The 144,179-nt window shown below is 36.5% G+C and overlaps 1 pseudogene; it reads left to right on the top strand.

The window, feature by feature from the left end:
• Positions 1 to 34,651: 34,651 nt before the first annotated feature.
• On the top strand, positions 34,652 to 94,693 carry LOC142848969 (prefoldin subunit 5 pseudogene; annotated as a pseudogene).
• Positions 94,694 to 144,179: the final 49,486 nt, after the last annotated feature.

Here is a 144,179-nt window from a genome sequence, read left to right as displayed (position 1 = left end):
TTATGGCTAGAAACCAAATATGAGTGAGTACATCCCATGTTCCTCTTTTTGGGTCTGGCTTACCTCTTGGGAATATACCCAAGAGATGCCCTATCATACAACAAAAGTATATGCTCAACTATGTTCATAGCAGCATTGTTTGCAATAGCCAGAATTTGGAAATAACCTAGATGCCATTCAATGGAAGAATGGACAAAAAAAAGTATGGAATATATACATATTAGAGTACTACTCAGCAGTAAAAAACAATGACTTCTTGAATTTTGCATACAAATGGATGAAAATAGAAAACACTATCCTGAGTGAGGTAAGCCAGGCCCAACCTTATTCCTTTATGCTGCTCCCAAGGAGCCTTTTGAGAAGGGTAGTGTCTTTGAGGAGAAGGAGAAATTCCCACAAAACTTGAATAAAATAAGGTTCCCTGAGTCCCACCTTGATTGTTGACAAGATAAAAACCAACTCATGAAAAACAGACCTAGAGAAATTTAATTCTTGGATATGACATCCCTGTGTCTCATGTCTCCAGAAAATGCCAGGTCTTGAGATCACAACAAGCAGAAGAGCTCTCTCCCAGACCCAAGTAGGCACTGCAGGTGTTAACTACTGGAAGGCCAGCTCTTGAGTGTCTTCTCAGAGATAATATCTCTCTTTCCTCACCGATGACACTTGAGTTAGAGTGCATGTATCTCTTTAAAGGATATTATTATTTGTTCAAGGTAAATGGCTCAGCAGTTAAGATCACTGCCTGTTCTTCAAAAAGTTCTGAGTTCGGTTTCCAGCAACCACATGGTGACTCACAACCATCTGTAATGAGATCTGGCACACTCTTGAGGAAGAGACCTATTCAGTCGATCTCATCAACTTAAACCATGAAACCCAGTATGGACAAGTTCAACATAACCACTATATGCAGGCTGCACATGCCTGCTTCAGCATTATCAAGGCATAAGCAAGAAGAAAGAAAAAAATTCTAAATATCTGCAAACACACATTTTAAAGAATGCAATCCAGCTCTGTGCAAATTTGGTAGCATATTTGTGATTTTTCTACCCTTTATTATTGCCAAGTAATAAGTCCTAAATATATTCCAGTATAATAGAAATCTTCCCTGATATTAGATCAAGAAGGTTCCCTCCAGGTACCAACTAGCATACTTAATCTGAACTTCATGTACTTTTCTTCTCAATGCAACAGAGAGAGTTTATTTCTGAAGTTTAACTGTGAATTAAAGTATCTGGTTTGATTTTACAGAATGCCTGAATTTTTATAAAATATTATCAGTCAAAATATATAATTATGATAAATTTTGGTTCTGAGTCAGTGAAACTTATCCATTGACAACATTCTGATGCCCCATCACTTCTCTCTTTATGACCTAATGTTTCTGGTTTCTACTGATCCTCGTACAAAACCTACTGCAACTGTTTCTGAAATTGCACTTGGTGAGATAGAAAGGGTTTGGGTAGAGTAGAATGTTTGACTGACACAGGTGTAAACCTCTACTTCTGATTTCTAAATGTTAAAACAGCTGTTTTGACTCTCCAGGATTAGGTTTTCTACCTACAAGTAAAATAGTGTGATTCTGTTTTAAACTTTATTAAAACTAGACATATATGCTGCCTAGTAAAATTCCCAGTAACGGTAATGGATTACATCTGTTTGAGTTGTTGGCAAAAGGCTTCAAATAGATCACCACACCGAACATTACAGGCTATTTGTAAGGCTATTGGTTACCTTCCACATTTTGACAATCAGATCCTGTTGCTGGAAATACATATTTATGTCACAGAATATGAAATCTAACTGGTAGTAGGCTGGATGCTTCATCCCTATTGGCTAAAGCAGTCACAGTGCTGGAAGGTCCTATATATACTACCTCATTACTGGAGGAGAAAAGTAATTATAATTTTCATCCAGCTATAAGCATTATGAGCGAAAATAAAACCAAGATGCTTACATGTTGTACCCATTGGTAGAATAGCAAATTGAATGCTATTGGAATAACTACCCACTTATTATTAGGTTTAAGGCCTGCTTTATGAGATGGAGCCAATACCTAACACTGCTAATAAGGCCAAGAACCTAAGACTATATAAGTTACAAAACCTAGGGTGAAACATACTATTTTTTCTATCAAATGAATATAGTAAAAATACACCAATATCGTAAAACAAAATCAGAATACAACTATAGAAAATGTCTCCTAATGGCATATTTTTATACCAACAGATCAGTATATCACTCAACACTCATCAGACAAGCTTCTTCTCACAGTAGACATTAATTAACACAGAAGCCTTGTTGTGAAATATTAGTTTAATGATGCAAAGACATGTTGCATTCTTTTATCTTGCATTTGTTTAACTCTGTAAAGCTGTGTTACTTTACTTGTATAAAACACCCAACTGGTCTAACAAAGAGCTGAATGGCCAATAGCTAGACAAAAGAGAGTGATAGGTGGGGCTACCAAGCAGAAAGAATCAATAGGAGCAGAAATCTGGCTCAGAAGAAAAGCTAAGAGTGAGAAAAGGAGGAGAGGGGGATGCCAGGGTCTCGACACTCAGCCACACAATCATTCATGGAGTAAGAAAAGAAAAAAAAAGAGAGAGAATAAAGAAAGTTAAAAGGCCCAGAGACAAAAAGTAGAAAAAAAAAGGGCAGGGGTAACTTAAGTTAACAAAAGCTAGGTAGAAACAAGCCAAGCTAAGGATGGACATTCATAAATAAGAATAAATCTCTATGTATTTATTTTGGAGCTGGTGGTGGTCCCCCAAAGAATAAAAAAAAAATACAACTACAAAACTATAGCTGGTTAATGTCTAGAGAAGAAAAGATTTTGGAATCTTCAGTCCTAATTTAGATGCCTATGTTACTCCTTTCCCATCAAGGATTAGGAAGATGGGGGAAGTTCTGGGAGAAGTTAGAAAATGGAATATGATCAAAATATGCTATATGAAGTTCTTAAATAATCAATAAAAACACTATTAAGTATTTTAGAAAAGTTAAATGAATAAATACTTAATTCACTTCTATGTCTAGCACTGGTAGATGTTTAATCAGATTTAGTGTATTTTTTCTCCTACATCATTAAGCATGTATATTTCAAATAATAAAACTGCATTTATGTCAAAGTACTAACAATGAGTTAATTGAGAGTTCAATTTCTTCATATTCCCTTAAGAAACATGAGAATAACACACCATAAAACTAAAATATCAACATTTTCTACACTTTAAGAACAGTTGAGTCATAGTTTTCATTTTCTATATAACATTTGTATATTTTTATATACTTGGGACATAGTCTTCCATGATCATTTTCAAATTTTGAAGTTGTTACTTTCAATATTTTCCATAATTGCAGAACTGTTTCTTTTGTGGTGTTCAATCCCTCATTTACTACTATTGAAAACATAGCACTTTCTAAAATATATAATAATAAATAATGATGCTATGAAACATTTGGTTTATTAAATCATATCGAACAACTCTAAGAAGTGAAATGACTGATTCAGCCAGAGTAATCACTATATAAAAATGGCTCTTAGTATCAGTGGGTGAAATTGCAGTGGGTTTTAGAGACAAGACCTCTGCTTTTATTCATAGGAATGATGATAAAAGTGTGTTGCAAAGGGCTGAGAGATGATTCAGTGGTTAAAAGCACTTGCTGGCCTTGCAGACAACCTTGGTTTGAGCTTCCAGAACTGACATGGCAGCTCACAATCGTCTGTAACTCCATTTCCTAATGGCTTGATGCCTTCCTAAGATCCCTGCAGGCAATGGGCGCATGTATGATGTCGCTATATACATAGAGGCAGGACATTCATTCACATTAAAATACAATATTCTCTTAGTGTGAAAGTCCATTATTGTGAAAATAAATATTTAAAATGTGAACACAGGAGGGTTGCTATCTCTGAAGTAGAAGAAGACTAGTGGAAGAATGGAGAAGAAGAAAGGAAAAATTAGGGGTGGATATGCTCACAGTATATTACACTCATGTGGGAAAATGCCAGGATGAAACCCATCACTTTAATCTATCAATACATGTGCCAGCAATTCTTTTAAAAGTATCATTCAAAGAAATACCTTAGTTGATCTGATGGTCATATTTTCAGCCAAAACTACATATAGGGAACATACAGTACCAAAACAAAGTAGCTGCACAGTAAAAATGTTTTCTTTTGGCAGGCCTTCTCAGATTGTTTTAGAAAAGTCAAAGTCTTCCACTTCTTGACTTATTACCCTATAAATTAGGTTGAGCGTTTTACTCTGAACTTTTAAATAAACTGTAGAACAAACATGGGATTGTTCTACAAGCTGTGCACCTTTATACATAGTGAGAGATATCTGCAAAATCTATGTCTCTAGGCAAGAATAGCAGTGCCAAGGGAGAGTAACAATGGGCAGAGGTTTGGAATTGAAGAAAGTACATGTCAGACATTTATGAAAACTTTGAAATGAAAGCCATGATTTTGCATAGCGAGTATATACAAGTTAAACATAAATACATTTTTCATCTAGTGTAAATAACAGTGTTTAGAAATATGACCAAGAATACACACCTAGGAACATAAATTCTGAAGAGATTTCTAAACAGCTGCCTTCCCAGTGTAGAAAGAATGCCTTCATCTGCAAATTACTCGTGGGTCCTGATTTGGTTACCCTTAATCCCTACACTTTTATTTAAAAGGTTTGGCATCTTCCTAATGACAGGTTTTTATGCAGAGTTTCAACTCATACCAAACAGAGCATTTTCCCCTAAAAAGATGAATTACCCACTTAGTGCGCTCATTTCATTTCTTTGCTCTGGAGTGGCTGTGCTCACCCCTGTTAGGATGGGTTTGACTTCTCGCTGGTGATTTATGTCACATTCTTTTCTCCCCTCTGCAAAGACCTCTCGCCTTCCATCCTTTCCAATTCATTTGAAACTATGAAGGTCTGATGCCGGTGAATCGGCTCCCTGAAGACAAGGGGTTTGACATAGATTTGAGAAACTTGGCTATAAAGGTGATATCAGAAGAGGAGTTGTTAAAAGAAAGGGGTGCCTAGAGCATCTCATTTCACGTTACCCGGAGAAGGAGGATTTGTCAGAAGCCATCACACTGCTAGGTGAAAATACACTGCCTAGCACATTCACCAGCGATGCATTATAGATGCCACTTCCATGAATAATTTAGGTCATATCCCACAGAGTTCATATTATTAGTATTCAATTGAGCAACTTGATAATAAATTCAGAAATATTCACTCTGAATATTTAAAAACAAGAATTTTATGGCATGTATTTTCGCAGCGAGATGCTGTGTTTTAGTGAATTACGGAGCCACACAAGGTATGGAGAGCGGTCAAGCTCACTGTGCCCACTTTAAAATTTAAGAATCAGGAAATCTGGGAACCTGAGGTGTTATTAACAGAGCTCTATGAGTGTGTTAAGAGAAAGCCATAGCATGGTAGACTCTTCTTGGTTTCTGCAACAGGAAGATACTGACCCAGTCTGTTGGAAAAGGAGAAACTATAAAGTTTGCTTAAAGATTCTTACAAAGGCTCAAATATCCAAGTATTACATTCATGATTTCTTATTTAAGATAGAAAATGACACTAGCTCCTCAATTCCCCAAAAGTCTTTAAAAATAAGATTGACTAGAAGTTGACAATGGAAGAATAATTGAGAAGGGTTGGATTCTGGAGAATTATCCTTGAGATTCAGGCCATGAGGAGTCTATAAACTCCTGTGGACTTGCTGCAGTACATATTATTAAATATCTTGTCATTGCTTATTTTGTCTTCAGCATACTTTTAAAGCATGTTGTAACTTGCTATGACATATTCAAAGGTGAAAAATTCAAAGAAGGCCAGGCATTCAAGGCAATTAAAACCAACTCCTAATATCAAAAACTAAGTGAGAAACTAAGTTTATTATTATATATTTCTATTTTAGTACTATCAACAAGCAGATAATATCTGATGTCCATTAGTGTGAAAATAAATATTTAAAATGTGAACACAGGAGGGTTGCTATCTCTGAAGTAGAAGAAGACTAGTGGAAGAATGGAGAAGAAGAAAGGAAAAATTAGGGGTGGATATGCTCACAGTATATTACACTCATGTGGGAAAATGCCAGGATGAAGCCCATCACTTTAATCTATCAATACATGTGCCAACAATTCTTTTAAAAATATCATTCAAAGAAATACCTTAGTTGATCTGAGGGTCATATTTTCAGCCAAAACTACATATAGGGAACATACAGTACCAAAACAAAGTAGCTGCACAGTAAAAACTAGATAATAGATGGTTAATTTCTGTGTGTATTATGCATAGCATGCATTTTTATTTTTTTAAAAATTATCTGTCCATATATATATATTCAATTATTAGCCTAGTGGTTACTTATTCTGATAGCTTCCACCATTGCAGACTGTATCCGACTGATTGATATGTGTATCTTCAGTACCCACAGTATATTTGGGGTTTCTTTATTCATTCATTTAATATCCACTCAGCTATTCAACTATGAGTGGCTTGGTATCTTCTATGTGTTAGGCTCTGTTCTACTAGTAAGTAGATATTTAGTAGCTGTTTTTTCAATGAATGAGATTGGCTAAAAATAATTATTATGAAAGGACTTAGAGGGCAAAATTGTTATGACTTAAAAAAACATACAATCACTTTCTTTTTTAGAGTTCAGTGTTGTTTAGTAATTATTTTGGGTGAATAACTTATAAGGTTTTATTGTAACAAAGTCCAGCCTATGAGACAACTATTGTCAGGAAGAAAATGAATCGGTGACTGGTAAGTAGTTAGGTAGACAGACAGAAAGACAGACAGACAGACAGGCAGGCAGGCAGACACATATAAATAGATAATAGTGTTTATGGGTTAGATTTTTTTCCATCTTCATACAGCATCAAACACAAAACTAACTTTTGTGGCTGATAATTAGTTTTGAAAGTTAACATTTATGTGAGCACCATTGATCTATGTTCTACTTTCCTTTATGTAATCACTTTGATGAATGCAAAGCAACTTCCTTTGAACCTAATAAGAATTCACATGCAGCCAAGATAAAAATATTAACGAGTTTTTTAACATTCTAATAAAATACATGTAAGAATTCCTCAAGAAACACTTAACTATATCATCTTGCCTGCCTAAAACAAAGAAAACAGCTTCAAAAAATATACGTAGGAATCACAAAAGATTTGTAAGGAAAAATTTAATACTTGTCATTATATTTCTGTATTTATTTAAAGTACAACTAGCTTCAGGTATCGTTAAAGATAAATGACATACATTTGTAAGATAACTCTCTATATCATATTCACTTACATTTAAACATTTTAAAAATATTTTAATAAAGATTTGTTGAAACTTTTCAATACATACCATTTGTATTTTTGTTTTCTTTTAAAAGATGCGAATATAGAATGCAGTATCTTTGAAAAGCCTTCTTAAATGTGATTAAAGCAGAAGTTGTTCAAATACAGAGACCCACAGGCAAATATTACTTAGAGAGTGAGAGGCCTTGGAAAACTCAGTCCAAAATGATGTCTCCACCAAATCCCTCCCCTCATAACTTTGAAAACCCTGAAGAAGAGGAGAGAGAAGGAATGGAAGACAGCGTGAATAGAAGTCCCTCTAAACTGACAAGACTGATGGAGATACGAAATCACGATGACTAAGGTAGCTTGCACAAGGCCTGCACAGGTCTACACCAGATGGGGTCCTAGAGCCGAATGGTGAGGTGTACACATGCCTCCCAACACAGACACAATCTCTAATTGATAACCACTTGAAAATGAAAATTTAGCTCCCTCCAAATGAATCTCACAAGGAAATAGGTTGGCTTAAGAATAGGCTTTACACAATGGAATAATATACAGCAGAAAAAAATAACGACATCTTGAATTTTGCAGGAAAAGTGATGAAGCTAGAAAACATCATTTTGAGTGAGGTAACCCAGTCCCAGAAAGACAATTATCTCATGTACTCACTCATAAGTGGTTTTTAAACATAAAGCACAGAAAACCAGCCCACAAATCACAATTCCAGAGAACTTAGACAAAAATGAGGACCCTAAGAGAGACTTACATAATCAAATCTACATGGGAAGTAGAAAAAGACAAGATCTCCTGAGTAAACTGAGAGCAAGGGGACCTTGGGGGAGGGTTGGAGGGGAGAGAGGAGAGGCAGGGTGGGAAGCAGAGAAAATGTAGAGCTCAATAAAAATCAATTTAAAAACAAGAGTAGGCTTTATGTACAGCAGTAGATAGCCAACAGAAAATGAACTGAGATATCTTGGAGGTTCCTTCTATCATAACGTCAATCCAGGGCTCTTCTTTTGAAAAAATTATCAATTTTGTATTTTTATTTCATTTCGTTAATATTTTTCAGCTTCGTTTTTATATTACAGGTCCTTTGTATTTGTATTATAGCTTCCAGTTACAGATTTAACTGTCATTTAGAATAATGACAAGTGTGGAGACAAACTGAGAAGCTCTAAGTTGAGAGTATAAGTAGTCAGACAGGAAATATTGTAATAGATTTCTACTGGAAGGTAAATAAAACTCTTCTTTAAAATTAAATAAATTAAAACCTCATAGTAGTTTAAAAGAATAAAAAGATAAAATTACTAAAAAATTACAAAGATAAAATTACTAAACAATTAGTATTTTAGTAAGTAATATGTCTGAAGTCCATAATCTATCAGTGTTTGTACCACTAAATATTCATAAAGATAATAAACCATCACCCATGGATAAAGTAGAAAGTGATTCTTCAGGAACTTCCTCTGTGTCCTCACCATCCTCCTTCTATTAAATGACATTTGATTTGGCAATTTTGAATTTCTATAGTTTTTTTAATATCTAGTATGTATTTGTGATCCATTCATGCTGTTGCCTATAAAATCATTCATCCATTGTTGTTGCTACAGTTTCTTGGTATGTAAGTATATCAAAATATATACATTCTATTTCAGTTAAACATTTTGTCATTTTTAGATTTTGAGAATTGTGTTTTTCTTTTTCTTTCTTTCTTTTGAATATATAAACATGTATGTCTTTTGATTAAGTGTGTGTATTTCTATTTAATGTAAATGTCTGTATAAATACATGCACAAAAATAAGACTGGGAATGCTGATTCATTTTATAAACTGTATCACACTTTTGTTTTGAATTGAAAGCATGATTACATTCCTTTTTCATTTTTCTTGACACTCTTACTAAAAAAAATACAGTATTTTCTTTGCCTAGATAATAGACAACTGTCATCCTTTTTTCATTTCTCCCTCCTTCTGTCCTCCAATCTTTATCCTATCTATCTATCTATCTATCTATCTATCTATCTATCTATCTATCTATCTATCCATCCATCCATATATCTAGCTATCTATCATTTATCTATGTATCTTGCCTAACATATTGATCAATCTACCTCTATAAAAAATCTGTTAATATAATCATCCAATAATGTTATCTGTCTAACAAACATGATAATTCTGAGCTTTGCTTGGTTATTTATTTTAGAATTAGCCTTACAACCTGTAAGGGAGAAAAGATTGGCTATTTTCTAATGGGTCCCAACTTTTAAAATGTAATTTTCCTAATTTGAACTCATGAAGCTCACTTATGAGAAACCTCTGACTTCCAACTTTCTCAAGTTACACAGATGTGTAAGCAAAAGTTTCTTAGTTTTTCACCCTGTCTTCTGAAACAGATTGCTCCTATAGATCTGCTAAACTTCAGAGAGCAGCAGGGAATGCTTCGTCTTTTTCCTCTGTTGTTTCTCAGAATCTCTTCAGGCAGTTCTCAATGGATACCAAGTACCTATGTTCCTACATGCCCAATGAAATGGCTTGGTTAATATAAAAATGGCATTTATTTATTCATTCATTCATTCATTCATTCATTCATTCATTCATCTGAGATAGTGTCCTTATATGCTTATTGATGTTTTCAGGTTGCAGTCTATCCTCTTAGAAACATCCAGAAAGTTCAGAAAAAAGAATTTAACATAGAATTAATGTCATGTTAGTAGTTGACTCCGAATGGAATTTTCTATGAAAATATCATATTAATACAAATCAATCAATTGGCTATTAAATTTCAAATCATACACTAAAGAGTATCCCTGATACAATCTTTACCACATGTGAATCTGTGTGTACATGTCAAATGCAGACATTGAAACCTGGTGTGGTTCCCTAGTTCCTTTGAAGATTACTTGGTATCCTCTTCTTATAGGTAATGTGCATACTAATTTAATACACAGTGTATTTCAGGCACAATTATACTTTATGCCAATTATTGAAACATAATTGGCATAAAGAATGTGCATAATTATTGCACAGCTTGCTCAAAAGGAGTACATCACTTAAAACAATGGGAATCATTACAAATTCCACTAGGGAATTTTAAATGATATATTTTGCTGCATGAAGGTGTAAACAATGATATGAATATCACAGAGAAGATGAAATCATTTTTAGGTATTAAATGATCATTGAATATATTCAGTGTTTTCACATAGAAGATTTTAATGTATATTCTATTCCTCATAATTTTTTAAAGTACCATTACGATGCATAGATGATGTTTAATGTTTAATTCTTACAAAATCAAAATGGAGTATGCTCAGGTATTAATAACTAAATTTAATTATTTTCTGTCTCCTTTATATAATATTGTTACCAATTGAGACTTAATGAGGTGATGAAATGATAACTGTGATGAAATTTTTGAACATATACTCCTCTCAGAAATATCTGAATAGGTTTTTAACTACACAGAAATTATATGTATATTGGAATCTAATATTATTTCCTGGCCCAGTAATTTTTAAGCAGATATGAATTAAAATTCTGGAAAAAAAGTCTTCAAATTATAAAACCTTTTAAATTCATTTTTATTAACCTCTACATTTTTCTCTGCTCCTCTCCTTGCTTCCCCCTCTGCCTTCTAACCTCCCCCAAGGTCCCCATGCTCCCAATTTACTCAGGAGTTCTTGTCTTTTTCTACTTTCCATATAGATTAGATCTATGTAAGTCTCTCTTAGTGTCCTCATTGTTGTCTAAGTTCTTTGGGATTGTGATTTGTAGGCTGGTTTTCTTTGCTTTATGTTTAAAAACCACTTATGAGTGACTTCATGTGATAATTGTCTTTTTGTGTCTGAGTTACCTCACTGAAAATGATGTTTTTTAGCTCTATCCTTTTTCCTGCAAAATTGAAGATGTCACTATTTTTTTCTGCTGTGTAGTATTCCATTGTGTAAATTTACCACATATTCCTTATCCATTTTTCAGTTGAGGGGCATTTAAGTTGTTTCTAGGTTCTGGCTATGACAAACAATATTGCTATGTACATAGTTGAACACATGCCCTTGTGGCACAGTTGAGTATCCTTTGGATATATACCCAAAAGTGGTGTTACTGGGTCTTGAGGAGGGTTAATTCCTAATTTTCTGAGAAATCACCACAATGGCACCCAAAGGGGCTGTACCAGCTTGCATTCCCACCAGCAATGCAGAAGTGCTCCCTTTACCCCACAACCTCCCTAGCATAAGTTGTCATCAGTGTTTTTGATCTTAGCCATTCTTACAGGTATAAGATGGAATTTCAGAGATTTGCATTTCTCTGATGACTAAGGATGTTGAACACTTCTTTAAGTGTCTTTCAGCCATTTTAGATTTTTCTGTTGAGAGTTCTCTGTTTAGGGCTGTACTCCATTTTTTAACTGGATTATTTATTCTGTTGATGACCAATTTTTGAGTTCTTTGTATATTTTGTAGATCAGACCTCTGTCTGAAGTGGGGTTAGTGAAGATCTTTTCCCATTCTGCAGGCTGTTGTTTTGTATTGTTGACTGTGCCCTTTTCTTTACAAAAGCTTTTCAGTTTCAGGAGGTCCCATTTATTAATTGTTTCTCTCAGAGTCTGTGCTGCTGGGGTTCTATTTAGGAAGTGGTCTCCTGTGGCAATTCATTCAAGTGTACTTTCCACTTTCTATTCTCTAAGGTTCAGTGTGGCTGGCTTTATGTTAAGGTCTTTGATCCATTTGGACTTGAGTTTTGTGCATGGTGATAGATAAGGGTCTATTGTCATTCTTCTCCATGTTGATATCCAGTTATGCAAGCACCATTCATTAAATATGCTTTTTTCCATTTGATATATTTTACTTTGTAATATCTGGGTCTTCGATTTGGTTCCATTGGTGCTCCTGTCTTTTCTAATGCCAATATCAGGCTGTTTTCAGTACTGTAGCTCTGTAGTAGAGTTTGAAGTCAGGGATCATGATGCTTCCAGAAGTTCTTTTATTATATAGGATTGCTTGGGCTAACCTAGGTTTTTTTTTTTCTTTTCCACATGCATTTGAGTACCGTTCTTTTGAGGTCTGTGAAGAATTTTGCAGGGATTTTTATGGGCATGGCATTGAGTCTGTAGATTGCTTTTGATATCGATATCGATATTGATGATTTGCAAAAGGACTGAAAATAAGTAATAACAGAGTGAGAAAGCCTTAAATCATCATCTGAATTAGCACATCATGACTTTGGAAAACATCACAGAAGAGAGTAAAAGAGATTTTAAGAGTTAGCAGATGGGGAGATGTGCAGCAAAAGACATCAACCACACATGAGATAGCTGTTGTAGACATGAGCTCACAGCAGCTGTGGGTATCTGCACAAGACTGTGTCTGTCAGCTTTGTATCGTGAACTGAGGAGGGATACATGTGACCTCACCTCTTCCTAAGGGAATATTGTCAGTGATCAGTTCCTAGGAGAAGAGATGTCATTTTCGTCAAGGCTGCAGCAACCGATAAACTGCCAGTGTTCCAGTAAATAACTTCACAGCCCTACATCTGCAAACAACTATAATTAAACTCAGTGGGTCAGATAGAAAAAGAAGACATGAAAGTGGAGAGAGATTTTGTTAGGAAGAAGTGGTTCAACAGGAGGGAGAGTAGATGAGAAAGGAAAAGGAAGTTGAAAATGACTCAAATTCATTATACGTATGTATGGAACTGCCATAATATTTTAAAAGGGAGAAACAAATAAAAATGATGTTTGATGTAAGCTAGAAGGGTATTTTTCACATAGAATTTTGTTTATTTGTCTTTTATAGAACAAAATATTCTTTCCAGTTTCTGTTTTTAAAGGATTCAAAGTCAGTGTACCTTAACATTTTTCAGAACACTTACACAAAGAAAAGCAAAAGAACAACTCCTCATAATAACCATTACAAAGCACAAAAACTATGGTTCTTGAAATATAGCCTTTATACAGAAAGTCTTCTTACATGGTAAGATTTATTACTATCAGTCAGGAACTTGTGAAAAGAAATCTATCTGCATTTCATCTAAAGTATCAATTAAGTCATATCAAGTGGAAAGAGAATTTCCCTGCTAAAATACTCTCCTGTCTTGTGAAGGAAAAATCTAATGCTCACCAATTAAAAAATATATTCATACAAGATGAATATTAGACATTTCCAAGTACAATGGCAGAGAAGAGGTCTTAGGTGAGACCTTGGAGGAAGTGCAACAAAAACAGAAAGCATGGACTGGATTCCAATTAAAAACAGGAATAGCCTCTTGTGTTTTTGGTTGTGAATGGCTGAACCTCTCTCCAGCCAGGAAGACCCTCTGAAATCTACAGAGAAAGTGAAAGGATCAGAAGGAAACATGAGAAATGCAGAGGAGGAAGACAAACATAGCTTTCTGAAGGAAAGGAGAAGATAATGCTGCTTCCGTGGGTAAGCCAGGTGAGACATGGGTAGTCCTACCACAGGACAAGGCAAGCAGTGTCCAAAAGTCTCAAGTCCAATTGTTTGTGGTGATGAGAAACTGATTTCTTCTGGGACAACAGTTGGAGAAATATCATTCTGTCACATTATATAACTCAGAGGCAGCCATTTGGTGTAACTGGAGGTTTCTCTCCCGCCTCCCAGTTCCCAAATAACCACTCTGAGGCTTAATATTATTTACAAACTGGCCTATTAGCTCAGGCTTATTATTAACTAGCTCTCACACCTTAAATGAACCAATTTCTATTATTCTAAATTTTACCACAAGGCTCATGGCTTGTTACCTCACATTTTGCTTCTCTGGAGGCTGCTGGCATCTCTCAGACTTTGCTTTTTTTCTCCCTGTATCTCTGCTTGATTTCCTGCCTGGCTCTGCTCTGCCTGGCTATTGGTCAAATCTGCTCCTTTATTAGCCAGTGGTAATAAAACATAAACACAACATATAAAAGACATCCCACATAGTTTCCCTTTTTCTGTTTAATCAAAAGGAAGTTTTTAACTGTAACAAGTAAAATTACATATAACGAAATCATTATCAAGCAAGATTTACAATGACAATATTTATGCTATTTGTATTTGACAAAATTAAAGAATATAACATATATTCGATCTTTCTGAGTCTAAATTTTCATATCTAATTTGTCATTTATCGTAACTAAAGAAAACTATAACTATCTAGTCTTGAACTCCATCAAAGACCCCAGAAATATATAATATTATTTAAATAAACAGGAAGTGAATTGTAAGCAGTTTCCAAAATTCTAAAAATGACAGAGATATACGGTTGCCTGGACAGTCACTTAAAGTTTTTCTGTAACTTTGGGGTATTCATCTTCAGCCCATAGGCCTAGAATAGCTGGCAGAATTCTCAGTGAAGCAGGAAATTTGAGACTGCCCACCATTTTGGTAAAGTTGGTCAGTTGTTTTCTTCTATGTCCTGTAGAATGTCTAGCAGACTCTTTCATGAAGCAAGAATCCTAAAGGACTGTCCCACCTTGTTTCGGAAAATTCAAATTTTTCTTGTGGGTCCTGCATTTCCAGTTTATATAGCATATTATCAAACAGTCTAGGCAAGAGAAATTCCTTGTTCAAATGGCTAGCCTTGACACTGTGAAAGCAAACTCCATATGGAGTTTCTCCCATGTCCATCATCCTCTTTAAGTTACTGATGCTGTCTGGAGCAGAGACTTCTCACTATGGAAAAAAGTCTAAGTTATTAAAACATTTAAATGGCATATTCTGTAGGTTTTTGAAATGTTTGACGATTACTTATCCATCTGAAATGTATCTCTGCATATCTTGAAAACCTAACTAATATACCTATAAGTATGACTATTATAGATGACTATTAATTTATATTTCTTAACTAAACATTATATTTTAAGTGATTTGCATAAACATTATACCGTAAACAAGAGTAGAAATATACATAGAGTATAACAAAATTGACCTTAAATTCGTACCAATAAAATAAAATCCATACCAATATAAAGTATTTTGAGATTAATAATAGTTATCTCTACTGTTAAAGTAGAATTAATAATCTATCATTTTATCATTTCTATATCATATCCTCCTTTTTTCTTTAGAAAAAAATGACTATGACCACTAACCATTTATAACAAACCTCCTTTAAATGAAAATAAACATTTATAAACAATATTTTGGGACCTTGCAAAAAGTTTTTTATACTACTTCCTGCTAATTAGGGGCACTGGTAATCTTATTAGGATCCTGAGAATATTTAGAATTATGATTACATATTTGTTTTAGAAGTCTGTGAGGGTGCATCCTCTCAGCCAGCTGCCTTGAGGTTGTTCTGATAGTTGGATCATATGGATCATCACTCCCATGGAGACCTCTCAGAGGGTCTTACTTGATCAAACCATATTAGCCTGGAAGGAATCCACAGCTTCTCATCTTCTATTGAAAAAATTAGAACCTCTTTTCCAAAACAACCTAACTTTAGACCCAAATATTGAAGTCATGATACATTTATGCTAATTTAGCCTAGCAACCCCCATAATCAAATGATCAGCAGTTAGTTCATTAACAGCCCAAAAAAAGAAAGGAAAAACAGTAGTAATATAATCCAGATGTGTTGCGTCTTTCCATCTTTACATAGTTATTATAATTTTTATTACTCTATTTTCTTTTTTAGAACCTCAGTTTATTATCTTTAAATAATTCCTTTAATCTATGACTCTCTATCCTTTGTCCGCTCTCTCCCAAGCCTATGCGTATTTATCAAACACATTGTGACCCATTTAGAGGCCTAATTGTATGAATCTGTCTTTATTGTATATTTGTAATCATTTCCTGACAAGGAGAGTCTTTAAAATTCTAAGCAAGCATGGCTATGACCAAAGCTAAGGCTTTGGCTGTTTATTTTGCCCGTTTGACTTTCCAACATGGCAGAGGTACATTCACAGCCAGCTCTGGAAGCCATGCTCACCTCCCCTCCCTGCCCCAACTTTAGGGACAAAGCCATAGCTGACCTGTGCCATTATCTAGTTTTTTTTTTAAAAAAAACCACTGCCCCCAAACACCATTCAACTGCAACTGCTCTGTAGCAGGACCTTTCAAAAGAGCCCTCGAGGCTGCCATTACAAACCAGGAAACTATCTCTTAAAGGAGCTGCACATCTGGTTGCAGCCAGCAAACAGAACCTATCTGAAAATAATCCACTTTATAGAGCTGATAAGAAGTTAGAAATTAGAAGCTGATGTGAGGACCAACTATTTAAGGATGCTCTTTCTTCACAATTAATTCTCTCTACTCTTTTCTCAGTAATAAAACTTGACATTTAATTTAATAAAGTGCAAAAAATGCAGCTACTAAGAAGCTGCACTTGACTCTCATTTTTGTAGGTCTAGAAGCCCTCTTTTTCTTTTTAAGTTTCTTTTTAGATCTTACAGGGATCCATGCCAGACACTGTGTACCATTTGTAACTGGAGGATTCTCTTCTGTCCCCCAGTTCACAAATAACCACTCTGAGGCTTAATATTAATTACAGACTGTTTGGCTTATTAGCTCAGGCTAATTACTAATTAGCACTTACAAGTTAAATTAACCCATTTTTAGTATTCTATATTTTACCACAATGCTTATAGCTTGTTGCATCTCATCTTGTTTCTCTGGTGGCTGCTGGCATCTCTCAGACTCTGCCATCTCTCTCCTTGTATTGTTGCTTGGATTTCCTTCCTGGTTCTAATCTGCCTGTTATTGGCCAAATAAGTTTCTTTATTAACTAGTGGTAATAAAACATATTCACAGAATATAGGGAGAATCCCACATCATTTGGTGGCATCTTGAGAAAGAATATCCCTGTTAAAAACTAAGCTAGACTGGATGTCTGAGATCAGGAACTAGGTTGGGAGTTGAATTTTGCCTGCCATAGGCCCTGGGTAAGATAAAATACAGTGTAGAAATTATGAAAGTCACAAAGAGGGATGCATGGATTTCCCTAGGAAGGAAAGTAGAAAATCTCCTGGGTAAATGTGGGCCGAAGATGAGAAGATGGAGGGATGGGAGCTAGAGGAATCAGGTTGGGCAGGCTGAGTGTAGGAGTTGGTTTGGAGGTGAGTTGGAGGGAAAAAGTAATAAAAGAGATGACTTGGTGGGGAGGCCATTTCAAGGTTAAGGAAAAACCTTATGCCAGGAAAACCCCCAAGATACAACAAAGATGATCCCAACTAAGAATACTAGCCATAGTGGAGAGGATGCCTTAACTGGCTATCTACTGTAAGCAGTTTGGTGACTTCCCTAATTGCCATCAGAGATACTCTGTCTGGTAACTGATGGAATCAGAAGCAGAGATCCACAGCCAAGCACTACTTTATTGAGCTCTGAGTGTCTTGTCTTGTAGAAGCAAAGGAGAAAGAATTGTACCAACCATGGGGCGTCATGATAGGGAAACCAACAGCAACAGCTGGGCAGAGATACTGGGAACTCAGGGACATTGGACCAAAGTCAAGGAGCCTGAATGAGATTGATCTAGGCTTTCTGCACGTGTGCAACAAATGTGTGACTTGCTATCTTAGTAAGGCTTCTAACAGCGATAGCAGAACTTCTCACTGGTGCTTAGCTGGCTTTTTGTTAACCTGTTCCATATGCTGGTTACCTGGCCCTACCTCGATGTAAGGGGATGAGTTGCATCCTTACACTTGAAAAGCCATGCTTTGTGCATGCCCATGGGGAGCCTGTTCCTTTCTGAATGGAAATGGAAGAGTCATGAATGAGAGAGGATATATGGGAAAGAAGGGAGGATAGGAGAAAGGGAGGACGGGAAAATGGTTGGTATGTAAAATAAATGAAAAAATGTTATTTAAATAGATATTTTTTTAAAAAAAGAAATGAGGAGGACCAAACACTGACAACCTCAATGAATGTTGGGGAGAAAGGCTTGTTGCAGGGAAATGCATAGAGAAAGGCAAAGCTGTTCTTAGTAATCAGGAGTAGATTTATCATTCCTTCCAAGCCTCAAGAAATATCCCCAAAAAGGAGGTGTAAAGAATGTAGGCAACTGGGAAGTTGTGGAGTATTGTAAAATACTTTATTCTTGCATGGCATAGTAACTGTTAAACTCTTAGAAGCTGCAGTTGCATGTACAATCTCAGGCATGTGAAGACACTATGGGTGGGGAAAGAGTAGCGTGAAGCACTGCTGCTCCTTGAGGATCTACATGGAAAAACAGTATATTTGTTTATAAAATTCAAACAGCTCAATTTGATAGAATGCCTCTAATTTCTCTAACTTAAAAATACTTATAATGCACTATTGCTTACTTTGTATAAGTCAAACTTGAAAAGTACTTATAATCATTTCAAATGACAATGAGACTTTTTAGATGCTGAAACCTCTGTACTAGTTTAGTTTCTTAATATGTTAATATATTATAATATGAAAAGTCTTTGATCATTCCAGGAAAAGTAACCAGAAATTTGGAGACTCAAAAAACAAATAGGATCTCCTAAAAAGATTGTATAGATTTAAATATGAAAAATCATTTTCTGTCTTCAAGTATTGAACACACAATGGGGTGTTGTATGTTTGTAATTTCAGCACTTAGAATGCTTCAAAAGGAAATTATGAATTGAAGGCTTCAGTGGGCTACACAGTGAGACTGTGTCTCAGAAAGCAAAAAAAAAGAGAGGGGAAGACATGGAGGATGGGGAGATAACGGAGGAAAGAGAAAAGAGGATGGGGAGAAATGGGGAGCATTAAGAGAGTTAGAAAGGGAGGAACAGAAGGAACAGACAGACCAAGAACAGAATACACATATCCCAGCAACACAAGGCAAATAGGATCATATCAAGGAAGTAACCCTTCTTCTGTACATTAAAATGAGGTTCCTACAACTGTTGCCTTTCAATACTGAACTGGGCTTCCTCTGAAACCCAGCACCCTTTAATAAAAGGTGAATCGCTCCAGTTAAAAACATAAAGAAGAGTTTCTATTAATAAAAAGATAGGTTGAAAAGATTTTTATTTCAAAGTAAATTTTTGCTTCTCCTTGACTCTACTGACTCTGCTGTCTCTTTTGAGTTCATTTCAAATATCTAAATTTAGATAGTTAGGCCCCTAAGAAAGCCATGAAAAGTCTTTGGTTTAAGACAGATGACCAAAGAATGATAGCAAGTATTTTTAGCACCTTGTGTAGGTAATTTAAACTTTCTGGAGATTAGAGGCTTGGGCACTTCTTTTTCCCAGAGCACAGCAGAACAAAAGGTACTCCCCCCAATAGTCATAAATTTTTTAATGTCCAGATTCCAGTACCAAATCGCTCAATTCAAAGCACACAGATTTTATTGAATCCAATTGTCCTATAATATTCATAAGAAACTCTTGAATGAATAACCACAATAGCATTTACACCTCCTATTGCCTAAGCACTTAAATAATAAGAGTGTATAAAATTTGTTATTGTTGTGTTCAGTGGTTATCTACGCCTCCTCTACTTTTAATTTCTGTTGAAGAGTTTCAAAAATATAAATAGAAAAATCACAGAGCAGAATGAGGAAACAGATGGTTCCTCTGATGACAAAATCCATTTGATCCATTTGACTGTTACCACACTGGGATATAGAGAACTTGGTTAATAGTTGGTCAGCCAATAAAACAATATGAAAAAAAATGATTTGCTAAAACTTATCTTACCTAGATATAAATATCTCATAATTACTTGCTTTAAATATTTCTTGGGGAATCAAGTTTTCAATATGCATTCTTCATCATGTTCAAACAAGCATAAAACCATCACTAGCATTAAATAAAGAACATGAGCCAATGTGTGCCAATTTTTAACTTCATATACCAATCAGGTTTTAAAAAGGTTCAATTAAAACTTTCTTTGTCATTCTTCAAATGCCATTGTCACTTATTGCTGTTACCAAAGACACAGAGAATCAGAAAAATGTACTTATGCAAAGTGTTCTGAGAATAATAGAACTTCAGAGTTGGCGTCACCAATAATCAATTATTTCACTAGGACAATGAACCAAGTCCAGCAGAAGCAAAAGATTTTGCTGAGACCCACAGCATCCCGTTAGACCCCATTCTAGAGCCTAAGATTTGGGTATCCCCATCATCCTTGTGTATATTATTCAGTGTCTGTTATCGTATGTGGAGTCACCATCGCTCACATTCTTCGGGTATTTTTTTTTCTTTGATTTTTAAAGCCTTGAGTGAGAACTACATACTATCTACTTTTCTCCATTCTGTGAGATAGTGGTACTTGATAAAGCCGCTAATAAGTAAATGGGAGGTAGTGCTGAAACATGGTGACTTATGCCTGTTCTGCTAGTTGTTTGGTGGCCAAGACAGGAGTTTCACTGTATGTTCAAGAAGAGCTTGGGCTATGCAGTGAGTTCAAGGACTGTCTGAAATAAACTTATACAATCTACAGAGAAAGATTCTATCTAATGAAGAAGTGGGGAAAAGAGGGAAAAAAAGTTTTTGATTGTTACTTTGTTTTGATTTTGGCTTACAGTTTAAAAATAAGATACCATTGATCATGACAGGTGACATGTGACAGCAGAGGTGTAAGGTGACTGGCTGGTCACAGTGTATTTATAGACAGACAGGAGCTAGGACCATACTCTAAAACCTTAAGACCCACCTGCATGATTCACTTCCAACAAGGATCTGCCTCTTAAAGATTCCAAAACTTCCCAAAGGTGTGTTAACAGATGGGGACCAGGTGTTAAAACACAACATATTTCATAATCAACCCGTGACACTACATGTTAATCTACTGTCTATGGTATTGCCTTATAGCAAATTAGACAGATTACCTTAGCACCACACTAAAGTTGTCTCTTATGGCTTGTGTTGAAATTTGGAAAACTGGATAATCCAAATAAGTGTTGTCCTCATTGTTTACATTACACAAAATTTCTATATTTGGTAGTATTTTATATGAGACAAACTATTATTTATTTGTTTATTCACTAAACATTTTTAAGCTATGTCAGTTTCTCTATATGTAAAATTACCTCCGTAAAACTATTTATATAATGCCAAAGAACTCTAGTTGACCATCAGTATCCTGAGAGCACCTTGAAAATCAATTTATTCTGAAACAAGTTAAGAAAGAAAACAGGTGCTTACACACTACATATGATTTAGCCTGTGATTAAGGGAAATGTAGCTTAATATTGATGTAGAATCAATGAGGTCTGAATGTGGAAGGTCATTATGACTTTGACTTGGATTTTGGACATTTGAAATTTTCATTAAAAGTACTAGAAAAACTTAGATATGTGAAAATTCTGTTCCCTGACTTTAGATATTTGGGTCAGTCATCTGTAGCCTCAGAGAGACTCTTAAGTTTACAGTTATAAATATCCATTCAAATTTTATAGACACAAAAGATGGTGCATATAATTTGAAAATTAAAGAATTATGGCCCTAGATCTGAAGGACAAAGCTAATTTAGAAGAGGTATATTCAATATTCACCTGCTGTTCAATGTAATTTAAAAGTTCAAATTTTTGATGGTAAAATCTTTGGTTGCATGTCAGCTTTTTTCATTGGCTGAAGATATTTATTCATCTCTTCCTAAGAGCATTCCAGAAAGCCAGAGCAACCGTCAACAATCTTGAACATTATGTCTGCTAGCACATAGGATACGGTCTTCTCAACTGTGCACTCATCGGTCATATTCCTACACAGATCTTATGTTACTTTCTGGCAATTCTTTGGTATACATTTAAGGGCAATGTGCTGGTCACAACTTTAGCGCAAACACTTGTCTGACCCTGGAACTTTCATCCTGGATTATAAACCCAACTATCAGTATAGTGTAAGAGCTTCCCCATAGCACCAACAAAACACCATTAAACTTATGACTATTTAATAAATAATTTCTGTGTCAAGTTTCCTGCAAAGCCCAGAACACAAAGACTACTCATACACAATTTTTACCAAAGACTTAACAGCTGATTTAGCTCAAATCTGAATGAATAAATAAGTAACTAACTAAATCAATAAATAAATAAACAAACCAACATTGAATAAAAGACAGTGAGTTGGTGGAATTTTAACTTGTAATTCAAAGGTCCAAGTTAAGTCACCAGTTAAAAATGTACTTATTTATTAAACTTTTTTCTAGAGTGTTATTCATGTTTAATCAATGAGAATAACACTTCTTCCTTACCAATAAAGCTGACTTACTGAACATGCTTTTCACATGCACAAACACATACACAAGCACTATAGATATATATGTGTGTATATGATTAACATCTTAATTATAAGACAAGAAAAGATTGACATTACCAAAAGTTGTAATGTAACCTATCTTGACATAAACATCCAAGAATAGTCAATGAAATTATATGTTTAATAATTTAACAATTTCACCTTTTAATTTCTATTTTAACTATTATAAAATATGAGGTCTTTATAATATGAAATCAGTTTTAGGAAGAGAAACATAAAAATACCTAAAATATTAGTCATTTACATTGAATGCATATGTTCTGCCAACTATATGTTAAAGATTGAGACCAACTACTTATGTTGTAATTTAATATACAGCCTTAAGAGAATGTACCTTACACTATCTGCCTAGAGAGCACTTTCTCATTATTTAAGAGCCTGGCAAGATATACATTGAAAATCTATTAAAAATAAACCATTGAGATCACTTTAAATGTCCATAAATCTCATCTATGTCAGCATTCTAAAGACAAAAGAGGGTCAACTTGTGGGTACCAGTTACTGATGAGATAATTTTCACGGCATGTTTAAGAACACTGAATATTAGCTGTACTGTTTTTCATAACAGGCCAAGGACATAAGATTTGAGAAAAATTGGTAGTCTGTATATATATATATATATATATATATATATATATATATATATATGTGTGTGTGTGTGTGTGTGTGTGTATGTGTGTGTGTGTGTGTGAGAGAGAGAGACAGAGACAGAGAGACAGAGAGAGAGACAGAGAGAGAGAGAGACAGAGACAGAGAGAGACAGAGAGAGACAGAGAGAGAATCACAAAGCCTCCTGTTTCATTGTAGTAGTTTTCTTGATACCCATCCATAGGTTGCTGTGGTTTCTAATGAGCCAGAACATGGAGGCCAAGAGTGAGGGCCAAGAGGAGAAACAGACAGAAAGAAAGGGGAAGAGAAAAAAAGAGAAGGAAGCAGAGGAAAGAAATTATGAAAGAGAGGTCAAGGAGAAAAAGAAGAAAGGGATATCAGGGAAGGGGAGGCAAACTCCAGAGATACTTTAAAATATAAATTGAAAATATTTCCACAATTTTCATTGAGATTTTCATCCAGCTACTATTCCAAAAGATTACTATTGAACTATGTAAAGTGCAGCAATCTGAGCAGCTCAGACAATGCTGCTGCTCTGTTGTGGAGATATAAATGCACTGACCTTTGCCAGACACTGTGATTTCCTTAATCCAAAAACAAATCAAAACAACAATCCAGTTCACTAATTTGGAGGGCAAGTAGGAAACACTTCCTTGCAGTATAGACATAATCCTTGTTTTCCTGGGGTAGCTGTTGTGTAGATATTTTATTACTAAGGCAACCCTGGAAAATCGCCTATCTCAGAGCTGCAACGACTGCTCAGTTGTTAAAGTCAATTGTTGCTCTTGCAGAGGACCCTGGTTCGCCTCTAAGTACCCACAACCTTGTACAACTCCAGCTTCAAAGATTCCTATGCCCTCTTCTGGGCTCCAAGGCCAAGGGACAAACATGGTGTGCATACTTACAAGCAGGCAAATCACCCATGCACATAAAATAAGAATGAACAATTTGTTAAAAATTTATCCTATCTTAGGGAGGACAAGACAATAGAATACTCCTTGAGTTATATAGGAAAAAAAATAGACAAGGCTGGGGTTTTTTGTTTGTTTGTTTGTTTGTTTTTTTGGTTTCTTCAAATTATCCTCTCTTAGGGAGTACAAGCCAATAGAACACTGTAATACCCCATGAGCCGTATATGTGAGAAACAGCCATGCTGTCTCTCATTTGCAAAGGACTCAACTAAAACTACGTTTATTACTCTGGAAAATGAAGAACAGAAATTGCTTGTTGAATTGAGCATTTAATCCACTTGAGAAATTATTTTACTTGTGACAACTGGCTCTGTGTTCATAAGAAATAGATTATTTGCTTCAAGAAAATATTAACATATAAATGTTGATTAATATAATAGTAGATTTATACTTATTCTCATCCCAAACTTCTCAGCATTCTTGTCCATTTATTTTATCCATTTTTTCCTTTAATGCAAGATTTCCAATATTTAAAGATTTGACCTTTAAAATAATTCTTTTTGGTATGTGTACCAAGTATAATATTAAGTGAGAATTATTCCAAGTATTGCTCTCTAATTTTCAGATTATTTAATGACTGTCTGGGTAGAGTGTGGTCACTCATTCACATAAAAATGATTGGATGAAGAGTAACAAAATAAGTTGGGCAAAGATACATGCTATATAAAGCTTACAGAGTATGCTTACTGGAAGTTGGTGTTTCAAAAATTTGCTATTTAATTCTCATGTGTAAGGTACAAACCAACAAGAAGCTAAAGTACTGCATGTTAGTCATGAATACTAAATGTATTAACTACATCAACTCAATTTATCCTCACAACATTCTCCATTTTACAGAGTAGGACAGATGGACAATGTTATCATGTAACTTATTTATTTCATGATTTATAACTGAAAAACTAGGATTAGAACTTAGTTTCTTACTACATTAAAAACAACTTCTTACTGTCTTAACATCGATGCCTATAAAAATATTAGACATCAGCTAGAAGAAGAAGAACTTCCTTAATAACAGTGGAAGATTATGAACACAGTATCACTCACAGATCTGTCTTATGCTGAGTTTAAGATGCTTACCAGTTTAAAATCAGAATAGAAATAGAATTTGCTGTTTAGAATATATTTGAATATTTAATTCTTCTCATTATAGCTCATCTCATTCATTCATCTCAGTGACTAAACATTTTATGCAGTGTTTTCCTAGCTTTCTCTGTTCTTCCTTAAATAAACTTGTTGTGCAGTCTTTTACAGTGGACAAAGATATTTGAGGAAGTTGATGTTAAAATGGATTCAATTAATTAAAATTTTGCTATAAATAAAAATTATATGTTAGTGCATTAAGAGCAGAGGAGAAAGATATGAGAATGAAAACTTTGAGGAAGTGAATATAGGTTGTACAGTCAACTCACAAAGGTAACTTCTACCAATAACGAGTGCAAATTAGCAGATAAGTAGAGAAATAATGAAATTGATAAAGGATAAATTTTCACTGAAGAAAGGAAGCTTGTTACAGAAGCTTCACAGCATGGGTTCTAATGACACAGAGACTAGTGTTCTTAATACAAATTAGGAGGAAGCCAAAGACAGGAGCAGGGCAGCACCTCTTGGGAACACAGCTTTCAGGATAGTATTTGCACAAAGTTCCATCTGAGGCTGCCTACAGACTTTTCTTTATTTTGGGTGAAGCTAGGCATTTGGGTCAGGGCAAACATCTCTTCCTATCATGTCTGACCTTATTGCTAGAGTCCTAGGGTTGTAAAGTGTAGATCATGACTTCAGCCAGAGTTGCGGAAAGCATTTGGCAAGCTCCCCCTCTTTTATTGTCAGACTTCAGAAACGCCCTTGTTTGTATGATGACGAATCAGTATCAGTAGGCAGGACACAGTGAGACAGTCGCTAGAGTACAATAGGATTTTTGTCCACTATAAAGAGACGAAGAGGCAGGTGGCAACTGTGTCAAAGACAGCCCACCCTAACAAAAGGTGAAATGGAAATAAGCGAGGAAAAGAAATCTTTTTTTCTGCATATCATTCCTGTTTAATTAATTAGATTCTATACAATGTCTTAATAAGAACATAAATTAAACTGGTCAATAAATTTAAAGTGAGATAGTGAAACAACAGATTAGTACAATAAGAAAACAAAATCTCAAATTGTTTTTATTATAAGATCAGGAGAAATAATACAGAATAATAAAATTATTAAAAATTAAATTACATATGAATCAAAGGCCTTGAGTTCATAATTTTAGAAGCAGAAAAAAAGTTTTTAGTAACAAGGGAAAGATGATAGATATGGAAATCGTCGAGATGATCCTGCATAAGGATAACTAGTGACCTTCTGAGGAACAAAGAGAAATTTGCGTATAATGAAGGAGCATATTAGTTCCTTGGGATGAAGCAAGGACTCAATATGCAATTCAAAGGAGGGATCTCAATTATAGGGGGAATGGTTTGGACACTGAAACACAATCTAACTTCCTGACTTAAAAAAAGAAATCTCTTTAAAAATCCTTTAGATATACTGGCAAAGAAACAAGTCATTACCTTGCGTGAAAAATGCAGCCTGTCTTCTCCAATGAGATTCAGTTAACATAAAAGCTTAGAGCAAGAAGGACAGAGGGCGGGGGAGAGGATAAGACTAGTCAGGTCAGCAGCACAGATGTTGGTCATACACATCTAAACAGCAGGCATCCTCATCACACACGAAGATTCATTTGGTCGGTTTTCTCTTTTTACATATTCTGCTAGTGGGCACCAAAGTGACCAACATGTTTGTGTGTGAAGATGCTATGGATATTCCCAAATACAAGGGTGCAGAACTCCTAAAACTAGAAATTTAAACTGTTAAGGAAGTTGGGGGTACAAAGGTACAGAGCTCTTAAAACTGGAAATTTAATACTGTTGAGGAAGTTGTATCACAATGGCTTCTAAAGTATGACCACCTAACCAGAAGGGTCATTGTCACTTGAAAAGCCATTACAAAAGCACAATTTTGAACATAATAGAAGACCCACTGATCCATTCTCTTGGCAACTCTAGGAACAGGACCCAGAAACCTTAACCCATCTTTCAAGTAATTCTCAAATACAGGACATTTTCAAACCACAGTGTTGGTGTGTACTCTTTGCAAGCAAAGATGCTAATACATTGGGTAGGGCTAAAGATGGGTATGCAAGCTTCAGTACTAGCCATGGGCATGCAACACCAGATATCACAGGCATGACCTCTGTGGCCAGGACCATGAGCTGAGCTGTGTCCTTAGGCCTACCTTTGAATTTTGGCTGAGTTTTCAGGCCTGCCTGTGATTGATTAAATGAATGAAATGCAACTGGCCATCTTTAAAACAGCTTGCCATGGCCAATTAAATCCAATGGCTTTGTGGAAGCCAACAGAGGAAACAGATGGCGTATGAATTTAGGACTAGGTAACATGAGGGTGTACAAAGAATAACAAAAAAGACCAAATGAGCAAAGAGCCACCCAGGGATTTTTATGGCTGCTGGGGAGACAGAAACCAGCCTTGAAATGCACCAACATGGTGAAAGAAATCCTTGTTCCAGGCGTGATGTGTGCCATTGGCTTCCAGTCGGGGTGCTTTCACTGAGACAACCACAAAAGACAAATGCTGTGTGTATAAGAAGAAAATGTTATGTCTTTTATTTCTATTTTACTTTGTCCATTTAAAATGTATTATTCGAGTGCATGATTTATAAACTGCAAAATAACGCACAATACAATATATAAAAAATACATATTTGAAAAAAGCCTCAGGGACTATAAATGTAAGAATTGAAGAGGTTTCTCCATGATGAAATCTACTTGGCAATGAAATGAATAAAACATAAGATTACAGAAACCTTTTAAATGAAGAGCCGAGACCAAGTAACTGGGAGAATTATGGCTGCAAAACAGAACTGTTATTTACCCAGAGAAAGAAAATATTTACCATACCACCACCATAGTGAGATTGTGGGAAAGGGGAAGAATCATGGTCATCATAGAACATAACTCCAGCGGGGCCCTTCTTGCGAAATCAAACATGCTCAGTACTCCCTGGAGCTATAAAGGGAAAGAAAGCTAGGATGAAGGGCTGCAGATGGGACCGTGGGAAGAGAAAGTCTCTTGTTGAGTTTCATATCAGGTAGTCAAGTAATATTGCTTTAACCAAAGAAAAAAATTGCAAGTACATAACTCCACAAGCACTGATTTTTGTATTTTTTCTTTCACAGACTTCATTTTATGTTCTGTCTCTTGTAGCAAACTGATGGAAAATCATTTAAACACCTTTGGTTTTCATTCAGCTTTCTTACTTCCAGTAAGTTAAGCTCATAGACATTAATATTTACTTAATGATGGAATGGATTTTATCCTTCTACATTTCATTATTTACCAGTCTGTGGGTATGGCATTTATTTCTTCTTATGTTGTTGGAGCTGTTAATAATAAGTACCCACCAAATAGTAATTCTTTAAAAATATTTTTGCAAACACAACATGCAAGAAATTTTCTTTTGTTAAAATGTCACTGCTCTAGCTTAGGGCCTCAAGTTCTCACTTTTACAATAAAGACAACCGAGTTCTACATTGTCACTCAATGAGCACTTTGGTTTAAAGCCATTAACTTAATCCCACAGTGAGTCATAAACACTGTCTTGTTTTCATCATTTTCTATCTTAAGTTTACATGAACTTAATGTAATAAAAACAAAATGATCAGTGAAAACAACGATTGTCTTCATCTTCTAAAATATACTTTGTTGAGAAAGGCTGCTTATAAGTTTCATGGGATGCCCAGACTCCCAAAATAATCACACAGAAATCTATATTAATTGCAATACTGTTTGGCTTATGGCTTAAGCATATCTCTGGATAACTCTTATATCCTAAACTAACCCATCTCCATTAACCTATATGTTGCCACGTGACTGTGGCTTACTGGGTAAAGTTCCATCCAGCATCTGTCTCTGAAGGGGCTACATGGCTTCTCCCTGATTGCACCTTCTTTCTCCCAGAATTCAGTTTAGTTTTTCCACCTAGCCCTATTCTCCTAGGCCACTGGCCAAAACAGATTTATTCATTAACCAATAAAAGCAACACATAGATAGAAGGACTTCTCACACCAATACCTTACTGGAGATATTGATTTTCCATTATTGTCTCAATATTATAAGCTTTTCTGCCAGGAAGGCTGGGGAAGGAATGCACACATATCCACAAACATACTTGTTTTGTAAAACCATTTTGAAAAACTATTTACAATGTAGCTACATGAGTAAATGGAGTTTTAGGTAGACAGGTGTTATATGACAGGCTTCCCAGGAGAGACGCAGCACATATATACATGCCTGCTCCCTTCAGAAAGGGAACCCAGGACAGACCAAAGAGACGATGGTACCAGTGTTCAACTTGATGAAGTAATTGGTTTGTACTGGGTTACTGACAGGAGTGTTGTGACTTTTTACTCACACAGAGCATATGACTTAAAAGGAGCTGCACCATGGAATAGCCCAAGTCAACATGGGTGATGATTGACAAATCACCAACCATGGAGCCCTCTCCACAGCTTTCTGGCAGCCTAAAGTGCCAGCAATAGCATCCTTGTAGTTCAGCTGCTCTGAGGATCCCTCTCTGACAGGCATTTGCTTCTTTGGTAAACTTGGGGAGTGGTCTTCAAGAAACTTCCAAATATCCACTTTTTCAAGTATGACGTTTCTTGCTCTGCCTTCTCCTCCTTCACCTCCTTTCTCCTCCTCCTGCATCTTCCTTTCTCCTCCTCCTCCTTCTTTCTTCTTTTTTCTTCTTGTCCTTCCTCCTCCTCTTTTCTCTTCCTTCCTCCTCCTCTTTCCTCTTCCTCCGTTTTACACCTTCCTCCTCCTAATTCTTGTTTCTCCTCCTCATTCTTCTTCCACCCCTCCTTCCAGGTATCATGAGCTTGTCCTCCCTCCTTCAAGGTTTCAGTTCTAAAGAAACTGCTATACAGCAGCTGACTGGCAAGTAAGGCCCAGGCATCTGTTTCTGTCTCCCCACTTCTGGGATTACAAGCATACATCACCACACCTGGCCCTTCTACATAGGTTCTGAGAATCAAGCACTGTGCCAACTTAACTATTTCTTCTAGCTCCAGACACTTGATTTTTTTTATTTTTGATTCTTCACATCAAATACATCAATTATTCTGACAAATGTTGGGAGAAAACACATTAGCACAAATCTGTTAAATTCTACTAATATAAACCTTGAAATGCATGCTTTAAAGCTACATCCAGCATCTGAATAAACCATTTGTTCTTGTCATATGGTAGGTATTTTAAGGGTAGATAGGAAGTCAATACAGTTGTCAGCTTTCATACTAGTGGGGTGCTTGTACATTGATTTACATCAACAAAGACTGCAGTCGTTGAGTCGGGAACAAACAAGAATCAGAGAAATAAAATAAGGAGAAAATTATTTCTTGATGCCTGGAACAGCTTGTAGGTGTTTTTGCTGATGTAATTCTTATCTGCAGCTTCCCCAACAGGTGTCTTCTATAGTGAGAAGGACCTGGTGAGGTCCCTGGCTGCTGAGGCAGAATCAGAGCAAGATGCTTAGATATAACTAAAAATCACAAATACGTTTTTTCTTTCTTCCTTTGTTATGTCTCTGTCTCTCTCTTTTTCTCTCTCACATACACACACATACACACACACACACATAATGTTTACCTGATTGCACCAATATTAATAAAAACTCAGGAGTCAGAAACTGAGATAAAATCCTGATAAATCCAAGGATCAGCAGAAGGTCGATCAGCTGGCCCTTCTCTCCACGTTTTCCCAATCCAAAAGCCCAGGAAGTCCCCGTCAGCCCTTCCTTCTGTCTTCCTGTCCTTTTCTATTTCACTTCCTCAGTCCTCTGACATCTCTACATCTAATCCTGGTTAGCCAATTGCTGACTCTGTCCTTGATTCAGGGTGGCTTTATTGGCGCTGCGGAGTGGCAGTGAGAGCAATTCTTCCTACACCCACACCCGACATGTTCGCAAATGTATGTATGTGTAAACACATTTCACCCAATTTTACATTATAGCCTGATCTGGCCCTTTTGCCCATCTGATGATGTTAGAGGTTCTTCTGTTCATGTGTTGCTTTCATTGGTTAATGAACAAAGAAACTACTTTGGGCCTGATAGGGCAGAACTTGGGTAGGCAGAGAAAACAGAACTGAATGCTGGGATGAAGGGCAGAGTCAGAGAAGCCATGGATCCTCTGCCTGAGATGGAAGCTGCTTAGAATCTCTGGTAAGCCACTGCCACGTGGCGATACACAGATTAATAAGCTAGCTGGGTGACTGGGACAAACAAGTGTCCCTCTCATTTGCAACACCCATCCCCTATTCCTTCTTTTACCGAAGAGTATCTCTTTAATATGGAAGAATGACTGTGTGTACAGTGTGGTGAGTGCTAATTATGTTGCTATCCCAGTCTTCGAACTTGTAGTTTCAGTGTTAATCTCTGTTGTTAATAGCAACAGATCTGAAGATAAGTAAACCTACTCCTCAAAACTACCAGCCTTATAATACGGCACATGATAATTTTGTATACATTTTATCTTGGCATCACATAATTAGAAAAACCATATTGTTTGCTATTATTTTGAACATATAATAGATAGGGTGATCAGATGCTTGCAACATTTTCTTAATACTGTCCCATCAAATGCTGTCCTAACATGATGTTTAGAACATGGCCCTCGACCTATTATAGAAAAGAATTGACTTTGAGGAAATAAATTTGGCTTCACCCTTCTTTCAGTTTTCTATAGTTCCTCTTGAGGGTTTTTTTTTTTTTTGCACTATTTTGGATCTCAGTCTAGTCTAGTCTTTCACTTCAGTCAGAAAAAAAAACAATTAAAATAGAAAAAAACAGATACATGTACCCATCACAAAAATGTTAACCCTTTGTATGGGGGTCATTCTGTTAGTTTTTGTGTTCGATTTCTCCAGAGAGCAATCAAAACAACAAGAAATACCATCTGGGTGGTGTTGAAACTGGATTTCCACTACCTGTGCGGATGGTATACATGATTCCGGAACACTTAGAATACTTTACATACAACGAATGTTCAATTTTTTTTTTAGAGAAAATGTGTTCCTAAAGTTGGAAGCCACATTTTAGAATCCCTGAAAAGTCAAATCCCAGAGTGCCAGATTTGGAGAAAGTACAGAGACAAAGCAAGAGTCAGAAATACCAGTTTGACCAGAATATTGATCACAAAAGGGTATCGTCTAGGAGCAGGCCTGACAGCAGTTAGATTTCATTACTAATTCAGAAGCAGAAAAACAGAAGCACACACACACACACACACAAGAGTAGAAGAAAGAATAAGCTAAAAAAAAAAAAGAAAGAAAGAAAGCCTGATTTTCTACTGTCTGAGCCAGTTGGTGCCTGGCAACCATGAAGAAACAGGAAAGATCCCTGGGCTGAGTGGAAGCTGGAGAAGCTGCTACAGGGAGAGGCGCAGAAGCTCCCAGAAATGTAAGCCTAAAGCACAGGCCACCCTCCTGCTTCCTGCCAGCATGTGAAAACAAATCCCATAAGGGAAAGGTCTGAGTCTGAGAAAACCACAAAGGTTTGTGGACATGAATCACATCCAAAATGCTGGTTATTTTTTTCATGGCTCAGGATGTGAACTAATTGCTTGTGAGAAGATAACTTTTTTGGAATTTGAACTCTTTGACTTTATAACTGAAATACAATAATTAGATGGGCCGATCTAAGCCTCCAGGTCTCCGTGAAACCGCAGTGTAAAGAAACATGTATCCGGGCTTTACTCCTCTGAGAGGCTACATATTTACTTATTTTTTTTTAAACAAAGCAAAATAAACTATCTTCGTTTTCTTTTTTTAATTCCAACACTACTTAATAGAAACACTCCTACATCAGAAAAACAACCACTTTCAACCCCTGCCAAGAATGAGAAGAACATCCACTGACATTCATTCCTCAGTAAGCACAAGGAAGAGGTGTTTTGTATCCCAATGTTTATGGGATGAAAAGCACAAACAGTGTCATTGGTATTGCATATGACACTGAATTTGGAGATATTTTACTATCTCAATAGAGGTATTCAAATTTCAATATCAAGAATTTTTCTAATGCATCAAATAATGGTCATTTGTCTCTGACAGTGACTTGGACAGAAAGAATGCAGGCGATTCTGAGAGAAATGCTATTCTGAATATTGCTAGCAGTCAATATCATTAAGAAACATTACGAGGCTAATTCAATCTCCAATTGTAAATTTTATTAAATGAAAATACCTCATCACAGAATTGTAAAGCCAGTCATTTTAGTACACACCCTTGGGGCATTGGGGCTTAGTGATAATTTTCTTAACAAACAAGCATTTGCAGTTCCAACAGAACAGCCTCTTAGAATCATGAATGTCTACGTGTGTAAACACACACACGCGCGCACAATGACAGACAGACAAACACCCACAAAGACAGGCACAGAGACAGACCCCCATGCACATACGTATTGATTGACAATACATATTGATTGACAGACAAACACACATACACACACAAAGACAGACAGACCGACACACATAGAGACATACGCACAAACGTACACACAAAGGCATAATTATGTACAATAATAACCCTAAACTATCAGATGGGCATTAGATCATTCATCATTGTAATTCAACGTTGTAAATTATCTCAACTTTCAAGAAGGAGAGCAATAGGAACTTTGTACGGAATTACTGTTGGGTAGCAAGATGGAGTTTTAAATCCTCAGACTTAGAGAACGTGAATAAAGATAATAAAATCTGTCATAGAATTCAAATGCACTGTACGGCTTCAGGAAGAAAACATCACCTTTCACAGTACGGCTTAACAGACTGCCGAGCTGTACACACCACCATGGTTTATTTCTATTGCAGCAAACTCAGTGTATAAGGGAAGAGACAAACTTGTGAAAGAAAGTGACTGACGAATGAGCTGCCACAGCTATGCAGTGAGCTAACTCTGCCACAGGGCAACCATATATGTTAGGAAAGACTCCTAGTGAATCCCATCCCTTGATTCTTTCCCTTTCTTTTCTGACACTATGGGTAAGTCTAAATGATAATTAGCTTTCGGGTTTTAAGGAGCGACCTACAAGCAACATACATAAGAAAATCGGGAGAGAAAAGCTCACAAACACTTTACAGAAACAGCATAGTGGTCATTTCTAGGCCTGGGCGCGAGTCCTGCTTCAGTCCTTCCTAGCAGCAGTGCATGGAAGTCTAAATAGGTCATTTAATAAGTAAAATTACACAAATAATAACACAAAACACAAACTGTAAACACAACTATGCATATGTGTGTATGCATGTGCATTTGCAATAAAAATTCTGCAAAATTTGCATAATATTGATGAGTAATGAAAAACGTACTTCATGTGCTTTTCAGGTGCTTTATTTGGCAGCCAATGCAACATGGATTAAGGCTTTAGCTTGGTTTGGCTCTTGGCTTGCAGACTTCTTGCGATGAGTGAGGTCAGTGGCTGGTTGTGAATGATAGATGGGTGCAGTGGAAGGGAACACTGGCTGTGGATCTAGCCTTTCTGCTCTCAACGCTGTTCCATGCTTCCGGAAACTTCAAGACTGGGCATATGCTCCTCACCTCCTGAAGTTTGAACTGCTAAATCTGCAAAACAGAGTTGATAGCTCCAAGGTCCTTGTGACGGGTGAACGGGTGAAGTGTGCTTGACCTGTGCCTCATATGTTAGAGTTAGCACTTCATAGTGGTAACTCAGAGTGATTGGCTTATGACTACAAAAGCCATGGTCAAGTGAGGTATAGGAGGTTCAAGTAAAACTGAATTTTCCAAGCCACAGTGAATGACTGAGAAAATTTCCCTAACTTCCATCTCAGCATACTATAAGTTACTTACACTATATGAAAGAATCGCAACAGCAACCTATGTCCCAGAAATCTTTAGGGGCACAGCATTTGGTTTAATACTTATCTATATGTGTATATATACATATATATGTGTATATATAATTTATATATCTTCATTGTATTTGAAAATCCTACACATGGATATATATTACATGGGATAATTATGTACCTGAGAATGTGTTGATTATAGTAGATGACAAAAGATAAGATTTTGATCAAAATTCAGTTCATTTCCTCAATGACCTTGTGTACAAAGGGGGAAATTAACAAACCTGACAGTGATGTTAATATTTCTAAAAGCTATTAATTAATATTTTTACCTCAATATGAATTCTTTTTGGAATATTGGTAGAGAAAATATACGTAACATAAATTTTGAATTTAAAATAGGACAAAACAATTTTTGAAGAAGATTGTGGATGATACAGGATATTTTAAATGATGTCCTTTGGATTCAGAGAGCTGCTGATCCAATGAAAAATAGCAAGTAATCAGGGTTCTAGAAAGAAATGTGTTTGTGCTTGCATTAATAGAGGAGGGCATTTGGTGGATGAAAAAATAAAAAGGAAAGGACTTGACTGCTCCTAGGTATGGTGTAGGAGAAAGCTTATTGCAGACATGTGGGAGAGCAGAGTCAGAGGCAGGGACATCTGGGAGAGTCCAGAGTGAACATGACCAGGCTGAGCTGGGCCATGTGGGGAAAGGGGAAGGGAAGAGAGAAGGGAGAGAGGTGCAGCAGCCAAGAGGTCAAAGGTACAAGAGGCATGAGAGTAACCAAAATGTCTGGATTGTATAGGAAAGAGGTTCTGGGTGAAGGGCAGTCCAGTCCCTGAGTTGGAGAGTTCGGGGGTAGACAGTGGAGTATGTTAGCCATACCCTATAGCAGGTAGGGACTGCAGGACACTGGCAGAACTTGGTGGCCAGGTTTAGATAAGTTAAATAGGCGCCTCACCTAGGCACAGGAGTTTGAAACTGAACATCCTAGAAGCTGTTACAGTGGCTTGTGAAAGATCGAATTAAGCACTACCCTAAGATGGCAGCATAGGGAATGATTAGCACAGAACAGATTTAAGGAATATTAAACACAGGCAATGGCATGACCTGATGTAATGTGAGCATGATACTAAAGTGGGAGAAGGTAATTCTCTTAAAGGAGAAGACAAACGATGTGCTGTGGACATCAATACAGGAGACACAGCAATCTCAGACATAACAAGTTTAGATATGTGACTTCCATCAAGCATGTTTCTCAGTTTTCTCCAGTTAGTTACAAAGTAATAGGACAGAGAGTCAGAGACAATTTGTATATAAAGACTCATGTAGACCAGCATCACATGGGACACTGATAATGTCTGATTTTAGCAACAGGAAAGAGTTTTTCAATAAAACAATATAAGAGGCCAAGTATTATAATAACATCATTTAATCCCTACACAACTCTAGTCATGAATAACCAGGATAACAGCTTTTGAAGGCATCATCCAACTGAAGACAGGAAATTTAATTAAAATAGTTTTACTTATTCAATGCTGAAAATTTAAACATATATGTTACAATGATAAATTAATCTATGTTGTTTATAATCTTGCAGTACTTATTCAGTAAAACAAATCCAACCAAAACAAACAAAAACAAAACACCCTGCTATTCAAGCTCAAACATTATCTTATTTATATTTGCATGCTTGAAATCCTTTTTTTCCCCTTGGAAGACCAGGGCACAATATAAACAAACAGGAAAAGCAAAGTCCTTTTTTTTAAATAAAGGTAAGAGTTGATTCATCAGGAAGGAGTGGAAATGGAGTCCTTAAAGGCAGTTAAATCCTAAGGATGCTTCCATCTTAAATGGAAAGTCTGCCTGGGACCGAGGTCTCCTGACTCATGGTTACTTCAAGAAACTTCCTCTTGACTGAAAACACCAAATTTTTACTTTCTACTTTAAGTACAACGACACTGGAAGTACTTGACGGTTTTAATTTTAAACAATGAGCGTCTTTACAGGTGATAATAAAAAGTGTAAATGAGGGATTTAAATAGAACTTTAAGTAAAGTGGTAGTTCCTGATGATACAAGAATGCATTGCAAGAAACTCATTCAACACAAGGAAGGGAAGAGGGGATCTGAAGATGTCAACAGTGGGTGGAAAGCGCTTACAGAAGCTAGCTGCCTTCTCTACATGAAGCAGGGTTCAACAAAAAAAGTTGTTTTTCTGATGCATGAATAGGAGGTGCTGTTAACCAAATTAGAAACGCAGTTATAATATTCTGAATGTTTTGCTACCTGTTGCAAGGCTTCCCTGTTCATCTCTGTTTCTGTTGGTATGAGTTATCTCTTTTTTCTTTTGATTAACTGTACCAAGGATCTGATGATCTTGCTTATTTTCTAAAAAAAAAAAAAAAACGTATCTTAAATTTATTGATTCCTTCTTGCAGTGTTTTATTTGTTTCTGTTTCGTTGTACAGCAATTGTTATCATTTCTTCCCATCCACTAGATTTGGGTGTAGTTTGTTGTTTAATTGGATTCTTTAGGAGCATCATTAAGTCATTTATTTGCATTCTTTTTTTTTTTTAAAGTAAGTGCTTAGAGTTATAAATCTCCCTACTGGGACTGCTTTTAATGTTTCCCAGAGATTTCAATGTGTCACATTTTCACTATATTTAAGTAAAGGAAGGTTTTATATGTCTTATAATCTCCATGAATTTGTGCAATTACTAGAGACTCATTTATTGCTGATTTTAAGTTCTATTTCACTGTGGTCCTATAGGATATATGTTAATTCAATTTTCTGAATTTTCAAACTACTAGTTAGACATTATTTTTTAAATACTTCTCCATTTTCTAGATATTCTAAGCCTCAGCTAGACGGCCCTCTGAAGGGTCATTTTATTTATTATTAAAATGATGACATATTCTAAAGACTCCTCAGATGGTTAAAAATTATATCCCATTCTGACTTAGGCTAACATCTCATAGAAATTTTAAACTGGGAAGCAATGAACTTAAGAAGATACATGTAATTTAAAGCGAGTAAATTCCATAAAGAAATGGTGCCCCAATATGCTGCATCCCACTGTCATATTGGTAGAGGTAAGCTGTTGAGTTAACTTTGCAATGCGTGGAGGCCTCCAGTGAAGATCTCTAGGACTTAGAGTGTAGAGACAGGAGGTTAGGCTGACAAAAGTGTCTGTGTCACTTTGTAGGGTTTCAGCCTTCCAGATGACTGCTATCAAAGTCTAAAGGTCTCTAAGATGGAAAACAAAAATACCACAAAAATATGTGGGAAAACAAAAATTGTTACTGAAGGAGGGAAGAATCTGGGAATAATAATAATAATAATAATAATAATAATAATAATAATTTCTCCCTAGGGGAGAATGAACTTAATTAAACCTCTCAATTTTCATTGTATATGTCTGTAGTTACACATTGGCATCAACTGATGCTGTAGGATAAATTGACAATCACACTATTAGTCATTTAGAGATAACTAGCCAAAGAGGAGAAACATAAATCTGGAGTTCTAAGTTCCAGTTGACTTGTTCCCTTTTTATTCTACAAAATCCTTTAAAAATAGTTTACAATAAACTTTTATATAGTCTCTTCCAAAGTTTTTGGTTGTAATTGGTTGAACATTAGCAACTGTAGCAGAACCGAAAATCATGGAGCCTGCATGGGACCAACAAAGGCCCTCTACATGTATGTGACAGCTGTGTAGCTTGTTCTACCTGTGGAACTCCTAAGAGTGAGAGCAGCACCTGTCCCTAAGGTTTTGGCTGGGTTTTGGAATTCTATTTTTAATTACTGGTTACCTTGCTAAACCTTAATACAAGGGGAAAAGCTTAGTCCTTCCTCAACTTGATATGCCACTTCTGAACAGAAATGGAGGAGGAGTGAAAGGGGGTGGCAGAGGGGAGGAAAGGAGAGAGGGAAAAGTATGGTTGGGATGTAAAATAACAATATAAATAAATAAAATTGATTAATAAAAAGTTTTAAGAAGCAATCACTATTCCATAAAACAGAAAAATAGCTAAAGTATCATGCATAATGAGAATTATCATTTAAGAGATCCTGTTAATAGTAGTGAAAACTATAGACTTTACTGCTGTGATTTAAAAGAATTAATAACAGCCCTGACAGATACTATGGGCATTTTCTTATGCCTCACTTAAGGAGCACAAGCAAGAAGCAAAAATTTCACCCACTGCATATACTGACATAGTTCTCTTTGGTAAAATAACTAAGCTGGGAAGTGGTGGTGCACGCCTTTAATCCCAGCACTCCGGAAGCAGAGACAGGCAGATCTCTGTGAGTTCGAGGCCGGGTTTGTCTACAAAGTGAGGGTCCAAAGCTATAAACAAACCTTGTCTAGAAAAACCAATAAATAAGTAAATACAAATTAAATGTTTCTTAAAGGATAGCCATTTCTATGTTAATTTTAAAGCTTAAGGCATTTCAAAGAAAAAATCCCAATAATATTTGAAAATTGTTATTATAAAAGTTCAAGCTCTACCTTTGTAAAGAGGTTCCAAGTTGTTTGAGCATTACATATCAATTATAAGTTTTAAGATTCACGATGATGCTAGTTACTATTATTACTTAATGTCACAATGGAAGACTTCACAACACGGCATGCAGGAAAAAAATCAACAAATTAAGCATAAATATATACATGCACACATTTTTAGTTAGGGGACAATTAACAAGGCACTTTATGACAAAAATTAACAATTCTCTCAAAGAAGCACACCTTGCTTTGTTGTAACATATGTCTGACACACCAGGGTTCCCTATCAGAGTACCCAGATTGCACTCTGAATTTAATGCACTGAGCCATCGGCTTTTTTCACGAAATGAAAAAATTCCTAAGAATAAGTGTAACATGGGCAACTAAGAAAGGGAAAGCAGAAACAATCATTGTCATGGTAACTTGTATTCTTTGGCTGCCCATCACTGTGTGAGAGAACAATGAACACGGTCAATTAGGAGAAAGGATTTTTACCACGTTTATGAATTAAGTCTTTCTCATGTTTTCTCCTTTAAACTACTTATTTCATTTATCCATAGATGGGTCCTGTTTCCTCACTTTCAATTAAATAATTTAGAATTAGCTACCTTTCCAAGATAAATTAGTGTTATCATATCTTTTGTGTGTTTAATAAAGATTAATGGGTGGCATTTGAGAAACAGAAATGTTGAGAGAATAGAAAGAGTGAGGGGATGGGTCATCTAAATATCAAATTTTACACACACACACACACAATCACTGAAGCATTACATGGCAAAGCATAAGTATACACAATTATGTGTTAATTAAAAAGAAAGAAAATGATGGGTTGATAACATGGTTGAGTTGTGCAAGCCTGACAACCTGAGTTTTATCCTCCAAACCCTTTGTGGAATGAGAGAACCAACTCTTGCACACTGTTCTCAAATCTCCACACTTATATTCTGGCATGAACACACCAACATGCACACATGTACAAACACACACGCACACACACACACTCACAGACATACACACCTACATGTAAAAATAGTATATAAAAATAAATCAATACAGAAGAGATGATTAAGAGAGAAAACAGGGAAATGTGTTTCTTATGTTTATGTTTATAAGCAAATTATATTAATATTTAGCAACAGAACCCGTGAGTCCTGTTGATATTTCTGTCTTTTCTTATGCTGTAGGACACTGGTCATATGACAGAAGCACACTGCTATGGGTAAATCGAGGTATTTAGAATAAGGGGAAATGAAAGTATGTGGCTTTCTTAATGGAAGAACTACCTAAGTTTGTGAAAGGCAAGTGTGCAGCCAGTACTGACATATAAACTTATAGTTGACTCCACAGTGTGGGGGCTGCTATAAGCTACTGAATCAACAACCAGGCTTAATACTTCAAATTAACGGAAGCATATGGGTGAGGCTCTACCGCCCTTACAGAGATGTCAGCACAGCAGTTCCCTATCAACTCTCTGTTACTAGGTTCCTGCAGCTTGTCCATATTAGCCAACATGAGAGTTCCATTTGGAAACAGCTGATAGACAAGACCAGGGATTTTTAAATATCATAAGATATGAAACTGGCCACTCTGCCCTGTCATGATAATGATATTGTAGAAAAATAATCCAATAAGAAACAACTGTGCATTGTTATTCTTTTTTCCCTTAAAAGAAATAATGATACATAGGTCTATATATTTATAATACATAATTTATTACATAATAAATGATTGATTTTGATATGTTTGTTAATTTTTTTAAATCTTCCTTGATTGTATGTATGAGTCTATTTTTAAAAAGTTATTCTATGAAATTAAGCTAGTGGTTTAATGTATTTTTGAATAACATGCTTTCTTCCAAATGAAGTATTCTTTCAGAGATAATAAATAATACTCTCATAGTAGATATGAAATATTTAAAAATAAATCTGTTCCAAGGAAGGGTGTCAGGAAAGCTGTATTATGTCTTAAATATATTTACCATAATTTAAAAATATTGTTTGGCTCTTATAAGTATTTAAACAACTCTTCAGAGTACTGGGAAAAATCAATATCCATTATAAACATGATTTACTATAATCATAATTCATCAGCAGCTGCTGTTTCCCACCAAATATTTAATTATGAACAAGGGCATATGAAATAATCCTAATGATTGGATAGAAATTGCTCTTTAGGATTTCTGAATAAGGAAGAACTAAATATTAAATCTAAGAACAGGAAATGGTAGAAATGTAAAAATGTGTTCTTCGTAATTTTATTGTGATGTGGGTCAAGAGAGCCACTTAGCTGTGTGTTTTTTTATAACTGGTATCAAACCTCAGAGTACATATTTTCTCTTTTAAATTTATTTCTTTTTTGAGACTGTAATTTAAGAATGCCATTTTACCCATCCCTTCTTACCACCAAACTCTCCCTTATACCTGTACTTGTTCCTTTCAAATACTTGGCCTCTTTTTTCATTGTTGCTTCGTGTGTGTGTGCGTGTAAATGCATGTATTCTTAAATACATAAATACAACCTGCTCAGTCTGTATAATGTTATTTGTATATATGTTTTCAGGGCTGATCATTTGGTATTGAATAACCAATTAGTGTGTTCTTCCCCAGGGAAGATTCTTTCTCTCCGTATTCTTTAGTTCCCTGTAATTCTTTAAGTAGGGTTGAGGCCACTTGGGCTATCCCCATCCATGATAGCATGTCTATTTTGTTGTCTGAATACATCTATAATACAACCCACTCATCTAAGATTCAGGAGTCATTGCTGAATGGGTGAGGAGGTCTTAATAGCCAGAGAACCAGGGAGTTTGCTGTGAAATTGGGTCTCCTAGTAATGTCAGAAACTACAGTGATAAAGTGTCATCAACCTGACTGCAAACTATTGTGATATAATCACTGGCTCAACAGCATGACAAAAGATGTAAACACAAGGCCGGAGAGTTGATGCAGTCTGTAAATGCTTGCCACATAAACACAGGGTTCTGAGTTTCAGTCACCACACTCAAGGAAAAATCCGGGATCAAGACAGACACCTGTGAGCACAGTGCTGCAAAGACTCTTGAAGTGGTGATACCTGGTTTCTGGGTGTGAACCACACATTTGTACACCTGCACACATGGGTGTATTTACACGCATGTACAATGTTATAAATATATCCATGTATTTGGTGAAGTATTTTTGTTACACAGATGTAGTGACACAATTTCTGACTTAGGACAGTTTATGGAGATTCTAATACTTGCTATGTAAGTGTGAATTTGTTGTTGAATTTTCAGTCATTACCCTTACAATCCTCTGTTCAAGTTTTTATTCATAACACACTAGTAACAAGATAATTAAGATAAGCACAAAGAGTTTCAATTACACAGATTGGACTTAAAAACTGAAAACGTTACTCATTGTTGATTGTCTAATATAGCTTATAAATATATCTGCTATAATGTAATCTGTAAAGATGTCCATGACTCCTTTCAAAGCTAAGTATTTTTATTATATAGTGAATTAGAACACAGATGCTCCATCAAAGTTAGAACTTTTTTTTTATCACGTTTGGAATTACAGGGTTGGCAAAAACCTGCTGATGTATTAAAGATATAATAGCAAAAGATACAGACATGTCAGCCAAAGACTAAGTGACAATATTGAAAAATGTTGCCAAGGCCTCGTCTAGGAACCCAAGCTATAAATTCTGCACAGAAAATACCTCACCCTAGTGAGCATAGCTAGAACCATTAACATGTCAGTGAGTAATAAGCACATGTTTGAGTAGCCTTTGTATATGCTGATGTTGTATATGCTGATACCAGTGGGGCATCTTGGAGCTCTTAGCCTGAAAGGAGTGACAGATCTAAGCTGATTTGCCTGAACTTCATTGCAAAAATTAGGTGTCCTTGGGAAGCAGAATTTTTTTTAATGAATCCACATGACTTTCATTGACTTATTCCAAAGGAGTGACCCTCCTAACCATGACGTACCACAACAGCTGTAGTAGCTATGAGATAAAAGACTCTCATAATTTTAGATTGTATATCCAATTTATATTGTAGTGTTATATAGAAACACTTCATTATTTTAATGTCAAAAGTTTGAGATATTGGTAGAGTAGCCCCCATTCAAACAGCTTAAAATGTGATAAGTTTTGCCAGACCAATGACAATGATGCAAAAATACAGTTTACATTTTTAGGGTAAGGAGTTATGTATTTCAAAACTTGATTTTGATATATAATATATTGTCTTTATATAAAAAATCACCATCCTGTTGGTTTCTTCTTGATATAATTCCTATAACCTTATTAAGAGTTGGTCAAGCCGGGTGGTGGTAATCCCAGCACTTGGGAGGCAGAGGCAGGCAGATCTCTAGGAGTTTGAGGCCAGCTTGGTCTACAAGAGCTAGTTCTGGGACAGGCACCAAAGCTACAGAGAAACCCTGTCTTGAAAAATCAAAAAAAAAAGAGTTGGTCAATAGAAGCAGTAATATCATTAATGCTTTATATAATGGATTCTTGTTATTATTTTTTCTTACATGTTTATTTCAAGATAAAAATTTTGTTGGATTATTCCTTTAATTTAAAGAAACAGGAGAATCATGTTTAAATTTTATATCACGTTGTTAACTTACTCATAAACAACTAATCCATTGCAGCAAAGGTGATAATATTAAAATCCTTTTGTTGATTCAGAATCACAGATTTTATATCTTATTCTTTTGAGATTTTTATTTTAATTATATTTATCCCTTCTCTTTCCACTATCCATATTCTTCTCCTTGATCTCTTTTAAATTCATGGGCTTCTTTTGCATCATTTGTTATTACACACATATTTGTACTTGCACACATACACACATTACCACATATTACTTGCTGAATTTATTTAATGCTATTTTCCATAGGTTTTCAGGACTGTTTCCCTGCCACCTAAAGAAAACTAATAGTATTATACAACAACTTTTAGTAGTTGAGTTTTATGTAGCTCTGTATTCTAATGTTACAACACAGTACTTTGAGTATCATTGTAATGAGAGTAGCAACAAACACCCAAAAATATGAAAACTAATATTTATCTCACCAGGTTGCTCTGAAAATTGAGTGACTGTGGGATTTGACTCACAATTGGGACAAGGAAGCATTGGCTCATGTGTTCACTCATTCAGCAGTATTTGCTGAATGCCTGTCTTTACTTATTTATTTTTTTATATTTCTACTTTTGGAGACAATGTCTTTCTACATATCCCTGGCTGTCTAGAAGTACACACTGTGTAGGTCAGACTGGCCTCGAGATCACAGAGATACTTCTGCCTCTGCCTTTTGAGTTCTGGGATTAATGGCCTGTGCCACCACAAGGCTGAATGCCCGTTCTTTTAAGCACAGAGCCTGGCTGGTTTGGAGTCCAATCCAGATGTGTATGCTTGTAGTAATATGGAGCGGCGGCGGGGCTGCGTCCACAAACACCCCAGCCGCCTGCCCTGCCCGGCTAGCTTATGCCCCAAATAATTACACGGACACTGTATTCTTTTAAACACTGCTCTGGCCCATTTCTAATCATCTGTGTAGCGCCCCTAGGTGCGCTTACCGGGAAGATTCTAGCCTAAGTCCATCCTGGGTCGGAGCTTCATAGCGTGCGTCTTCCCTGGAGCAGGTAGCATGGCGTCTCTCTCTAGCGTCTGCTCTGGAGAGGAGAGCTGTGGAGTCTGACCTCACTTCCTCTTTCTCCCGGCATTCTGTTCTGTTTACTCCACCCACCTAAGGGTGGGCCTATCCAATGGGCCTAGCAGTTTCTTTATTGCTTAACGAATGAAATCAACAGATTGATATATGACACTCCCACATCATATGCTGGCCCTTAAATCCCACATTCCGGTTCCCTTTACTTGCTGTATTCTTTTTTTTTCCTTTTTTAACATTCAGTGTTGATAATCCATATGAAACCAATGAAGAATGTCCAAATGTTCAAATTTATCTCTCAATGCGTGTGAAGTAATTCAAAGCAAATAACTTGAGCAACCATTTCTCTTGGTTAGGATGGTTTGGGTAGTAAACTGCTGCCATCCGTAACTGATTGTGTGGGTTTATTCGTCTCTAAATATGTTTCAGCACTCTTGTCAGCATGGGATAAGCACCATGACGTTTGTGAATTTCATGACATTTAAAAACAGCAATACTACTATAATTGTTAGAAAAAAGGAAAACGTTGTGAATTGTTGGCTAACATATGACCCATGAACTGGTTTTTCTTTGTCTTGGGGGCATGTTGATATCATAAGAGGAAATTCTAATTTTGCCACCATGAAAAATTAAAACCACTATGTCAAACCTCACAGGGGCTACATGAAAGCTCTCTTGTAGTCTATTGAATACAGCTTTCATGTGTCAGAACAAATCTGTAGTGCCCTTTATTGGTCTACTTTCCAGCATTCCTGGAGGGGAGATAATTCTGACACACATCTACCTGCTGTACCTTGAGACTAGCAAGTTGCTGTCATGAACCACCCCTTGGTACTGAATCCAACAGTTTATACTTTTATGAAACCTCAAGTTAACATTTCAAAGTTCCCATGTCATACTTGTTCCTGATGAAATAAAAACAAAAATTGGCCTTTTCAACTCAGAACTGCTATATGCCAAAAAATTGCAAGTATTATTTGATTTTTATCTCCAGAAGAATTACCCAAAGGACGTGGATTCTCCTTCTTGTCCAACCCTATTTCCCAAACAGCTTCTGACCATGTCCTTGCCATGCTGGTCTGCTCTCTGTGCTCCCTGATTACCCTCAGGCTAATGCCCAGGAGACATGGTTTCTTTATTTTATTTAGGTTTGCTCAAAGGCCATCTATTCATGAACGTTTCCTTGATCCTTCTAAAAAATTCTATCTTGTTACCATGCCTTTCCTTAAATACATTTGACATTATTGTATCAATTATTCTGTTAATGAATCTTGGCCCTCTGTGCTCTCTGTGGATATTCTAGTGCATTGGGAACCCAGAAAATATGGGGTAAAACCTTCTATCTGCAGTTCACAGAGTGCTACATAGCCCCAAAGAAGAACCAAGGTGATGTGTTACAGAAAACAACATGAGAGTTGGGCATGGTGGCACATACCTTTAAATCTCAGCACGTGGGAGGCAGAGGCAGATAAATCCTGTGAGGTGGAGGACAGTCTGATCTACATAGTGATTTCTAGGCCATCTGTGATTAAAAGGTGAGAATATGTGTAAAAAATAAGCAAACAAACAAACAACAACAACAACTAAAAATCAATGTAAATGAAAACAACCAACCAGCAGGAATCTGGCAATTCAGTCAGCTCTTTCAAGGTCATGACCTGATAAAACTTCAAAGAAGTGCTGGCTTAAAACCATTACTAGCATTTTGTTTTATAGTTATTTCCCAAATGCCATTTACTCTTTTGGATTAAGTCTGTTTTGACTCATAAAACTTGCAAAATGTCATATGATCCTTTAAAAATAAATCCAATTTTTATGTATGGATATTTTCCAGATAGGATAAAAACAAAAGTACATATAGACATTTGGCCTACAATTGTCTCATAAACATGTTTTTTATTAATTTGTGTATATACGTATATGTGTGTGTATAAATGAATACATATAAGTACATAAATCTTATGTAAATATAAGATGCAAACATATACATTACTGCTCTTGAAAGCAAAAAACTGCTTGATTTTACCTGCTACATGTTAACCTGTAGCTTTTGTTATTTCCTGGCACCACACAGCAACCTAACAATATTCTTTTTTTTATAAAAATTATTACTTTTATTTTTGAGATTATAAGCACATCATTTCCCCATTCCCATTCCTCTTTCCAAACCTTCCCCATATACCATTGGTTGATCTCTTACATGCCACTTTTTTATTGATTGCTGTTTGCATATTTGTATACATATTAACATTCATATATATTCTTTTATTATAATAAAATAAAAACAAAGACTATGAATTGGAGTTGGAAAAGACAAAAATAGAAGGCAAAGAGCCCAAGAGAAAGCACAAGAATTAGAGACCCACTCATTCACACTCTCTGGAGATCTACGGATAATATTAATTTGGAACTTATAATAATATTCTTAAATACATAAATATAACATGCTTAAGCCTTTATAAAGTTTATATATGTAGGTTTTTAGGGATAATCATTTGGTTTTGGATAACCAGCTAATGTGCTTTACCCCAGGGAAGATTACTTCTCCCACGTTCAGCATCTCTTAATTGTCTGTAGTTCTTTGGGTAGGACTGAGACTTCCTGAGCATTCATCTATCCATGTAGTATACATACTGTTGTTCTTAATCTGTTTTTGTTTAGGTAGTCATGTTGATGAGACTTTATGAGGGTAGTTTCTGTCATTACTAGTAGATACAGTCTCTCTGACCATCTGACTCTACAACCTTTCCACCACCTCCTCTTCAATGATCCCTGAGCCTTAGGAGCAGGAATGTTTTGTAGTTGTGTAACATTTGGACTGGGATTTATTACTCTGCATTTTGATTGGTTATGGTTTTCTGTAGTGATCTCTATTTGTTGTCTAGAGAAGTTTCCTTAAAGATGGGTAGGGACTGTACTTATCTGTGAATATAAGGACAAATTTGGAGTGTCACTAGGGATTATGCTTGTTTAGTAAAGTGGTGGTTGTAGTTTTGTCTTCTAAGATCCTGACTTCACTAGCACCTAGTAGTCATCTGTGTTTCTAGTACATAGACATAATTTTATTTGCTGCCTTGGTCATATGTCCAACTCATTCAAGAGCTGTAGTTACTGTCAAAATATTGTGCAACTACTGCATTCTTATTGTGTCAAGCTGATTATTGTTGTGGCTTACAGGCATAGAACTGGATAGGATTGTTGGTTGCTTCTTGATGTTGGAAATTTGTATGATATTTTCTGGTATTATAAAAGCTAGTCCCCAGTTAGGAAATTTTCAAATCAGTTACAGTTCAGGGGCCTCTGGACTTTGGGTTTGAAATGCATGGTGCTTTTAGCAAGAAAGACCTACCTTAACATCTGAAAGGCAACAAAAAGCATTGAAAATAGTGTATAATGTTTTTGAGTCATTAGCACAACCTTGAACAAATATTCAAAGGAGGGTTTCTTATGTTTCCTGTGGGTTTTGTTAGATGGTCTTTGGCTCTTGGAGGAAAATTGCCAGCCCAGATGGAAAATTTTCCATTTAAAATATATATTTGTACTCTACATAGAGAGAGAGAGACAGAGACAGAGAAAGAGAGAGAGCAAGGGAGGGAGAGAGGGAGGGAGGGAGAGACAGACAGAGAGAGAGAGAGAGAGAGAGAGAGAGAGAGAGAGAGAGAGAGAGAGAGACTTATATCCATTATAGCTTTTTTAGGTAGATAGTTAATTGTATGATTTATTATAACTTTTCCAGACAGTCTTACTGTTAATTTACCCTTCTCTCTCCTTTTTTTTTAAATCTTCCCCATCCTTTCCATTTCTCCTATCTTATCACTTGTATGCTGCCATCACCCTCTCTTTTGCTCTCCTAGCCCTCCACCATGGCAAAGTTCCCTGTTAGTTTTCCCAGTTTCTTCGGTTACTCTAGGATATGTGTTTGTAAACAGAGATTGCACTTTCATTTCCCGGCCATCCAGACCCAAATAATCACACAAAACTGTATTAATTACAACACTGTGCCAGTTCCCTAGTTTCTGATATCTCCCTGGGGACCTCCAATTGCCTCTCACTGCGCTCCCGTGTCTGCGCTCTGTGTGCTGGCACTCAGTTCGCGAGCTTCAGGCAAGGGGGCTGGAGGTTAAAATACACAGACACACACAGACAGAGAGACAGTGAAACGGGTCATCCTTGAATTCACCAAGAATGCCTTTTTTTCATGATTTATTGTCTAGACAAAAACATCACATTTGGCCTCTTTTCTTTTACTTTCCCATACTCATGAGTTTAATAGACATCTGTTTAAAGGAACACTGACCCTTATCACTTCCTATCATAAAATCTGAGTTATTTTTATTGTCTTCAGGGACAGATTATATAGAGATAGCCAAACCATCCAAACTCACCAGAAACCACTCTCCTGCCATCAGGAACTCCAGAAGGTCTCGTGCTCAGAGCAGCTGTAGGCACTCAGATCAGGCGATTACAAGAAATTCAGGAACAAGGGTCTCACTGCTCCCAACAACACTGTTTGGTAAATGGCTCAGGCATAGTTCTAGCTAGCTTTATATCTTAAATTAACCCATTTCTATTAATCTGTGTATCACTATGAGGCTGTTGTTAACCAGTTGATGGGGGAGTGTCATATATCAATCTGTTGATTTCATTGGTTAAGCAATAAAGAAACTGCTAGGCCCATTTGATAGGCCCACCCTTAGGTGGGAGGAGTAAACAGAACAGAACGCTGGGAGGAAGAGGAAGTGAGGTCAGACTCGACAGCTCTCCTCTCCAGAGCAGATGCCCCAGGAGAGACGCCATGCTCCTGGCTCCTGGGCAGACACACGCGATGAAGCTCTAAACTAGAATCTTCCCGGTAAGACCGGTGCTCACAGATTGTTAGAGATGGGTTGATTGGGATATCAGAATTAGCCAGTAAGGGCTAGAGCTAAGGGCCAAGCAGTGATTAAATGAATACAGTGTCCGTGTAATTATTTCAGGTAAAGCTAGCCGGGCAAGCGGCTGGGGTTTTGGGGACACAGCCCCGCCGCCGCCCTTATTACAACAACCAGTAAGGTTCTGGCGTCTTTCTTCTTTAGTAGCTGCATGGTCTCTGCCTGACTTCTCCCTATATTCAGTTTAGTTTTCCTATATTCTGCCTTGCCATGGGCCAAAGGAACTTCTTTATTAAACAATGGTAATAAAACATATTCTCGGCATACAGAGGGGAATCCCACATCATGTGTTCATATCTGAAGATGCGATACTAGAAGCCTCAGATGAGAAAATACATGACTTTTTAATTTCTAGTTCTTAGTTACTTCAAACAATATGATCTTTTCTAATTTTGTGCTTTTGCTTACAAAGTCCATTGTTTTATTTTTCTTTGCAGCCAAATATTATTCCGTCATGATATGTACTACATTTTATTTATCTACTTATAAGTTGAAGGAGTGTTATTTCTGTTTCCTTATTATTGTGAATAGTACAGCAACAAACAAGGCTGAGCAAGTATTTGCAGAGTAGAATGTTGAGTCTTTTGTGCATATGGCAAGGAGTAATCTAGCTGGGTCATATGGAGTCTACTAGTAGAGACATAGCCCTTTTGTTACAGCACACCTTCAATTATTCTAGTGAAGAGGGAATGTCCTTGAGAAAAATTTTCATGCTAAGGAGTCTTCAGCAACATCCACATCTTCCTGAACCTTATAAAGTTTTTATCAATATGCTTCCTTCCCAGCTTTGGGTTTAGAAAATGAAAACATTTCAGGTAGTTCCTGTTCATATAACTAAAATCACTGAGTATAAACTTCAATGGTCATTACCAGGACAATAGGCTTTAAGATGTCTCCCCCAAATACTAGGCTCTAGACATACAAAATTTTTCATAACACCTTCTATTCTACTGAGGGCAGAAGTTGATATTTGCTCCTAATTAGTAGATTATGGCAAAGGTAATAGAATATACTTTCTTTTGTATCATAGTCCATAACTCATCTTGCTATAAGGTTTTCTCCAGTACTTGACTAGCTAAATCCAAACATTCCTGTCATGAATTTATAGGTCAATTATTGAGGGCAACTCTTGGCATCAACCAACAAGACACTGAAGTCATTTCACTAACAGGCCATAGAGCAACAAATATTGCCAACAACTATATGAGTATGGAACTGGAGTTTACCGTGTCCAAAGAATGAGATGAATCCAAAGCCAAAGCCAGTATCTTGGCAATGGTCCTGTGAGACCACAAGGGCTAGAAACCAACTAAGTAATGCCCAGATTTATGAGTAACAAAAATTGGCATATATATAAATACTGTATATATATATATATAAATATAATTGGCATATATATAAATACTGTATATATATATAAATATAAGCTAGTAAGTATGTAACAATTTGTAGTACAGTAAACATTTCCAATATTCTCTAAAACCAAATATTTTGTGTTAGATGATCATTCTGATGTGTGAAAAATTGGACATCTACAGAAAAATAGTATTTGATGAATAATACTTGATGAGTACGATAGAACGGATGTCCACAGTGGCTTGAACAGCATTCACAAGACCTGAACAAAGTATAAAAATTCAGCTTGGGAAAAGAAGGTGCATAGGACATCACACATACAGTTGGAAGGGTATTGGCAATTGATGATAGTTGTAGGAGAGTCAATGATCTCCAAGGACATGACCTCTGTAAAGCTGTCCATAATACAGCTGTGTATACACCATCTGGTCCTATACAAGTAGACAGAAATGCAATAGTCAGTAAACTTAGTGACTTCACACAAAGATAATATGAATTCCAGAGAGAAAAATGGTACAAAGTTGGGGAGAAGTTGGATGGAAGAAATGGGGACAGATTTGATGAAGCACATTGTTTTCATGAATGAAACCCTCAAACACTATAAAAGAGACCCTGAAAGAAAATTCCCTTTACCGTACCCTGGACTCTTGCTGGTATTTTGCAATTAATCTTGTGATGCGCAGATGCTGCCACATAAGCCAGTGCCTTACTTTCTCCTGCATTACCTTCCACTGTATCTTTAAATAATTATGGGCTACAAAACAATAGGATTTACCACATTTCTACACTGTGTCACTAAGAGTTCTTCCAAAACTTTGCTCTTGAATCTAATCCCAGAATTCTATTCTGAGGGTCTGCTTTCTGCCTTCTCTAAACTTACCTTCTGTCTAGATTTACCTCTAAAAATTAGAATTTTAAAGAGTGCAATGTAGATACCAAATTCACTCTTGCCTTAATTTCAGAGAATCACAGGAAAAAAAGAAAACAGAGAGAGGTGGGTTAGTGGTTTGGATTCTGCTGTAGTCCAAAGAACTTGGTGTTCCTGAGACTTTCTAATGAAGCTCTGTAGACCATAGTTTTAAATGTCCTCCAGAAGGTTAAAAGGGAGCTGGACTTATACGCTGGCTTGCGTTAATCCTCTGTTGACTCTGAGCAGCCACACAAATTATCTTTCCTACATTGTCCATTTTCCACAAGACTCACAGTTTCTAGAAAAATCTCACAAATGTGCTATTCCTTGTGTCAGCAATTCTCTGGTAAAGGACACAGAAAATGGATAGATACAACCGACACTCTTTGCTCTTATTGTGAGTTGCAATAATACAGTTGGGACCTATTTTCTCCCTTTCAGAACTTTGCTACCACTGTACTGTTGTCTCCTTGTATTTTATGTTCTTCCTGAAAGAAGAGCATAGTCTGAGATATCTCCAACTCTAATAACCCAACTTTGTGTTTCTAAATATATGAAGGATCAGTTTAAATCCCTGTATTTTGAACTTGATTATATTTTTCATGAAATGTAATAAGGCTTTTGTATTTGTAATTTCTATGCTCCTTCATTTTAATTTTTAAAATAAATTTAAGTAATTACAGTAATTTTGATGTAAGCCTTACTCTAGCAAACAAATTACCATTAAATTAAATTATTTTCTGTCTTCAAAATTTATTGCCTACTTTCAAATTGTTTTGGTTTTGTGTGATCATGCATTCACATCAATTATCTCAAGCACTTCCTTTGTTACTTTATGGTTTAAAACCAGGCTTATTTCCTAATTTGATTGTTATTTTACGGTTGAGCTTTGAGCATTCTTTATATATATATATCTAATATATCTATGGAATTATCAATATGAGCTTGCAAATTCTTTCTACACTGATTTTATTTTGTATTGCCTTCAAACAAGTTCATTTTGTTGAGGTAGTGTGGTATCTCGAGATTCTTTTCCATGTTCTTATAAATATTACAATTGGAATACTCAAATAACATAACATATTAGAGACGTAAGAGGAATCTGCAGGGCTTGGAGAGTTGACTCAATCATTGAGAGCACTTAGTGCTTTTGCAGAGGACCTGCACTCAATTTCCAACAGCTGTACGGTGGCTCACAACTGTCCATAGCTCCTGTTCCAGTGTATATGATATCCTTTTCAGAAATCTGTAGGTACCAAGCACACAGATAGGGTACATCCATATATGCAGGTTAAAGCACTCACAAATAAAGCAAAATAAATCTATTATAAAAAATAAGGAAACTTGAGAAATAAATAAATTCAAATTCAAAACATTATTATACTAGTTGAATAAGTGCGGGCTTGTGCTAGCTTCTGAGATAAATATGTAATAGACTTACTTAGGGTTGCCTGGAAAGCCTATGGTTCAGGCTATTATTTACAAAACATTTCTTGAGAAGTTATTTTATTAAACCACTTTAGTTATCAAAAATATAATTAACTCAAATATCTTAAAAGACTCTTGATTGTGGTATTCTCTCCTACACAGTGCCTAAAATTTTTTTGCTTATCCTCTGCTAATATATTAGTATTTGAGGTCTTTGCTTCAGACTATAAATGTGGGGCATGGTTCAAAGTCTGGCGGCACTTAAGGCCCTGTCTTCTCTTTGATATTAGTATGAGCGAGAGTTGTCAAGTGCTTAAGTCACGATAAAAGAGGAAACTGGCTGTGTTATTCAGACTTGGTTGGGACAGGCTACAGAGATCATGTGTTTTGTAATTTGTTCCCCATCAGCTGTCGTCCACAAACTGTCTTGGTGTTTCACTAGTTGTTTTAAGTAATGTGCATTTGCGCTTAGCAATTCAAGCTCCCGTGTACATATTTTAGCCCCCAAGTTTGTTCGACGTCAATCGAACATATAGCTTTTATACAAAAGTAGGTTACACACCCTAAGAGCCTGGTCAAAGCATGTATTCACGTTCTTTGTTATATCTAAATGGATGCAAAAATAGAAACGTGGCAGATGGGGATTTTTACAGTCCTTGGGATTAAAAAATAACTGAAAAACATTTGTCAAAAGCTAAAGTCTTAGTAGGAAGATTAGCTGAGCAAAACATTTCTATAATGTCATTAAGTAACATTGGAGTTTTTTTTTGTTGTTGTTGTTGTTTTGTGTTTTTTTTTCTTTTTTTTTTTTGCCGGAAATAGCAAGTATCAGTCCTAACATTATCAAAAGCATTTTGGGTTGCTGCTCTTCAGAATTGCGTTAATAACAATTCCCTTGTAGAAATCAAGAGGACAATTATTATTATAAATGGAACTGAAGTACACATAAATACAACCTAAGTTTTGACTTGGCTTTTAAAAACTAATATTATAATAACCATGGAAACCCATGCTTCCATTTCTGATGGAAAGTGTGAGGAAACAACAGCACGTGGCCCAGTTTATATTTTTTTAATTATTAGTATTTCAGAAAAGTGATTACAGAGAAGTCTCAAGTATTCCTGTTTCAATTCCATGTGCTTTTTTTTGCTTTACCATTTGAATTAAATAGCATTTTAAAATTGCTGTCATTCTTTGAGTACTTGACAATGCAAGGGGTTTTGAAAAGTATTTAACCATAAACAGCGATGCTACAGTTAATGACACGAATGGAAAGTCCCTTATTATGTCGTTCAACTCAGTCAAAATATTTACTAAATATCTTTCTTGCAGATGTGGAAGCATAGGGGGTTGTCTGTCAAGAGAAATGTCCTGATGGTACATAAAATTCACAAAATCTGTGATATTTTACCTGGTTGTAAATCATAGGCTTGATACTCCATTATTAACAAGCAATTATGGTGATTTACTATATTTCCTTGATTCATCAGTTTGCATGTTTAGGTGTTTAATAATCATTACAGGTGGTTTTTGTACATAATGGTATATTGGGTTTTGCCTTATTTTAGAGACATGGATAAGGATAATTATTTTGGAGCTAAAAACCAGTATAATTTTAACACTGTGCAGCTGTGCATGAACTAGTCTCCATATGGGGACATTTGATTATTTTATGGTGTGACTGCATTTATACATCACATGATTACTTTCAAACATTATTTTTATGCAGAAAGTTTAGGGAAGATGTATCATTGCCATAAAACAGGCAGGGATCAAACAACACAGAGTTTAATGGTAAAAGTGTTTTTCTTTCTTTACTAACTTTCTGATGAAAGAATGGGAAGGTATTTGAGCTAAGGAGCCATTATTTTTATAACCTGTGCTTTAACAAACAGGAAGTAAAGGAGGTTAAAAGAATCATAGAGACTTCTGAAGTGAGCAGTACTAGATGGACGAAACTGCTAGGTTCTATTAGAACCTGGTGAATAAAACAACATAAACAAGAATAGATAACTGATACTCCCAAGAATGCTACATCCTCTGTTTTCTGTTGGCTGCTAAGTCTCCCCAGTTAAGCAATTTTGAATGTAGCACATTATATCATTGTAGGGTGGAAATATCCTCTCTGCTTACCTGGAGGATTATTTATTTGTTTGCTTATTTATTATTTAGTTTGATAAGTATAAGAACACAAACGAATTAGCTCAGAACACTAGAACTTTCCAAAACTCTGTCTGGAGGTTAGGAATTGATGGAGGATTTCATTTTGGGTATTAATAATTCTGCTGATCATCCAGATAAAAACTGACAAGGCAGAAATCTCTTTCTTTGAAATGTAAATGAGGGTAACAGCTTTAAATTAGACGTGAAATATGTTATTGTGTTTCAATATGCAGTAACAGTTTTTGGATTTTAGCATATATTTGATGGGAAGGATATGAAACCTAGTATGTTTTCCATATAAGACTTTGGGTGTACTCTGCTTGGCTCACAAATATCTTTTTATATTTTAGTTTTCCTTCAAAGCAGAATTTTTTTTTCAAAGCAGAAATATTTTTTTATTTAGCTACTTCCATGAATAATGTTCATTGATTCTTTTTTCATTTATTTATTTTAGTTGTCTGAATGTTTTGCCTGTATGTATGTCTATGTACAGTGTGCATGCAGTATCCATAGACTTTAGAAAAGGGCATCAGATTCCCTATAATTGGAGTTACGCATGGTTTTGAGCCATCATATGGGTCCTGGGGATCCAAGCAGGGTCTTCTGAAAGAGAAACCAGAGTTCTTAAACAATGACCATCTTTCATTTCCTATTGATTCTTATTTCTTTACATATAAAACCATCCTAAAAAACAATAGAGATAGGAGAAATATATGAATGGGTAAGTGTGTTCCTTCAAGGTTAAAAAGACCAACTTACTAGTTATAACTATGTTATTTTAGCCAATGAGGCATCACAATTGGGCTACTCTTTGAAGGATCTGCCATTTACAGACATAAGTATTTGGGATGTCATTTCTAGAGAAGATGAGGAATCCGTTCACTGTATATTTTAGCTTAGAATCCACCCTTATTGAATATTTATGAATATTTTAAATTATGAAGTATCCACAAATTTGTATCCTGTTACACAGAAAGAGGAGCCATAAGCATCCAAAGCAAGGCATGGAATAATGGGAGACTGAACCAAGACATCAAATTTCAAAAAATTACTAGACTTCCTTGGTTATATTTTTAATCAAAGAGAAGGAAGTTTATTCAGTACATCCTTCTCTCAAACCTGGTGTGTATTACTTCATCTGGCACATTACCAAAAACTTGAGCATGTTCCAAAGGCACTCCCTGCTTGCAACCCTCCTATGGATATTTACTAATAAATATGTCTCGGTGTTCCATTTTATCATCTCCCACTATGTGTCCTAGAGACACATGGAAAGATTGCAATAAATGTGAACAAGAAGAAAGCAGGTGGTATGATGTGGAACAAAGGGTAAAATGTAGAAAAGTTATAGGGAAATGGTAACAGATACAAAAGAGAAACTAGTTTGGTAGACACACACACTCACAACACAAACTCTCAAGAGTGGTGACTCAGGGGCTTCTCTGGCATATTAGATAGCTAACATTAGATGCTTCAAGGTATATTGCTATTTGTTCTATACTTCCCAAACCTCACGCTGAACACTTGAGACTCCTCACGCGTTTAAAAATTCCCTATAAACTTTGAGCAATCCCTTGTCTTGATTTTGTCTCCTGTTTCTCTAATAAAAATACCTTGACAAAAATAATGAAGAAGGAAAGAAGGAAACGTTTATTTGGCTCACAATTACAGGTTACCATCCATCATTATGAGGAAGTCAAAGTGTCAGGCACTTGAAGCAGCTAGTTATATTGCATTCACAGTCTAGAGGAGTAAACATGGATTCATGCATATACATGAGTTCTCACCTCACTTTCTCTGCTCTAATACAGTTTAACATGCCGTGCCACTGTTGGCAGGTTCTCCCACACAGTTGGCAAGTCTTCTCATTAACCAAAATAATTTTTTCATAGACAGGCTTACAGGCCAAACTAAATTTAGGCAATCCCTCATTTAGACTCCTTTTCCAGGTGAGTCAACCATTAAACTTGCAGACTCAACACTTCTCTCACATCTACTAGTCTTATCACACAACAATATCATATGAAACACCATACAAAGGGTCTTCCCTGTTCAAGAGAAGTGATCCACACAAAGACAGAGAAGCACTTCATTGTGTGTCCACTCTTCAAATTTATCCAACTGTATGTTTTCTATCAAGTATTCTTTGGGGAGGTTTAGAAAGTATCTTTCCTAAGGAAATAATGTCGTTAATAAACTCAAGATGAGAGCAGAAAGCAAGAGAACCATGAGCTCAAGGCTAGCCCTGGCTACATAGTGAGACATCAGAACTAAAACATAAAAATCTCAGATGTTACCAAGGCAATGTTATCCCTCACATAAGGGTTCTGCTGATTCAGCTAGCGGTGCATTCCTGAATAAGTGGCAAGCTGTCAGGACAGGTACTCATGGGTGAGAGTGTGTTCATAAGCAAAGCATCCATAAAATTATTTCCTAGTTTTATAAATGTCATTTTTGTAAACAACCTGTGTGAAATTTTAATAAGCTAAGAAGGGAGTTTTATATCAGTCAATAAAATTTTTCCGTGAAAAGGCGCAGAGATGGCACTAAAATTATATAGATAATGATAGTTTATTTTCTACATGGACAATTGATATTGTATTTTTCTGATTAAAAAATATCAATGGATCAGGTAAAAGTATAAAAATAAAAAATAAATACAGAAAATAAAGATAGAAAATATATGTATTAAGGCTTCTCCATAATATGTATGTTTGGAAGCTAGAACAACTTATGAATCATTGAATACTTACTCTGTAATATGCCATATGTAAGATACAAATAAGTCTCTAGAAACATGGTATAAGATAAGCAGAAATGAGTTACTTAATTGGATATAATGTCAAAATTTCTTCCTAATGGAAATGGCTTTGAAGTTAAGACAGAAATGATAAGGAGGAAGCTACAGTGATCTTTAGGAAAGGGCGCTCAAGACTAAGGACATTTCAATCCTAAGCCCTCAAAAAATGCAGCAAATATAGCACATTTAATAGGCAAAACACATCCACATTGTGAGCAAAGAACAGAGTGGACAGAAGTTTACTAAAGCAAAGGATACACACCTGCTTCAAGCTGGATTATTTTAGGACCTTTAGCAAAGGTCCTCCATTTTGTTCTAATCATAGATAAAAGCTAGCTGAAAGTTTTAGATGCAAAATAAATTGTGCTGACATTAACTATAAGATGTTATGGCAGAAATCTAAAATTTTTAGAAAGGACGCTAAGAACAATAAAAGACTAAAGGCGGTGGTTGATTCACGAACTGATCTGACAGTGCTTGGTCTGGAAGAAAAGAAATGGACACCTAGAGAAACCAAAGCACAAAGAGCAAACTTGGGATTCAGGGCAACAGTACTGAGTAATAAATCCCTTGGAAGGTATTAAACAAGGATGAGAAAGGCTAATACCTAAAGAGTTTAAAGAACAAGAATGCCTATAATGTGCTGAGAGAAAAGATGATTATGTGATTGGAATGGTTGTGATACAAAACCAAAATTTCTCTTCTGGTCTTTTCAAATTTGAAATGAGTATTGGATCTCCAAATGAAGACGTTGAGCAAGCAGCAAATATATTTGTCTAACAATCAAAGCAAAGTGCTGGGCAAGAAATAAACATCAAGAAACATTTGTGTACAGATAATGCTCAGAAACAGCAAAAAACAAGAGGACTCAAACTCAGACCAATAAAGGAGACCGCACAAAGGAAGTTCCCTGGAAGCAGTCCCCTGTATGAACAGTAAAGTATCTTTGCATAGGAAACATTGAATGCTGAAAGTAAAACTGGAATAAAATTGTTCAGCACACTCAAGCTGAGACTCAGTATGTTTAGTTTAACAGGAGAGATGCCAAATAAAGTAAGAAAAAAGTTTTACAATCCAGCACAAAGAAAGATTAAAAACTGTAGCTGGTCACTGCGGGTGTAGACAGATGGTCAGCTTCACTAACAGCCAGGGAAAGACAATTTATGACAACTGAGTTTCATTTTTCATTCACCACATTGGCAACAGTTAAGGTATGAAAGTCCTTGCTGATGAGGATTTATGGAAATGGATAATGTCATGTGCTGCTATTGGAGTTATGAATTTTTACAGAATTCTGGGAAAGAAATCTGGTCCAATTTATTAAAATGGAGTTACATATATTTTTGACTTAATGCTTTATTTTGATTTTGCACATCTATTTCAAGTGATCAAGAACAGTTTTATCACATACTTATTACAACATTTCTTCTAGACAGTCAAAATAAAATGAATTTTTACTATATAGGAACAAATCACATTATTTTCATAGTCCAGAATATAATTCAGTAATAAACACAAAAATGTAGACACTTTTACTAAATCTACTGTTAACATAGGCACTTACAGTCTGCTTAAAAACAAAACGTATAAACAGGTACACTGATTTAAATATACCTTAAACAATCTAAGCTTTCTAATATGAGAGACCTGAGACAATGATTATGTAATTACAGGTCTCTATTACTTGACTTATTGAAATAAATATGCATTACAGTTATAGTGAAATTAGGCATGAATGAATCATTTTAAAGATATAAACATAATTTCTTTTTTAAGGGGACAGATTATACCCTTATACCTGGGCTGCTCTTATCTTTGTTTAGAGAACATTCTTTTCCCATTTTGCAATAGTCAATATGGAGATGAACAACTGGTCAATGTACTAAGGATAAGAGAGCCAGTGCTTGGCTATAAATTAGGTAATTGTATAGTCTCCACTCCCTACCACCACTACCAGTAAGATCCAGGGAACATTGAAGACTGGGAAATGGAAGATTTTAGGGGCTGGAGGATGGGGAGGCGAGCTGTGAAATATTGCCTTCTGGGCACAGTGTGCCTGTTATAATTACGATGTCAAGGCAGCTATGGCTAGCTACACAAGAACTACAAAAGATCAGGTCAGACCAAATCCCAGCATAGTTAGGGTAGATGATTTTCAGACCTTACCTAGTACTATAAAATAACTCTAACTTGGAAATTGCAAAGTCTTCTAGCTATGGTGCTGGTACTCTTCACTTTTACAATCAAGGCAGAGAACCACATGTTTTGAGGTTCTGTTATATTTCACTCACCAGCATGGGAGTCTAGAAAGCAAAGCTGTCAAAGCCTTGCAGGATTAATTGGCTTCACCCATCTGCACCGTTGTTGTCATAACAGCGGAGTACTAAAGAGCACTTCCATGACAGACTGCTCTTATCTCAGGTTCCGGTTCTGCTGTCTCTTGGATGTACAAACACATACATGTCGAATGGCTTTATACTTCTGCTTCTCTGCCATCCTAGGTAAAGAGTGATGGAGAATCCAATTCTCCCATGGAATTCCCCAGCTGCTATGCTGCCATTGAAGTAGTGATAGTTGATGATAGATAGATAGATAGATAGATAGATAGATAGATAGATAGATAGATAGATAGATAGATGATAGTAGTCATAAATAGTAGTGAAAACTCTGAGTGTCTTTTACTGTTGTAAACACATTAGACATATGAAATTACCTCATTCTCAAAACCTTATTATATAAATGCTTAGAAGAACAGTAATAAGAGTGCCATTATTTGTGAATATCATAATGTTTTGTTAAGTAAAGGTCATATGTAGAGTTAAATAACTAACATGTTCCAGACTCAAAATGCCAAACAGGACAATTTAGCCTCAAAGTTATTTAGTGATTTCTACATTTATTCTTACTAAACAACCAATCTTAATCTTGTATGTAACACCTAAAGTATAGTGAATGTGCTATTATTAAAATGCAAAAAGTCCAAGATCTATCTGTTATTAACTTATATGTCCATACCCATATAATCAAGTATAGTTTCCCTCTATTTGTTCTCCCACATATATTGCCCTCATATCCACAATGAAACAACGGATTTACAAATAGAGTAAGCCATTTCAATGTTTTCGGTTATTGATAATACTGATAGATTATGAAGATACGGCTTACATTCCCATTATTTTCCCTGCTTCTAAACAGTTAACACTAGATGTTAAGTGTATCTCTCAATACTTCATGCCTTTCTAGTCTGTCTATTTCATTGACATGCATTATGAGTTAGCTTTCAATAGATAGATGCCATAAATAATTTTCTCAGGCTATCTCCTGTCAAATAATTATCTATGGTCTATTTGCTGTAAGAAATCTCAGCATTTATGTTGAATTCAGGCAAAGTATCCCTCCTAATAGGCAGCAATACATATCCACTAAAAAAGAGTCTGCATAACCTCTAGGCTTATAAATAATCTTCACTTTGGCATCAACACAATCAGAAGGGATCCAAGGTGAATGGTGTTAAAATCTGGGAAAACAAAGGCAGATGGAGAGTTTACACCAACTGGTCTCTTGGGTAGAATCACAAAAATATACAAATAGGCGAGAGGAAAAAAACGCTTACTCAAGTTGTAATTTTACAGTCTGAAGTGGACCCAAACAAGAAAATGTACACCGCATGGAGATTTTGAATGTAACATTTGGTGTTATGCAATCAATGTTTTTTTTTTTTTGTATTTACTTTTAAAGATCCTGTCCATGTGGTACAGATATCTAACCTTAACATGTTCTGCTTCCCCTGAATTTTCTTCCTTCAGCAGGAGCCTTCTAGGCTACAATATTGCAGAGAACTACTCGCTAGATTATCACTCATGTAAAAGCAAGCTAGGCAGAAACAGGGCTGACAAGTCAGTTACTCTGAGGGAGACTTCTTGCAAGAGCAGAAAAACTGCGACCAAGAGACAGACATTATTGTCACAGGGATGAAGATGGATGGCCACATAAGTCAGATTGATGTGAGGCCATACATCCCAGTGATAACTGAGGGTGGTAATATTGTGATTAAGTACTCATACTTAAAACTAAACACAGCACAGGAACTATGAGTCACATACTTGTGGATGATTTCTGATGAGAAATTCTTAATATTTACACAATTTTTCTATGATTTATACATTCAGTCTGACATTCACTAATTCAACTCTTTACCATATGTTAGTGTTAACACAAGGGGCATAAAAAATGGAGAGATAGTGTACACACTTTCATAGAGTATATCAGTTAGTAGCAATAAAACAACAATAAGTATGTCAGTAAACAATATAATTTCAAAAATGATAAATAAGTAATATAAAATAAATTTATTCATGAGAAATATGCTACTTGAAATGAGATGACAATATGGAGATTTCTTCTGTGCATGTAGCTTCTAATTTGAGAACACAAAAGAAGGAAAATGCCATAATATGATACCCCATGTGGAAGATGGTAATGTGGATAGAATGAACTTGACTCTAAAGCCATTTCTAAGATATGTTCTTGTCAAACAGAATTGCTCTGGGAAGCTCCAGAAATTCAGGTGTGATACTCAATACCACTGAGGACTCAGGTGCTGGGGGTACTGCTATGAAAGCAGTTGCCAAATGAGAGACAAGACATAGGGAAGACGAAACCATAACTGAAGGGAAGGTCCAAAAGTCACATATAAAATCGAATAGGTACATGGTTGACAACTGACTTTGAAAGTATGGAAGAACTCCGCGAAGCAGATCATCATCATCATCTTGAAAAAGCCTAAAAGAACCACAAAGTAGTTTTGGCAGCTATTCACCACATGGAAAGATTTGGAGTTTCAGCTTGGGCACCTGGGAGCCCCTCTAGGGTCAAGTCTCCTGCCCATCCTAAAGTGGGTCCTTTAACTAAGAAATGGGGTTCCGTGCTCCCCTATTCAACCTTCCTTTATCCCGATCCTCCTGTTTCCCCAAGTCCCCCCTCCTTTCCTTCTACCTTTTCTCTCCCCATCTCCCCTTACCCCCATCCCACCCCACCCCCAACATCCCACTTTTCTCCCCGGCAATTTTGTCTACTTCCCTTATCCAAGAGGATAACTATATGTTTTTCCTTGGGTTCACCTTCTTACTTAGCTTCTTTAGATTCGCCTATTGTAGACTCCGTGACCCCTATTTATGGCTAGAAACCAATTATGAGTGAGTACATCCCATGTTCATATTTTTGGGTCTGGGATACCTCACTCAGAATAGTGTTTTCTATTTCCATCCATTTGCATGCAAAATTCGAGAAGTCATTGTTTTTTACCGCAGCGTAGTACTCTAATGTGTATATATTCCATACTTTCTTCATCCATTCTTCCATTGAAGGGCATCTAGGTTGTTTCCAGGTTCTGGCTATTACAAATAATACTGCTATGAACATAGTTGAACAAATGCTTTTGACATATGATAGAGCATCTCTTGGGTAAATTCCCAAGAGTGGTATTGCTGGGTCGAGGGGTAGGTTGATCCCGAATTTCCTGAGAAACCGAAACACTGACTTCCACAGTGGTTGCACAAGATTGCATTCCCACCAGCAATGGATGAGTGTACCCCTTCCTCCACAGCCTCTCCAGCAAAGGCTATCCTTGGTGTTTTTGACTTTAGCCATTCTGACAGGTGTAAGATGATATCTCAAAGTTGTTTTGATTTGCATTTCCCTGATTGCTAAGGAGATTGAGCACGACCTTAAGTGTCTTTTGGCCATTTGAACTTCTTCTGTTGAGAATTCTCTGTTCAGTTCAGTGCCCCATTTTTTAATTGGGTTAATTAGCCTTTTAAAGTCTAGTTTCTTGAGTTCTCTATATATTTTGGAGATCAGACCTTTGTCTGTTGTGGGGTTGGTGAAGATCTTCTCCCAGTCAGTAGGTTGCCTTTGTGTCTTAGGGCTGATGAGACGCCAAGGACAATGGCACGCGGTTTTGATCCAACGCAATGTACTGGCTTGGTGGGAGCCTAGCCAGTTTGGATGTTCACCTTCCTAGATATGGACGGAGGGGGGAGGACCTAGGACTTACCACAGGGCAGGGAACCCTGACTGCTCTTTGGACTGGAGAGGGAGGGGGAGAAAAGTGGGGGGAAAGGGAGAGGGGTGGGAGGAGGGGGAGAAGAATGGGAGGAGGGGGAGGGAAATGGGAGGCTGGGAGGAGGTGGAAATTTGTTTTTTTTTTCTTTCTTTTCTTTATTCTCCTTTTATCAATAAAAAAAAGAAAAAGAAAAAAGAAAAAAAAATGAATGTTAAGAACATGGAAAAAAAAAAAGATTTGGAGTTTCAATTCAGCCCTGTCATCAACCTGCTAAAAGGGAACTCAGACACCATTAATTAGCAAAAGGATGGAAAATCCCAGAATATTTGACATGTGACTTGCATAATATGAAATTAAAAAATACTTCAAAGAAATTTGAAATAATATAAAACAGTCACATTTCTTCCAGTTCGTATTTGAGATAAAAAAGAGTCATTTGACACTAATTGAGATAACAAATACCTGAATAAAGAGATAACACCTTTAAAACAGATATGTCCTAGAATGATAGAAAATACATTTTAAAAATAATCAAGTATACAACTTAAAGTATAAAATGAAAAATCAAGGCGGATCTCTGTGAGTTCGAGACCAGCCTGGTCTATAAGAACTAGTTCCAGGACAGGCTCCAAAACCACAGAGAAACCCTATCTCGAAAAACAAAACAAAAATCAGTGGAAAATCAAGTCAGACAGGAAATACTAAGGAAGTCAAGGGCTTTGAAACTGAAGATACATAAATGCATAAATTACTCAATGTAGAAGTACACAACAAAAGATTTAATTGTAGGATAAAATTAAGCAGACACCAACATGAATACTCTCTGCCTTCCAAACAGAGAAGAAAGCAGGAATGAGACTGACAATAAGTATGTAAATAAGTAATTATGTCAAATATTCTAACTTTAGCAGAAATAGAAAGTTAGGACAGAGAAACCTCTGTGGCCTCATCCATGGAATATGTTAACATCCATTCAAGAACCTTATAGTAAACTACAGTACAAACTGGGGTGAAGAAAGTGATATGAGGTACATCACATGGCATACTAAATCTACTGGTATCCCTAAACCAATTAGATAAACACAAGTTTTATGTAAGGTAATTAAAACTCTTATTAGAAACATTAGCCAAAAAAAAGACAAAACAGTCGTTTCTCTAACACATTAGAGTAAGTCTAGAATTCTCTTTTTGAAAAATATATTATTCAAAATGAGGTAAAATAAATTTCAAAAAGCTGGGAAGTAAAATAACGTCTCTCCAGCAGGTTTATACTATAAGATAGTCTAGCTGGCCGAAGCTTAAATATTCCTATATACAAACTGCAAACTTAGAAGAGAAGCAGTAAAATGGTAAACATAGGAGTGAATGTGAAAATAATGTATATACCTGAAAGAGTTTAAAAAGAGGAAGATTTCATATTAGCTTGTGCTTCCTGAGATTTTGAAACAGGTTAGTTGAATTCTTTGCTTTGGGCCTGAGACAAAAAGGAATAGTATAGATTGGAGGGCACATGTCAGAGACTTCTCAACTCAGAACAGCCAGAATGTAGAAAAAAATCATTTCAGAGGTACATCTTCCCAGAGCAAGCCTCAGTGACTGACGTCTGTCAATCAGGCTCCACCTCCAAGAGTTTCCATCACTTTCCAAATTAGGGCCATAAGCCTTCAACGTCGCCCTGTTAGGGACACATTTTACTTTCTTTTTATAACAGAAATTGTGAAAATAAATCGACATAAAAAAGTTTACTGACTTTAAACTTGAAAAATGTTTCAAAATATACGAAACAGAAATTGAAATAATTACAGGGGAGCAAACATAAACTTCAAATATAGTAGCTAAGAGATCTGAATGTGTTTGGTAATTATTGAAAAAATAGAGGAAAGAAGAGTTGTAAATAATATAGAAGATTCGTGAAGAACATTAAAATACATCTGACATTATTCAACTGTTTTGTCTTTGAGTATATACTACCTAAGGGTTAAGTTTTTTCAGGCTTATAGAGAATATATATTTATTTTACATAAACTGCAAAATGCAAATGTTTGAAATTTTATAGAACAACATCTCTGAAAGCAAGGGAAACATTATAAATCTATAACAGTCAAGGATCTATAAAAGTTTTTGTATTTGAAAACAAAGTAGTTTTTTTATAAATACCTTGTGGATCAAAGAAGAACCTGCAAAGGAAGCAGAAAATGTTTAAATGGATAAAAATAGTAATTTACCATATAGAAAATTATGAGCTATTCTTAAAGCATGGTTTTCAAGAGACTGTAGAGTCTAGTGTTGGCATTAGAAAATTTTTTCTTTCTTTACTTTTTAGGCAAACTGATGATCAAAGACATTATCACCTGTTCAACTGTGCAGATATAAATTATTTTTTTCTGGTCCTAGCAGGCTAAGTTGATTGGGAGGCAAAAAGTAGATCAGATACTAACCATGAATTCCATCCTAATTATATTCTGATTCTAAGTGGATCTTCATAAATCTGTTTCACTTTGTTCTTACAGGAAACATCTTTGTATTGTCCCACCCAGACTGCATCAGCCCTAAAATCTGCAATCAATCATGCCAAAACAAAATACTTAGCATCATTACTGCTCTGACATGTGAATTTTAGAATGTGGCATTGCAACAAGGGAGAAATTTCCTGTTGGTCTTGTTCTTATAATTGGAATATTTAGCAATTTTACTGGCCCTTTATCAAGCCTCCCTGGTAACTTGAAGGCGTAAGTCACAAACAATGCCACACCAAGTTGGGATTATGATTAATAGGGTGATATTTATTTAAAGGGGAAAAACTTACAGATCACTGTCCCAGGCAACAGCCCTCTACGCGACCAGGAGTCTAGTCGCCGGCGGAGCAGGAAGTGAAGAGAGAGAGGAGAGGGAAGTGGCCGCTTTTTTAAAGGGAGAGAGACCACGCCCCAAGGGGCTGGTATCTCAGCGGCGATAGCTTGGAGGAGTGGGAGGACCTCCCGCAACACCTCCCCCTTCTGTTTAAATAAGAGAGTTCTAAACCTACTATGAAATTATATACAATAAGTACAAATATCCTATTCTAACTAGCTTAGGTCTTGTATAATAAATAACTTGGCCAAGTCATGAGAGAAAGTAACTACATTTATATAGTCTTCAACCCCATCAAAGATCTGAGAAGGGAAATAATGTTACCTGGGTAATTAGGAAGTTCAGTAAAACAACTTCCAAAACATGCATCAAATCACAGAGACAACTAGCTACCTAGGCAATCACCCAAAGTCACATTAGCAGCGTTGAAGCAACCAACTTTGGCTAAGGCCTAACATAACTGACACACCATTTTCAAAGGCAAGCAACTTTCAAAACTATCTTACCCTGTCTTGGCAGGATAAGACAGCCCTGTTTTATCCATTGATGCATGCTCTGTATCTTTGTCAGTGGTTGAGGTATGGGCATTTCTTTGCCCCAAGGCCAGTTCTGCCAAAAAGAAATGCTCCAGGTGGAGTGTCTTTGGTGCTCAACATTCTCTCGGGAATAGAGTGGTGTTGCCAGGAGCAATTGTGTCTCACTACCACAAAACTCTGAGTTAGATTAAAGGCCATTTTCTACAGCTCTTTGAAGAAGTTGAAGATTATCTATCTATACTGAGTATAATCTCTATATATCTAAAGAACCTGATTAGTCTAATTATAAATGACAAACTTAGATGACTATTAGTCTATATAATTCTCAATATCTATCTAACTTAAAGACTAAGACAATAAACGACTGTGAAACAAATGAGGACAATGACCTCCAAATATAAACAATGTACAAATATACATTGCAGTAGGTAAATATATATCAATACACAAACATTATATAAGTATCTTAATCAGAGGTAGAAATGTACACTGCAACATGGTAAATATATACAATATATATATCAATACAATATATGTCAATACATAAAAAATGTTTTAAACAGAGGTAGAAACATGAATGCATACAATAGTCAATACAATTTAACTTTGTATCAATATACAAGAATCTATATCAATATATTTGTCTAACAACAGTAACTCACAATTACAAATCTATTATCCCATCATCCCTCTTTTTTTTTCCAAAATGATCCCTGAGCTTATAAAATTCCTCCCCCAACCCTCAATCGTATACTAATTATAATCAACCCCTAAATGATGTCCCTAAACCCAAGGGCACACACCTTTAATCCCAGTGCCTAGAAGGCAGAGACAAACAGATATCTGTGAGTTCAAGGTGTAGTAGCAAACACCTTTAATCCCAATGCCTGGGAGGCAGAGACAGGAGGATCTCTGAGAGTTCAAAGACAGCCTGGTCTACAGAGTTATTCCAGGTCAAAGATGTACGCTCAGAAAGCAAAAAGTTAACCTAGAAATGTCACAGCTTAGATTCTTAAGCGCCTAGTGATTTAAAGGTGCAAATCAAAAGTGCTCCTGGATAGTAAAAAATTGCAGATTCACAATAGGACAGATTCAGACCACTAAATGAGTCACACTGTTGGAGTACGTTGGCTTGGGAGAGAGAAGAAAAAGAATACAGAGAATAAAGTTAATGGTTTAAAAAGAAAAAAAGTAAAAGTAAAGTCTTTAAAGAGACAGAGTACAGATTGTTATAGATATAAATAAAAATAAGCCGCGTAAAGATGGAAAATTCACAGAGAGTCTGGATTATGTACATTGTGTTTTCTTTAAAATTTTTGACTGTGAAGGAGCTAAGTACAGAGAGACATTTCATTATATGGGCTGCCATGTGGAACCAGAACGGATATCATGAGGGTATGACTTCAGAATTTGGGTCTAAGGATATGATGCTTTGGAGAGAGTCTTCTTTTGTTTTCACAGAGGATGAGACTCTATGGATTTCTTCTATTCCAATTTGGTATGATGGACCACATCCTCCTGAAGGGTTGCTGTGAACATCTTCAGAAAATTGCTTTGCTCAACTGCCAACTGAGATGAAACTAGCACACAGGTTATACCATGAAAGACCTAATTAACGACGCCCCCATTCAGCAGGAAGCAGTTTGGAGAGAAAAAACTGCGCCCATGTTCCCAAATATAGTTTATAAATGTTCTTTTACATTTAAAGGGGGATATGATATAGACATGAATAATTTGCATTAGTATAGATTTTGCTTTATTGATAGAAATTTACGGTCAATTTTGTTATATGTATAAATGTTTCTGATGTAACTTTTACTTGATAACTGTTTTGTTATATGTAATTTTGCTATGTTAAAGTTAAAGCCTTCCTTTTTTTGTTTAAACAGAAAAAGGGGAAGTGATGTGGGAGTGTCATATATCAATCTGTTGATTTCATTGGCTAAGCAATAAAGGAACTGCCTCGGCCCATTTCATTGGTTAGAAGATAGGTGGGAGGAGTAGACAGAACAGAATGCCGGGAGGAAGAGGAAGTGAGGTCAGACTCCACAGCTCTTCTCTCGGGAGCAGACGCAGGAGAGACGCCATGCTACCTGCTCCAGGGAAGACGCATGCTATGAAGCTCCGACCCAGGATGGACTTAGGCTAGAATCTTCCCGGTAGGACTGGTGCTCACAGATTATTAGAGATGGGTTGATTGGGATATCAGAATTAGCCAGTAAGGGCTAGAGCTAAGGGCCAAGCAGTTTATAAAAGAATACAGTGTCCGTGTAATTATTTGGGGCATAAGCTAGCCGAGCCAGGCGGCTGGGGTGTTTGGGGACGCAGCCCCGCCGCCGCTCCTTATTACAACAGTAACTGAATGTTTTTTTTTTCTTTTTTATTCTTTTGGCTTTTTGATTTTCTTTTGGGGAGGAGGCTGCCACCCAGCTCTCAAATAAATCACATGGAGGCTTATTGTTTCTTATGAATGCCTCACCTTAGCTTGGCTTCTTTCTAGCCAGCCTTTTTAAGCTTAAATTATCCCATCTACCTTTTGCCTCTGGGCTTTTACCTTTCTCTATTTCTGAATATGTTCTTTCCTCTGATTCCATGTCTGACTGTGTGACTGGGTGGCTGGCTCCTTCTTTTCTTACTCCTTGATCCTTTCCTCCCAGATTTCTCTTCCATTTTATTTTCTTTGCCTGCTAGCCCTGCCTGTCTTTCTCCTGCCTTGCTATTTGTTATTCAGCTCTTTATTAGACCAGTCAGGTGTTTTAGACAGCCAAAAGTAACACAGCTTCATCCTGTTAAACAAATGCAGCATAAAAGAATGCAACACATCTTCGTATCATTAAACAAATGCCCCACAGCATAAACAAATGTAATACATCTTTACCATTTCAAAACCATCTCCTCCCCCAAATCTAGCTCCTCTACTGGAGCAAATATTCAACCTCATCCAGGCCATTACCTTCCTAAAGAGAATCAAGTGAGGCAAAAGATAGGATTATTGTTGGAAATGCAAAGACTTATAGACTATGCTTCAGATACTATTTTCGTTTATGAAAATACACATGTTCCTTTCTTTTTCTTTGTAACTAATAGATATCATCTGCTTAAGAATCATCCGCATGTTTCCTTCATAGACATTGTATAGAAGTGTTTCTATTATGAACTCACTTTCTGAGAAATAGAAAGAAATCTCTTTTCTCATCCATCAGTAGAATGGGGTTCTCCAGGTTTTCAGGATTAGTTTCTACTCTCTTCCTGGAAAGACTGTACTGATGACTCAAGACATTGTCTCCATGATTTGCACAAGCTAAGTGTCTCATAGCAAGATTACGTTCTCTGTTAATCCATAGGAGCCTTCATGTCTTTTAGCCTGTAGTTTTTGTAGATTTGCAGTAGACTTTGAATTCAAAATTTTGTTACGGATCTTATTTTCTCTAGATGTTGTCTGATCCGGCCATTACTCCTTCTGGGTTCTGCTGAGCATGGTAGGGCATTGGCACCATACCAGCCTCATGATCTCACAAATGAAGGATCAGCCCATCACTCTTATTTACCAAATCTTTGTGTCAGCTAGACTCTGCATCTGGACATAGCAATCAAGAAATATATTTACTTTCTACTCAGAATATTCAATATTTCAAGTGTCAAGCACACAGGTTCCACACCATTTCAGTAAAATATGCAGTGACAGCACATTCGGAGCTAAGGATTCAGTTATTAAGAACCGCTGATTGCCTTCCTTCCAGGGTAAAAATGTGTACCTTATATACAAAGAGAAGCAATCCAAATGTAATTAAAACACATCCATTACCTCAAACAAATCCACTGACACAAAGAATGAGTTTAAATGGGCATACAGACTCCAAAACGCCTTTCAAACACCAATGAGAAGTAATTTCCTGTAATTATTTGATAGTGATCAGGGCCAAGAAAATTTCATGAAATAGCTTCTGTTCCCATGATCAATAGGGTAATCTTGCTTGGCACATAAAACAGTGGCTGGTAATAGGTAACACAGCCCACAGCAGATGACATCAGCAATCTATATTTTAAAGTGTTTGTTTGGTCCTGTTACAAAGCTTCTTTGATGTGGTTATTCAGCACCAACGATCTGCTTTGAAGTGGATGCCAATCACCACATGTCAATGTGTGGTTCCTTCATTTACATGCTACACTTTACACACTACCCTGCTTATGGGTTTCTGTGTTATCACCAAAGAAGCCTAGGATTCTGGGGCCTCAAAGTTGTGTCTGCGTCTTAGGCCTTTTATAAGTAATGATTCCAAAGCTGGTAACTAATAAGTAAAATGACAAATATATTAGGTTATACACGATTTTATGAATGAAGGCAGAGACTCAAAGATAATGTCTCGGGCAGGGGCACAGAATACGAACTGAAAACAATAGCTTTATGGATTCTTTCTGAAAATTCAGCAGCTTTGGTAACAAAAATTGAGTCAAGTGTCCACACCTATTTGATTCTTCTTTTCATCTGGCTTCTCTATGATTAGAAATCCCTACTCCATCTCTCTTACTTACACTTCATTCAAGGTATTAGAGATAGCTGTATTTGTGCTCTGTAAATAATGATTTTACTCCTTTCCAAAATGGCAGCAGACCTAAGAAGAGATATGTACCAATTAGGCCTTACCAACCATGTTTTAATAACATGATAGTATACTAGATATTTGAGAATTTTTACTTAACCTCTTGCTAGAAATTTGGAACAGTAATTACTGTAAAACTTAAATGCCATGAATTTCAATGATGCCAGCACACAGATACTTGTTTCTCAATGAAAAAAATGTTTGTTTTTATTCACTTACTGTCAATTATCTTTTAAATCACACCAAAAAGGTAGGGATAGCAGAAGTGATGATAGAGACAGTTGGCTATTTTTTTTAAATGATGTTGGGAATCAAACAATGCCCAAATGGCATGGAATTACATTTCAGTAACAAAGCCACACAGTCCAGCAAGGAAAACATCAATGATATTCAAACTAACTTGTTGATTGGGATGAATATTTATGGTATTTAGAAGTAGAAGACTTAATGGTTGGAGTTACTCCAAAATTATTATGCCTGTGCACCTTATAATTTTCACCGGTCTAGATGTTCATGATCCCTATTGAGGATTTTCATCATTTATCCAAATATATGTCTTAGTTTCATTTTCTTTTGTTGTGAAAGGTCAGGGTTTTAATCAGACAAAAACTAATTGAGGTAGAAAGGCTTTCTTTATTTGACTCACAATTCCAGATTGCCATCAATAATTGTAGGGAAATGATGGCAACATGTATTTCTAAGCAGCTAACCACATTATGGTCCAGCCAATTGCAAAGAGCAATAATGTGCTTGGTTTGCATCCTACACTTACACTCAGTTCAGATTCTCCTGCCTGGAGAATGGTGCCACCCATAGTGTGCAGGTCTTTCTAACTCAATTAAAGTAAGCAAGATAATCTCCCACAGAAAAGCCTTTTGTCCGACCTAATTTAGATAAATCCCCGTTGAGATCTTCTTTTCAAATTAATCTAGTTTATATTAATTTCTAATTAAAATTAATGATTACAGCAAATAACATTCTTACCCTGAATGACCTTAATTTTACTCATGCCTCAATCACTTGTTTTAGCTGTTGGACTATTGGCAATCTTTCTAACTTTTTAGAACCTTGTCCATAATAAAAGATCCCATTCTTATAATATTGTATATTAACAGCTAAAATTGATGAATAAGAATGTTCATGAAATGACTGATAGAATTCAAGAACTTATGCTTTTCAAGAACATCTGCTTTTCAAAACAACTTTTCTCTTTATATGCTTTTCCTCCTGTATTTTTCATACTTTCGTACTGAAATCCAGTACCCCCTTATATTTCTGAAACGGTACAGTGACATGTTGTTTTATCAAATGGTTATTACAAGTTTAGCTTCCAAGTTAAATTAATTCAAATTTCAGACAATTCGGTGAATAATCAGTCTCACACAAACAGATGATCATTTTAGGTAAGAGTTAATCAAAGATGTAAATAACACAAAAGTTTTATTAGTTAGTCTTTATTTTAAAATATTTATTTTGTGTATGCACTTTGTATGGAATTAGCATGTAAGTCACAGGAGGATGTTAAATACCCTGTAGCTGGAATGAGTTGGGAACAGAAGTTGGGTCCTCTAAAAGAAATCAGGTGCTGAGCCATATTTCCAATTAATATTTCGCGGTTCATTGACATGTTACTGACTTTACACTAAGGCTTCATGGGGGTCATGCAAGGACTGTGCACTGAACTACAGACCTCACCTCATGCTGCTTTATTTCTGTTTATCTTAGGCTGACTTTACCCTCAAAATCCATAAACTTCTGACAGCCAAGGCAAAATCTACCTATGTCTTCCTGTATATTGACAGAGGTTTCTCTCCCGCCTGGACCCACAGCTGTTCAGTCCCAAAGAAACACACAGAAGTCTACATTAACTATAAATTGATTGGCCTATTAGCTCAGGATTCTTATTAACTAATTCTTACATCTGACATTAAGCCATTATTCTTGTCTGTGTTAGCCACGTTGCTTGGTACCTTTCATCGGCTAGGAGTTCTCATCTTGCTTCCTCTCTGCCTGAGTGATAAACTGCAGACTAACTCTTTCCTCTTCCCAGAATTCTCCTGTTCTCATTGCCCCACCTCTATTTCCTGCCTGGTTGCTCCACTTCCACTTCATGCCTGGCTATTGGCCAATCTGTGTTTTATTAAAAATAATACAACTGAAAAATATTTACAGGGTACACCATTGTCCCATAACACTCTCCCACTTTTGTTTTCAAAATAAGAACTCTAAATCTAATCGCCCTTGTTTAGCTTTCTTCCTGACCATTATCCATTACAATTTGTAACCAACACTCTAAACAAAGAAAAATATCCATAGTCCATATTTTGGACATATGGGCATAGTTTTCCAGGATACTTTCTGCTGATTGGGGGTGCTGATAATCTTATGGGGACCTAAGGAAAATTTTGAATTATGATAAAGTCCTGACTGGAGTATTCTGTGAGGCTTAATCATCTCAGCAAGCAGTCTTGAAACTGTTCTGGATGTAGAATTCAGACATCTGGGTGATCCAATCCTATTGGAGATTTCTCGGGGGGCGTCTTCCTGATTTTTTAAATCCAAAATAAATTCACAGCCTCTCATTTCTGTGGAAACACAAGCAAAACCTCTTCTCCAAAGTAACATATTTTTGACTTAAATTTTTAAGTCAAGTCACTTTCAAAATATATATGTTGGATTAATCCAGCAGGTTTTATAATCAAATGTCTTTAAGCAGCTCTTGCTTCTTCCTCAGCCATCAAACAATTTAAAGATAACAAAATAACATACAATATCTAGACTCTCTGTGTACTTTTCATATTTAGGTGACTTTATTTTAAACTCTATTTCTTTTATTTTTATTTTTAATTTTTGACTTTTTGAGACAGAGTTTCTCTGTGTATCTTTGGCTGTCCTGGAACTCACTCTGTAGGCCTTTGTCTCCCAAATGTTGGAACGAAAGGTGTGTGCCACCATACCCAATTACTCTCTTTCTTTGTTTTTTATTTTAATGACTTCATCCTTTTTTTCTTTCTCCAAAACCTACATATATTTTTAAACACACTGTAAACCATTTAGAGGTTTGTCTGAATCTGTCCTATTGTACATCTGTAATCCTTTTCTGACGAGGACTGCTTCTTAAAATGTTAAAACAACTTAGCTAGGACTACAGCTGCTTTGCCTTTTGGCTCCACCCAGTCCATTATGGCAGAAGTCCGTTCACTGTCTCTGAGACTGCCGGGTGGGAGCCATCCTCACCACCTCAACTCTGATAACCAGTTGGCTCATGCTACCACCAGGTATCTTGCAGCACATTGCCCACAACCCCATTTAAATGCTCCATAGCCGGACCTCCAGAAAGAGTCAGTGTTCATGCTGTCAGCACAACCCAGGGGCTGTTTCAAAACCGCAGGGTTTTTTTTTCTGCTACTGCTGAATAAGTAAGACCTCTCTTAAAGGTACGGAAACATGTCCCCAGCAAAGCAAAGCCCATTCCTGGGCGGGGAGGTGGAGTGGAATGTGGCCTAACTTCGTTTTTGAGTGTCTAGAATTTCTTTCCAAGCTTTCTCAGGTTCTACGTGTATGTAGTCAGCCCCACATTGGCTTCCACCTTTGTGTTCAATAGCACATAGAAACCACTGTTTTTCCATTACTCTAACATAAGTCCTTGAATGAAGAACTAATTGGAAGATTTTTTTTTCTTAACTTGCAACCATAGCTAGAAATTTTAAGATCTTAATATTAATATAAGAAAGAGAAATAAGAACTGGTGAGGCAAATAATAAATTCCCCTAAAGTCAAAACAGAGAAGTTTGCAATTTGGATCGAGCTATGTACTTTTCTCTTTTAACACTCTTTATTCTTCAAATGCATATGGCTCTTTCTAGAGCATGATGATGATAAAGCCTTAGTCAGAGGTCTCTGGGGTATTCTTTCTCTTCTGTACATGGGAAACTCACTTGTCCTTACTTTTCAACAGAGGTGGTCCTCGCAGTATGACAGCCAGCAATACTCAGAACTATTACAAAAATTGTGAAATTAGGATCATGGTTTCCCTCCCAGATTGGCCTCTCAGCAGCTTTGGGATTAATCACCATTTTAATGCTGTAGTACACAACAATATCTTTCTCACACTGGGGATAAAACAAACTTAATCGTGTACTTGGCATAGAGAAAGTGTCTAATAAATTAAAATATGACATTTCTTACAACAATGAGGCCAATCTTGGAGAATATGTCTAAAAACCATTTTTATTTTATTTCAGTCAGTATCCCAACTTGAAGTTGACTCTCTTTTACATTAAAGCAGCTGATAAAAATAAATGTCCATCTTATAAAAAACTCCCACACAATGTGATATTTCCACAAAAAGAATTTGAACTCCTTCACACTAAGAATTTACATATTTTAATTTTTTTCTCATTTGACATGTCATTTATTTAAAAACCCGCCTTGTTGTGATTTCCTATAAAGCATATCATCAGTCCTCAGCCAGTTTTACTACTACTGTTTATGTTCAAAATGGCCCCTTTGGGTGTTTGCACTTAACAGAGAAGGGTCACTGAAACCACAGGACCAAAAGTAGCAAATGGAATTATAGACACAGCAGGAGTTCTAGTGAAGATAACTCGGCAGTAGGTCTTCACCAAGGTAGAACCTGGTCATGACTGAGACAGAGTACTAAAATGAAGAAGTTTAAAAGTCTGAATGAACTACGTTACTTGTTGGAATGGACTGATTTAGAGGTATCATTGCCCTGAAGGAAAAGAGAATTTAGGTATATGACTACTAGCATGGCAAAGAATGACAGAGGAATACAATGTGTAGGAAAATTGGAAAGGGCCACAGCTGGCTACAGAGGGCAGTAGACTGTGCCAGCTAAAGTTATGAACAGCATTTCTTCTGTTGAGACTCATTGGCCTTCATATACTTTTGTTTCCAAAGTTTATTTTTCATCACCAGAACCTCAAAACAATCAGATTATTTTTCTCCTCCTAACACACGGCAGGTCTGCTATTCTCTTGTGGCATCATCTCCCATTGCTGGAAAATGGAAACAGACATTTATGCATTTTTTATGATCTGCCAAAAACACTGCTTCCAATTGCTGTAATGTTACCATCGTAACACCTGTAAGCATTTGGCCTCATCATTCTCATAAAAACACGCTTCACAGCCCTCCAAAATATGCAGCGTTTATTGAGTTGTAACAATGCTACTTCTGCTATGATTCTAATAAATCTAAACTAAGAGTGTTAAATCCAGAATGTCTGTTGTCAGTATTCTGTGCCATTTCTAGGGGAAACATTCATTTTGTTTTCTCTTGATTGCATCCCAGATCCTCCTAAAAACAAGTGGGTTGTAATGAAAAGAACAGAAGAAAGGAATGTTGCTCAACCATGGGCCAGTGCTGCAATGAGAGGCTGAGAAAACAAGATGTGTAGGTAGAAAATTGGTGAGGGTATGAAGACAGCTTGAGCTGGAAAGTTTATGTGTTTCCATGGACCTATATTTTTGTTTATAGTTCAAAATAAAACATTCTTCTTATAAGTACAATTGAAAAAGAATAGCGTTCTTTCCCTCTTCAAGGAATCTCTACTATGCTGATAATCTTATTTTTCTAGAGAGTCTTTTATTTCCACTGACCCTCTGTCAAGAGTAAAGCTGCCAGAGCATCTTGGTGGTATTACTTTGTTGATTGATGTTCAACTAAAGAATGCATCCCTCATTCCTGTGGATACCTAAGGGAAGTTTCAGGTTAAGAGACAAAGCTAAATAGTACAGATATGTGGAGTAAGACTGTTTTTGTTATTGTTGTCTATAACCTCAGATACTGTTCTTTTTAAAGTTTATTATTTAGTATGTTTATGTGTGTGTGTGTGTGTGTTTGTGCATGTATGTGGAGGCACATAAGTGTGAAGAACAGATCATAACTTTCCAAAAGTTGCTTCTCTATATCCATCTTGTTTTGAGCCAGGGTGTCTCTTGTTTTTTCTGCTACTGGCTTGCATATTTGCTTTCAAGTTTCAGGTAGATCCTCCAGTCTCCTTTTCCTCTCAACTCACTCCAAGATTCTTGGGATTATACAAGCATTCTATTATATATGCCACTACAAAATTCTAGGGATTGAACTCCATTTATCAGGCTAACACAGCAAGAACTTTTACACACTGAGCTATGGCTTTGGTTTCTCAGAGGTATTTATTATATATTATTTTCCTTCATCTTCCCTTCTGTGTTTATTTTAGAGACCTAGTCTTTATGGTAATAATTTTAGAAGAACTGGTTCTTAGAGGAAGGATTGGGACCATTATTTAGCTATAACAGAGATTTTTTTTTAAAAAAAGCACTTTGGGCCAAATTTGCTACATTATTTATACTTATGAGTGGGTTTTCATTTTCCAGGTTACACCAAAATTCAGAGAACAGTTTCAGCTGAGTTAGATGTAAAATCGTATTTTCATTTTTTTTGCCAGTGATTGCCACAAGTACATGCTACTGGCTAACCAATTCTTAATGCTTTGCTTACATAATTTTTAGTATGTAATTTAGTGTGTATTCTACTACTCTGATAAATGCCATTACCAAAGGCAAATTGGAAAGGGAAAGGTTAATTTCATCGTATAGCTTATCGATTATCATGAAGCAAAGTCAGAGTATCAGGGTGCGAATCAATGCAGGGACCCAGAAGTAAGAAACAAAGCTGGTGCCATGGAAGAAAGCTGCTTACTGGCTTTCTTCCCATGGATTCTCATTCTGCTTCCTTCTATCACCCAGTACCAGCTACCCTGGAGTTGCACCATCCACAGTGACCTAATTGTTAATCAAGAAAATGCCCTATAGACTTGCCTATAAGCCAATTTGGTGGAGGAAGTTTCCTTTTATTAATGGGGAGCCAACGTACCTGTAAGCTTTACTTCATCTTGCCTTGTCTCACAGCTGCTTATGAAATGATCATTCAGAAACAATATTAATTATAATTGTTTAGATGATGACTCAGGTTTATTACTGGCTAGTTCTACATAAATATTAACCCATTTCGGATCATCTACATACTGCCACGTGCCCCATGGCTTACTGGTAATGCTCTGGCAGCTTGCTGCTAAGGCAACCACTGGCTGCTCCCAAACTCCACCTTCTTTCCCCCTGTATCTCTGCTTGAATTTCTCACCTGGGTATATTCTGTCTTGCCATAGGCCAAAGCAGCTTTTTTCATCAACCAATAAAAGGAACATGTATTTGCAGTATGCAGAATGTATGTTGTGCATAGGCCACAGTCCAAATACAGAAATAAGAGAAAAACTTGCAGCAGTAATATGAGTCTCTGAGAGACTGAACTAAGAGCATCAGGCTTAATCACAACCAACCTTACCCACTGAGACAATTCTATTGCATTCATCTGGGGTTCTGAGGAAGTGTTCCGAATAGCTACTCAGTACTTCAAATAAACTAACAAACTCCAAAAAAGGATGACAATATAAATGCCATATTCATTTTCAAATAATGTTCATTATTCAAATCATCCTGTATTCCTGTATGCTTAAATGACAATATATTTATAATTTAAATAGGAGACAATATTTTACTGCCCATGCCATCACACCGTTGGAGCCAGCCCTCCTGCACTATTTCTCTGAGAAAATACATGAATAGGACACACCTCTGTGACCAGCATGATATGTATACCCCGTGTCATGACATCTACAACAGCTATTCCATTTGTTTCCACAGGCAAACATGCAGAGAACTTCATAGACAATGAGCAATACTCATCTAACAGGGAAAATAGCTAGATAAAGACAATTCAAGAAGAGGTAAGCATGAAAGATATTTTTATTATGATCAACAAAAACCAGTGAACTATTAGGAAATAAAATAATAGTAACAAATAATGAAATTAAGAATAAAAATCTAAGCAGATTTTAGAAATAACATTTTACCAAAAGTTGAAGTATTTCCTAGTAGGCTGGGGAGATGGCTCAGTGGTTATAACATTTGTCCTATAAGAGTGATCTTCAGAACCCATGTAAAAGCAGGTTATGTCAGCTAGCTGTAACCTCAGAACGCAGGAGATAGAAAGAACTTCCCACAACTCAGGCAAGCTAGTAAAATCTGCGAGCTGTAGAATCTTCTAGATATCCTGGCTCAATAACTGAGTGGAGTGGAGAGTGACTGAGGAAGACACTCAGTGTCAACTCTGAGCTGCCACATACACTGCACACAAGTGCTTATGCACCACGCCCACATGCATACCCATCCACAGACAGACAAACACACATACATATGCAAAATCCCTGTACAAGGACGTATAGGTGAAACTAAGTTGTCTCAAAGAATCCATCCTGTGCTTTGAACATGGTGAACCTGCTGAACTCAGTGAGAGGATTCCAGATCAGTTAACTTAGCTGGAAGCAGATGCTTTGGAGTCCAACAGAAAGAGTACAATGTTTCTGGAAGACATCATAGGAAACTTTTATTAGTCATGTCATGTTAACTACCTGTATTTTAGAACTACTTTTTTGAGTGCAAAAATAAATAAAAATAAATGAGTTCTGTTAAAATTACTAATTTATTATACAATGTGTTTTATAAGATATGATAAAATCTAGAAAAATGAAACGAAAAGACAAAGTATAAAAACTTAATAGAAATAGTATGTTTGGCAGTCATGAAAAGCTGTGCTGTCTCACTATTATTAGTCTACTAAGTTCTTTCCAGTTCTACACTTAATGTTCATGGAACAGTCTGAAGATGTCCCTCTGCTATTTTTTAGTTACCAGTGACTCACTCTATTGACACCAGATGAGTCAAGGGGAATTAAGGTGTCTTCATGTATGTACAGACTCCACATAAGAGAAGTTCAATTCTTACTCAAACGACTGTCCATATTTGGTATTGTCAATATCACAATGAGGGGGAAAGGGTCTTTCTTCCATCTTAGAGTTTATCAGTTGAAGAGTACCAAAAGGATGACTTTAACGAAAACAAAATTAATTTGTGTGTGTGTGTGTGTGTGTGTGTGTGTGTGTGTGTGTGTGTGCCTATATGCTCACCATCTGTATGCCATGCCCATGTTGGGTAGCAGAAGGCATCATATTCCCTGAAACCGGAGTTACAGGCAGATGTGGACTGCCTTGCATGACTGATCAGAATCAATATGCATACTGAGCATCTCTCCAGGCCCACAGAGAGGGGGGTATATCAATCTGGATATGAAAAAAACCGAAAGAACAAATGAAAAATTAACTTCCATTTAAAACAAGAGTTCTCAATTTGTGGATCATGACCCTTTTGGGGGGCATATATAAGATATTCTGCTTATCAGGTACTTACATTATGACTCATAACAGTAGAAAGATTTCAGTTATGACATAATAAAGTAACATCATGGTTGGAAGTCACCACAGTGCAAGGAACTCTATTAAAAGTTCAAAGCATTGGGAGGATTAAGAACCACTGACATAAGAGATCTTGTTCTTCCTACCTCAAAACAAACAAACAAAAACAAGCAAACAAACTTTATTCACATATGTGGATAAGCATGATGCGTGTGATTACACACATACAACAGAGTCTATGCTACCCTTTCTCACTTTATCTACATATCACAAGTAATTTTTAAAGCTATATTCTCTGTATATTGCCCAAGATGACATCAAATTTCTTGGTGAAAGCAAATCCTGCCTCAGCTTTGTAAATAATGGAGACTATGATTGCATGCTAGCATTCCCTGAAGTAACTCTACTTTATAAATGAGGAAGTGAGGCATTTGGTTGGCAGATATCCCTCTGCCACATCTCATCAAAAACTGATCCTTATTTTGAATTTAGTATAATACTCACAACCCAAGTTGTTATAAAAAAGTTAGTAAAATAGTTAATTTGTACTGATATACTACCATAGAAGTGGAGAGGTAAAGTCTTCTTTATCACAATTTTACTGTTAAAAAATGAAAAACAAACTTACATCTTAGTTTTTTATTAAAAATCATTGGAGGTACTATGCACTGATTCCTTCCAGCTGAGCTTGGACTGGAAATTACTAAGCTCTTATGGATAGTCACTGAATTTTATTAGAGGACGCCTCTCCTGGAAAAATACTCTCCCTCTATTTTATGCCTTCCTGCTGTGAATATATCAACAGGGCCACAGAATTTTAAACTCATGCACAAGGAAGATACTCCAGCTGAGGTAGCAATTGAAAACTGGAAATATAATAAATTGAAATATGGTATTTTTCTTTTCATGATGGATCGAAAATTCATAAGAAGAGGAGAAGCTCCTTCTCAAACATTTTGGTTTTCTGTCTCCATGAGCAGCTTCCAGGCAAGAGGAGGCACAAGGAAACTTTCCATTTACCAACCCAAAGTCTATGGTTCTAACAGGAAAATTGTATCACCTGGTTTCCAAAGAAAATTGTAAGACATATTCACATACAATAAGCTTTTTCTTTTACTTAATAAAATTATTAGTCTCTGAAGTATTTTGATTTATCTTAAAAAGACATAGATATATCTGAGATGATATGGAAACTGGAAAGGGAAAAAAATACATCCTTTCCATAGGATTATCCTGTAACTTTATCCTTAATATGGAGCAAAAGCTCAGAGACATACTTCCTGCTCTTGATCACATGGTATTGATCAAACCACGTGAGCAGTTTTATGTCTGTGTCTTGACAGGAGCCAAAAATGTATCGTCCTACTCGTAAGTAGAATATCTACCTACAAGGAAGTGAGAATATAGATAAAAATTGCAAGCCCAGATGATCTCAATGAAAAATATAACAAGATATAAAAATTACCAAATTCAGTTAAATAAAAGTTATCATAAATACTAAAAATTGGTCTATGAAATAACAAAAGCATCATTAATGTGTTGCCTAAGACTTTAGATAGAGCATGTGTAGGTTAAACAAATGAAAAAGGCAATATGAAAAACCAACAAGAATCCAATCAATGTTAGAGTGTGCATATCAATATCAGAAGACATATAAATTAGATGAATCAATACTACTGCAGGAATAAGATGAATATTACACAGGCTGAAAGAATTTCTGAGCACATATCATGATTCATAATAAGGCTTCAAGATACAAAATAAAAAATTGGATCGGATCAAAAATATATATAGACTGACTGGGAGAAGATCTTCACCAACCCCACAACAGACAAAGGTCTGATCTCCAAAATATATAGAGAACTCAAGAAACTAGACTTTAAAAGGCTAATTAACCCAATTAAAAAATGGGGCACTGAACTGAACAGAGAATTCTCAACAGAAGAAGTTCAAATGGCCAAAAGACACTTAAGGTCGTGCTCAATCTCCTTAGCAATCAGGGAAATGCAAATCAAAGCAACTTTGAGATATCATCTTACACCTGTCAGAATGGCTAAAGTCAAAAACACCAAGGATAGCCTTTGCTGGAGAGGCTGTGGAGGAAGGGGTACACTCATCCATTGCTGGTGGGAATGCAATCTTGTGCAACCACTGTGGAAGTCAGTGTTTCGGTTTCTCAGGAAATTCGGGATCAACCTACCCCTCGACCCAGCAATACCACTCTTGGGAATTTACCCAAGAGATGCTCTATCATATGTCAAAAGCATTTGTTCAACTATGTTCATAGCAGTATTATTTGTAATAGCCAGAACCTGGAAACAACCTAGATGCCCTTCAATGGAAGAATGGATGAAGAAAGTATGGAATATATACACATTAGAGTACTACGCTGCAGTTAAAAACAATGACTTCTCGAATTTTGCATGCAAATGGATGGAAATAGAAAACACTATTCTGAGTGAGGTATCCCAGAACCAAAAAGATGAACATGGGATGTACTCACTCATAATTGGTTTCTAGCCATAAATAGGGGTCACGGAGTCTACAATAGGCGAATCTAAAGAAGCTAAGTAAGAAGGTGAACCCAAGGAAAAACATATAGTTATCCTCTTGGATAAGGGAAGTAGACAAAATTTCCGGGGAGAAAAGTGGGATGTTGGGGGTGGGGTGGGATGGGGGTAAGGGGAGATGGGGAGAGAAAAGGTAGAAGGAAAGGAGGGGGGACTTGGGGAAACAGGAGGATCGGGATAAAGGAAGGTTGGATAGGGGAACACGGAACCCCATTTCTTAGTTAAAGGACCCACTTTAGGATGGGCAGGAGACTTGACCCTAGAGGGGATCCCAGGTGCCCAAGCTGAGGCCCCCAGTTAGTTCCTTGGGCAGCTGAGGATAGGGAACCTGAAATGACCCTATCCTAGAGCAATACTCACGAATATCATGCATATCATCCTAGAACTTTCATCTGGCCATGGATGGAGATAGAGACAGAGACCCACACTGGAACACTGGATAGAGCTCCCAAGGTCCCAAGGAGGAGCAGAAGGAGGGAGAACATGAGCAAAGAAGCCGGGACCACGAGGGGTGCACCCACCCACTGAGACAATGGAGCTGATCTACTGGGAGCTCACCAAGGCCAGCTGGACTGTTACCAAAAAAAAGCATGGGATAAAACTGGACTCTCTGAACATGACGAACAATGAGGCCTGATGAGACGCCAAGGACAATCGCACGCGGTTTTGATCCAACGCAATGTGCTGGCTTGGTGGGAGCCTAGCCAGTTTGGATGTTCACCTTCCTAGATATGGACGGAGGGGGGAGGACCTAGGACTTACCACAGGGCAGGGAACCCTGACTGCTCTTTGAATTGGAGAGGGAGGGGGAGAAAAGTGGGGGGAAGGGGAGAGGGGTGGGAGGAGGGGGAGAAGAATGGGAGGAGGGGGAGGGAAATGGGAGGCTGGGAGGAGGTGGAAATTTGTTTTTTTTTCTTGCTTTTCTTTATTCTCCTTTTATCAATAAAAAAAAGTATATATATATATATATCCATGGTTATAAACAGATTTCCTGTTTGTAAAATTTTAAAAATGTGTTAAAAAAGCATATATAAATAACCTTATCAGTGGACATAAACATCTTTTTAAAATATTTTTTTCATGTCAATAAGACACAAATTCAACAAATTTAAAGAGCACAAACCAACGGAGATGTATTCTCTAGTAGAACAGAATTAAATCAGAAACCAGAGTACGTAGAAAATCTGAAAATACTTGTACAGAAAACAATATCCTAGTAAATTAGTAATTTCTTCAGAAGCAGAAGGGGCAATTATTAAATATTTTGCATAAAATAAATATAAAAATACTTCACAGTTCATGAATTAATAAATATTTTGAATAAAATAGATATAAAATATTTCAGAGTTCATGAACTACAGCAGATTATCTGTTCAGAGAGGAAAATATAGCATTAGTTATTGAGATTAGTTATCTGTTTATGATTTTTTTCGAGGTAACATCTCCCTACATTATGCATGTTGTCTGTGTCTTTGAGCTAAGTCCATGCTTCTATGCCAGCTTCTTCAGTAAACAGTGAAAGCCAGATGAACAAAAAGTTACACAGATAAAATAAAATGTAGCAATGAAACATAAAACAACTAAAAGACAAATCAGTGAACAAAAACTAACTTTCTAAGACCAGTAAAAGGTTTTAATGTTAAACTAGGTTAACCAAACCAAAGGAAAGAAGACACAAAATAGCAAGATCAAGAAATGAGAAGGCAGGCCACAGAAATTAGTGGAGTAGGTCTGGAATATTCTGGAAAATGGTGTGTAACAACAACTGAACAACTTGGAAAACTTAACAAATGCAAGCTTAATCAAGGAAAAGAAACAGTAACTTGATCATAGTTCTATCTGTTATTGTAACTGAATCTTTTTCTTAACTTTCCCACAGGGAAAGACTCTAGGAAGGGCTGTTTTGGTGTTGAATTTGAAACAGTTTTATTTCACAAATCTTTCCCAGGATACAGAAAAAGAAAAAGATTTCACAACTCACTTTGTTAGAGAAGCATCGTGCTGATAACAATTCAGACAAGAATAAAACAAGATTAATATCACATATTAACACAGACAAAATAATTCTTAACAAAATGTCCACATATGTAGCCCCTGAGTAAGGTCTCCTAATACCAATACACCATAATCTATCATGGCTTTTTCTGAAGACATAAAACTATTTCAAGTTATGAAAATTAACCTATTATACTGATGATATCAACACAGAAAAAATCTATCTGAACATTAAAGTATCATATAAAAACTACAAAGCACTGTGGTAAACAATATCATTGTGAATAAAAACATTTGCACTTTGAACTATACTAGTAATAAAAGAATCTTATACAAACTGGGATACTATATGTAAAATTACATCAGTTTAGGGCTTTAAATAAAAGCCATGACAACAGTCAATGATGATTGACAGAGTATCTGAATAATAACTTCAAAAACTATTTGCCATTGCAAAAAAAATCACATGAAAATATTTAAGAAAACGCCATTAAAATGTACAGGAAAATATAAACAAATACATGTAAGAATTGCTAGCACCAAAACTCAATACTTACAAGAGGAACACCCAAAATGCTAGAACTAATCTTGGCAATCTTGTTGGCAGTTTCTTACAATTTACATAAAGACTTTCTTGTAAAATCCTACATCTTTAAATCTAGATGTGTCTAGTAGGATCACAAACCCATTGCCATTGTTCTTGAGTTCTCAGTAGTCCTCATTGTCCACTATGTTCAGCGAGTCCGGTTTTATCCCAGGCTTTTTCAGACCCAGGCCAGCTGGCCTTGGTGAGTTCCCGATAGAACATCCCCATTGTCTCAGTGTGTGGGTGCACCCCTCGTGGTCCTGAGTTCCTTGCTCGTGCTCTCTCTCCTTCTGCTCCTGATTTGGACCTTGAGATTTCTGTCCGGTGCTCCAATGTGGGTCTCTATCTCTGTCTCCTTTCATCGCCTGATGAAGGTTAATATTCAGGAGGATGCCTATATGTTTTTCTTTGGGTTCTCCTTATTTAGCTTCTCTACAGTTTGGATGTTCACATTACTGGACCTGGATGGAGGTGGGGGTTCCTTTGTCTTCCCACAGGGTAGGGAACCCTGATTGCTCTTTGGGCTGACGAGGGAGGGGGACTTGATTGGGGGAGGGGGAGAGAAATGGGAGGCGGTGGCGGGGAAGAGACAGAAATCGTTAATAAATAAATAAATTTATAAAAGCAAAGACAGAAAAATCTAGATGTGTCTAAAAGAAGTCAAAACATAGATAACTCTGAGAAACAGACTTTCAGTCTTATACCAGCTGTAATTTCTGCATTCTCAACTTGAAATCTCCCAAATTCCTGCTAGGGAGCAAATGGCCACACAGTTACATTATATACCCATCCATGAGAAGGTACTAAGAAAGAAAAAGGAACAGATGTTACCTGCAGTACAATATTCAAATCTTCACAGCATAGGCTGAGGGGAAAAAACAAAACAGTCAAAAGCCTCCAAGATGCTCTTCGCATGGCATTCTGCAAAAGCAAGGCTGTACTGTCCCACTGCAAATAGATGAACTGGTTGGGTGAAGGTGGATGTAGGGGTGTTGACAAAGAACGAAAGGCAACTCTGTAGGGGCTGTAAAAACACCCTAAATTACCATTGCGAGAGAAGGTACATGACTACCTAGTTATTAAATCCTACTGCACTATATATTTAAATGATAAATATTATTGTATTTAAATTATTATTAATTCACCTGAAAGATAGATAAAAAAGAATCAAGGGGGAATTAACAGTCCTAAAGAGAAATATTTGAAGAGAAAAAAAAATTATTCAACACACCTATGCACAGTTCTTACCTACAACTTTATAGTTCTCAGTAGATGCTAGATTTACCAGTTCACCAATTTCTTAAAAGATATTTAAGCCAGAAATTTTGGTAGAACTCAGGGCAAGCCAGTATGAGAAGAACTGTTCATGAACTCTAAATTATAAGGTGACAAACTAAAAAAAAGCTTGCCTCCTGTGACCATGCATATCACCTGCAATATCATGACTACACAAAAGTGGTCTGAGAACAATTTGTCTTCCTTTCTTTCACTTGACCTCTGAGGTATCTCTGGGAAATATAATCTCTTAAGTCTTCTTGAGGAGCTTTAGTTTTCTGTTAAAAAAAATAGTAAAATAAAATAGAAGAGGATGAGTTACTCTGCTTCTTAAACAACTTGTGCATGCGTGTGGTATGCAAATGTGTGTACGGTGTATGCATGTGTGTGTGTATGTGTGTGTGTGTGTGTGGTGAATGTACATGTGAGTATCTCTGTGTTGGATGCATATGTCTGTGTGTCTGTATGTATCTGTGTGCACATGAAGAGGCAAGAGGCGGATATCCTCTGTCACTCTCCAACTTAGTCCTTTGAGGCACGGACTGGCACCAAACCGGAACTTATGGTTTTAGGCTTAGGTTGGCATCTATCAAGTCCTAGACATTCTCCTGCTTCTGGCTCTGCTCAATGCTACAGATACAGACACAGGTGGACCATGCCTGGTTTTGAAGGGGTGTTACAGTCACACTCTGATCTTCATGCTTGTGTAGAAAGTACTGTGCGTCAGCCATCTATCCAACTCACGAAACATTTTTTATTAACAACATTATTTTTTTTGCCTCCTGACTTTTGTGTCTTGAATTTCTCATGACAAATCCAAATGTAATAACAAACACAGAAAATGAAGACAATATAAAATATGTATGAGTAATAATTTTGTAAAATGTTTGATGCATTTCAAATATTTTATAATATTCCAATTCTTTATTACAAAAATTGTGCATAACATCAGTAAAATTTTCTCATTAAAATTGCTACAAAACAGTATATTTCCTGGGGTTTTTTTTATCATTTTTTTTAATATGAGACAGGGTCTTGTGATTTAGCTCTGGCTGGCCTTGGAATCACTATGAAGCTCAGGCTGGCTTCAAACTCACAGTAATTCTTCCTCCTCAGCCTCCCATGTGCTGGGATTACAAGTATAATCCAATACAGCTGGCTAAGCCTGCTAACAAGGAAATCTTGTAGCACAAATGTAAACATTCAACAGAACACAAAATAAGATGAGAAGCTACATAATAGTTATGCCCAAACCAGTGGAGATTTGTATCATATGAGAGAAAATCTGAGATAAGATAGTGTTGGTGTGGTGGTTTGCATAAAAATAGCCCCATAGTATCATAGGAAGCGGCACTATTAGAAGGTAAGACTTTGTTGGAGAAGGTTCATCACTGCGAGGTGGGTTTTGAGGTGGAAAATGCTCAAGCCAGATCTGGAGTAGCATTCACTTCCTGTCCTGCTGATATGGACATAGAACTCTCAGCTGCTTCTACAGCACCACTTCATGCCTGCTGCCATGGTCCCACAACAAAGATGATGGACTAACCTCTGAAACTCTAAGTCAGCCCTAATTAAATGTTTTCCTTTATGTGAGTTTCTGTGGTCATGGTATCTCTTCGCAGGACCCTAGCTAGGAATTTTGTTTTATTGACACATTCGTTAATTTTCAACATTTTTCTACTTGGTGCACAGATCAACTGTCCTTGAAAATAAATGTTTTGAAATCTCATACTTTCATTTCTTTGCCTCCAATGTCTGAATTTTCCTATGCTTTGTGAAATGCAGGGCCAGTTTTAAATGTGTGCTTTACTATGCTTTGGGCAATGCTTTATAGAAACTCAGGTTGCTAAGAGAAACAGGCATTGATCAACCTTACAACATCAGGGTGACCTATTCTCATAAAACACCACATAAGTGATGCTAGGCCACTGAAATGGGCCCAGCAGGTGCTTTGCTAGGCAGGATGGAGGCACAGGTGAGTGCCCCTGGATGTATAGACTACTCTTATCCTTAATTTTAGTCTCAAGAGAAGCTACAAATATGAACATCCCGCAACTCTTTTTTTTTTTTTTACCTTTACTCACATTTCAAGTTGATAAAAAGTATCATTAGAGTCCTGGAGAAGATGGTACACATTTATTATGTTTGTTTTCTCTCTCTGCTCAGAGACACATATGACACAAGTACTGAGCTAAGGGAACATTCCCACTTTAAACTTGGAACCTTGAGCTACAGGTCTACATATGTATGAACAAAGTAAGAATAGAACACTTTATTCCTAGACTCTGGGTTGGGGAGAATGTTTCCAGAGAACACTGAAGGGAAGCGATCCAGCCTGAGCACAGTAGCTGTGACCTTGTCTAGAATTTGAAAACTTGGTGAGAGGACGAAAAAGTTAGTGCTGGCCCTCCGTTCTGCTACGTGGCTCACCATGGTATGGCCAGAGCTGTCCCAGGTGCTTCTCTGCTATGGCAGTCTGCAGTCCCCGAGACTGCTACTATAATAAACCCCTTTGAGGTTGTCCCTTAGGTTGTTTCAGTAGGTGTAACAGCAATATAAGTAACTGATACACTTGTCTTCAGTCTGGATCGGATTCATGTCTGCTATTCATCTTCTCAAATACCTCACATTTAAATCAATGATTTTGTCCTCCATTGCCAAGAAGCTATACAGCAAAGTGACAGTTCACCTCAGTTGAATTGAAGGGGTCAAGTATTGGGCCACAAGTTGCGGCACACAACTTTAATCTCAGCAATAGGTATCTGTGAGTTTGAGGTCTGCCTGACCTACACAGTGAGATCCAGGTCATCCAAGGCTATGCAGAGAGACACTGTCTCAAAATAAAACAATCAACAAGAATATCGAAGTATTTTTTATATTAGGAAAAATAAATGATGCTATATTAAAGTGTAGAAAGCAACTGGTATTAGCTTAAGATCTTGACTAAATATACTAATACATATATCCACAGTGGTGACACTGTGATGCACATATAAAAACAGACAAGAAAAGGGAGTCAGTTTTACAGAAAGGAGGTGATGAGGGAGGGGGATGGGGATTTAAAATGAATAAAAAAGGTCATAGAAATTCATGAAACTGTAAAAATAAATTTAAAAATCAACCACTGCCTCTGTTCAACCAGAAAGTTTCTAAAAATGAGGCTTTTGGACTGGCCATGTGAATTGGGATGGGCAAAGTAAAGAATACTTTCCAACCTCATTTGTTCAATACTTCATGTAAGTTTTGAAATATGTCTTCTATCTTAAAAAATGCGGTGAGCATTTTGGAATGTGCAGTGGTGTTCACAAGATAAGTGTCCCTCATTCTCTGGCTTCTTCTATCACCAGCCACTGCTTGGTGTCCTTTTTCAGTGACATGAATGACTATTTTACATTCTCGAGATGTCTAGAAAAATCTGAGTTCATTCAAATCCAGCACAACTGTTTGTAGCTTTAAATTGCAGTCAACTTTCTGTTACTTCTTTCCCATCCAACATCAAGCAAACATTCTAACAGAATTTTTCACAGGAATAATAGAATTGGTCAGCTGTGACACCAGATAATCACAGTCCAAAATTATAGTGCTACATTTAGAATAAATAGCCATATTAAAATCAAATATAAAATTCAAACATTTGTAAAAATCAAAGAGACCCATAACAACTGCTTTAGCATTTATCTAAATGTATATTAACATAAACTGTAAATATTTGAAAATGAAAATTTGTATGCATAAATAAATTTTAGTAAATAGATTTGGGATTTCTATCATCAATTCCATGCACTTTGAAAATGTCGTTTCTAGGATTGATAAAAATAACTTTTCATTTAGAAAGTGAAAACAGCTAATATTGCTTAGTGTATAAAAGCAAATAAACTTTTAATGACATTTCAAAGATTTTTAATGTGTCACATGTGCCTGGGATTACAGATTAATATTTCTGATCCCATACCATTTTCCAATATTTTGATGGAATATTGAAAATATGATCTATCAAAATATGAAAAGTAACTACAGATAGACTGAGCAATTGATTCAGGGTGATATGTAAGAACTGGAGCCATAATTTGAACCTTGTCATTTTGCGCTCATGGCCTCTGTCTGTTCTCTATATCTTCACATCGTAGTTTTGATTGAACAATTCTCTATTTTGGCTACTAAAAGGATTTTGTATTCATCAGGTACAGTCATTCCCCAAATTGATAACTCACCATTGCCCCCAGAAGTCTTAGAGATTTTCTTTAGGAAACGATATCTGGGTGATGAATGTGTTGACTTAGATATTTTTATTTAGGAATGTCTGGGTGATGCGTGTGCTGACTGAGGGGTCATTTTAACAGGGCTTCTCCAGACACAGTGTGTGTAGACACAACGAATGTACATAGATGTGCCTTTTCATGGTTGTAAATACACCTATTTCTGTCGACACTAAGCTAACTATAATTACACTGTAATCTCCAGCCCCAACACTCAAACCTTTCATTATGTCTTGAGTCCCTCACTTTAATAGTGAGACACTCACTTCCCACCACTATCCTTCCTAATTGTTTAATTAAGACAAATCATTTTCTAAAGCTTTAACCCTTACATTCATAGGAAGTATTTTTAACTATCACAGTATAGTGCTTAAATGTTCCTACTTTTGTTTGGTATTAAAGCCCTCCATTAATTTTCAAAGTACGTAAGTTAAGATTCTCCCAATATGCTTCAACATTGTCATTTAATATATTAACAACATAGTTTATTTTTGTTGTTAAATCATTTATTTCACACTGGAATTCTCTGACTTTTTAAATAACTTTACTTTCAATTAAAACTAATTCTAAGCTGGGCAGTGATGGTGGATGTCTTTAGTTGCAGTACTTGGGAGGCAGAGGCAGGCCGTTCTCTATGAGTTCAAGACCAGCCTGGTCTATGAGGAAAAACAGGCAAATTTCACATGGAAAGGAATTCCAAATAAGTTATATAGATGCTGTATTAAACTACACATCATCAAGGAGATGGAACACACTTCCCATCCAGGAAGTTTGCACTACTGTGCTTTCCTTCTCAAAAGTATAGACTGAAATGAGGGAAAGGGAAAAGTGGAACAAACAGTAGCATAAGAGAGAGAGGGTATCTGATTAATGTGGCTTCAGCTTGGTGATCAAAGTTAATGTTAGAAAAGTACCCGTGATATTACGTACCCTTGACCAGATAGAGTGGGAATGAATGGGCATTTATCTCTGTGACCATTTCAATGGGCAGAAACCCACTCTAACTATAAGAAAGATAACAAACAAACAAACAAAAAACCAGACAAACAATTAAAAAAAAAACAAGAAAAAAGCTAAGCTTAAGGATATACTACGAATAGCTGGTTTGAGAGATTAGGACAGCCTAGAGGAAGTTATAAACACAGTATGACTAAATTCAAATGATCCTTGAATGAGAGGTCTAGATAGAAACGGGAAATTTGTACAAATACAAAAATCTAAGCTAATATAACATTAATTATGAATATAACAATTGCCTTATTAACTCTGACATTTCATTATTCATTATAATATTAACTATAAGGCATGTGGGTATGTGTGCTCATATCATAATTATAGGCCCTCTGTTGTTCACTTTTCTTTATATCTAAAACCATAAAAGTTTATTTATAAAAAATATATGAGAGAAAGCTTTGTAAAGAAGTGTAACCATGGCAAAGATTAACACCAGTTATTCCAAAAAATCTTTACCTTGGAGCTTTTGCCCACATCTATTGCTCAGGTCAAGGTGGTGCAGACCAAGTATGTGGAAGACAATAATTGTCTGAATGTGCTGAACAAGAGCAACAAGGGAAAAGAATTACTGATCCCACTGATGAGTTCCATGTGTGTCCCTGGGAAGCTCCGTGATATGGAGCATGCGCTCCTAGATGTGGGAACTGGCTACTATGTGAAGACAGCTAAAGATGCCAAGGACTTCTTCAAAAGGAAGATAGACTTTCTTACCAAGCAGATGGAGAAAAACCAGCCAGCCCTACAGGAGAAGCATGCCATAAAACAAGCAGTCATGGAAATGATGAGCCAGAAGTACCAGCAGCTGACAGCCCCGGGAGCGACTCAGAAGGTTGCCAAGGCATGAGGATGTGTTGCAGGAATCAAGCAGTGAGGGGCCTGAGACTGTGGGCAGTGGCCTACTGGTGTCTGGGGAAAAAGGTCTTGTGTTTAATGTTAATAAATGTGCTAGCTGAGCAAAAAAAAAAAAAAATGTCAGGGAAAAAGCAGCCCTTCAAATTCCAAGCTAGAATTTTAAGAAGGTGGTGCGATCAATTTACTGACAATAATGATTATGAATTGGAGGAGAATCAGGGGAAATTAGTTTGGATGTAATTTTAAAATTCATTGATATCCTCAATTCATTTCATGATCATCTCTATCTTGAAAAATATGCAAATGTTTTAATATGTAATAGGCCAATAAGATGTAGAGAAATATAGCTTCTGCTTCAAAGGATTCTGGGAGGAGATTATGGTACTCTTCAGTGTCAGCATTGAAGGATCTCTAAGCCTTGGTACAGTAGGCACAGCATCTTCCTGCAGGAAGCCATGATGTTAGCTTGGGCAATTTCTCTTTTCCTACTTGAGACAACTCCCTGGATTCTAAGCAGTTGTTTTTTCAAATGGGCTGTTTCTGTGCTTTCCAAAACAAGGCATTTCCAAAAATCCCAAAGATTTTTATCTCTTCCAAGTGTCAAGTTTCACATTTCTTCGTTCAGCAGTGAATAAATCCACAGGATATCTTATTTTCTATCTTTATTGGACAGGATTGCTCTAAAGTATTTCTCTCGACAATATAAAATCAGTGGGGCCTCTGATGATGAGGCACTAGTCTCCTGTTTCCCATAGTGAATTTCTTCCTGCCTGTGTGTTACTCTTTTTTTCCTCTTTCTTCAGTGTGAAGATGATAGTAGGTATAAGATGTGTCAAATCTGAACACAGTATTTCTAATGTCTTTCTCTTTCCTAACTGATTACAATTTCCAGTTGGTAAGCCCTTTTTAGCTAAAAGCATCAGACAAATACAGTAATCTCTTTCCTAAAGAGAACAATCGTTTCTTGAAATTTTTTGAAGGAGTGCTACCATCTATGAAAAGTTTAATTTCCAGGTCCATCGCCATCCTGCTTTTAGCTCATTCCCAGACAGGCATAGCTCAGTCTGGAAGAAGACACTCTTGGCAACCACTACAGCCAGATCGCTAAAATGGCGGCCAAACTTCCATCTCCTCTCGACAAATTCTTACAAAGATTTTTGCTTAAATATAGCATCATGAATGCACAGCTGCAGAGGATGTGCAAAACGGCCAAAATTGTACACATTGCAATCTGTGAGGGATTTTGCTTTCTTTTTATATCTGGGGTGTTGTTTCAAACAACCATGTGGATGCCGTCATTGGCATCCTGCCATTTCTTTGGCACATTCATAAAACAATTGGAATGTCAGTACCTGGGTGCTCTTCCCAGAGATGTGAATGTGACGCAAAACAGCTTTCCTTTCACTGAAATCAGCCTGAGATAGGAGCAGGCAATGGTTCAGGGATCATCTGTGAATAATGACTAAGTGTGTTCTAGATGAAACACCACAAATCTCTCTCTCTGCTTTGCGTTTTCACACAGACATTGGCTTTTAGAGAATTTAAGGACCTTAAATATCACTTGGGAACACAGTCCCATTTATTTCAGCACAGAATGTAAAGGCATGACCTTGTTAGCATAATATTGTGTTATGAGTTTAGAGGCATGACAGTGCTTGAGGGCTGGAGAGAGCAGGGGGATTCCATGGCACATGTAGCATATGCTGTAGTAAAAATTCATATACACAATCATACCATCTCTATATATACCAAAAAGGAAGTTACAAGAAATGAAACATGAGTATGCCTGTCCATATGGTGTTTATTTTCAAAAGTAGAGACAGAGTCTCCCTTAGCAATGTTTTGAGAGCCACAGACAGAGTTCAGTTTTTCCTCTTAAACTTCCAAACTACTTAAATTACTGAGAAGATGCAAGGTCCAAACAGCTCAAAATATATCTAGGCTTTTTCTTAAGGAATCATTTGGTCACTGTAGTTGAAGAAATTGGATGGAAGTGTAGGAAAATAGTGGCAAGAAATGTTTTTGAAGTCAGTAATAAAATCTGCCAAAGAGGAACTTTGTGGAAAGAAGTTATTTAAACCTGAGCATGAATCTAACACTTAGGGTAGGAGCTCCCAACAGATCTTGAGTATGTGCTCTAAAAGGTTGAGACATGAATGCTGGACAGTACCACCTTTGCATACCTCTGACATCATTCATAAGAAGATTCAATTTAATAAAATGTTCGTGAACAAATAAACTGCTAAATCTGAGAGGTGGGCTCCCATCTTAGAGATTCATCATGCACGTTAGGGAATAAAAAGCTTAACAGTCTAGGCATTGGGGAACCAATGAAAATACTAAAAGGAAGGAAATGTACTAAATAGGTCTCCTTTTGTAGGAAGATATGCAAAAGTATTGTGAAGAATTAAGTAAAGTAAAAAAAAACATGGAGAAAAAAGCAGGAGGTTGTGAGGAGATTCAGAGCAAGAGAGACAAGAACAACAGATATGCTTCTTGCAGGGATCTGAGTGTAAGAACAAGGGATGTCAGCCTGGCTGTGAAATTGCTGTTGCATCATAGTAAATTCAAAGGAGCAGGGTAATATCATGTTAAGGGTGATAGAAATGATGGCATCTTTGTTTCACACTGAGCATGAGTCAAAGAAGGTGTCAAATGAGCAAAGGAAGAAGCAAACAGATCTACGACATACTTAGGATGATTTATCAGAGACTTATAGTGGCATGCCATTACTAGAAGCAAGAAACCCTGTCCCTGACTGCCACTAAGCAGAAGAGGGGGCGAATATCCTAAGGTAGGAAAAAGTAGGCCACAGCCTGGAATGGTCTTGGCTCTTTCAAAATATATTAAGCATTTAAATGTTAGTTAAGAAATATTCTGGGTCTTGGTGACTGAGATATCCTGCTTAGCTATTATAATAACTTTGTCCTAAGATGTTTTGGATGTCTGCCAGCACAACCTGCCAGAGAAAAGGCAGTAGTGACCTAGAAGTATGGTTTTACATTAAGCTGTTTCTGTATAGACACATATTCTAAAAATATTATTTCATTTTCTATTCCTATTATTGAGAAAGGTAGATAGTATTGAAAGAAAGGATCCTCAGAAATAATGGGTAAACTAACTCCTGATCACATACTGGGCAACTAACTATGTTGCAAAATACTATGATATATTAGCAGCAGAAACTGTAGTTATGCTGGTGCTAAGAATAAACAGAAGACAAGTATACATACATCCAAAAGACCCTTCAGTGAAGGTGCAGAAAATTGGACCAATAAGCCCACTCTTCCTCCTGGAGAAGAGGGATTCAAAACACTCACAAAGTGACATGTAATAGGAAGGCCACTTGTTTATTTCCTGGCTGTTCAACAGCTCACATGAAATTTTTCACACAGAAACTATATTATTTAAATCACTGCTTGGCCCATTAGCTCTAACTTCTTATTTATTAGCTCTCACATCTTAATTTAACACACCTCCATTAATCTGTGCATCACCACGAGGTCATGGCCTACTAGCAGAGCTTCAGCGCATCTCTCTTTGGTGTCAGGTCCTTGGCTTCTCCCTAACTCCTCCTTCTTTCTCCCAGCAGTCTCTTTAGTTTTCTCCACCTACCTCTATTTCCTGTGCAGGCCCAAGAAAGTTTCTTTATTAACCAATGATATTCACAGCATACAGCGGGGAACCCTATATTATCTCCTTTCTGTTTAAATGAAAAGGAAGGTTTTAATGTTAACATAGTAAAATTGCCTATAGCAAACAAGTGTCAAGCAAGAATTACAGTTACAGTCCGGGCAGTGGTGGCACATGCCTTTAATCCAAGCACTCGGGAGGCAGAAGCAGGCGGATCTCTATGAGTTCGAGACCAGCCTGGTCTACAAGAGCTAGTTCCAGGACAGGCTCCAAAACCACAGAGAAACCCTGTCTCGAAAAGCCAAAAAAAAAAAAAAAGAAGGAATTACAGTTACAATATTTATATCTACTAACTAAGGAAACTATAACTATAGCTATAAATTCTTCAACTCTATCAAAGACTCCAGAAGGATATAATATTACCTAAATAAACAGGAAATTCATTGTAAGCATCTTTCAAAACTCTAGAATTGACAGAGACATCTCACTGCCTGGAAGGTCATCCAAAGTTCTTCTGTATCATTGGGGCATCCATCTTGGGCTTACTGGCCCATAGAATTCAGCAGACTTTTCCATGAAGTAGGAAATTTCAAATACAGTAACACCTATATTGACAGTTTGTCAGTCACTTTTTTCTGTGTCCTGCAGAATGTCTGGCAGACTCTTTCATAAAGCAGGAATCCTGAAGGATTGACTCACCTTTAGGCAAGTTCAGCAGTCATTTCTCTGCAGGTCCTGCATGCCCAGTTCATCAAGTAGTCCAGGTAAGAGCAGTTTCTTGCCCAAGTGTCTAACAAACTGCATAAGGAGCCTCCTCGATGCCCATCATCCTCTTGAAGTAAGCTGGTGCTGACAGGAGAATATGTGTCTCACTGTCACAAAAAAGTCCTAACTTCTTTAAACATTTTAAATGTCATATTCTGTAATCTTTGAAATATTTGAAGAATACCTATCTTTCTGAATTACATCTCTGAACACCTAAAAAACCTAACTCACATGACTATAAGCTTGACTATTAGAGACGACTATCTATCTATTTATCTATATTTCTTAATAATACACTACATTTTTAAATGAGCTATACAAACACAATACCTTAGTCAAGAGCGGAAATACATATAACAAAATCGACCATAATTTGTATCAATAAACAAAATCTGTACCTATGCAAATCTATAGTATATCTGCATTTAAATGTAAAGAAACATTTATAAACAATATTTGGGAACTTGGACATAGGTCTTCTCCAAACTGCTTCCTGCAGTTTATTGGGCAAAGTAATTTTTTGAGTGGTGTTTAAGGTTACCATCAGGAATTCTTGGTCCATAAAAATATTTTAGTCTGGAAACAATCCACGGGTTCTCATCCTCTGTGGAAACAAAAAAACCCTTCTTTTCCAAAGCAACATATCCTTAGACACAAATTTTGAAGACAAGAAACTTTTAAAATATCTATGTTGGTTAGTTATCGCCTTCACAGTCAGAAAATTCAAAGAAAATACAATAAAATGCATAATATAGACTCTCTGTGCATATTCATCTTTATATGGCTTATTCCTTCTTTACTCCTTTTAATCTATGACTGTACTCTGTCTCTTTAAAGACTTTGTTTTATTTAAAAAACATACATTTATTTCTTCTTATAACTGTCTATATTCTTTTTCTTCTCTTTACTCTCCCAAATCTGTGTACATTTATCCAACACTGTGACTCATTTTAAGGTCTATTTCCCTCTGTCCTTTTGTGTATTTGTAATTCTTTATTGTCCAGGAGCACTTCCTGAAATGCTAAGTGCTTCTTAAAAACTTAAGCTGTGTCATTGCTAGGGGAAATATGGTACTGCCTGCTTGCCCCACCCAGCCCAGCATGGCAGAGCTGCTCATGTCTCTGAGATCCATGCACAGTGCCCCATCTCTAGGCACACAGCTGGTCCATACATGGCTTTTTTTTTCACTACTGCTGAATCAGGAAAACCTCTCTTAAAGGAGATGTGGCATGCCATCAGCAAACATTAAGAAGCTGTGTTAAACTCTGTGTTTTTGTGTCCAGAATTCCTTTCTAAACTCTCTCAGGTTTTAAGGTTTTAAGTGGATTTTATTTAACCACATTGGCCTGCCAATTATGTAGTAAGAAGGCCACTTGTTCATTTTCGGACTAATTGGTAGCTCAGACCTGAAAGAATCACACAGATACTGTATTAATTAAATCACTTCTTGACCCATTTGCTCTAGATTCTTCTTGTCTAACTCTTACATCTTAATTTAACCCATCTCAATTAATCTGTGCATCATCACAAAGTTGTGGCCTACCAACAAACTTCCAGCACATCTGTCCACATGGTGGCTCCATGGTTTCTCCCTAATTCCTCCTTCTTTCTCCCAGCAATCTTGTTTGGTATTCCCTGCCTACCTCTATTTCCTGTGAGGCCCAAGACAGTTTCCTTATTAACCAATAGTATTCACAGCATACAGAGGGGAATCCCACATCAGTGAAACATTAATGAGTAGATAGGCAACAGAAAAATCATGCTTCCTCTTTTAAAAACACAGTCTGATTCATTACATACCATGGTGCCCCTCTCTCAAGGAAGGTAGATACCCATTTATCTCAGTTACTCAAAACTTTCCCAAAATTCAAGGTAAAGGACTTAGCTCTCAAACCAAGCTGGGTGTATTTTCTTTTGTGCAAGAAGGCACAAAGTGATCAGGCACATAACTCACTGGAGGATATTTTGATTCTCACCAATGATGTGCTTTTATTCATTTTAGCCCTTAATTCCTAAATAAATTCATAAAATAATTTCTCAAGCTATAGCAGAATACACCCTCAGTCATGAACATGGATACAGCCACCAGATGGTAGAGAAGAAAGCCATGACAAATACAAGGGGAGGACAAGCCTTTAAAATGGTCCAGTCCTTGAAATAAAGTTATGTAACAAACTATTTTTTCTATTCATTAGACAATTTTTCAAAATGCCACATGTGTAAGAACTGCCAAAGAGGTTTGGATTCAGACATGTAATAGCCTACTATGTCTGCAAATGTAAACTTAGGGAGTTTAACTGCCCAGGGGCTTAGAGGATGCCTCAGTGTAGAATTCCACCAGTTGGATTTTATTTTTATAATACTCAGTGATTGCTGGGTGACTATTTGACAGTTCGCTCAGACACTTTTGAATACTTAATTGATTGAATTTCATTACCCCTGAAGTACTGTCACTTATTCTAAGATTGGAACACTATTTTTTGCACTCCGCTTGGAAGTGAGAGGAACTAGCAGAAAAAGTGGAATGAGGAAGTGAAGAGTTGCCTCCAGAATTGGTTTTAACTAGGTGAAAACAAAGATGGGAAATCTTGAGAATTTGGAAAAACCCTATATTTTCCAATGATAAATTCTTAAGTAAGCTACACTCTGAAATATAATAAAGATGACAGTTTATGAATATATGTAACGATAATAAGTTTGTTGTAGGACAGCTACCCAGAGAATAAAATCTAGAAATGAAAGTCAGACCATCATTTGTGTAGAAAGATTAACATAAATCAAAAACTGTAACTAAATTGTATTATCAGGTCAACAATGTGTTACTGCACAAAGATATTGTGTCAAGGTTACAGAACACAGCTCATTTAAGAGACCTGATGAGAAAATAGACTGGATCTGGGTTCCAGCATGTAGATGATGTAAGGGGTCCTCCAGTCGGGGAATAGATTAGATCTGTGGTCCAGTACTCAGCTGCACAAATGAGCTCCTCTAAAAAGCAATACACTTTCATCCTACTCTCCTTGGTTTCTTTGTTGTCTGGTTCTTGTCATTTGAGAAGAGGGAACCTCAATTGAGAAAATGCCCATTAGTTTGGCCTGTGAGAGAATTTATGGAGTATTTTCTGGATTGATGACAAATGCAGTGTCATCCCTGGGTAGGAGGTTTTGAGTTATATAAGGAAGAAGGCTAAGCAAACCACAGGGAGCAAGTGAGTAAAGGGCATTCCTCCATGGTGTCTGCTTCATTCCTGCCTCAAGGTCTTCCTCTGACTTCCATAACTGATCTGAAATTTGAAAGCAGAAATGAACCCTTTTCTACCAATGTTGCTGTTGATCATGGTGTTATTTATTTATTTATTTATTTATTTATTTATTTATTTATTTATTTTTGGTTTTTCGAGACAGGGTTTCTCTGTAGCTTTGGTGCCCATCCCGGAACTAGCTCTTGTAGACCAGGCTGGCCTCGAACTTCCAGAGGTCTGCCTGCCTCTGCCTCCCGAGTGCTGGGATTAAAGGCGTGTGCCACCACCGCCTGGCCTCATGGTGTTTTTTTAAATTGCAGAAAATAATACCTAACTAAGCCAGTTTCCTTTTAATAATTTTATTTTGAGCATAAATTAATAGTTTCCAACTATAGGGAGGCAGATTTTTTTTTCTATTCTCAAGAAATCATCAGAGAACTGCTTGTACTTAAAGGAGTGTCGTGGTTTGAATAAGAATGGCCTCTGTAGACTCATATATTTGAATTCTTTGTCACAGGGAGTGTTACTACTTGAGAAGGATTAGGATGTACAGCCGTGTTGGAAGAAGTGTGTCACTAGGGGTGGGTTTAGAGATTTCAAAAGTCAAGCCAACAACAGGGGCCCGCTCTTTCTGTTGTGTAGAAGGATGCGAACAGGCCTGCTTTTCTGCTGCCCGGCTCCCAGCTGCAAGGCTAGCTAATGCCCTGACATAACAACACACAAATTGTATTCTTCGGCTATAGGATTTTTCTTAGGTTAATATAGTTTTTCAGGCCCAAAGAATGTAACTATCGTTTTAGAATTAAATGAAATCCGTAACAATAAAATGCAGTTTTATTCTCTCATTTCTTTCATGTTCTAAACCATCCCTGAATATATTTACACTGACTGAACATTGAGAGAGAGATGTCAACTCAGGATTCAACTTCTTTAATGTCTTCATTTGAGTTGACATCAATGAAAAGGAGATACAGTTCCTCATGGGAGTATCACTAAAACAGAATTATGCCTAGAGTCTTAGATTCTACTAGTCTAGAAATCAAAAAAAAAAAAAATATCTGTCCTGGCCTCCTCTTCCAGATCACTAAGACAGAATGCAGGCTCCAGTACCAAGAAACTCCTTGGTTTTCTCTATCCACAGTCTAAATCTTTGGCTCTTTCCTTCAAAGATGATCCTGAAATATTCTAGAATCTAATTGCCCAAGCACATAGAAGTCCAGTCGCAGTAAAAAAGAGTAGCCTAGATATAAGGGGAAGGGTCTTGGCCCTGCCTTAAAGTAATATGCCAGCCTTTGTTGGCTCTCCATGGGAACTTCTCTGAGGAGTGAATGGAGGTGGGTGGGGGGAAGGTGGAGTGACAAGAAGGGTAGGGAGTGGAAACCGGGATTGGTATGTAAAATGAGAAAAAGTTAAAATAAAAAACAAAAATTACCTTTTTATGGTATTCCTTACAGGGAGGAGATTTCCAGCAATAAATATTTTAGTCCTCTACAGAGAGCTGAAAATTCCCTGCCTGAAAGATTTCCTTGGCATCCCAAACCAGTGCATGTGATTCCTTTGTTTCCAGTATTTCCCCTGAGAGTATGTTCATCATCTTTAAAACAAAGAATCTGTGAACTGCTGCACCCATTCTACCAGATAGCCATGGAGAAAACACAATGAACCCCCTTGAAAACCACAGTATTTTAAACAACAGCTTTAAAGCCTATTTAAAGCCAAAGCCAGATTTGAGAACTATGAGGCAGCTCCGCATGACCATGCCCACCCTCCTACTAAGCAACAGCCATTTCTGGTTCTCTTTCCTTTATCAGAATTAGAGTCTGCTGATTGTGCCAGCCCATGCTTTTGCCACATTTCAGACCACCAGATTACTGTTCCATCACTGCCTTTCACTGAAAACATACCAAACATGATTTAATGTGTTCTGGGAGCCCAGCAGTCCATAGTTCGTTGGGTTTTTAGCATTCAGAATTCAGATGTGAGCTGGGTCTTACCTAGGTAAGCAGCATCTCTACTAGGGCACCATCCCTAGACCTTCGTACTAGATCACTCTTATTCAGGTTAAGACACAGAACACTAACCAAAAAAATAAAGATAAAAGTAAAATGTTTTATTCTCTCTAATCACTGCTTTCAAAATTCCACATCTAGGGGATTATTTCACTCTCCAATACACTTCAATATTTAAAATGTTTATTGGCTATAAACTTTAAAGTGATCTATAAATCATTCATCTGGTCAGTAAATACACAATTTGAAATCAGGCAACGTTCAAGCTTTGTGCGTTCCAAGCTGACACATGGAATCACAAACATTCAGATTTTAACATTGGCTGAGTTGGTGTGCCTTTGGTATTCTGATCTAGTGAGGCTCTTCCAATTGGAAAGAGTGCTTCAGGTTTGACATGATTGGCATGGCTTCTGATAAGGTACCTTACAAGGAGTATTAATTTTCTAAATGACTTTGATTTCCAAGTTCAACACATCTGTGCCAATTAGATGGGAATGATTGCATATGTACTGAAACAAATACCTTGAATTGATTTTTTTTTCAATCGCAGAATAACTACAAAGGCCAATTTCAACTGACTTTAAAATGTATTTCTATTAATCAAAGGGGGAAATGAAAAGCCGTAACAATGAAACTCTTTAGTTAATTATAAAGCAATAATAATGCTTAATGCAAGTATCTTTTATCATGAAAAGCATTCAGGATGTTAAATAAACCAAAGAGGTAAGTAGTCCTGAGACCTTAGTGCTGGCATTACACCAAGAGGTTTTAAAATTAAATAATTTTTATATTGTCTTAAAGATTAAACAATTTCTTTGTATTTTATCAAGGAATAATACTATAAAATGATTACATCTTCCATAATTTGAGTTAGATCACTAAGGAAATCTTAACAGTGCCTTTTTAAAATGCTCAATATGTTTTCCAAAGGAATCCTTTAATGAATTTGAAGATTATTCAAGACCTAGATTTTTATCTAATTTTGACAACTGTAAGCAAATGCACAGAGAAGCTGGACAAATGTATATTGCAGTTTTAGAAAAAAAATCGTCACTTCTTGCTTGGGCAAAGGTGGGTGCATTACCTGGCATTTGTCTCAGAAAATAGTACTTTCATCGAAAAAGAAGGGAGAGGAGTCTTGTAATTGCTGAGCTTAGAGTCAACCGTGCCATGCTTGCCTGACCCTCATGAAGTTAATGCACTTCATTTTAGGAAGCTGGCATCTTTATTGCTAATAAATAAATCAATCCACATGGAAATGCCAGAAGAAGGAGGCACCCAGCCCTGAAAACTCACTGGTCTTTTAGTGAGAGCCTGTCAGATGGGTTGAGCTCTGAGGAGATGCTGAGCCAAGTGTCTGTGTCAGTGCCTTCTATGCGTTTAACCCACAGTTCAAAATGCAGGGCGGTAGGAAAAGTGAGCGGTATCTAGCTGGTGACAGGACACATGCAAACCTCATCTCCCTCAGTTATCAGGATTGGGCCATCAAGGTGAAATTAAGTAAACAAATATTTCATATATCACCCGAGCGAAGGCTCTGCATGAAACTTTTGAGTGCTGCAGCCTAAGCAAGGTGTGTATGTGCAGCATCTATAACGAGAGTCAAGAAGCAGGTTTTCTCATTAGATGTACTTGAACAAATTTTAAACACTCATTCCAAAGATAAAGTGATCACTTGAATTAGTTACTTAACATTTAGGGCTATCTCCAGCACAGATTCCCTATACTACCCCAGGAATTTGGCGGTCATCTTCCCATGAATTCTTTGCCAGAAGCAATTTAAAGGACAGTAGCTAGTTTGGGTCTGGTTGTTACCATTTTAGAAATAAAAATAGTTCACATTATTTATCAGAAAACTGGACCTATATAAACACTAAGGAGTATAAAGAAAATAAAATATAAAAATAAGCAAGCCTAAGGTAGTATCAAATAGCTGAAATCTTACCAATCAGGGATCCAACCAATTAAAGAATTTGCATAGGCCATATATGTTTTATGCTGAATTTTAAGAGTTAATTTTTAGAATAAGCATTTCCAATAATTTATCACACTGCAACTGAACCCACAGGAATTTCCCAAGCACACTCCAATGCGTGTTTTGTATATTTTCAGCTCTCCCCACTTGAGTGCGGAATAGTGATTGTAAAATAAGTGTCTGAAGATTGATTGGTTGATTGATTCATAATTAAAATGAAATTATAAGACATTCAAGAGTTTAACCTTTGAAGTGACCATACATCTAAGATTACATGTGATAACGCTGATTTAAAATGCTTTAATTGTCTACCAAAGAATACTAGTAAATATCAGAGATAAATTTGATGTGTAAAAGGAAGACTTTAGATGAGTTAAATTTAGCAGTGATTATTTGAGCAAAGAACTTGTCATAAATTAAGTAGTATCTTGAACTGGTAGATTTCCATGTGTCAACATAAGTAGGCAATAGTTATAAGTAGGAAAGAAGAAAAATGACATGTTGAAGCAGCTTAAGTGATTAAAATCAATCATGTTTTTCCTTTAAGCATGGCTTTATGAAGCATTTTGCTTATAGGGAAATGGTGTGGTCAGTAGTTCAAGATGGTAGAAAAAGTAATTGGTTTTTGTTTGATATCAGTTTTAAGAACATGTACTCCGAGGTTGATGTTTGTTTACTTAAAAAGTGAGGTGACAAGTGGATATGTGGAAAAGCAACTTCAGATCTAACTTTATTTAATGGAACAATAATGGAGCAGGACATTTGTCATTATATTATAGATAAGTAGAGATAAATATAGATACAGATATAAAAATAATTTTTTTCTGGGATTAGTGTCTTAGCCTTTTACTTCCTACCTATTCTATGGACAAAGTTGCTCTTCCTCAGGAGATATGGACTGATCACAGAGCTTTGCTTATAGTTTGGGAATTCAGATATTCATACATGAGGACAAATACTGAAACAATCATTATCTTAGATGATTTTCAAAGAAAATATCTCAATTTAGATTTACAGGAGCAAATGGTTAGGAAAGACACTTTTGAATATTTAGATTTGTCAGAACTAAAACAAATTTTTTAAAAAATAATTTTTTAAAGTTAAAAACTTACCATATTTTCCATAACAAAATACAATGGTAATTAAACAATAATCAAATTATTAGACAGAGTGAGCTCGCTGAAATGGCCTCATGGGTTTATGTCCAGCAAATCATTCATAGCGAGTACTGTACCAACAGGAAAGGTTTGAATGTTTTTATTTCTCACAGGCTTAACATGGAAAAATCATATTAATAGAATTTAGATTCCTATAGCCTCACTGATCAAAGTTGATAAGTAAAACATTCCCAAACAAAAGGAGATTGAAATGAATCATACATGAAGAGAAATCATATGGGTGAAAGATGACCAAAGGATACAGGCAATGAAAGATAAATTAGTTTTATTTGGGGATTAGTGCATGATTTCCATGACTTTCTCTAATGGCTTAGACATACATCTGTCGTTTTGTAGTGAGTATTTATGCAAAGAATCATTTCCATTACTGATGATTATAAAATAAAAAATAACAGTCAAATCCATGTCTATTGAACATTTTCTATGACCTACAGTATCAAATACTCAGTCAATATTTGATTTTTTACTTAAAAATAAACAAGTGATTCCATCTTACTAGTGTGTAAATTTACTTTTATGTTTAATACATGGTAAAATTATAATGTATATAAAAGGTTAGCTTAAAATTTATGATTTATTAACAATAAGTATTTAATTCATACACTTATTTATATATCTACTCACGCAGGATTCCATAATTTGCATGCAAGAAGGGTTGTAGGTGGAAAATATTTGAGAGTCTGGAACATGCTTCTCTGGAAGACATAATCCTTCCTGACATTATCAATACTGGAAATACTGCCCAGAGAATGAAATTCAATATTAATTATTATTAATTATTGAATATTGACTGTGTACTTTTGATTACCCAAAACACAGAAGACAAGATCTCTGGCCTAAGGGTGTACAGGAAGATTAAATTAGTTATGACAGGATGGTTAATTTATGCATAGACAAAAGAATTTGGAATGTGTTCCCCTGCTAGTCCTCTAGCTGCTTCACAATGTTGGGGCTCAACCAGGTAACTATCAATCCTTAAGAAGATCACTCTGAAAAAGGTACAGTCTTTTTGGTATCATTTTTCTCTCTCTCACTATATCAGGTTTTATTGCATTCTATCTCTTTACATATAGATAGCCTCAAAGTTCTGTTATTTCAGAATGCTACATTATTATGACCAATGAGTTAAACATAAAACAAAGAAGCAAGCAGATTTGATAATATTTCTTTGTTCCTATATTGCCAGAAATAATGTGTTCAGTGGCTTACATGTATTATCATATTTAATAATAAAGTAATTTGTAAGAATAAAACTAGACAAACAGTTTGAAGGGTGTGGGAAGGATGAAATCATGGCACTTTAGAAGGGAAAAAATCTTTTGCTAGCAGGCATAGCTACCTATTAAAAGTCATTACTTTTCATTTATCCAAGATACTAAGAGCTGTCTCCAAAAAGCATAAATAGTCTTTTTATTTTCTTGCCCATAAAAGAACAAATTCAAAGATTTTGTTCAGACACAGTAAGGTCTAAGGATTTGTGTATTTTAAACTGAGAAACAAAAAGAAACATTAAAAAGTTAAATCGGAAGAGTCCCCCAAAACTCTAAAGCAGATTCAGCTAAAAGACACAACCATTGAAGGCATCCCTGTCCTAGAAACCTCCAAGGCCCCACCCTTAGCTACAGGTAATAAATGAGCACTGAGGGAGGAAAAACAGTTTTCTCTAGAGATGTTCTCCATGAAAGGTTCTCAGGCACTAAACATGCATTCATATGAGCAACCTTAAATGAACACAGGAGAGGGGGAGAGTATGAAGAGAGAGTCAGAACGAGAGAGAGAGAGAGAGAGAGAGAGAGAGAGAGAGAGAGAGAGAGAGACTATTTAACAAAAGAAAGGTCTTGATTTGGGAGGGAGGGAGAAGAAATGAGAAGAGTTAGAGGTGGAGACGGAGGCAGGCATGGAAATTAAGTAATGCAGTATTCATGTGCAAAATTCTCAAGAAAATTAAAAAGAATCATATAAGAAAAATTTAAAATTTAAAACTTTAAAATGATTTAAAATTTCCACCCTTTGTCAACTTGGCACCAAAACATGTGTACTTATGTAACATTTCATTTCCAAATAAAAATAATAAAGGTCATAATCTCAGCTATTATGTAACTATTCCACTTATACATACATGGCAATGTGTTTTGAGAAGTGTTTAATCTTTTAGCATTCTGTAACTTAAACATAATTATATAGATTGAACAATATTTTACTACTACTATTATCTTGGCCATTGTTGTATTACGTGGTGAATAAATATAGAAAATAATACACATATATCTGTATATATGCACATATGCATAATCTTAGTAAAACGGATAAATACTTATGGCAATAACAACTAAGGATTCTATAGCAAGTCAGATGCCTTAGATGATATTTATAACCACCTTCTTTTTCTCATTCTGTATTTTCTCCACCCTCAGCTACGAGTTCAGCGAGTCATGGTTCTGTACCTGAATCCTCACCTTTATCCTTGAAGGATCAGTCTATCTGTAGTATGTTTTTGTAGTTGTTGCTGACATTAATTACAGGGCATGGTAACTCTAAGAGATGCCCCAAAGATCTTCTGTCTTCCAGACATATTCTTACTTACCGCCCCGGAAAAGAAACAGTCAAATTTCTTTCCAGTAGTCTGTGAGCTATCATTTGTTGTGGCTCCTGAGTCTGTTTTTTTCTACAATGAAGACTTTCAAGTATGCATAAGACTGTGTGAACAGGGTAGAGAAATTTTACTAATTTGAGTCGCTCCAGCTTATGGTTACTGATAACATTCCCATTTCCAGCCGTTGATTCCTGAACATAGGCATGTTGAGTATGCAAGAATTAGTCCCATATACTGGATGCTGATTCAGGATTCACATACCCATTGAAAGAAACTTCCTTCAGCATTTCAGGAGATTTCTACCTAAGATGCTCTGCAACTGTGTCTTTAAAAGCTCATCCCACCATTCTAAGCCAGTTGCTTCAGGATGATGGAAAGATGGCAACATGAGCCTGAAACCTGTGCCATGCTTATTTGGCTGTGAAGTGACCTCCTTCTTCAGAAGCAATGCTATAATGAACACCACAGCAATGGAAAAAGTATTTTTGTATCTCTAATTCATGGTTTTGGAAGAAATATCCAGGGAAGGCAAAGCCATTACCAGAGTAAGTTTTCCTGAAGCAAGGACATATCTTTTTATGTGAGAAGCATCCAATGTTGTTAGTATGCTACCTGGTCACTTGGTCACGCCATATTAAACATCTTAGTATTTGTCTCTGCTGTTGGAAAAATTAATTAATTCAACATTGATAAATGGAAGTTTATGCTCTTAAGCCCATGTGTTAACTCCATCTCTGCTACGTTTTTCATAGGTCTGTTGGACAATGATAAGGATAATACACAAAGACATTGAATATTATTCACAGAGCATCCCACACTCTCTGCTCTATTATTTAATTCCTTCTCAGATGAGGTGAACAAACACACGAGACAAAATTATCTCTATATTAACCTGGGGAGTAGTGGTACACACCTTTAATCCTAGCACTTGGGAGGCAAAGGCAGGTGGATCCCTGTGAGTGCGAGGCAAACATGGTCTATAATGAAATGCACATCACAGAGACTGCAATTTGTGAGCCTAAAGAAGCTAAGTAAGAAGGTGAACCCAAAGAAAAACATATAGTTATCCTATTGGCTATGGGAAGTAGACAAAATTGCTGGGGAGAAAATTGGGATCTTGGGGGTGGGGTGGGATGGGGTAAGGGGAGATGGGGAGAGAAAAATGGGGGGAACTTGGGGAAAAAGGATGATTAGGATAAAGGAAGGTTGGATAGGGGAGCACGGAAGCACAATTCTTAGTTAGGGTTGGCAAGAGACTTGAACCTAGAGTGGCTCCCAGGAGCCCAAGGCGATGTCCCCAGTTAGTTCCTTGGGCAGCTGAGGATAGGGAACCTGAAATGACCCTATCCTATAGCAATACTGACGAATATCTTGCATATCACCATAGAATCTTTATCTGGTGATGGATGGAGATAGAGACAGAGACCCACACTGGAGCACTGGACTGAGCTCCCAAGGTCCCAATGAGGAGCAGAAGGAGGGAGAACATGAGCAAGGAAGTCAGGACCACGAGGGGTGCACCCACCCACTGAGACAGTGGGGCTGATCTATTGGGAGCTCACCAAGGCCAGCTGGACTGTGACTGAAAAAGCATGGGATAAAACTGGACTCTCTAAACATGGCGAACAATGAGGGCTGATGAGAAGCCAAGGACAATGGCACTGGGTTTTGATCCTACTTCACGTTCTGGCTTTGTGGGAGCCTAGCCAGTTTGGATGTTCACCTTCCTAGACATGGACGGAGGGGGGAGGACCTTGGACTTTCCACAGGGCAGGAAACCCTGACTGCTCTTTGGACTGGAGAGGGAGGGAGAGAGGAGTGGGGGGAGGGGGAGAAGGGTGGGAGGAGGGGGAGGGAAATGGGAGGCTTGGAGGAGGTGGAAACTTTTTTTTTCCTTTTCTCAATAAAAAAAAATTTTAAAAAAAGAAACAAGTGGGTGTAGTTATCCTAATATCTAACAAAATAGACTTCAAAGTAAAAACATTGAGAAGAGATAGAAAAGGACACTTTATACTCATCACAGGAAGAATCCATCAAGATGAAGTCTAAATACTGAACATCTAGGCTACAAATACAAGAGCATCCACATATGTAAAAGAAACATTACTCAAGCTTAAATTTCACATCAAACCTCACACACTAATAGTAGGAGACTTCAGCATTCCACCATTGCCAATGGACAGGTCAGCCAGACAGAAATTTAACAAAGAAATAAAAGAACTAACAGATGTCATGACTCAAATGGATTTAATAGACATTTACAGAACATTTCATCCAAATACAAAAGAAAATACCTTCTTCTCAGGACTTCATGGAATAGTCTCCAAAATTAACTACATACTCAGTAACAAAGTGAACCTGAATAGATACAAAAAAAAAAAAATGGAATTACCCCCTGTATCTTATTGGATCACCATGGTTTAAAGTTAGAATTTAACAACACTAATTGCAGAAAACCGACAAATTCATCAAAATTGAACAGTGCTCCGTTGAATCACCCCTGGGTCAAGGAAGAAATAAAAAAAGAAATTAAAGACTCCCTCGAATTCAATGTAAATGAAGGCACAATGTACCCAAACCGATAGGACACTATGAAAGGAGTGCTAAGAGGCAAGTTCATAGCACTAAAAGCCTACATAAAGAGGAAAAATCTCACACTAGTGAAGTTTCCAAGTAAACTTCTCTGATCTCTCCTTTTACTTGAGAGTCCTTCCTGCTCAAAATTCATTAAAGGTTTTTAACGTTTCTCTTTGGCATAGATATAGTTCATTGTTAGGCAGTTGTTCAGAACACATGAGACCCTGGGTTCACTTCTCCAGCATCAACAAAAAAAGGAAAAAAAAACATTTATCTTTCCTATGGCAACAAAAGAGCTAAAGTTGAATGTTATTCACACAAAAAGCAACAGTATATTTCTAACCCCATTGTTACTCTATATCCTTTGGGAATAGGATTTGGTCTCTCTCACTGAATTTCTTCCCAAGAGTTTACTACCCAAAAGTATTAATATTCAGCAATCTATTCAAGAAGATAAATATGTAAACAAAGATACTTTTAAAACACATTTTCAATTAATTTAATTTGTAATTTCCATTAAAATTACAATTACATAGAAAGAGCTCAAATGAGAACAATGATATGCATAAAAATCATTTGAAATTACTACCTATCCATAAAAGTAATAATTTACATTGAATTTACACAGCCATATAAATGTGCATTACTCAAATTCTGTATTTGACAATTTCATTTACACATAAACTTTCCTCATATTTTCTATAATTATCACAATGGCATGCTTATTTGGGCTCACACACTCACAGACATAAATAAAAAAATTATTTGATACGACCTTGATATATTGCTTTAACATCTCAGCACACCTTTGTATTCATAGTGTAGAAAAAAAAAATGTCCTCATTGGTATGAAAGGACATTGTCAAGGGCAGAGTGTTATTGAATCTCAAAGTCAGGCCATTAAATCTAAATTACTTAGAAGACTATGCATTTGGAGGGGTTTTCTTCTTTTTGAATTGGATGAAACATAGAGTTTAGTCTTGTGGACATTTGCTTTCCATTTTGTTTGAAGAGTTTAAGTATTTGGTAACAGAAAAATAGCGAATAGTGGCCTGATATTCAATCAATTGATTAAAATGTAGCTGTTGAAATACAGCAAAAATTGACCAATGGCTATTAGAAATGCTGGCAGTATAACACCTGGTAGTTGAGAACCCTAATATCACTTATCATTTGATTCAGAACAAGAGCAAATTAAACACTCCTCTTACTTCTTCAGTCTGTCCTTTCATTTAACCTTCTAAGGATTCTTGCTTTCATGCTGAATTCTGGAGCTCTGAGAAGTATGACTGATAAGCTCATCAGGTGTAATAAAGTGCAACTGCTGCATATTACTCTAATGGAATTGCCAAGTTTCATTAATACTGGGAGGGTATCATTTGCAATCCATCATTGATCAAAATAGCAAGAATCTTTAATCTTATAAACATCATTTAGATAAGTTATAGTCTTCCTCTATTATATAATTATTTTAGAACCCTCTCAAAAATTAGTTATCTTTCCCTTTTTAGAGAAGCTAATTTCTGTCATGTCATCGTAACTATGACATAATTAAGTTAATGTAATAGTCTTATTTTGGATGGTTTATTTACTAGAACATAGTTTTTGGCCTCTTGAACTTGGTGGCCCAGATGATGATGCCATGCCTGGAAGTCAGATGTATTTACATTATTCATTACATGTGTACATCAAAGAATAAGAATGAACTACTTTGACAACATCAACATAGACAGAGACACATGTTGAATTTGATGTGAATGTCCCTTTGCAAGCTTCTCTTGGCTGCTAAAAATGACTAAACCAAGGGAACGATTGACCAAATCTGCCTTCTTGTTTCTCATAACTTATAGACATATTAGCCTAAAAATTCTTTGCAAGTAATGTCCATTTTTACTATTAGGAAGTAAGAGAATTTCAAGAATGAAATGAAGTGTTGAGAAAACACAGTAAAGTTATTTTTATATCAGCATCCCTCTCTTAGCAGTGTTTAACATGTAAAGATTATTCTTACTATTCACCAATTTCTTTGAGAGATAAAATTGTATATAAATTTGGGAGATAAAATTGTCTCACTATGAAAAACATTAATAATCTTAGAATTTATGTTAACAGTATCTTCTATTTACACCCTTGGACAGGATTATCATACATCCAAGTGATACTATTTATTTTAATTCAGGTAAATTTACCTTGTAATTTTCACAATGTTTAATTAGACGTCTGTAATATTCTAATAAAAATGTACAAATAAAACTTACACAATATCCTCTATAAAATTATACAGAAAATAATCCCATATACAACTCATTCCCAGATCAAGAAATACAGCTAACAGCTACCCTGAAGAACCCTTGGATCCGTATATCATCTCAAGAACTATTACTTTTGGGGGTGGGGTGGAAAGAAGGTGAGGGGAGCAGGAGGAGGGAGGAGTGGGAACTCTGATAGGTATGTAAAATGAGAAAAGATTGTTTTAAAATAAAAAAATGAAAAAGAACTACTATCTTGAATCATAACTGTAGAATTTTCTCTCTTTTATAAAACAGTGTACATCTATTGGTTGTCTTCTCATATAGCCCTCACATTCTTTAATCAATGCAATTGTTTCCCAAAGCAATAACTGTTCATTTTAGCAATGAACTATAACACTAAATATTCAGTTTGCTTGTCCTCTGGGGCTAATACAAGTAGTCATACCATGATAAAACACGCCTTTCCCTTGGGCACTCACCAGGACTGGGCTCACTGGGTCAAACGGCAGTCATCTGTTTAACTGGGCAGACACTGAAAATAGTTTCCCAATTCATAATCAGTACTGATATGAAAATGTTTTCTCATCAAAAATGTTGCCAACACTTGACGTTTTCTGCATTTACATCTTATCCTTTCTGGTGGGCACATGGGAGCACTCTTCTGTGATTTACTTTGCATTTCTATAATGACTAAATTAAGCAACTTTTTATTTCCTATGCTGCTTGGTATTCTATGAGTTTGAACAAATTCAAATCTTTTCCAAACTGGTCATTTACATTTGGGATGACACTTTTATTTTGAGACTAAGAATCTATGTACAGGAACAAAACGACTAATCAAAACGACTTCTATAATCTCTCCAATCCCATCATTCTTATCTTGAAACTTTTGCAAAAAGGGTACTAGGCTCGGATAATAGAAATTGGGTGGATATAAAAGTGATGTTTAGTGAAAACTGAGAAAATAACATGTTGACATTGATGGTATCTCTACAGTCGGAAATACATTTAACATGAAAAATTCCAATCCAATAGATTTTAAAAGAAGGAACACTAATTATGTCATAATATAGAACATCTAAGCGAAGGCAAGAAGAAGTTGATACTAGTATCCTACACATTTTGTGTTCCATATTGAAGAACTCTCATGCACTGTATCCGCACAGATATCACTACCCAAGACTGTCCTTAAAGGATCTCAGCTTTAGTCTGCATAAGACACCGAGAAAGCAAGGAAACTACAAGAAAACATCATGGTTTGTTTGTCTTATCCTTTTTTTAAATTAATAGATGTGTGTTTGTTTACATGAGAGGAAAAGAAAGAATGTGGAGTTGAGTGGAAGCAGTTTGCATTTGGGAAGAGATGGAGGAGAAGAAACAGTAATAAGAATTGTTATTTTTTTGTACAAAAATATATATTTTCAATAAAAAAACACAAAGTGCCACAACAAAGACCACAATGGTTAATGTTTAACTAGTGGGGTCCTGGAAAAAGAAAAGAAACTTTCTTTGGCCACCTTAGTTTAGGTTGTTCCCTTGTAATATAGAAGGTTTTACAAGTCTTGTTGAGATGTTAGCAGTGTTATTCATCCCTTCCCTGCCCGCTAAGCCCCACCCCAGTTTAAGCTCAGCAAATAGAACCTCAAAGACTGTATGGAGCAGAGTGTGTATATGCTTAATATATGTATGGATATATTTCAGGCATGGGAGAAACTTGGAAGAACTACATTCGTTAGGCAAAATATATTTGCTCTCATAAATTAACAAGTGAGCCCAAATCACCTGGATTAAGAGATGAATTAAGAAAGGATGATTCATTGTTGGAGTAAGTAATTTACAAAGTTCAAAAGAAAGAATTGGGGCTGCGGAGATAGTTCAGTTGGCAAAGTACCCACTCCTTCTATCTGCTGAACCATCCTCTGTTCAACTCCATTAAGAAGCACGCTTCTCTCCAATTGCTTAATGTAGGCATCTAGCTGCCTGGAAGGAAGAGCTGTTTCCTAGTGCCATGCTTTGGAGAGGTGTGGAATGTTGCATTTTGAGAGGGTTGATTTTTGAATCATCAGTCTCCTTTTACATGATTTCTGTATAAAACAGTCCATTCAAATATTCCCAGTTTATTTATTTCATTTTATGTCTGGAGAATAAAATGCTTTCAACTCTAAAACCTAACAATTGGCAAGATGTGGTCAGTGCCTGCCTGCTGACTGGTTTATTGAAAGCATAGTTAAATGAACAAAAGCTTTGTCATAACATTGTACTTTATCCTTGGGACTGGCTAGCATATCCTTGTCTTATCCCACTGTTAAATGTATTTTTATCCTATTAAGTCCAGGCCAGGTTTAGCTCAGAGAGTTCCTTGGAGATGGCACTGAACCTAACAGTTTTTAAGCATATGATGTTAGTTCTGAGAATCAAATTCTAAGTCTCATGCAATATTGTAGAGTACTACATTTGATAACCCTCTCAACACATTACATAAAATGAAAACGCTTCAGTATTCTCATGGTCTGTGAAGCTAAAATAAAAGGACACCAAGCATACCAACTAGAAAATCTCAAACTCCTTCCTCCATCCTGGTCCTGGAGATTTCCCTTGGGTGTTTTCCAATTTTTCAGTTTAAAAAAACAAAATAGAGGGACCAAGAGGATAAATCACCTGAGGTCTGATAGTAATGTCTTGTGCAGATTAGAATTTACTGGGTTATTTGCTGGACCCTACTGGTTCTCCACAGTACACAATTATTATTTATTTTGAGCCATGTAAATCACTATTTTGTGAGCAATGGGTACTCTAAAAGCATCTATTAACAAGTTCTGCTTTCTCTGCAGATTTTTATGATCAAGTTTTTTTTTTCTGCTGTTCTTCTCTTAACTCAACCTTTCCAAAGAAGTGTAATTAAGAAAAGCTTCTTAGCCTGTCCATCGAGGAGGTCACTAAGACCTAGAGAAAAATGAGCAATAATAATAGTAAAAAAAAATCCCCTGTTTCATGACTACATTTTCCCAACCATGAAATTCAAATCTGTTTGTCTGGATGTCATGCAGAAAGCCGGACTCTGAAGCTTCACAAGTAGAATTTCAGTGGACAGCTTCAGCAGAAAAATAATGATCTGGCAAACACTGCTCTCCATGAGGGGTAGGTTACAGCATCAAGAAGCTAGGATCAGGACTCATTATAGGAACTCTGAGAATTGCCTCAGATAATACCACCCCAGGACCCCAGGTTTCCTGAGGGAAAGAGTCCAAATGAATACATCTGGGACATAATAAGCCGAGCCACAGAGATTTCACACTGAAAATAGAAAACAGCAATCCTGGAACTGAGCCAAAGGTTACAGCAAGGCATGATCATATCATATAATGTGGACGTCTAAGATGAAATATGAATGTGCCCATATGATGAATGGCAGGCAGCCAAAACAAAAGTCACACCTGCCCCTTGACCCAAGTTCCAGGCATCTGCAAATGGAAGACATTTGTATAAAGGGAAGAGTGATCAAACTAGAAAACAAAATAGCAATTGAGAAGTTGATTTTGATGTAAAGATGAAATGAGTTTAATGGTCTTGGGTTGTCTTTATAAACAAAAGACAAATGGCTATCCAGGATCTTGAAGAATTTGTTCACCAAGTCTTCAATATGTAGAAGATGTCTTGACACATGTTTACTGCTCAATAAATATCTATTAAAGGAATGAATGAATTTAAGATATAAGCATCACTATAAAAACCATTGTTCATACAACAGCAAGATATTTTAGCGCCCTTTTATAATAACAATAAATAATCTAAAGAGAGAATAATCATATATTCTTTTTATTCCAAGACAGAGCTAATATACTTCCAATATACAGAGAAATGTTTACTTCTTGCAGAACTACACCATCTTAGATTTAGAGCCTTGCAGATCTGGGCACAGTCCCAATATTGTTCCAACATTTACAGGCAGAAGCAGAAGCTTCATATGTATTAGAGATTGTAGATTGTAGTAAAGAACTTTCTAATTCTAAAAGCTGTACTCCGCTTGTGCCAAAATTCCACTCAACCTGAAATTTGAATGTCTACTTGAAACGTGTTAAGTCCTATTTTGCTGCAGATGAGGATTTGTCTAAGCTCAGCTTTGAATGATTCCAGCTACAGAATTATGCAGTCAATCTTACTTGATTTTTAAATAATAAAATATAGTCACTGTAGGACTACAAACATGTGCTATATTATACACTTGATCGCAGCTTTTAGTGAATTATAAGAAAAGATGTATGTTTCCCACATAGGAAGTCTGAAACAAAAGAGCAATGTTTATGGCTCACCACTGCTGTGTTTAAATAGCTGCTCATGTTATGGAAGAATTAATACAGAATTCTAGCCCTATGGAAAAGATCAAAGGGGAAAATGAAGAAAATATTTCCATTTTGGAAGATCATCTGCAACTACAATAAAAAAGAGGAGATTAGATGAGCAATCAGTATTTGTGAAATTACACTTGCTAGGAGGTTCACCAATGGTATTCATTTTCAACAGCATCTGAATGGGGCCATGGGATGCACATTGTTCAAAAAGCTCTGGGACACAGTAATAGAGCCTGATGGGCGAGCACTCTGGTATTCTATCTATCACAAATAATATACAAAATAACAAATATATGTTAGAAGTTGTACAAAGGACAGCTAGAAAATGTGTTTACCAACACAGGGATCATCTGTACTTTGATGCAATTGCTTAGAAACGATCCTTCTTGATTAACTATAACTTTGTTTTTGTATCCATTCCTATTCTATGATGGACAAAGGAACTTTGAGCCATGCTACACTTAACATTATCCATCTACTTTGAAGATCTACTTTCTGGTCACATACCTTGTCTACACATGACTTCTCTTATCTACATAATTTAGCTGAATTATCCATAATTTTGCCTTCTCTCTGGCACTAAACTGGTTACCTGCCCTCCCTTTTTATTTAATTTAATTTGTTACAAGATTTTATTTAATATAATTTGTTACAAGATTCTGCTATGTTTCTTTTTTCATCTTCTAAAGTCAATGTTTAATTTATTGCTTCCATTAAATAACCCTTGATCAATAATCTCCCAATTCCCATTCACAAGGGACAATAGCTTATATCACAGTGATTGTTTGGTCTGTATCTACAGTTTGGCATACCTACACCCAATTATTGCCTTTACTCCTGTGTTCTTCTTCTCTTCAGAATCTCAGTTGTCAGATGCCACTGTTCCAGTAACAAGGACTGACAACTTCCCTAGAGTTGGTCCGACTTACAAGCTTAATGCTAATCTCTGCAGAAAGCAAAGAGATATATTGGACCTGATTTTTGCTGAGTTTTGTATCCTTTTCCATTGTGTTATTCCTACTAGTAATGTAGCTAAAACTATCTTTTGGTTCTTGAGAAGAATATTAGTATAGATAATGTGCTATCGCAGTTTCTTCCTTGGAGCTACTTATAAACCTCAGAAATGCCTTTACCAATGTAATTGCCATTGTGCACGATGGTATGAAAGTATTACTGAAGTGGAAATCTAGTCCATGGTTTTCCTGTACAAAACTCAATAGCTTCCAAACACATTCTCAATAAAATGCAGCAGAAACAAAGCAAAGCAAGAAAGACAAACTATAAAGCAAAAGACAGCAGATTAGATAAGAAGACAGTGGAAGAGAAATAAAATGTCTATAGAAAATTTTTCCCATGAACAAACTGAAGGCCCTTGAATTTCTCACTTATGTAAAGAGCAACAATGTTTTTGACAAAAATCATTTCTATCTTATCTATCTCTCTTTATATCATTTTATAGTTAGACAAGTGATGCATTGCATTATTTTTGGGGAGACACAACCCAGTATCTCCTCAGCCCAGATAGGGAACTGATGACAGACCTAATCACATATACCACCAAAGTGTAGCTTGATGACTCGATAAGGGTCTTATTGGGATTACCTACAGGTTTATCATTGAAGAGTTATTTTCAGAAGCAGAAAGGACTTAGACAGATGCATCCCCCAAACCCTCCAGCGTAGATACCAGCTCATGAAAGCAGAGACCTGAAGGTCACTGTACATTTTATAGGCAGCTCAGCAGGTTGAAGACAATCCCTTTTAGGAAGCTCAGGTGGTCAGAGTCTCTTCCAGGTAGGTTGGATGGTCTAAGGGTTTCCCACAGCAGTCTTTCCTGTTCTTATATGCTTGTGGAGGGAGGGTCCTAGTGAATCTGGGCAATTTCATCAGCTTCCTGAAACCTTTGAGCTACTTATGCCCTGAGTTGAAAGGGCTTTTCCTGCATGTAGACTGTTTCACCTCACTTTAGAACACTCTGTATCTTCAAAAGTGTCCATTGTTGAGGAAATTGCTGCACAACAACAGGTATAAAGAGGAAATAAAATCCAATTATGCAGAACAATCAATTTTGCCATTGTGGTCATGGGACTCTTGAAATAAATGATTAGACTGTTTCCTGACAATGCTCGGAGTGTCCTATGCAAGGCAGAGCAATTTCTTTGCAGGGCCAGGTCAAGAGGGATGGGATGCTGCTCTGCTCTCTCACTGACAATAAGCAGGGCCTTTTTTGTGTTAATGACTAGCTGAGACAAACACAAGATGGGAGCCCCGTTAAGAGTCAGCCGTCCTTAATCTGTACCAATCAGATTTATTTCCAGTGAGACCCATCATTGAACAAGAAAATTACACTTTCTCTTTGAGAGTCACCATTATACCTAACGTTAAAACTCACAAAATAATCTTTCAAATCTGAAGGAAAATACACTTTCCCTGAACCTTTCTAAACCAGTAAGAAAGCGTTGCTCCTCCATATATTATAGCAATTTAACTGAACCTCAGTTATAATTCGTATTATATCAACTGTTGAATATATCATAAATTTCATGTTTTATTTTCTAATGTATTTAATATTCCTGAATGCCAGAGTGGAACCTTTGGGCTTTGTTAGAAATAAAGGGGCACATGGAATCAAAATACTTGTAGTGACAATCAAATCCTACATATATGAGTTTATGAGGGACTTTGAATTACATTTCTTCTCTTTTTGAACCCCATTTTCTAAATCCTCAAAATATCACGAATAATGATCCTTCCCTTTTAGAAGTTTCTGTGAGAAATTTTCTATTGATCAGGAAGCCCTTTGTAACAGCATTTTCTATAGCTATTACTTAGTATGCATAGCCCTTTCTGTACCTAATCAGAATCTAATATATGAGGCACACGATAAATGCTTGTGGAGTCAAATTGAATTTCAGACCTTTAAGGTGAAAGAATTGTTTGTTAAAACATAATTTGTAATAGACACTTTACATAGATTGTCCTCACAGTTAAATGATTCCCCAAATGAATATCAGTTAATAGGAAATTGTATCAGCAGTAATTCGGTATCTAGAACGCTATGGTTTAAACCATAATATATATGTATCATTTTTATTTGTAGTTATCAAGGAAATAGAATGTAGCCAGGCTTGATAGTACTGTCTTAGGATGTAGGAGATGGAAGGAACATATTTAAAGACAAGAAGCAAACAAAAGGTGAATGAGGAAGAGATATTAATCACTCTGGGGAAAGGCAGGGCTGTGTCTTCAGCTTAAAGACTGGGACATTTGCACTTGCCCTTTTTCATGTTAGTGGAGTGAGTGAAATAAGCTGTCATGTTTTAGAGAAATGCTGGTCTTGATATGAAACCTGAGTTTTCTTGAAATATGATCAAAGCAACTTGTACGTTCAATTTGAGAAAAAGGATTTTCCCCTGCTTTTTTTCTCCTTCTTCCTCCACACACACACACTCACACTAACTATTGTGAATAATTTCTTCATAGAAAAGCAGAATAAAAAAGTAAAAGAAAAAAAAGCCATTGAAAGTTTTCTAATATGGAGAATAGCTTTGAAGAGAACTCCCCAGGGTGGTTTTAACAATACAACAAAACAGAAATATTCATCCTCTCTATTCCTTGATCTGGAGTGAAAATTCCGAGTCTAAGCATATCTTTAATCCCAGCACTCAGGAGGCAGAAGCAGGCAGTTCTCTGTAGTTCGAGGCCAGCCTGTTCTCAAGGGCTAGTTCCAGGATAAGCTCAAAAGCTACACAGAGAAACCCTGTCTCCAAAAACCAAAAAAGAAAAAAATTTAAATTATAGAAGAGTAACTTCCAGATTAACATTTATATCTTAACTTCAGTTGTACTTAGAGGCTGCTGAGTTCTAGGAGACCTTGGGATACTTTGGCAGTAAGCTCCATTTGGACTTTATACACCTTCATTACTTCTTTATATAGTCATTAATATGACATCACAGGACCTATGATGTCCAAGAGTGATGGTGTCCCTGATGCTGTTAGCATTATTGCATGTGCTGTAGTCACCAATACTTGAAAGGGCTACTAAATTTCAGTTAGAAAGTCATAAAACTAAATATAATTCTTTTTCAGTATTTGATTAGATTTTTCAAAATTCCAGGACCCACCTGTCAGAATGTACAATTGAGTCTTCTACCAAAGATTATGGTGCTGAGTTTTAAGTTTTAAGGGATAAACTATTAAATTTCCAATATTAGTCTTCTCAGTGAGAGAAGACTTAGGCAGCCCATCCATTTTCCTTCTTTCCATTACTAAAATTATGTCCTATTTGAATATATTATATTCACTGTTGCCCATGAATTTCCCTATTTCTTGCCATTTATCATCAAATAGTAAATAAATAAATAAAATTCCCATTTGTTATATGGGTAAGTGATTACAATTAAAAATTGTAACCATTCAAATAGTATTCAACTATCTTTGCAGTCACATGCCTAGAATGGGAAGATAACAAAAGCCAGGTAACTGGGCTGTAGTAACATTTTTGTTTGCAGGGAACTGTGAAGAACGTGACAAAGAGTCAGAAGACAGCTTCATCGATTACATATAAAACCAATATGTTCTTTTATTTCATCCACAAACCTATGAATTCTGTACATGTGAACAATCATATATTTTCATATATCTTCTGTCACACAACATACTTTTTATATGTATTTTGTATTATGTACATTAGGATGTACATAAAATTGAAAATTTCCTTGATCATATTATTTTGATATAATTCCATGATAGTTCCACATGTATTTTTTCTAGCCACTGAATATGGATAAACCATATGCTTATTATTAAAGAAGATATATCAATGAACATTTTTGCAAACTTTGCTGAACTTATGTGTCAATGTTTCTATGACATAAAAGTTATAGTTGAATTTTTGGCATATATACATATATTCATTAGTAGATCACTATACACATGTCACTATATGTCTATATACATGCTATGACATACAAATACATGATATGTATAAAATAAACACACAGACATGCATGTAATATAATGATGCGGCGTAATAACCAGGCTAGCTTACTATGAAATAGTAAAATTTAATGAGCTTACAACACCAGGGATCCAGCGATGAAACCAGAAGTACAAAAAGGGACCAGCGGGGCTCACGCAGCCAGATTTATACGTAAACATTAACCAGAGGCGAACACGCCCCCCAATGGGCTGGGCTTCCCCTACAATCTAAGAAATAAAAATATGCCAAAGTGCTTTCTGAAATACACACATGCAGACTACCTTGTGCAATAGACAAGACTGTTAACGTCCTATATTTTTCTAACATATGATTATAATATAAAATGACACTGACCTTTTCATTTAATCAATAATAATTGATAGAAGCCTTGGTGGGTGGTGTTACTGAGATTCCTAACAGTAATTGTAAGGTTCTCCTATTCTAGATGGCAAAGTTCTCAAAGTTCATCAATGATTGGACTGTGACTGAAAAAGCATGGGATAAAACTGGACTCTCTGAAAATGGCGAACAATGAGAGCTGATGAGACGCCAAGGACAATGGCAAGGGGTTTTGATCCTACGTAATGTGCTGGCTTTGTGGGAGCCTAGCCAGTTTGGATGTTCACCTTCCTAGATATGGACGGAAGGGGGAGGACCTAGGACTTACCACAGGGCAGGGAACCCTGACTGCTCTTTAGACTGGAGAGGGAGGGGGAAAGGAGTGGGAGGAGGGGAGGGAAATGGGAGGCTGGGAGGAGGTGGAAACTTGTTTTTTTTTTCTCATTTTCTCAATAAAAAAAAGATTAAAAAAAAAAAGAAAATCAGTAACTCTAACCAGAAACGAAATATAATACAGACACTCAAATAAACTAAAGACTAATACTTTAGTATTCAGCTTTAAGTCAGTGGCAAAGATGAGAAGGAATGATAGAGATGAGTGGCAAGGATGAAAGTCAACATTCTCTTTGGAGATATGGCTATGCAATAGACAATGGTAGGTGAAAAGTGGTTTCCCTGAGAAGCTGCCAAACTGGAGAGGGAGGAAACAACAGTCGTTAATATTGAAACCTGGCAACGGTTAAGGTATTGTGGAACACCTGTTCTGTGACAAGGCAGTGGGACCAGCTAAGGAGCTACAGTAGTTGCTTACACAGCTATACCACTGGCCTTTCATGTTTAAAATGAAATATGGATATAGAATAATAAAGAAGCTGTTCTCATCATCCATTAATAAAATAGCCTGAGAGCTCAGAAAACTTCTTAATGAGTTCCTTTGGGATGTGGATGGGATTTAGCATGGGCATGGCTCTTTACAAATTCTATACTCTCAGATGTCTACGAGAGAGAGAGTACACATAGTTTGAAAATATTGCAAAATTTAAAAAAATCTTAAAAATAAGTAGTACAATGATAAAAGAGGCAAAGCGTGTTTGAAGGTTTTTTTCTTACAGTTTATTGTATGCTAAGTTAATTCTTAGTGCATGCAAAGAATGGAATGTGTGTAACTTCTGTGGTCATACTGTATATGGAAATAGACTGGAAAGCAAAACTTTCTAGCTATGAAATATGACAGGAGAGCAGCAGGATGGATGCGTTTGTGTTTCTGTATGTTCATGTTTATACAAAGCATCTGCCCACTGACAAATCTCTGAGTCTATTTGCATAATTAAAAACAGGAAACATAATCAGTACGCTGGAACAACAGCAACAACTAGATATTGTCCCCACATTAAACACTCTATTTTCCAGGAATGCACATTCCTTGTGAACTTTACAGACAATAAGAGAATAAAAAAAAACCAATTGAGACATATTTGATGTGCTGAAGGTCACAGATTGGTATTTTCGAGAGTTTTGACCATGAATATCTTTTCATGCAAGGGATTTTTTTCCTAGTGATCTCAAAATTCAATAGGAGTATTTTGAAACTAAGTGGCTTCTTTGGTTCACAGAACAAAACAATACCTTCTAATTGTACCCAGACACACTCAGAGGACGTGGTTATTGGGTTCTTGTGTTCGTATGTCATTCATAGCCAGAGCAATTTCAAAGCACCAGCTGCTGCTATAGACAGATGGGGTCACCTCTATAGTCTCTTAGCTCCCTGTCCCCTTTCACTCCCCTCCCTCTTTCTTTCCTCTCTCTCTCCACCCTTTTCCATCTTTCCATTTAGTAAGTATGTTGGGACATAGGGTCAAGGACCCTTCCCTAATTCAATGCTATTTACTTAAGCTTCTTTCTACTATCTACTCCATGTACCTTAATAGAATTCTATTACACCTGCCTGGCATTTTCAAAAATCTGAATGCCTTCAAGGTGTCTTGGCTGTTTTCAAACTGATTTGCTTGTAAGACTAATGGAAGAATGACTATTGAAGGGAAAGAAAGTATGAAGAAGCCCCCTCTCTGCTCTATTTACACACTCCTGTTAGAGGCAGTATACAGAGTAGCAAGTCTCAACTACTTCTTGAGTTGAGTGAAATATTAAGGATTCATTAATTTTGTATGGGAAAGATGGCTAAGACAGAGTGTAAAAATCTTTAGATTCAAAACTATTCCTCAACTACCTGTGTGGTTATTTGTGTGTGGTTCTAGCTTCATTAGTTAGCTTGCAGAGAATTAGGTTAATGTGGTGGATATGGACTGCTTGTTTTGAATTAAAAGCATTGATAACACCAAAATGGCATGTTGGTACCTAGTTGGTACTGTTACCCCAAGGAAGTCTTGGAACTGGACACATGTATTGAATTAGAACTTTCGGCTCTCGTTGCCCTGATCTTCCTTTCTATTGACTACCATGCAGGCTGAGGGCCTTTATCCTAAGAGCCTTGTAGGGTGTTCATAATGCATGACAACATCGAACTGTTTCCCAAAGTGGGAAACAAAGCATCATTCACACATAAAACAAATTAATCTTGTTATCTTGATAATGTGATTTTTAAGCTCATTGTTTTGAAAAAAATCCCGTACGTTATCATATCCATAACCTTAATACTTTATGACAAGTTGAAGATACAGATAAAAATTCAACAGACAAATATTAAAAATATTAAGTACTAAGAAAGGTTTAATGTGCATATGGCAAAATTTTGACTGTTGTGCTTGAAAAGCAGGAATGATGATTAGAATGTGGAGATCATCAGGACCCAAGCCTGATGGCATGTGCTATTGGTGTGTGTCAGTGAGAAAGGCCAAAATGCTCAGGATAGTTTTAGTACAAAGAACAGAATGGGGGGGGGCTCAAATAATGTTTGGAATTTGGGTATGTAATTGCTATTTATATTTCCTTTCTTGTGTAGAAAGTAGCTGATTGAACTAAACTGGGTAGTGTGTATTATGTCTGTCAGTTCAAAATGAAGATCAGAAGGATACAGTTTCCATAGCTCCCTTACACTTTAGAGGTCCATTTTAATACATCATTGCTGTGCTTTCGTCCTAAATAACTTTCTTTGCTCACTCTCATTGTATACTGCATGGCTCTGATCCAGTTACCGTCAGTGACAATATGATCTGTCTCTTCATTACACGGGCCAGGATGTGAAGATAAACTTAATTTGGGACTCCAGGAAGTCAGATTTGATCTCTTCTCCTTCCCTGGTAGCAATTCAAACACATTTTCATGTCCCTACAGAATATATGAAGGCACAAGCTCTTTACACATTTTTCATCTGTAAAATCCAAGTTTAGTTAATAATTTTCTCTTTGTAAATAAACTTATCATTGCTCATCTCTTCTCCCATATGTCCTTCTTAGCATGTTTCTATTAAGAAACCCTTGAGCCATTGAAGTGAGTAACTTCAGCCATTCTTCATCAAAAAGTACAAATTAATCTTACTTCATTAGCTTAAAAGTAGCAAGACTGTTCTAATCAAGGGTTATGGTAAACACCTCTGAGCTTTGTAGTCACTGTTATGGTGTTCATTCCAGCCCTTCATATCTAAGGCTTTTACAACCAGAAATTCAAGCAACCATGGGACAAAAACTACAACGTTTGTAGTACAAAACTTTGTGTTTGTACTGAACATATGCAATTTTTTCACTTATCATTCCATAATCAACACAGCAAGAAAACAATAATTTCCATGACATTCACCTTGCATGAGGTATTACAAATCATCTGGAGATGATTTAAAGTAAATGAAAGATATACAGAGATTATATATAAACACAACTCCATTAGCATAAGGGACTAAAGCATCCTTTGGCTTTACCTAGAACCAGTCCCCCACCAATACCAAAAGATAGTTATGTCTATATAAAAATGCCACTAGGAACCCATGCAATAATAATAATAATAATTGAAAATTCATAGCATATTTTCCTCTCTATACTCTTTCCTAATTCAATATTCAGAATCATCTGTTTTTCTATGGACAACTTTTAAATTATGGAAGTTGTTTGAATTAAACCACATACAATTTCCCTGTATTTTAATCTTTTTCTCTTTAAATTTCTTAATACATCACTCTGGAATCTGTTATTAGGACTGATTATAAAAGGTTACTTTTGCTGCATGAGGTCTGTTTGAACTATAAAATGAAGAGAAACTTCTACTTCATTCCTTGCATAAAACAGTATGAATTAGAATGGACTAATGTAATTGGTGAAGTAACATTTGAGACTGGCCTCTAAAGGATGGCGATTGAGAATCTCAGTGGGACATTAATTCAGGCGAAATTGTTGTGTCCTCAGGTCAGGCCCTAACATCCTAATTTTTCATTGGTGGTAAAGCATAATACCATGGAAGTATGTGCACAATCAAATTTACTTCCCTCGGCAGACGATACAGCACATCTTTTATTCACCTAGGTCAGCCGGCATAATCTAAGCAACAGTGCCTTATTAGATGAAGTGTCCCCCATTACTCTGTGGATTAATACAAATCTGTTTATCTGAATCTACAGCTGGCAGTGTGAACCCTTCTCTGAGTTCAGTGCTAACTCTCTGGAAAGGAAGGTCATATTGCTGAAAGAAGAGGGAAAAAGAGAGGAGAGAAAAAGAATAATCAATACAGCTCTTTCTGAACAACATGGTATACTTCTGACCAACCTGAAAAGGCAATCAAATAGAGATCCTTTATCCCAAAGGATGACTAAGAAAGCATCAGTGTATCACCGGAAATATTTTATCAAGATTCAAAACTATCACCTCTCACTATAAAAGCTATATATAAATGCCCTAGGAATTTGGGATATGCAGACATTTTGATGTATATTTTTAATTATCTAATTTATTCTACCAACCAAAGTGTAAAACAAAGAAAACATACTTAGAATCTGCCATGAACTGTCAGTTACATTTGGCTTTATTGCAGCCATGTGTTCTTAATGAATACACTAAATAATCACTTCCCAGTCCTTTTGCTAAGACCAAAAGCTGAATCTGCTAAATGCTTGCATGAAAACGTTGTTATAAGTCAGAGTTTCGGGCAGAAAATGAGAATGAAGGAAACTAAGCACATTGTAATAAGTCTGTAGGACTATATAAATAAGGCAGATAAGGTGGTTCATTTTTTTTTTATACTGGAACCATGAATGTAACCAAGGGTTTCAGAGGTGGTAGACAAGTGTTTCCCCACTGATCTGTATTCCAAGCCCTTATTTTATTTATGCTATTGAAGAATGGCCTCAATAAATTGTTCAGAATTGTCCTGAACTTATCCTGTAGTCCAGGAAAGCCTTGAAATTGTGATTCTCCTGCCTTGGTCTTTTGAGGATTGCAGACTTGCACCACTAAAACCATTGATTAACTGGGATAATTTAGACTAGCATTGGTCTAAGGGTTGTATTCTCAACACTGCATCATGTTTTTCAAAATACTTTGTGGGCCAATAAAATTCTAATTTTAATAAAAGAAAAAACACAGAACATAATCAATTTTGATTCAAACTAGTAAATTTGGAGTTTTTGAACTTCAGCGGTGCATAAAGCACATAGGGATTTACGTACGAAGCAGCAACATTGAAGGAGCTACGAGCACTGCACAACCTCGGCTGGTAGCTCTGGGGGAATTTACAAGAGGCTACAGAGGAAGTGCAGATTTAGTTATGTCCGGGAAGCATATCAAAGCTTCATGAACCGCTGTGTACAAACATGAGCTTATTATTAGCATGACAATTATGACTCAGACGATCCAGGATATAGTCTAACTTTCTATATTTCTACTGAACCCTAGAAGATGTCAGTGTTGGCAGGGGTTACACATCTTTGGAAAAACAAAGCATCAACTTTTCAAGTGATGTGTAGAACCGTGGCACCATGTCTAGTCTGTGGAGCTACTAAGAATAGTCGGGGCTTGGCTTTCCCAGTCCTAGACATCAGGAGCATGAGTCAAAGAATTAGAAACTGGATTCAGGGAAAGACTCACAACACCACACATACTGGCTCTGCTTCATTACTAGAAAAGCTTTTCCCAGTCCTGAACAAGGAGGAGGAGTGATTTAGAGAAATGTTACTGTCCTAGATAAATACCACTAATCTCAGAACAGTTCATGATAGTTGTAAGCCATATAGTAAAACGAGGCAAGGGAATTAATGAATTTGCTCATGAAATTCTACTTGCAGTTACATTAGGCAAATGAATGAATGAGTTAGTAATCTTAAAAGCTATGTTATTTATTCAGTAATTACAGCGTTATGAAAATTTAGATAAACCATAATTGCTTTATGAAGGTTATATATTGCCACTTGGCTTATCTTTTGCTGAATAGGAAACCACCTTGGAAGTCAATTGCTTAAAATAATACATATTTAATGTTGCTGAAAGTTCATTAGGATGTGTGAGCTGGGTCACCTGGGCCTCTGAGGTTGAGTGATATAAACTGGCCTCCCTCAAAGGTCCAAGCCCTTAGTTGAGGCTTCTCAGTAATTTAAATGGCTGGAATCTCCATGCATTTCTTTGTGCAGGTAGATGTATTGATTTGTGGTTCATCATTTGGTATTCCTTGAGTCTCTGAGTGCAAGAATTGGGGAGCACTAGTGTGTATGCTTATATTATGCCTGTTCTTGCATCATATCAAAAATTAACACCAGGCCAAACATTCAAGGAGAAGACTTGCTGGGAGGATCTATGACACAGCTACGGAGCATCCTATCTTAGCACAGCTGTAGTAGTTCCAATAAATAGTTCCAATCAACCGACTGGTGTAATGTGTTTATCCTCATCTCAGGAACCCCTAAAGGTTTCAACCAATGTTGTCAACAGGATGTGGTGCAGGTGAAACTCTGAGATGAGTTCTTCTTGATCCAGGCATCTGCTGACAATATGAGCACATATTGACAATTTAGCCCATCCCATGTTAAAACCGTCTAAATTGTGATGGATACCTTCCATGCAAAAGAAAAAAAACAGGAAAAGCACCTGGGAGTCTCACGGGCCTGGCCCAGTTCTGGTTCTCAGGAGTGACTCGCCAGTTCTACAGTTCTAATGGTTCTGTCAGGACCTTTCTACTTTTCCTTTCGTCACATTAAAGGACCCATGTTTGCAGCTAAGTAATAAAAAATTATACACACCCAATGCTAGACAATATATATATATATGTGTGTGTGTGTGTATACACACACACACACACACACACACACACACACACTATTGCCTGCAGTTGTGCATAGGTGTCAGCACAAGCATTTCAGGCCACGTGTGTAGGTTAGAAGTGAGCAGTGGGACTTTGTTTTCACCTTCCATCATGAAATGATAGGAATCAAACTCAAGTCGTCAGACTTGGCAGCAAATGCCTTCACCTGCAGAGCCATTTCACTCATCCTGAGGACTCCTTTTCACCAAGCTTCTTTTTGGTCCACAACTTAAGACTACAACTCCCACAATCCTATTCTGATTTTAAGAATCTATCACTTTTATTTCTATTTTGATTTTATAGAAAATAGATTTTTCTCACTTAATGCATTACTATTGATTTCCTTCTCTCTATTACCCCCAGTTCTTCCACACCTCCCTGGCCTACTAGATCAAACCCATTTCTGTCTCATTATAAAACAAGCATGCTTCTAAGAAATAGTTATAAAATAAAACAAAAACTAACCCATCAGAATTGGAAAAAATAAACAATAAAACAGAAGTCCAAGAGAAGGAACAAAATACAGACATAGAAGCAGAAATCCCAAACAAACAAACAAACAAATAAATTTCTGATAAGCTTTGTGCTACTATTGTACTAGCATATGTTGCAAGCAGAACACCATGGTAGATAAAAGGTTTGTGGCTGGGTTGGTGTTTATTTTTTTCTCCTTTGGAAGCATGCAGAGTACCTTCCAATACCAAAGTTATTAGAACCTAGAGATGAAGGCTCTATGTAGGTACCACCTGTACTTCTCAATGTTTAATGAAGTGTGCAGGTGTTGTTTTTAGCAATAAGTCATGGTATCAGTTTGTGGAGAGCAACCTATAGTCTTGGCAAAATCCTGGGCTGTTTTGAGATTCCCACAGGACCCCTTTGGCCAACAATTCAATAAGCTCTAAACCAATGCTAATACTTGAAACTTTAAGGAGATGCAGGGATGGTTCAACATATGTAAATCAATAAATGTAACACACCGCATAAAGAATCGGAAAGATGGAAACCATATGATCATCTCCTTTGATGCAGAAAAAGGCCTTTAAAAAAGACCAAAACCCCTTCCTTTATGGCAAAATTCCTGGAGAGACTTGGGATACAAAAGACATGCCTCAATATACTAAGGGCAATTAAGTCAAACCTATAGCAACATTTACCTAAATCAAGAGAAACTCAAAGTGATTCTACTAAAATCAGGAACAAGTCAAGGTTGTCCATTCTTACCATACTTACTCAAAATAGTACTTAAAATCTTAACTAGAACAGTAAGACAATAGGTGATCGAGGGGACACAAACTAGGAAGGAAGAATTAAAAGTATCTTTATTTTCACCTGATATGTTAGTATATGTTAGTGATATTACAAGTCCACTTGAAACCCCTACAACTGATAAACACTTTTAGCAAAGTAGCTAGATATAAAATTAACTCACAAACAGTATCCCCTTTATATATTTTATCTGTTACTTTTAGTCCAAGACTGATTTATTTTTTAATTTTCATATTTATGTTGAGTCATTTCAGTTAAAGTCACAGTCTCAAGTCTTTCTCAAGCAATTTCTTTATGTTTTAAGGTATGTGTCAATTTAGCATGGCACAACCCAGAGTATTAATAAAGATGTATTTTCTGAAATCTGCACACAGATATAATAGTCACATCCTTTCTTTATCCTTGCTTTAGTGTTCCAGAATATGTGACAACACTGTGAACCCCAAGTTTGCATTTGGATTAATTAAATAAAATTAACCTTGGGTCAATAGGTAGAGCTAGCAACCAGTTGACACAAAGGTAATCATAGAGAGTTATAGGGGTCTGGAAGACAAATAGAGAGACACACAAGAAGGAATAGGGAGGGACTTTTAGTGTAGCAGTCATTTTTGGTTTGTCAGACAGAAGGAAGCTTTTTCTTTTGGAGTTGCCAATGAAAAGGGTAGGTTAGCTAGTTGCTCCTCAGCCTCTCTGGGCTAGCAGGTTTTCACCCCAAACTCTAACTCCTGAGTCTTAATTGATAAATAGAGTGATAGAGATTTAGTTAAAGCTAACAGAAAAGTGGGTCAGTAACTACAGAGCTGCAAATATTGGCTGAAATAGCAGTAGATTCAGGTACAGCCACTGTGCAGGAAATACAACAATAGGTTAATGCTATGTGGAATACAGAGAAATTTATAAATACGTATAAAAAATCTAGGAGGATGATTTTATTTTCCAATCATTTGAGTCCTGACATGTCTCTAAATTGTGCTTGCAAGCTGGAATTTCTTATACAGACTGATACTATTCTTCCTCTTTTACCATTTGTATCCGCAAACCCCCTCTAGCAACTCTTCTAACATTCTCTTTAGAAGGTGAACATGTTGGCATGTAAAGGGATGGAATCTAAACACCTGAGATTCAAGGCTAGCCTGGTCTACACAGTAAGATCTATACAGCAGAGTATGCACACACATAAAAATATAGACTCTGTAGAAATCCCCTACCTCAGTTTTAAAGCTGATGAGGTAATACTCTCTGCCTTCCAAAAAAAATCTCATACGCAACTGTTCTGCAGGTTGCTTTGCTGAGCTCTTTCAATGAGTTGCTGTTTTTACAATGTTTTATAGAAGTTTGAATATCAGTCCCTAGACTTCACTGGGGCTTTTTACCCATTTTTCTTCTTTTTTGTTTTTTTCTTTTATTTTTTTGTTGTTGTTTTTGTTTTTTGAGACAGAATTTCTCTGCAGCTTTGGACCCAGCCCTGGAACTAGCTCTTGTTGTAGACCAGGCTAACCTCGAACTCACAGAGATCCACCTGCCTCTGCCTCCTGCCTGTTTTCTTCCTTTTTGAAGAACTTGTTCAGTTTGTTAGTTTCTTCTTTCTCTTTGTCTCAAAGTATGATGGAAATTTCATTCATTTGCTTCACTGTCACCCCATTTCTGGAACCAATTTATATGCTAGCTTGTGACTTTTCCTGTATAACAGGTTGCCCTAAGATCTAATGGCTGAAAAGTTTACATTTATTTTTTAAACATGAAAGGTTCAGGTAGTTCTTGTTTTATACTTTTTCATTTGGAGTAACTGGTAAAAAAAATCCAGGAATTTTTCTAATTATTTCATTATCTACATATGAATTTGTTAGCTTCTACCTATGATAGTCTCAGAAATTTTAGTAGCATGAAGAAAATGGATACGATTTTAAAAATGTTTCTAGAGTGCTGAGCATGAGGCCTATCTAGTACATACAAAGCCCTGTGTTCAAGTCTCGGCACTGGAAAAATCAAATAAACTTTTAAAAATGCCTGCATCGTATTTGCTAAGGTTACTTCACAAATCAAGGGCACATGGCTAAAGAAAGATGGGAGGAGAGAAAGAGATTCCAGACCCTCTGCTTGTTCTTACTTAGATTAGCCACTCCAGACACCAAAGTAGCATGAACTTAGTCTATTGAAATCTATTGCACAAATAAAAATGCTTTAAATACATAATAGAACTTATATTTTATGTAAGATATGAGTATGTATACATTCACACATAAATAGGTGTAGGACCATAATTCGAATGCATACATATGTGCAAAGAATATTATTATTTTTAATATGAAGTCAAATGTCTCTATCCCCAATAAAAGAATGAAGTTCTTGTCCTGTGTTCTAAATTCTGTATATTTTTTGCTTCATTCTATTTTACAGTTATATATACATGCTTAACTTTATTTCATTTAGCAGAATATCTTTTAAAGATGGAAGTGTAGTTACAATCACACTATTTATTTATATGTGTAATTTTCCACAGGTCAGGGTCTCAGTTGCTGGTCATAGAATATTTTCCAATATTTAAAATTTCCTTTAGGTAAATAAATTCATTTAATTAGTACTGTTGAAATGTGTAGTTAGTACGATTCTCCATGCAAATTTGTTAGGTAGAAGGATAATAAATGTAGAATTGAGTTTGTTACATTCAATTAAAAAGCTTGTTTTGGGGTGTTTCAATATAAATTGCTCATTTAAGTCTTTGCAAGTTAAACAAATGGTAATTTTACACAATTTAAAATTTTGCCCAAGAAATGAAGGTAATTGCCTAGAAATTTAATTTTTCTTTGAAAGTTTAGTGTGTACATGTATCACGAGGACTGTCCATCACTCCACTAGCATGAATATGTAGATATTTTGGCAACATAATTGCAAAGTAGTATTGTGATTTTTATTAGTCCATGCTAGCTGAAAGCACAATTTTCTTTAACAATAACACTGAGTAATCAGAGCTACAATGATTTTTAACATAATACAAATCTAGGTAATTAAAAGCAGGTTGAATATGAAAAAACATCACTAGAGAATGTACCCAAACCTCAAAAATTCTTTCTAGAACACAGTTACTCTTTGTTACTGTGAATTTATTCTGCAAATAGGTTCTCAAAATTCAAATTGCATCACACCGGTACTGAGGAAGGCATTGTAGAGAAATTAGAAACAGCCTAATCTTCACTGGTTAGAACAAGGAGATGAACAGGCAAAGTAAGTGCAATCTCAATCCATATTGGCTGCAGCAGATAGCGTAGAAGGTAAGTTCTCAGTATAACAACATGCAAAAGAAAACCAGAGCTGAGAGACAGAGCAGACTTCTATACAAGGCAGATTCTTGGAGCATGACTCTATGACCAAGCTAGGTATGGTAGAAGGGAGAGAAGCTGGAAGGTCATTCATGCAATCGAACAGCATACTCTAAGAGAGTTACTGATTGCTCCAATTTTCCAATTAACATTTTGTAAACCATGCACAATCCCATTTCTATCATAATACTGTGGCACCAATACAGCGAGTGAAGGAAAACCTGAGGCCATCTGTCCTAGATAAACACTGCTGCACAACACTGGGCTTTGCCTTTGTGTCACTTACACAAATGCACCAAGTAATGCAAGGACAAGCTTTGCAATAATAGTCTGCTCATTCTCGTAGGTTCACGGCCCCCCTAAGCAAAACCTATGGTTATTTTTGAGCCAAGCACATGCTATGATATTCCGACTGCCCACAAACTTTCAGACTTAAGTAATCCTTTCGTTTCAAGCAGCCTCCCAGTTAACTACGACCACATGAACTTAACATCTCCTTAACTAAGCCTAATCAGACTTTAGTAACTTCTTTTACTCAATATTGAGCATAGTAGACACTGTATCATCCTTTTATTAGATAAATTAATGAGAAAACAAGAATCTCATGATATTATTAATACTGTTTACTGATTGAAAAATCTAGCACTGGCATAGACAAAATCTCTTGAGTAGATTAAATGTTGTGGCTTGCAGTAAAGGTATGTGATAAAGAAAATGCCATAAAAGACCTCATAGTAGGATTCGCTCGGATTCCAATTTGAATAGAACATATTCTATGAATATATGTAATGAATAGGTGCTATGAACATTTGCCGTGATTATATGCAGTAAATAAATGTAGTGAATAGATGCAATGGCTTCAGTTAGGCAAAGCAACCAACAAACAAAACCCAAGTCCTTCCTGAACTCCCTCACACAAAGACTCCCAGTGATCACATAGATTTTTTTTTGTTTCTTTCTTTCTTTTATATACCAATTCCATTTTCCCCTCCTCCTTTTCTCCCCCTTCCCCCTCATTCCCCCATCCCACCCCCATCCACTACTTAGAGAGGGTAAGACTTCCTCTGGGAAGTCACATGTTCTCATTTTCAGAAATTCCCCAAACCCCAGTTCCAATCCCCACGCCCTGCTCCACACCCCATCTCCAGTGCCTAGGCTGAGTAATGTATCTCTCCATAGAGAATGGGCTCCACAAAAATCAGTTCACGCATTAGGGTTAGATCCAGGTCACCCCTGCCACCCCTGCCACATATTGCCCAAGCCACACCATTGTCACCTGCATTCAGGGGCCTAGTTCAGTCCTATGCAGGTTTCCCAGTTGCCACTCAGGTGTCAGTGAGCTCTCACTAGCTCAGGTCAGCTGCTTCTGTGGGTTTCCCCCTCGTGGTCTTGACTCCTTTGTTCATATTATTGCTCCTCCTTCTCTTCTTGACCCAGTGGTTAGTTGTGGGTCTCTGCATAAAGCTACAGTCTTGTAGTATGCTTTAATCCCAGCACTTGGAAGGTAGAGACAGGCAGAATTTTGTGAGTTCAAAGCCAGTATGGTTTACAAGAGCATGGCAACTTTTATAAAGGAAAATATTTAATTGTGGTGGCTCACATATAGTTCAGAGGTTTAGTTCCTTATTGTCATGGAGGAAATAAGCAAATATGCTAGAGAAGGAGCTGAGAGTTCCTACATTTCCACTCACAGGCAACAGAAAGTGGTCTGCCTCACTGGCATAACTCAAGCACATATGAGATCTTACAGCCCACTTTCTCTTCTATTAATTTCAGCGTGGTTGGTTTTATGTTGAGATCTTTGATCCATTTGAAGTTGAGTTGATAGATATGGATATATTCTCATTCTTTTACATGTTGATATCCAGTTATGACAGCACCCTTTGTTAAATATGCTTTCTTTTTCCATTTTATATTTTTGCTTCTTTGTCAAAATCAGGTGTTCATAAGTATGTACATTAATGCCTGGGACTTTGATTTAGTTCCATTGGTCCTTTCATCTGTTTTTATGCCAATACCAGGCTGTTTTCAGTTCTGTAGCTCTGTAGTAAAGTTTGAAGTCAGGGATTGTGATACCTCCAGAAGTTCCTTTAGTGTACGGGATTGTTTGGGCTATAATGGTTTGGGGGGGTGTTTTTGTTTTGGTTTTTTTTTTTTTTTTGCTTTTCCATATGACATTGAGTACCGTTCTTTTGAGGTTTGTGAAGAATTTTGCTCGGATTTTAATGGGCATTGCAATGAATCTGTAGATTTCTCTTGGTAAGATTGCCAATTTTTCTATGTTAATTCTACCTACCCAAGAGCATGGGAGATCTTCCATTTTCTGGTGTCTTCTTCAAATTCTTTCTTCAAAGAATTAAAGTTCTTATCATATAGGTCTTCCAATTGTTTGGTTAGAGTTACTCCAAGATATTTTATGATATTTGTGACTATCGTGAAGGGTGATATTTCTCTGATTTCTTTCTCAGCTTGTTTATCATCTATGAAAAGGAGGGCTACTAATTTTTTAAAAGTTAATCTTGTATCCTGCTACATTACTTAAAGTGTTTATGAGTTGTAGAAGTTCCTTGGTAGAATTTTTGGTGTTGTTTATATAAACTATCATATCATCAACAAATAGTGAGAGTTTGACTTCTTCTTTTCCAATTTGTATCCCCTTGATCTCCTTTTCTTGTCTTATTGCTCTAGCTAGGACCTCTTAAACTATATTGAATAGAAAGGTAGAGAGTGGACAACCTTGTCTTATTCCTGATTGTAGTGGGATCGCTGTGAGTTTCTCTCCATTTAGTTTGAACAGAGCAAGGCAATACCAGGCGGGGGAAAGAAGAGAGAAAAGAAGGCTAAAGCTTGGTGAATGAGTACTACATCGTAGATAATGGAAAAGAAAATCCTGGTATTCTCTTGCACACAGGGTGACTAAAATAATTATAATATGGTAGATAGATAGATAGATAGATAGATAGATAGATAGATAGATAGATAGATAGATAGATAGATAGATAGATAGATAGACAGATATTTTTAAAACTGGAAAGTCGGGCTGGAGAGATGGTTTAGTAGTAATAGCACTGGTTGTTCTTCCAGAAAAGCCAGGTTCAATTCACAACTCCTGCATGGTAATGCACATATCGAATACACAAGCACACACAAACACACACAGAGAGAAAGAGAGAGGGGGGGTGTTCATGCTGCTCTGTACATATGTATAATGTTATGTGTCAGACAAAAAAGCCACCTTCCTGAGAACTATCTGTATCATAAGGTGATAAGGAAGTTTCTATAGGAGAAAAGCAACCACCCTTTCTACCCGGATGCAATGCCTGTGAATCGCAGCAATGAACAGCATGGCAATATTGCCCTAAAAGTGAACAGTGGCACTTACATATTGGTGGTAACCAACTGCTGTTTAGATAAAAGGTTTGGTTAAAGAAGGAAAATAATGCCTGCTACTGTAAACCTAGTCAGCTACCTGGGGTTAATGAGGTGATAGACCTTAGAGGAGAACCTAATATAATCACTTTCCTAACCAGTATAAATTTCTGTGCTCTAAATATTAATACTGATACCCACAGACAGTTATAAAACTCACCCCTCTCAAAGAAGCTTCTTTTGAAGTAGCAGGAGGCCATTACAGAGCACATATGTTTCACAGTATACATGTAGGGGTCGGAGGACAGCTTTGTGCCCTGGGCTATCTGCTTTCACCATTCATTGGGTTCTGGAGAATAAACTCAGGTCATCAGGCCCATGCAGCAATCAACGTTGCCCAGTGAGTTAGCCCATCTGGCCTTTTATTTACTTCAACACTATCTTTTCCCCCACTGTGGATGAGGGGTTATCTTTCTCTCAGTCCATTTGTGCTTCTACCACACATATGTACCGTCTCAGTTTCCTTTAGTCACTAAACACCGTAGCTGATCTCAGTGAGCATTACATATTAATTGATGTTCTTTTTACAACAGCTCTCCTGCATTGCCCACTAGGGAGTCTATCTTTTGTCTTTAATCTGTATTGTCTCCTTTATTTCATGTTTCCCCAGTCTTCCTTTCTTTGGTCCCTCTGACCTTAGGAAGATGGGGTCTCTAATAAATTCTCTGAGAACACATATATCGAAGAACATCATAGATCATATGAAATGGTAACGTTTTCGCATAGGTAAATTCCCTTTGGGAAATTGCTTCTTTTCAGAACTTTGAAGGCATGCTTATTTCCTAGTTTCTCACTTTACTATTTCCAAAGTTCCCTGTTAGTCAGATGCTCTGGTTCCAGCGGCGCTGATCTGCGCTTCTCAATCCCTGGGGGAGCTTGGGACCTTGTAAGAACAGATTCCTAATCTCTAAAGATTTGTGACAGTGTCACATAGTGTGGTCCATAGCAAGCATATAAGCAGATTGTCAGCACAACCCTTCTTGTGATAACGGGAACTCCATATCTCATAGCATATTCTGTAATATTTGGCTGAAGATTCCTTGCACTAGCTTTCCCCTTATTCTTTCTGGAACTGCTGATATTAAGAAAATTAACATTTTATTTGATTATATCTTTCCATATGTTTTCAAACTAAGATTTTTTTCATTGTTCTATTTTACAAGGTATTTATTTAATGTATTTCCAGCCTTTAAGTTTCAGTCAGTTTCCCTTATCATTCCATTTTTACCTTGCTTTCACTTTTTAATAGTTCTTTTCTCCTTTGAATATTTTGAATAATAGCAATTGATTTTTGTTTCATGGATTTAACATCTTCTCCTCTTTTTCAAAAATATTAAGGATGACTAATTTGAAGACTGATTAGAATGATTACATTTGCATAATGAATTTTCTTTATGTTGATTTTTTTTCTGTGTGTCTTTATGAATGCTAAGGGGTTTTCAAAGACACTGATTTAAAATTATTTGTGCCTTTGATTTTTTAATTATAAGCTTTCTTCAGATATTAATTCATAATTGCATACTTATTTTTAAGAGTGGAATAACGCTGACTAGATTCCATTATTAAGTTAGTCTTCTGATAGAGATTGCATACACACACTATAATATCTTTCATTTGCCAAGTCTATCTCACCAGAAAGGGATGCTTCAGTCTGCTGCCAGCAATTCAAATCCATTAGGCCGAAGGTTTAGAGCCTTAGAAATTGAGATGTAGGCATTCACATGGACTCAGTTTTATCCATTTATCTTTATCTATCTATCTATCTATCTATCTATCTATCTATCTATCTGTCTGTCTGTCTGTCTGTCTGTCTGTCTATCCACCCATATATATATATATATATATATATATATATATATATATATATATATGGATAAATACATATGTATACATAAATATATAGATATATATGGAGAGAGAGGGGTGTCTAATTTTATTCCTCTCTGTTTAAATACTCTATTCTTCATAAACTATTAACTAAAATCGTACTTTCTCCTTGGTATGTTATATCCTTGAGGATATGACGTTTTTAATATTATGGAACTACACCATTATCCATGAAGTGACTTTTTATTTTTTTTTTATTCTGAAACTTTGTTCTATGTATCTGTTTTTATGACAGTTCCATGTTCTTCTGATTACTACAGACTTTCATTACATCATTAACTCAGATAGCAAAATATCACTGGTTTGTTTTTTTTGCTGAGAACTATTTTGACTATTCCTGATATTTTGAGGTTTTAATCTAAATTTTAAAGAGTTAACAAAACACTCTTTGTTTTTAGTTTTGTGAAGATTTACATTATTATTTTTGTGGTGATTGCTTTGACTTAGTAATTTCCTTTGAAACACCAAAATTTTTTTGATAGCTTATGCTGGATTTTCAGGTTATAATCCTCTAATATGGAAGACCTCTGGGACGAGGATTGTATTTATCAATGCTCTGTACTCATATTTATTCTCTTTCCTGATGGAGGAAGGTCATTGGCTAATAAAGGAACTGCCTTGGCCCATTTTATTGGTTAGGACATAGGTAGGTGGAGTAAACAGAACAGAATGCCGGGAGGAAGAGGAAGTGAGCTCAGACTCGACAGCTCTCCTCTTGGGAGCAGACACCTCAGAAGATCTGCCTGTCTCTGCCTCCCAGGCACTGGGATTAAAGGCGTGTGCTACCACACCTTGAAGTCACAGAGGTCAATCTCCCTCTGCCTCCCAAGTGTTGGGATTAAAGGTGTGTACTACCATATACAACAACTCTCTTCCCTTTTTTTGTTTTTTACTTTAAGAACTTCAACTTTTAGTCTGCATATATTTTTAACACACAGTAAGCCATTTAGAAATTTTCATTGTCTTTGAATCTCTTTTTAATATATATCTCTCTTTTTCTGAAGACATGAGTCTTCAATTTACCAAGCAATATCAGTAGGACTAAAGCCGTGGCTTTGCTGGCTAGATGTAACCCATTCCTTAGCTTTCTGCCATTCCAACCTTGTGGCTGAGGTACGGGCCAGAGCCGCATTCAGTGCCACAAGTCTACAGTGTTTCAAGGTCCTTGCCATCAAACAAGCTACAACAGGCAACACTCAAGTCCTCTCTCTGTAGCCGGCCCTCCTGCTTCAAACAGTCAGAGTTTGCCCTGGCAGGATGGCCCAGAAAGCCGGCATTTTTAAATGGCGTAGTTTTTTTCCTGCTACAGCTAAAAACTGAAAAGCATGCGTTCAGCTTTTCTTCAACACCGTTTAAGTGTTTCATGGCAGGACCTCTTAAGAGCTGCAGGGTTTTGCAGCTGAAGCTGAGTCAGGAAGCCTCTCTTAGATGAGAGCGCTTGCTTGCCTCTAGCAAGCAGAGTAGAACCGAGAAATGGCAGCTACCAAGAAAACAAGCTTTACTCTTTCCCAAGCTTTCTCAGGCTTTCAGTGGATTCAGTTGTCCACACGTCTGGTTGGGGACGCAGCCCTGCCGCTCTTATTACTACACTTTCCCTATTATTATTTTTAAGCCCACAAAAATCTTTGGAAAAAGGGTACTATTCTGTAGCTTAAGCTGACCAGGAACTTGATGTCTATCCCAAGCTAGTCTAGAACTCAGGGACATCCTCCTGTCTCAACCTCTGAGTACTGAAAATATAGCTATAACCCAACTTTCTATATGTGTAATCGTGTATAATCATAAAATCAGGCTAATTAACTTTTTTGACCTCTCAAATACTATCATTTCTATGTGCTGAGAACGTCTACAATACTCTCTACTTTGAGATGTCTAATTGGTTGTTCTGTACTATAGATGCTCTGTCAGGTTATACAATGTAAGAATTACTCTTCCTAACTGTATTTTAGAGTATACTTAAGTACTCTCGGTTAGTGTGGTACCCATAGCAATAACAATGAAGCATCCAAAGTTAGGCCACTTCAGCAATGGAAGTTGCTATTTTGAGAACATATGAGGTCAGGCGGGAGTGAGCTCTGTTGTTGGTAGTGCCTCTGACAAAGATGCTCTACTAGTACCAAGCTGTGACATGACATGAAGCTACTCAGCTGCTTAAGTGGAGTGGTTTCACATGCCAAAGACTAAGCCGTGTCATCTGTCAATGCATAGATGGCCATAGCAAGCAGATGTGCTGGCAAGTGAGAAAAATAGGGCTTATCTACAAGTGTATAAGCTCCCTGGTGTCTCAGGTCATGGCAATGCTTTCATTCCTTGCTGATCACCACTACTTGTTCCTGATGCATCAAGGCTCTGTGCAGACATGGCTGCTGTAGCCGCAATCACACTGCGGCTGATTCTGAGACTGAAGCCCCTGTGCTGGCATGGACTCTGAGTGATATAGACATGCAGAGGCTT

The sequence above is a fragment of the Microtus pennsylvanicus genome, chromosome 4, assembly GCF_037038515.1.
Source record: "Microtus pennsylvanicus isolate mMicPen1 chromosome 4, mMicPen1.hap1, whole genome shotgun sequence".
Lineage (NCBI taxonomy): Eukaryota > Metazoa > Chordata > Mammalia > Rodentia > Cricetidae > Microtus > Microtus pennsylvanicus.
The sequence above is the reverse complement of the archived record's forward strand: the minus strand, read 5'-3'. Positions and strand labels throughout refer to the sequence as shown.